General features: G+C 44.0%; 4 protein-coding genes and 1 long non-coding RNA gene across 5 annotated transcripts; all 5 read left to right on the top strand.

Annotated features, from left to right (window-relative positions):
• The first annotated feature begins 4,623 nt into the window (after nt 1–4,623).
• On the top strand, nt 4,624–6,710 carry LOC121578607. The gene is made up of 3 exons (XR_006002790.1): nt 4,624–5,931; nt 6,211–6,330; nt 6,670–6,710. It is a non-coding gene; the product is annotated as an uncharacterized LOC121578607 (long non-coding RNA).
• Nucleotides 6,711–32,643: 25,933 nt separating this feature from the next.
• On the top strand, nt 32,644–43,520 carry LOC121578608 (protein-glutamine gamma-glutamyltransferase 2; the record flags this gene model as incomplete). The annotated part of the gene is made up of 10 exons (XM_041892971.2): nt 32,644–32,762; nt 33,704–33,955; nt 35,209–35,327; nt 35,782–35,910; nt 39,128–39,305; nt 39,588–39,723; nt 39,810–39,919; nt 40,099–40,341; nt 40,771–41,070; nt 43,468–43,520. Coding segments are annotated over exons 1-10 (1,545 nt in total), but the record flags the coding sequence as incomplete, so codon positions are not given.
• A 4-nt stretch (nt 43,521–43,524) lies between these two features.
• Nucleotides 43,525–46,787, top strand: LOC123492077 (protein-glutamine gamma-glutamyltransferase E-like). Its single transcript, XM_045224023.1, has 3 exons — nt 43,525–43,630; nt 44,040–44,173; nt 46,419–46,787. Exons 2-3 carry the CDS (start codon nt 44,070–44,072, stop codon nt 46,591–46,593), a joined length of 279 nt encoding a protein of 92 aa, XP_045079958.1. The 5' UTR covers nt 43,525–43,630; nt 44,040–44,069; the 3' UTR covers nt 46,594–46,787.
• Nucleotides 46,788–62,460: 15,673 nt separating this feature from the next.
• Nucleotides 62,461–65,985, top strand: LOC121578609 (ankyrin repeat domain-containing protein 60). Its single transcript, XM_041892972.2, has 4 exons — nt 62,461–62,833; nt 63,098–63,228; nt 63,567–63,732; nt 64,707–65,985. Exons 1-4 carry the CDS (start codon nt 62,527–62,529, stop codon nt 65,150–65,152), a joined length of 1,050 nt encoding a protein of 349 aa, XP_041748906.1. The 5' UTR covers nt 62,461–62,526; the 3' UTR covers nt 65,153–65,985.
• Nucleotides 65,986–75,048: 9,063 nt separating this feature from the next.
• Nucleotides 75,049–99,893, top strand: LOC121578610 (protein-glutamine gamma-glutamyltransferase 2-like). The gene is made up of 12 exons (XM_041892973.2): nt 75,049–75,111; nt 76,055–76,306; nt 77,961–78,079; nt 78,534–78,662; nt 82,118–82,295; nt 82,578–82,713; nt 82,800–82,909; nt 83,089–83,331; nt 83,761–84,060; nt 96,567–96,730; nt 97,140–97,273; nt 99,524–99,893. Exons 1-12 carry the CDS (start codon nt 75,087–75,089, stop codon nt 99,696–99,698), a joined length of 1,965 nt encoding a protein of 654 aa, XP_041748907.2. The 5' UTR covers nt 75,049–75,086; the 3' UTR covers nt 99,699–99,893.
• The last annotated feature ends 44,286 nt before the right edge of the window (nt 99,894–144,179 follow it).

The raw sequence follows: 144,179 nt of genomic DNA, 5'->3' as shown, positions 1-144,179 counted from the left end.
AGCTTAACTGACAACTAAAATAACACCAATGGCCCTCTTCTGGTAAGTGCAGAGATGAATCATAGGTTATAAATGTGTAGGGGACTTCTGACAATCCTACAAACTGTGTGGTGCTACAGAAAGATCAGTCTACTCCAAATGCAGAGGTTGTTAGTTCAAATCCCAGGTAGGGTCATATTGAAAAGTCCACCATTTAAAAAATCCTATAAACGCCCCTGCATTAATTAATGAAAAAGGAACTATTATCAACAACAAACATTCTGACAAGAGAAGCTGCTGATCAAAGTGTCAATTTGTCAAATTCAAGCACACATACATAAAGGTGATCATTTGATGTGTGGAAATGTAAAGAAAATATTCTGCAACTTGACCTACTTTTTCAGAACATGGAAGTGGTTTTGCATCTGGAATTCTAGTTTCTCGAGACATGACTCAGCTTGAAAAGATTAAGATCACTTTATTAGTCATTTGCACAGAAGGTCCAACTGAAATTTCACTTTCGCTTTTAACCCGACACACAGGTTTCAGTAAAGGAAAGCCCTGGCCTTGTGGGCCAGGAACAAGTAGACCAGTCACCGGGCAGTCTTCTCCGGCATTCCTCTGCGTCTTTTGCCGAAAGTTAAGGAGAGCTGGCCGCATTTGAAAGTCAGTCGCAGGGTGGCGGGGTAGATCAGACAAATGGGTATGCTCAGCGCATACAGTTCCATCTGGACATTTGCAAATGCCCTCCTTCGCTGATTTGTGAAGGCACTGTAGTCCACATAAAACCATATGGTTCTCCCGGCATCTTGGATGGGTGAGTTCATTCTAGCTTCAGGAGCCCCTTGCAGAATAGCATTACGGTCTTGGTATTTGAGGACCTTGAATATCATGGTCTGACGCATTGGGGCTGTAGATCCTGTGGGCCTATTCCATTTGAATCGGAGTAGCAGTAGCACCCAGTGAGGGAATCCATTTGGGTAGCATTTCTTACAGGAAAGCAATTGCGTCACCTCCCTCCCGTGTTGTAGCAATCCTTGTGACTGCAATCCCTGTGACCCTCACATTATTGCGCCTGTCTTGGTCTTCGAGCGCCACCATTTTGAGCTGCAGTTCTCTGTTTTAAGGCCCTGGTATCGATGACACGTTTAACCACTGCCTCTGTCTTGTTGTTGAGCTAAAGCTAGCTAATGCTAGTCTCAGTAGTAACTTCGGTTTTCTGGCGCTTCGTTGCCATTTTGGTAGGTAAACCGACATATCTTTCCCCCAGACATTTTTTACCGACATTTGCACTAAATTGACGAATTGTCGGCAAACTAAATTGGACTCTGCAAACTTGTAGATGTTCCTCAGTACACCATCAGCACTTTTGTCCAGAATATGTGTTTGTATTTCTGTATTGTCTTTGCCTGATAGAGAGAGGTTAAGACCTACTAGAGCCTGAATGTTACCATACTCCAAGCAATAAACAACCACTCTCAGGATTATTGTGAGTAATACTGTTTTTGCCTTTTGCTTACTTTTCATAGATTTCTTAATGTATTATCAGAGCGGACAATTATTTCAAGGTAAGAAAAAAACGTGAACTATCCCTTTAAGCATTTCATCACTCTGATCTGTTTCTATTCACAAAACAGTTTGTAATGGTCCTGTTTTGTTTTGCAGGGTCTGAGTCAGACTATTATGTTACTGTAGGTCTCCCCACGGCTTCTGCCAGGACCAACTGTACTAAGACTGTGCCCAACAGCAATATTCCAGAGTGGAATGAGAGTTTCCACTTCAGGGTCCACAGTCACGTCAAGGTAAGCCCCCGCATACAGTAGGCCAATCACTAGGCAGAGATACCCCGAAGTGACATAGTGTTCCTTAAACCGATGCATTTGCACATAGGTAGGTAGGGTGTAATGACAGTGTAGCCACACATTTGTTACTGGTTACAGGATGGGGGGCGTTTGACGCTAGTTCCTACTTCACAGTAAGGACATTTTGAACATGCCTTCTTGAACATGTGAACTTTCCTGTGCCTTAATTACAAACTTGAATGGTATCCATAAAAATGAATAAAAATGTTAAATTATGAGCCTAGTTTATCCAAGGAGAAAGCACTGAGCTGACAGGATCCTTCTTGGCTAGTCAAGATTGGCTGGGATAATTGGGGTTTGGCCTAGGGTGACCACATGTCCCAGATTATTGCGGGACAATCCCGCATTTTGGGCCTTTGGCCCTTTGTCCTCATTTTATCAACAAATTCGAACACCACTAATTTAGAAAAAAAGGTTGATTTGTCCCGTATTTCAGTCAGACATTCCAACCTTTCTCGTGCAATCACGTTGTGCATATGAAAATAAACTCAGCAAAAAAAGAAACATCCTCTCACTGTCAACTGCATTTATTTTCAGCAAACTTAACATGTGTAAATATTTGTATGAACATAACAAGATTCAACAACTGAGACATAAACTGAACAAGTTCCACAGACATGTGACTAACAGAAATAGAATAATGTGTCCCTGAAAAAAAGGGGGGGTCAAAATCAAAAGTAACAGTCAGTATCTGGTGTGGCCACCAGCTGCATTAAGGACTGCAGTGCATCTCCTCCTCATGACTGCACCAGATTTGCCAGTTCTTGCTGTGAGATGTTACCCCACTCTTCCACCAAGGCACCTGCAAGTTCCCGGACATTTCTGGGGGGAATGGCCCTAGCCCTCACCCTCCGATCCAACAGGTCCCAGACGTGCTCAATTGGATTGAGATCCGGGCTCTTCGCTGGCCATGTCAGAACACTGACATTCCTGTCTTGCAGGAAATCACGCACAGAACGAGCAGAATGGCTGGTGGCATTGTCATGCTGGAGGGTCATGTCAGGATGAGCCTGCAGGAAGGGTACCACATGAGGGAGGAGGATGTCTTCCCTGTAACGCACAGCGTTGAGATTGCCTGCAATGACAACAAGCTCAGTCCGATGATGCTGTGACACACCGCCCCAGACCATGACGGACCCTCCTCCTCTAAATCGATCCCGCTCCAGAGTACAAGCCTCGGTGTAACGCTCATTCCTTCGACGATAAAAGCGAATTCAACCATCACCCCTGGTGAGACAAAACCACAACTCGTCAGTGAAGAGCACTTTTTGCTAGTCCTGTCTGGTCCAGCGACAGTGTCCATAGGCGATGTTGTTGCCGGTGATATCTGGTGAGGACCTGCCTTACAACAGACCTACAAGCCCTCAGTCCAGCCTCTCTCAGCCTATTGCGGACAGTCTGAGCACTGATGGAGGGATTGTGCGTTCCTGGTGTAACTCGGACAGTTGTTGTTGCCATTCTGTACCTGTCCCGCAGGTGTGATGTTCAGATGTACCGATCCTGTGCAGGTGTTGTTACACGTGGTCTGCCACTGCGAGGACGATCAGCTGTCCGTCCTGTCTCCCTGTAGCGCTGTCTTAGGCGTCTCACAGTACGGACATTGCAATTTATTGCCCTGGCCACATCTGCAGTCCTCATGCCTCCTTGCAGCATGCCTAAGGCACCTTCACGCAGATGAGCAGGGACCCTGGGCATCTTTCTTTTGGTGTTTTTCAGAGTCAGTAGAAAGGCCTGTTTTTAGTGTCCTAAGTTTTCATAATTGTGACCTTAATTGCCTACCGTCTGTAAGCTGTTAGTGTCTGAACGACCGTTCCACAGGTGCATGTTCATTATGTTTTTATGGTTCATTGAACAAGCATGGGAAACAGTGTTCACCAACACCGCGTCTCACAAAGACAAGGCGGTTGGAACCAAAAATCTCAAATTTGCACTCCAGACCAAAGGACACATTTCCACCGGTCTAATGTTCATTGCTGGTGTTTCTTGTTCGAAGCAAGTCTCTTCTTCTTATTGGTGTCCTTTAGTAGTGGTTTCTTTGCAGCAATTCGACCATGAAGGCCTGATTCACACAGTCTCCTCTGAACAGTTGATGATGAGATGTGTCTGTTACTTGAAGCATTTATTTGGGCTACAATTTCTGAGGCTGATAACTCTAATAAATGTATCCTCTGCAGCAGAGGTAACTCTGGGTCTTCCATTCCAGTGGCGGTCCTCATGAGAGCCAGTTTCATCATAGTGCTTGATGGTTTTAGCGACTGCACTTGAAGAAACTTTCAAAGTTCTTGAAATGTTCCTTATTGACAGACCTTCATGTCTTAAAGTAATGATGGACTGTCCCTTCTTTTTACTTATTTGAGCTGTTCTTGCCATAATATGGACTTTTACCAAATAGGGCTATCTTCTGTGAACCCCCCCCCCCCCCCCACACACACATACACCTTGTCACAACACAACTGATTGGCTCAACGCAGTAAGAAGGAAAGAAATTCCACAAATTAACTTTTAAGATGGCACACCTGTTAATTGAAATGCATTCCAGTTGACTACCTCATGAAGCTGGTTGAGAGAATGCCAAGAGTACGCAAAGCTGTCATCAAGGAAAAGGGTGGCTATTTGAAGAATCTCAAATATAAAATATATTTTGATTTGTTTAACACTTTTTTGGTTACTACATGATTCCATATGTGTTATTTCATAGTTTTGATGTCTTCACTATTATTCTACAATGTCAAAAATAGTAAAAAATTAAGAAAAAACCTTGAATTAGTAGGTTTTCTAAAACATTTGACCGGTAGTGTAATTAAGACAATTACTTCACAACCACAAACAGAATGCTATTCTGTTGACTGATTATTGTAGTATATGTTGTCCTAGGCCGCGCTATTCTCTGCTGTGGATGTGAATGTAGAAAAGCTGATGACCATTGCCAGTGAGTGTAATTCAAAGTATTATCTGCTGTTTCATCTCTGTTTATTTCTCCTGGTGCCTTTTGAACATTGTTTGGTGTTTACTTGACCCAGAAAACAGGTTTGAAAGTGTTTGCAAGATTTAAGAAGTGGAAATATCTATCAGTCAAAAGATAGGCTTGAATTTGCTGGCGCAGAGAGAGAGAGCCGGCTCATAGGCGAGTTAGTCTAAAGCAGGGCTGTTCAGTTAAAGCAGAATCAGATCGGTCTACAGTACATTCAAAGGGCACTGAATTGAGCAACCAATCTATGTTGTTATTGTTCTAGTGGAGCAGAATGTGGTTCTGAAACTGTGTGGGGCCTTTCAAGAAGAGGATTCTTGCTCCTGAGGAAACATGCAACCTGTCCAAAACCCTGCACTAATACATCAACAGAGACCTGGAGACAGAGCTTGGCGTCACGGTGCGGTTCACTGATCCTTTACGTGACCAATATCTACCCCATCTTCATCCAAGTTCTATATGACTTTTCAAGATTTCACTATCATATTTTTTGCATCCCCAGGATAAATTGGGTGAGGTAAAATATGCAAATGTAACAGGCTTATCTGCTATTCCACTCCAGCAATTTCCAGCCAGTAATGACTACGAAGTATCTTTACCTGTGGGAGAAGTACAGTAGACCACATTTTAGTCTTTGCCACCTTCTAGTGTTTGTATAAAGTGCCAAGGAAAGATTATTAATGAAGGGTGTTTGTAAAGCCCATGTGACTTACATGGATACTCCCCTTTCACAAGACACGGTGAAGCTACATTTGAGAGCAGAGGACTGGTAAAGTGCTTTCCTTTGACCAAACAAACCATCAGTATTTCATTCAGAAGTATACAAACACATGGTATATCTATATGTTATTAATGTGTTAGAAACTTAGTTCTAGGTACATTTATGCGGCTGAATTTTTGTTTCTAGTTGTGTGTGTGTGTGTATATGTGTGTGTGCGCGTGCATGTGTGTGTGCGTTCGTGCGTGCGTGTTGTATGGCCCCTGTAAATCACAGCCCAGGCGATGAATTTGAGGTGTGTCTTGATTTCAACATCCATCCGGAGGAAAAATAATTCCTGAAGAAGAGAAAGATTCTAGTGGGGTTGGGCCTCAGTTCTCATCCTGACCCTGACAAGGTACATGGTGAGGATTTTTATGCACTAATTTACACACTGCACTAATTGCTTCTAATCATCCATAATTACAACACAAATTTCAGCACAAATGGAGACTGAATGCTGACCAAATATGTATTTTTCCAGTCTCATGAAACACATTGTTGTGGGGAAAAATGTTAATTTCTTCTGTGGTGCGCAAATGTCGTCCAGTGTCATTATGAAACATGTCTCATCAGAATGTGTTAAAACGGGGTGACTGACAGATGGAAGATCCAAACAGAGATGGTGTTTCTTTCTTCCCCAGGTTCCTGTTATAGCTGTGGTTGGCTCAGGGGCAGGACCTGAGCAGTGACTGGCCTGTGTGGCAGAGACTGGGACTACTGGATGATGTGAGCCACATCACCGGTGTGTCAGGCTCCACGTGGTGAGCAGGGCATTCATCTCCATTGCATTTAAATCTGCAGTATACTATAAGAAAAATGAATGAATTAACAAACAAACCCAAAAAATATTTAATAACAATAATTTTGTCACTATGAATGTCTTTATTTTACATTTACAGTCGCTCTTATCCAGAGCGACTTACAGGAGCAATCAGGGTTATGTGCCTTGCTCAAGGGCACATTTTTCACCTAGTCGGCTCGGGGATTAGAACCAGCGACCTTTCGGTTACTGGCACAACACTCTTAACCACTAAGCTACCTGCAACCCATGAACTCAGACTTACTTTGAAAGTGTCTCAATGGTATTTTTACTCTGTCAGGCTCCACTGTCACGACTTCCTCCGAAGCTGCCTCCTCTCCTTGTTCGGGCAGGCTTCGGCGTTCGTCGTCACCGGCCTTCTAGCCACTGCCGCATCTCATATCATCATTCCATTTGTTTTGTCTTGTCATTTACACACACCTTGTTCATATCCCCTCATTAGTACTTGTATAAGTGTTCCCTCTGCCCCCTTGTCCTTGTGGGTGATTGTTCTATGTGAGGAGAGAATAGCTCGGTTGAGCTACGTGTATTTTGTATTGCCGGGGTATATTTTCCCCGTGTGCCTGTATTTGCTCCAGTGCGCCTGTTTTGCGCACTGGACTGTTTGACGCTATACTGCGTAACTCTGTTTTCCGGAATAAACTCTGTATTCTGTGATTTACCCTCCTGCGTCTGACTCCTTCAAATCATCCATCACATCCACATGGTGAGCAGGGCATTCATCTCCATTGCATTTACATTTGCAGTATATTATAAGAAAAATGAATGAATTAACAAACAAACCAAAATAATATATAATAATAATAATTTTGTCACTATAAATTTCCTTTTGAGCTCAGTCTTACTCTGAAAGTGTCTCAATGCTATTTTTACTCTGTACTCTCTACGGTACTGTAGCCTGTCTTTACCTTCTACATATACTACTACTGAGACCCCTTGTCATGTGACATCATAACAAATTCCTGTTCAACAAGGCTTTAGCCGTGCTGTATCAGGAAGCACATTGGTCACTGCGTGATATGGATGAGTCCATCTCGGCTATGGAGGGGGAGATCACCAAGAGTTTCCTCAGTGCCTTCACCCCTGAGAGCCTGGAGTACTACAGAGACCAGATAGATGGCAGAGAAAGAGACGGAGGGTCATCTGGTGTCACTCATAGACGTGGGGTCTGGTCATCGAGCACTGCATGCATGGGAAGCTACAGTAGCCTACTGTACACTGATACTTTACAATACACACTGTACTAATCACACCGCAAGAGGACGTTTGGTAGAGAAACACCAGTACCCTGTCTGACCAGCAGGAGGCAGTATCAGAGGGACAGAACCTTTACCCGTCTACACTGCTGTCAACATGGAGGGAAGGAAAGGCACCACAACCGAGACTAGTAAACCTGTTCCAGCGCTGCAAAGATTTAAACTATTTTAAGGCAGTCTGACAAATCTCTGAAGTTGATTTCCAAACTGTATCAAGGGTTGATAGAGGCTTTTCCCGATGACACAAAACGTTTAACAAAAATGTGAGGAAGACATGGGAGACACTATTGATGATGAATGGATACAGATACAGTGCCTTGCAAAAGTATTCATCCCCCTTGGCGTTTTTTCCTATTTTAGGTAACGGACATACACAAAATAGTCCAAATTGGTGAAGTGGAATAAATAAAAGAAACGGGATTGATGATTATTGATGCCCCACGAGGTGAGATCTTGCATGGAGCCCCAGACCGAGGGTGATTGACCGTCATCTTGAACCTCTTCCATTTTCTAATAATTGCGCCAACAGTTGTTGCCTTCTCACCAAGCTGCTTGCCTATTGTCCTGTAGGCCATCCCAGCCTTGTGCAGGTCTACAATTTTATCCCTGATGTCCTTACACAGCTCTCTGGTCTTGGCCATTGTGGAGAGGTTGGAGTCTGTTTGATTGAGTGTGTGGACAGGTGTCTTTTATACAGGTAACAAGTTCAAACAGGTGCAGTTAATACAGGTAATGAGTGGAGAACAGGAGGGCTTCTTAAAGAAAAACTAACAGGTCTGTGAGAGCCGGAATTCTTACTGGTTGGTAGGTGATCAAATACTTATGTCATGCAATAAAATGCAAATGAATTACTTAAAAATCATACAATGTGATTTTTATGGATTTTTGTTTTAGATTCCGTCTCTCACAGTTGAAGTGTACCTATGAAAATTACAGACCTCTACATGCTTTGTAAGTAGGAAAACCTGCAAAATCGGCAGTGTATCAAATACTTGTTCAGCTGTTCTGAAAGGCCCCAGATGTGATGAGGTGATGTCGAAGGAGTCAGGCGCAGGAGGGTAAATCACAGAATAACAGGCTTTATTCTGCAAATACAGAGTTACGCAGTAATGCATAAAAAATTATCCAGAGCGCAAAACAGGTGCACTGGAAAATACAAGGCACACGGGGAAATATCCCGGCGATACAAAATACACAGAGCTCCACCCAGCTTCACTATCCTCCACAATAAACAATCACACACAAAGAGGGAACACTTATACAGGTACTAATGAGGGGATATGAACCAGGTGTGTGTAATAAACAAGACAAAACAAATGGGATGAGATGAGGAGCGGCAGTGGCTAGAAGGCCGGTGACGATGAACGCCGAAGCCTGCCCGTACAAGGAGAGGTGGCAGCTTCGGAGGAAGTCGTGACTGTACTCCCCCCCCCTTGATGCGCAGCTTCAGCAGCGCGCCGACACCGGCCTCAGGGACAGGGCGAGCCGGATGGCGACGGTGGAAATCCCGCAATAGGGAGGGATCTAGGATATCCAGCACCGCTCCTCCGGACCATACCCCTTCCACTCCACGAGGTACTGAAGGCCCGACGCCTCGGATCCAGGATGGAACGAACAGAGTACGCCGGTGCCCCCTCGATGTCCAGAGGGGGCGGAGGAACCTCCCACAGCCCTGGCGCAGGGACTCGGAGATGTCCATCGCCATGACTCCTGGGAGGCACAGCGTCTTCCCGGAGGTTTATCACGCAATCCCCCGCACGATGGGGTGGTAATTTGTTTTAGAAAACACGTGCGCCAAATCGAGGTATTCGGGGGGAATGCGCACGGTGGAGGTAGTGTCTGGACTTTCCACCGTGGTTGCACCAACGGAAACACCTCGACACCAACCCTGACATTCTCGCGACCACCCCGTTAGAACCCTCTGCGGCCATGAAAAGGTGGGGTTGTGTAGTGCTAACCAGAGAAGACCTAACACAACAGGGAAATCAGGAGACTCAATACAAAAAAGGTGACTTGCTCTCTATGGGTCTTGTGCGTAACCATAGTGACTGGTGCTGTAACTTCCCTAACAAACCCGGACCCTAATGGTCAACTGTCAAGTGCTCTGATGTGGTGTGGAATGGATAGGGGAACCAATGTAATACCTATGTGCAAATGCCCTGTCCATAAATTTCCCAGCTGCGCCTGAATCGACCAGTGCCTTACACTGGGGAACTACCGTGTAATCAGGAAATTGGATGTGTAGGTTGCAGTAGAGGGCTCTGAACGAGTGTGGGTGTTTGATACCTGGGGTGACGTGAGAGTGCCCTGCCTGCCGCCTCCAGACCCAAAAGAACGCAGATGACAGCGTGCAGGAGAATGTCCTCTCGTGCCACAAGAGTGACACTGAGGCTGTCGTCCTCCGCTCTACCGGATCACCGCTCCACCCAGCTCCATCATCTCGGGATCCGGGTTGGGGGGGTTGAATGGTCCCTTCCAGGATGTCCTCTAGAAGCCAGCAGGTTGTCCAACCGGATGGCCATGTCCACCAGTTGATTGAACGACAATGTGGTGTCCCGACAGGCTAGCTCCCTTCACTTCAGACAGCCTCTCGTAGGTGGCACCGGAAGTGGTCGATGAGGGCCCGCTCATTCCACCCGGACCCAGCCGCTAGAGTCCGCAACTCCAGGGTGAAGTCCTGCGCGGTCCTCGTCCCCTGCCTCAGGTGGAAGAGCCACTCGCCTGACTCTCTACCTTCGGGCGGGTGATCAAAGACGGCCCGAAAGAGGCGAGCGAACTCCCCGTAGTTGTCCAACGCGGCTCCTCCTTCACTACAGACCGCGTTGGCCCACTCCAGGGCTTTCCCCGAGAGGCAGGAGACGAGGGCGGACACCTTCTCCCGCTCTGATGGAGCCGGGCTGATGTTTGATAAGTATAACTCCAGTTGTAGGAGGAATGCTGCAACCACCATGCTTCACTGTGGGGATGGTGTTCACGGGGTGATGAGAGGTGTTGGGTTTGCGCCAGACATAGCGTTTTCCTTGATGGACAAAAAGCAAAATTTTAGTCTCATCTGACCAGAGTACCTTCTTCCATATGTTTGGGGAGTCTCACACATGCCTTTTGGCGAACACCAAACATGTTTGCTTATTTTATTCTTTAAGCAATGGCTTTTTTCTGGCCACTCTTCCGCAAAGCCCAGCTATGTGGAGTGTACGGCTTAAAGTGGTCATATGGACAGATACTCCAATCTCCGCTGTGGAGCTTTGCAGCTCCTTCAGGGTTATCTTTGGTCTCTTTGTTGCCTCTCTGATTAATGCCCTCCTTGCCTGGTCCGTGAGTTTTGGTGGGCGGCCCTCTTTTGGCAGGTTTGTTGTGGTGCCATATTCTTTCCATTTAAAAAAAATGGATTTAATGGTGCTCCGTGGGATGTTAAAATTTTCTGATAGTTTTTTATAACCCAACCCTGATCTGTACTTCTCCACACCTTTGTCCCTGACCTGTTTGGAGAGCTCCTTGGTCTTCATGGTGACGCTTGCTCGGTCGTGCCCCTTGCTTAGTGGTGTTGCAGACTCTGGGGCCTTTCAGAACAGGTGTATATATACTGAGATCATGTGACAGATCATGTGACACTTAGATAGCACACAGGTGGACTTTATTTAACTAATTATGTGACTTCTGAAGGTAGTTGGTTGCACCAGATCTTATTTAGGGGGTTCATAGCAAAGTGGGTGAATACATATGCACGCACCACTTTTCCGTTATTTATTTGTTATAATTTTTTTAAACAAGTTATTTTTTTCATTTGACTTTACCAATTTGGACAATTTTATGTATGTCCATTACATGAAATCCAAATAAAAATCCATTTAAATTACAGGTTGTAATGCAACAAAATAGGAAAAATGCCAAGGGGGATGAATACTTTTGGAAGGCACTGTACATGGGACTATTACTAAACTCTTTGTTGAACAAAAATATTTGAATGGGAAGAGACTGTCACTGGTAACCATGGTTACAAGGAGGGGATACTATAATATAATGTTGTTGGGTCTGTAACTTACAGACTCAACAACATTACATTATAGTATCCCCTCCTCGTGGAGAAAAGCACCTGAGCTAATTATAACACACAAAGTAAGCAAAACAATTAAATGCATAATTCTAACGTTGCCTAAAATAATGAATAGCTTACTAATGACATAGACCTATACAAACGTACAAACTATGGCATAAATAATGATAAGTTGTTAAGAGACAAACCGTCATTTGGATTAAGACATGAGTGAGCTGAGACGGATGTAGCGAGCTGAGACGGATGTAGCGAGCTGAGACGGATGTAGCGAGCTGAGACGGATGTAGCGAGCTGAGACGGATGTAGCGAGCTGAGACGGATGTAGCCTATACGCCGCCTATTTGTTCAGCACTTTTGAAATGGACAGCGACATAATTCAGAACATGGGCCGTTCTTACAGTATTCTGCCAGTACACCAAGTCTGAACCATAGGATAAATAACGTGGGCACATGAGCAGACAATGAAAGATCTTATAATATTCGATGATGACATTTCTCTAAAACAGGTGTGATGTCACGAGAGGCTACACAGCTTTCAGCGGGATTGCTCAAGTAGTGCAAGGAGACAAGGTTCAAACAAAACAAGGATTTTATTAAAGGTCTTGGGAAACTAACGAAAGTATAACACAATTCTGTTCTCTGGTGGCTCTTTAAGGGTTAACAGTTCAGGGATGTCTCTTCCACATCCAAAATCATAACTCTCCCTCGCTCAAATAACTTTTCCCCAGTCTTACTGTATTCCACGTTGCAGCTAGTGGCCAACCCAGCAAAACGTCCTTCCAAATGTCCCACACGTATTTCCACAGGTGCATATATCCAAAGGTGAGTATTTCCCAAAGGTAAGTATCTCCAAATCCTTATATTCCTCATGGAAGTGGACGTGCAGCACTCTTGTCCTCCAGAGAGCCCAGCTTGGAGACCGTGTCTCTTCCCTTCAACAAACCTTCAGCTCATCAGCCCCTGATTGGTTTCAGCTGCGTGGGAAGATTGGCCATATAGGGGTGGAGTTCCCGACCATACCAGCAGATGGAGCCATAGCTGTCTGGGTTTGCAGCCACCTCAGGGGGATGTAACGTCCCTCCAGGACACAGCCTCTCGTGACATCACACATCCCCCTCCTCGGGACCGACGTCCTCGTCGGGGTAAAGGCAGCGAAGAAGGCATCACGCCGGGAGAGGGCGTCCGCATTGCCGTGGTGCTTGCCAGACTGCTCTCTCTTCAACTCCTCCAACTCTAGGACCAGGGACTCAGCCTCCTGTTGTCTCTCCTTGAGTTTCTTACTGAACGCATCAGCCTTGGTTTTAGCAGAGTTTAGCTTCTGTTGAGCAGCTTTCAGTTCCTTCTCTCTCTCTGCCTCCGCATTCTTCATCTTGTTCTCCAACACCTTGTACTTCTCCTCTGCCTTCTTCTGGACCTCCTTACTCCTGCGCAGGGTCTCCTCACACTCCTCGATGGTCCTGCGCAGCCTCTCCAGCTCCTCCTGTTGCTTAGGGAAGGAGCTCTGTTGGAGTTTAGCCTGGAGGATATCTAACTCTTCTGTCTTCATGTCTAACTGTTGCTTTAACCAACGATACCTCTCAGCGGTCCCCTTCAGACCAGACAGTTCTTTGTCCAGATTCTGTAGCTCCGTCTCTGTGTCGGTCTGGGCACCTGCCATCCCTATCAGAGCCCGGGCGGGAGTGAGTAACTCGGAGGATTGCACCGGAGCCTTCCCAGGATGAGTCTTGCCTCTCCGTTTCCGAGGTACTCGGGTTATCCTCTCCTGAGACTCTCTCCAGAGTGGGTAAAAGGCTGGGCAGTCTCGTCCAATTAGGACAGGGACGGGGAGGGAATCAACCACCCCCGCCGTCGTGTGTATGGTTCCCCGTGTGCTGGTCATTGTAAGTTCAGTAATGGGGTATTCTCTGGTGTCCCCATGGACACAGGAAACTGGGAGGACTTTCCCCGGGGTCAGACACGTTGGGCCCACCAAATCCTTACGCACCAGGGTGGCCCGGCTACCAGAATCCAGTAAGGCCTCCACATCATGGTGATTCACAGTTACCGGGCAGGTGGGGGGGTCGATCTGGGCCGCCATCCACGACTCCCAAGAGCGAGGCAAAACGGTGTGTGGGTGCTGAGCTGGAGGACTCCGCAGTGGGCATAGGTTCATCGGCTGGTTTCCCACACTGCCAGGAGATATGTCCCATCTCCCCACACCGGTAACACTGTCGAGTTTCCCCCTCCTGGTGTACTCTTCTTGGACCCGCCTGGTTTCTGGCTCCCCCTGGAGCCGGGATAAGTCCTGACGTGGCTGGGTTCGAGACCTTGGGGTCCTTTGGACGGGTTCTTCCCATTTGTGGTGGGGCCGCCCTCCTGGGGTCTTTTCGGGAAGCATTCAGCATCTCCGCTGTGGCCTGGTACTTTTCCACAGCTTCCACGGTCAGATCAGCCGTGGTCAAGGCCTGTTGACTGATGAACCGTTTTGCCTCATAAGGCAGGGCGCGTAGGTAACGATCCACCACAACGGCCTCCACCACCGCCGCTGCTGTAGTCCTCTGCGGATCCAGCCATTTCCTTGCGATTCGGACAAGTTCATGCATCTGCGCCCGAGGAGGTTGGTCTGGTTGGAAGGTCCAACTGTGAAAGCGCTGGGCCATACCAAATTTTGTGAGTCCATATCTGCTGAGGATCTCAGACTTCAGGGCATCATAGTCAGTAACCTGGTCAGGGCCCAGGTCCCGGACAGCATTCAGCGCTTCCCCCGGTTAGAAAGGGGGCTAACAGACCAACCCACTGTTGCTTGGGCCAGGCTTCCCTAGTGGCCGTGGCCTCAAATGCATGCAGGTATGCCTCAATGTCATCGGTAGCTCCCATCTTAGATATAAAGTCACTTGCCTTTATTGGGCGGGTATTTTGGACCACCCTCTGTCTCTGCAACTGCAATTCCTCTGCCTTCAGAAGGTTGGCTTTCTTTTGCTCCTCCAAGAGAGCCACGTTTGCTTGCATCTGGGCTTGCTGGCCAGCAACAAGGGCTTTCAATATGTCCTCCATTTCAGTCGGCGGGGAGCCTACGGCCAACTTGGAAAACTGGGTGATCAAACCTTCGGTATCCTCCTCTGACATGCACTATTAACGCTTGAGCGTGCCCGTATTCTCCACCATCTGTGATGTCACGAGAGGCTACACAGCTTTCAGCGGGATTGCTCAAGTAGTGCAAGGAGACAAGGTTCAAACAAAACAAGGATTTTATTAAAGGTCTTGGGAAACTAACGAAAGTATAACACAATTCTGTTCTCTGGTGGCTCTTTAAGGGTTAACAGTTCAGGGATGTCTCTTCCACATCCAAAATCATAACTCTCCCTCGCTCAAATAACTTTTCCCCAGTCTTACTGTATTCCACGTTGCAGCTAGTGGCCAACCCAGCAAAACGTCCTTCCAAATGTCCCACACGTATTTCCACAGGTGCATATATCCAAAGGTGAGTATTTCCCAAAGGTAAGTATCTCCAAATCCTTATATTCCTCATGGAAGTGGACGTGCAGCACTCTTGTCCTCCAGAGAGCCCAGCTTGGAGACCGTGTCTCTTCCCTTCAACAAACCTTCAGCTCATCAGCCCCTGATTGGTTTCAGCTGCGTGGGAAGATTGGCCATATAGGGGTGGAGTTCCCGACCATACCAGCAGATGGAGCCATAGCTGTCTGGGTTTGCAGCCACCTCAGGGGGATGTAACGTCCCTCCAGGACACAGCCTCTCGTGACATCACACAGGCTATAGGCTACATGTGCACCACCAAGTCAGAACAGTTGTTGGCTGCTTTTCCTGCAGTGCTGTCTCACAATTGCCACACAATTTAATGCATGCTATAATTCTGGCAAGCATGTACCTATTCTCCTCCGTCTGTTGGTTGTGAAGGTCGATGGCTCGTCTATATGCGGTGTCTAGCTGAGCCAAAATGTTTGATTTCCCCAGTAATCCCAGTTTAACAGCATTGTCTATATGTGATGCACAATTCACATGTTTTGAGACCCTTTCAGACATGTTTTAAATCCTTAAACCCAGACTTGGACCACACACCCTCTCCACCGTATAGCAGGCAGGGGAAGCAAAATAGTGATTGTTTTGAGACGCTTGCAGTTAGCCACTGCTTCCTTCCGAACCACTCTTTGTTGAATTTGCGATTTCTGACTTTTTGTGTAATGTTTATGTCCATGGCCGATGAGCACCGAGACGTTTTATCTCAAATTTCTCTTCATATGACAAGGATTGAAAAGGATTTACCAGTAGATTGTCAACGTGATTCATGATGATGACTGCTTGTCTAGCTTGCTAGCTAAGAAGTATGATGTTGACATGATCAGTCCAATCAAAGCTACGGTAGATAACACGTGATTTGACGTCATTTTATCTGTGGCCAATGACCTTGAGCCTTCTTGGATGGGCACTGCTACTGTAAATCTATGGCAGTACCCAAAGGGGCTTGAACTTTCTAGCTCTCCCTGTAGATTTTGCGGTGACATAGTGTCCCCATGAGTGACAGAACACTGAGCCAATCACGGAGCAACTAGAGAACATTACCAACCCCTACGCTCTGTATTTTCCCCTGACTGCCCCACCACCACAGAATAAAAAACAAAAAAACATCATTTAACCTTTATTTAACTAGGCAAGTCAGTTAGGAACAAATTCTTATTTACAATGACGGCCAACCAAAATGCTGCGGAGACGGGGGATTAAAAATAAAACTATAGGACAAAACACACATCACGACGAGACACCACAAAACTACATAAAGAGAGACCTAAGACAACAACACAACATGGCAGCAACACATGACAACACAGCATGGTAGCAACACATGACAACAACACGGTAGCAACACAACATGGCAGCAGCACAACATGGTAGCAGCACAAAACATGGTACAAACATTATTGGGCACAGACAACAGCATATAGGGCAAGAAGGTAGAGACAACAATACATCACGCGAAGCAGCCACAAGTGTCAGTAAGAGTGTCCATGATTGTGTCTTTGAATGAAGAGATGGAGATAAAACTGTCCAGTTTGAGTGTTGTTTGCAACTCGTTCCAGTCGGTAGCTGCAGCACTGAGCTGGGCTGAAACCCCTGCATTTTGGAGCTGCCTTACTCAAGAAAGCAAAAAAGAGACCATGTTTGTTTTTATTCAGCTTTATTAACTCAATATGATTACTTTTTTTACATTGTTTGCAAACTGATATGTGACACATATTAATGCCAAAATAACATGCATATATATATATATATATATATATATATATATATATATATATATATATATATTTATTTTCTTTTAGTTTTTTTAGCTAAACAGGTGGGGCTCAAAACCACTGGTCGGTTCAAACTTTGATTGGGAACAGATGACGTCATATAAAAACAAAAACTGTTGCGCTCCCTCACCTAAAAATCAGCACTACACCACAGACTATAGCCTGTTTAAATTGTGACTGCTGAGCCAATCACGTTCAAAAGTCAGAAATAAGTTGTATAGTATTTAAAGTGGGACTGCTGTCGCAAGTCCATTAAAAAATAAGCCTACCTTCTTACCATAATATACCAGGTATTTCCAAGTCAATATAACTAAACCTACTATCAGTTGATCATGAAACATTAGATTTGTTCAACTGTGTGGCTATGTTATTGTTGGACATGTACCGAAAGCGCAACAATAGGACTCGAACGATTATCACCTTAGCAACAGTAAGTAGTCAGACACAGCATTCCAAATCATTCATTATTTTCCAATTCTAAACCATTTGCAATATGCAAAAATGATTCGGCGCGTTTCTATGAGCAATCCAATGGCATATTTTAACACCTCAACGAAGAGGATTCCACTTCAGGTACAGAGACCCAAAAGTGCGATGATTTACCGCGACAGCGACTCGAAGAGTGTACCGAGACCCAAAAGTGCAATTTACCGTGACCGTCGAAGAAAGTCAAGTTCAGTCTTGGTGGCAGGCTGCGTGAAACGGGAGAGATGTTCGTTGTGCCCGACTGCCAGCACAATATGAGAATCAGAGAGCTAAAAAACGCCATGGAATTAGTGGTTGGGATTCCCACAGACTTCCAGAGAGTATGCTACCTGGATAAAGGTAAAATAAATATGTTTGATCTCATTTGCTGGTTTAACTGTTGACATATTTTAATAAGAAATGGGAAGTCGTTGTTGATTAATTTCTTAGATGTATTCATTTATTTTTAATGGGTTTAATGAAGTTAGAATCACAGCCCTTATAAATCTCAAAAGTAGGCTAGTAGTGACATCCCATCATGGTGAACATTTGATTATAGGGTGTTTTCCAGTTTGCCTAATTATCTAATGATGTGCTTGTCTGACCAGACCCAATGTATACTCCACCCAACAGGTGACCTTTATGATGACACCACTATTCACTGTAATGACATTGTTGTGTCTGAAAATATGCTGCTAATTATGCTGTGATGATAAGAAGATCCGCTGACACTGTACTTTGATTATAAAGGTTTATTTTATCCAAGGGTTACAGCTTCAATTTACAGATATCTGCAGAATATCTGGAGAACAACGACCCAATCTGTAATATGTTGTTCCTCCCAGTCCTTTGTTCAAGACATGGTATTTATATCCTATGTAACATAACATGGCGTGATTTTAATAAACCAATCCCTGGCTTTCCACATATCTCCCCATATCCTCTATTCCAAGAAGTCTGTGTAGTAATGCTTTCCAGATGTTTCCGCAAACAGAGCCAAGTTCCTCTAACACACTTTTTGCAAACGTCAGCAAAATCATATACCCTCAGACACTACAACATCGTCCCTGGAACTACTGTCACCTTGATGATCTGGCCTTACGATGGATGGGCTGAGCTTGTGATAGCTGCAGCTACTGGGGATGTACTCAAGGTGATGTGGCATAAAAGAAAAACCTAGAACAGTCTACAGCAGTCATACACAGAGACTCTCTATGGCTCAGGTCAATATTGATCATAATAAAAAAAGAACCATCATCAACAAAAATAGTAATAGCAATACTGCATTTCTTTACTAGACATGCTGAAAGATCCACCTCCTTATTTGATTTAATGTGGCTAGCCTGTACTTACTGCACATCTAAACATTTACATTTACGTCATTTAGCAGACGCTCTTATCCAGAGTGACTTACAAATTGGTGCATTCAACTTATGATATTTTCTTTTTGTTTTTTTAGCTAAACAGGTGGGGCTCAAACCCACTGGTCGGTTCAAACTTTGATTGGGAACAGATGACGTCATATAAAAACAAAAACTGTTGCGCTCCCTCACCTAAAAATCAGCACTACACCACTGACTATAGCCTGTTTAAATTGTGACTGCTGAGCCAATCACGTTCAAAAGTCAGAAATAAGTTGTATAGTATTTAAAGTGGGACTGCTGTCGCAAGTCCATTAAAAAATAAGCCTACCTTCTTACCATAATATACCAGGTATTTCCAAGTCAATATAACTAAACCTACTATCAGTTGATCATGAAACATTAGATTTGTTCAACTGTGTGGCTATGTTATTGTTGGACATGTACCGAAAGCGCAACAATAGGACTCGAACGATTATCACCTTAGCAACAGTAAGTAGTCAGACACAGCATTCCAAATCATTCATTATTTTCCAATTCTAAACCATTTGCAATATGCAAAAATGATTCGGCGCGTTTCTATGAGCAATCCAATGGCATATTTTAACACCTCAACGAAGAGGATTCCACTTCAGGTACAGAGACCCAAAAGTGCGATGATTTACCGCGACAGCGACTCGAAGAGTGTACCGAGACCCAAAAGTGCAATTTACCGTGACCGTCGAAGAAAGTCAAGTTCAGTCTTGGTGCCAGGCTGCGTGAAACTGGAGAGATGTTCGTTGTGCCCGACTGCCAGCACAATATGAGAATCAGAGAGCTAAAAAAACGCCATGGAATTAGTGGTTGTGATTCCCACAGACTTCCAGAGAGTATGCTACCTGGATAAAGGTCAAATAAATATGTTTGATCTCATTTGCTGGTTTAACTGTTTGACATATTTTAATAAGAAATGGGAAGTCGTTGTTGATTAATTTCTTAGATGTATTCATTTATTTTTAATGGGTTTAATGAAGTTAGAATCACAGCCCTTATAAATCTCAAAAGTAGGCTAGTAGTGACATCCCATCATGGTGAACATTTGATTATAGGGTGTTTTCCAGTTTGCCTAATTATCTAATGATGTGCTTGTCTGACCAGACCCAATGTATACTCCACCCAACAGGTGACCTTTATGATGACACCATTATTCACTGTAATGACATTGTTGTGTCTGAAAATATGCTGCTAATTATGCTGTGATGATAAGAAGATCTGCTGACACGGTACTTTGATTATAAAGGTTTATTTTATCCAAAGGTTACAGCTTCAATTTACAGATATCTGCAGAATATCTGGAGAACAACGACCCAATCTGTAATATGTTGTTCCTCCCAGTCCTTTGTTCAAGACATGGTATTTATATCCTATGTAACATAACATGGCGTGATTTTAATAAACCAATCCCTGGCTTTCCACATATCTCCCCATATCCTCTATTCCAAGAAGTCTGTGTAGTAATGCTTTCCAGATGTTTCCGCAAACAGAGCCAAGTTCCTCTAACACACTTTTTGCAAACGTCAGCAAAATCATAGACCCTCAGACACTACAACATCGTCCCTGGAACTACTGTCACCCTGATGATCTGGCCTTACGATGGATGGGCTGAGCTTGTGATAGCTGCAGCTACTGGGGATGTACTCAAGGTGATGTGGCATAAAAGAAAAACCTAGAACAGTCTACAGCAGTCATACACAGAGTGTCACGGTTAACTAAGCCAGAACCCAGAAGCAGACCAGGACACGGTACGTGAGACAAAGGTGAGTGTTTATTAATAGAGTCCGAGTGAAGCTGAATAATCCAGGGAACAGAGCGGGTGGCGTGGATGGGTTGTTGAGGGTGCAGTGGTTGGTCCGGTACTGGCTCGGCAGCCGCCGACCATCAGGCAGAGGTTGGGTGAAGGTTCCGGGTGAGAGACTGCAGACAGAACAAAACGGAGGTCAGTACACAGCAAGTCAAAAAGGTGCAAAACAACAAAACTAACACTACTGGCTCAGAGACTGATACGCTGACAACATACTGTTCATGGCTAACGATCCGGCAGGAACTGGATGTTGGGCCAGAGCCTAAGAAGGGTGATGATCAGGACCAGGTGTGCAGATTGCTGATGGGATGCAGGTGCGGAAAACCAGAGCGCTCCCCGGAGCGTTCCCGAACCCTCGGGAAACTGGAGAATACGAGCAGGAACACTAGTCACCAGACAGGACCCGACTCAGACAGCCGGGATCGTCACAGTACCCCCCCTCCGACGAACGCCACCGGGCGGACTTCCCGGAGCGCCAGGATGGAGGCGGTAGAAGTCACTGATGAGGTCTGCGTCTAGGACCTGTCGCCGCGGAATCCAACTCCTCTCTTCAGGGCCATACCCCTCCCAGTCCACGAGATACTGGAAACCCCGGCCCCGCCGTCTGGAATCCATGATGCGACGCACCGTGTAGGCAGGACCACCTCCGATCATCCGAGGAGGAGGAGGAGGAGGCGGAGGAGGCAACAGAGGACTGAGGAAGACAGGCTTGAGGCAGGAGACATGAAAGGTGGGATGGACTCTGAGCGTCCCTCGGTAGTTTGAGTCGAACTGCCACTGGATTGATCACCTTCTCCACCACAAACGGACCAATGAACTTCGGTAACAACTTCCTAGACTCAGTCCGTAACGGAAGATCCCGTGTGGCCAACCAAACCCCTATCTCCGATGGTATAGGTGGGAGCGGGAATCCGGCGACGATTCGCCTGGAGCTGATACCGGTCCGAAACTCTAAGGAGTGCCTTTCTGGCCCGATGCCAGGTCCGGTGGCAACGCCGAATATGGGCCTGAACAGAAGGCACTGAGAGCTCCTTCTCCTGAGAAGGAAACAGGGGAGGTTGGTAGCCATACAGGCACTGGAAGGGAGACATCCCAGTGGCAGATGTAGGAAGAGTATTGTGGGCATACTCAACCCAAGGCAACTGAGAGACCCAGGAGGTGGGGTTGGAAGAGACCAGACAGCGTAGCGTTGATTCCATCTTCTGGTTGGCTCTCTCCGCCTGACCATTGGATTGGGGGTGAAAACCAGATGTGAGACTGACCGTAGCTCCAATGGCCAAACAGAAGGACTTCCAGACAGCAGAGGTAAACTGAGGGCCACGGTCGGAAACGATATCACTGGGCAAACCGTGGACCCTGAAAACCTCCCTAACCAGGATCTCGGACGTCTCCGAGGCAGAGGGAAGCTTGGCAATTGGCACAAAGTGGGCGAACTTGCTGAATCTGTCCACGATAGTCAGAACGACCGTGTTCCCCTCAGAAGCGGGCAACCCCGTGACGAAGTCCAGGGCCAGATGCGACCATGGTCGCCGGGGAATAGGAAGGGGGTGAAGTAGTCCAGAGCTGGGCCGATTGGTACTCTTATTCTGCGCACACACTGGACAGGCAGCAACAAAACCCCCGAGTATCCTCGGCCATGGCAGGCCACCAAAAACGTCTGCGAAGAAACGCCATAGTCCGAGCCACGCCAGGGTGACAAGCCATCTTGCTGGCGTGGGACCATTTGAGGACAGCAGGACGAACCGACTCAGGCACAAACAACCGACCGGTTGGACCGTTACCGGGACCGGGCTGAGTCCGAAGGGCCGCCAGCACCTCCTCCTCAATCTTCCACATAACTGCTCCCACGACGCAGTTCCGGGGGAGGATTGTCTCGGTCTTGGACCCACTCTCCTCCGTCTTGGAGAACATCCGGGACAAGGCGTCCCGCCTTGCCGTTCTTAGATCCAGGTCGGAACGTCAGGGCAAACTTGAATCGTCCGAAAAACAACGCCCACCTGGCCTGACGGGAGTTGAGACGTTTAGCCGATTGCACGTAAGCAAGATTCTTGTGGTCCGTCCAGACAATAAACGGTTGCTCCGCCCCCTCCAACCAGTGGCGCCACTCCTCCAAGGCAAGTTTCACCGCGAGAAGCTCCCGGTTACCCACATCGTAATTCCTCTCCGCAGGCGAAAGGCGACGAGAGTAGTAGGCGCAGGGATGGAGTTTACTGTCCGTGGAGCATCGCTGCGACAGGATGGCGCCAACTCCCACATCAGACGCGTCCACTTCAACGACGAACTGACGGGCCGTGTCCGGTTGAGAGAGAATCGGTGCGTTGGTGAATCGCCTCTTCAAATCCAGAAACGCTCGATCCGCCTCCGGATTCCACTTGAAGGTCCTGATGCTGGAAGTCAAGGCAGTTAACGGAGCGGCCACCCGGCTGTAATCCCGGATGAATCTGCGGTAGAAATTCGCAAACCCCAAAAATCTCTGGAGCTGCAATCTCGTACCGGGCTGGGCCCATTCCAGAACCGCTCTAACCTTCTCCTGGTCCATCCTAATCTCTCCCCTGGAGATGATGTACCCGAGAAAGGATGTCGTGTGGGCGTGAAACTCGCACTTCTCGGCCTTCACAAACAGGCGATTCTCCAACAATCGCTGCAGAACCTGCCGGACATGCTGGACGTGGTCGGAAGGTTCCTTCGAGAAGATCAGAATGTCATCCAGGTAAACAAACACAAAGAGACCGATCATATCTCTCAGGACGTCGTTCACCATACTCTGGAATACCGCTGGAGCATTGGTCAGTCCAAACGGCATCACCTGATACTCGAGTGACCCATCGGTGTATTGAAACCCGTCAACCACTCGTCCCCTCTCTGATCCGGACCAGGTGATACGCATTGCGTAGGTCTAGCTTGGTGAACACCGTAGCACCCTGTAAGGAGTCGAAGGCAGAACTCATCAAGGGCAGGGGATACTTGTTCTTGACCGTGATGTCATTCAACCCCCGATAATCAATACACGGTCGAAGAGAGCCATCCTTCTTACCCACAAAGAAGAATCCTGCCCCCAGGGGGTGATGACGAGGGACGAACGAGACCAGCAGCTAGGGACTCCTTGATGTAGGTCTCCAACGCCTCACGTTCAGGTCGGGAGATACTGTATAACCTTCCCTTGGGGTAGACAGCTCCAGGGACCAGGTTGATGGCACAATCATATGGTCGGTGGGGAGGGAGTGACAGAGCCTTCTGCTTACTGAAAACTTCCCCCAAATCGTGATATGTCTCGGGAACCAGGGACAAATCTGGGGGTTTAGCCTCAATCACCTGACTGGGAACCGAATGGGGGCAGGCAGTCTTGAGACAGTTAGCATGACAATCAAGGCTCCAACTCGTTACCTTGCCCGTCACCCAATCGAACGTGGGATTGTGTTCCTTCAGCCAGGGGTATCCAAGGACCAGAGGAACATGGGAAGACGGCAGAATGAAGAATGAAATCATCTCAGAATGATTCCCCGACAACCGCATCTTAACCGGTTCAGTCCTCATCGTGATACGTGCCAGACTACTGCCGTTCAGAGTGGTAGCTTCAATGGCTTCCGGCAATTGCTCCTTGGAAAGCCCCAGCTGTTCCACCAACTCGGCATCTAGAAAGCTTCCATCGGCACCTGAATCGATAAAAGCGTTAATCGCTAAGCTCTGATTCCTGTTCATAAGGGTAGCCGGGAAACGGGGTCTGACAGAGGTATTGAGAGGTCGAAACTGGCTCGCTAAAAGTCCTCCCAACTTTAGCGAGCCGCGCAGTTTGACGACCCGACTGGATCCTGAGAAGCTGATCGGTTGGACGGAACCCATTGCTTCTCCCTCCTTCGCTCTCGGACTCGATTATCCACCCGAATAGACAAAGCTACCAAGCTGTCCAGGTCACTAGGCTCCGGATAGGAGATCAACTCATCCTTGAGCTGCTCCGACAGACCCTGGTAAAAGGCCGCTTGCAGAGACTCCTCGTTCCACCCACTCTCCACAGCCAACGTCTTGAACTCGATCACGAAGTCGGCCACGCTGCGAGTTCCTTGGCGAAGCGAAAACAGGCGCCTAGCTGCGTCCCTCCCTCGGACGGAATGGTCGAAGAGCTTCCTCATCTCGGCCGTGAACCCCTGGTATGAAGCCATGCAGGGATCCTGTCGTTCCCAAACGGCTGAAGCCCACTCCAGCGCCGACCACGCAGCAACTCAATCACAAAGGCTATCCTAGCCTTGTCTGTGGCATAAGAGTAGGGCTGTAGATCGAACACTAGTCCACACTGCATAAGGAAGGAACGGCATCTTCCCAGCTCTCCCTCATACTTATCCGGCGTCGGAACCTTGGGCTCACGGATGGACACAGCTTCAGAAGCGGCAGGCGAGATGGGTGAAACCGGTAGTGGATCCTCCACCGGACACTTGCGTTGGTTCTGGACCTCCGTCAGACCGGAAGAAAGGTTCCGAACTGACAACGCGATCTCCTGTAGTACCGTGCTATGATGGCCCAACATCTTCTCCTGCTGGGTAATAGCATGGCGAACAGAGTCCAGGTCCGCTGGGTTCATTACTGGCCGGATCGTTCTGTCACGGTTAACTAAGCCAGAACCCAGAAGCAGACCAGGACACGGTACGTGAGACAAAGGTGAGTGTTTATTAATAGAGTCCGAGTGAAGCTGAATAATCCAGGGAACAGAGCGGGTGGCGTGGATGGGTTGTTGAGGGTGCAGTGGTTGGTCCGGTACTGGCTCGGGCAGCCGCCGACCATCAGGCAGAGGTTGGGTGAAGGTTCCGGGTGAGAGACTGCAGACAGAACAAAACGGAGGTCAGTACACAGCAAGTCAAAAAGGTGCAAAACAACAAAACTAACACTACTGGCTCAGAGACTGATACGCTGACAACATACTGTTCATGGCTAACGATCCGGCAGGAACTGGATGTTGGGCCAGAGCCTAAGAAGGGTGATGATCAGGACCAGGTGTGCAGATTGCTGATGGGATGCAGGTGCGGAAAACCAGAGCGCTCCCCGGAGCGTTCCCGAACCCTCGGGAAACTGGAGAATACGAGCAGGAACACTAGTCACCAGACAGGACCCGACTCAGACAGCCGGGATCGTCACACAGAGACTCTCTATGGCTCAGGTCAATATTGATCATAATTTTAAAAAAGAACCATCATCACCAAAAATAGTAATAGCAATACTGCATTTCTTTACTAGACATGCTGAAAGATCCACCTCCTTATTTGATGTAATGTGGCTAGCCTGTACTTACTGCACATCTAAACAACATCTCACAGCTGTTATTACAACATGTAGACCTTATTAACTTCACTCTTCCCTTTTTTTAGGATGAACATTTCTACTTTTCACACAAATGACTATTTTCTCTTTATTTCACGTAGCTCAAGAGTGTGATGTCCAAACCAGCACCGCCACATTCCTCCCATCCCAGTGCTATGGGTTCTATGGGTGGAGCTCCCTCCTGGCTCTCTCACCGTCTCTTCTCTGCTCTGTTCATCAGTGCCCACCGTGGACACATGCCCGCTGTCCGCTTCCTGCTCCAACAAGGTACCCACCACCGCAAAGGCAAAACATCTGGATATCACCAGCGCACTGGAAAAACCTTGTATCTCACTTTGGGTGATTTTGATCAATTATTCTACATCAATTGAATGTAGACATCCCCTCAGAGGTGTCATGCCCATAGCGGGCACATGTCAGGTGCCCCCTCAGATTTGTCATGTTAAAGACATTTGCAAAAAACATGTAATAATCTCTGTAATACTACTAGCCACTTAGCAATTTTATGAAGTTGGCTTTAGCTATCCCAGATAGGTTCCCGATCTCCCAGCTACCAAGAAGCCATTTCAGGCTATCAATCAAGTAAGAGTAATTAGCTTGTCTAACTAGCTTAGCTGGCATGCCTGCTGGCAAGGTTGGTAGACTTTAGAAAAGCAAGCAGTAACTAAATGTACTGAATATTTTACCTAGATTTGAGGAAGAGATGCAGAGAAGCATATTTAGTTCATTTAATAAAAGAACCACCAGTCAGGAGGATACAGACAGCTCAAGAGTTATGCTTAGAGATGCAGAAAAATTGAGTTTTTTATTAATTTTTTACATATAATTAAGTATAGTGATAATGGCTCTAGATTGCAGGAAAAAGCTGTTTCATGTGTTTGAAAAATGCTAAACTCTCCAATTTATGGACAGAGGACCTGGCAGCTCTTCCTCTTCCACTGGCAGGAGCGGGCGCAGGGCGTGCGCCTCAAGCCTCACCTGGACGAGACGGAGCTGTTCGCCAACTAGAAACATGACTCCCGACTAAGCACCTGGCACCGGGGTGCCCACACCCAGAGATACATGGCCCACCTGGGGCGCTGTAGCCGTGGGGTGGAGGGCAGGGTGGAAGTGAGGCAGCTGGGGCCACTGCAGAACACGGCCATGAGGGCCCAGGCAAGGAGGGCGTGGATGGGGGACGTGTGACCAGAGCTGCAGTTCAAGAACAGGGCGGGTGGCCAAGAGCCTGGTCCTGGAGAGCCGTGCACGCAGGATTTTATTCCAGCCCAGCACTAACACACCAGTTCCTAACTACTCTAGATTGAATCGCATGAGCAGTCAGATAATTTGAATCAGATGTGTTAGTGTTGGGTTGGAACAAAAACCTGTTAACAGACAATGTTTCCCCCTTCATAATTTAGTCAGAAGTCGGAAGTTCGCCTACCTCTCCCACATCTGACGTTGAGTAAGCGCTCTCGCAATGGCTCTGAGCAGTAAGACTTCCTTCATGAAATGAGCAAGAGGCAGACAAGTAGTTGAACTGACAATTATAATCAAGATGAACCAGTGAGAATAAAGGTGCAGCAAAATGGTGCAATTGCATTAGTCAGATGGTGAAATAAGACGTCTGGAGAAACCTGGACAACAGAATGTGACACTGCTTATAGGTGAATAAAATAAACCAGAGAGATACATGAGAACAATATGATAAAAAATACTAATACTGTATGATGAAAGCCAATTCAAAAGGGAGTGGTAAAAGGGGAAGAAAGTACCTTTGAAGCTTAAATGATTGTAGTCATGTGAACTGTTCTATCAAACAAATGCATTGCCGTTGCACCATGGCAGCATATACAGGGGAGTGATAGTAGTATTTATCTTTGATGTATCATTTGCCCTGCATAGAAATATAGATTTATAGATTTCAATGGTGTCTATTTTGATAGTCACAATACTCTTGTATACAGTGGGGGAAAAAGTATTTAGTCAGCCACTAATTGTGCAAGTTCTCCCACTTAAAAAGATGAGAGAGGCCTGTAATTTTCATCATAGGTACACGTCAACTATGACAGACAAAATGAGAATAAAAAATCCAGAAAATCACATTGTAGGATTTTTAATGATTTTATTTGCAAATTATGGTGGAAAATAAGTATTTGGTCAACAACAAAAGTTTCTCAATACTTTGTTATATACCCTTTGTTGGCAATGACACAGGTCAAACGTTTTCTGTAAGTCTTCACAAGGTTTTCACACACTGTTGCTGGTATTTTGGCCCATTCCTCCATGCAGATCTCCTCTAGAGCAGTGATGTTTTGGGGCTGTCGCTGGGCAACACGGACTTTCAACTCCCTCCAAAGATTTTCTATGGGGTTGAGATCTGGAGACTGGCTAGGCCACTCCAGGACCTTGAAATGCTTCTTACGAAGCCACTCCTTCGTTGCCCGGGCGGTGTGTTTGGGATCATTGTCATGCTGAAAGACCCAGCCATGTTTCATCTTCAATGCTCTTGCTGATGGAAGGAGGTTTTCACTCAAAATCTCAAGATACATGGCCCCATTCATTCTTTCCTTTACACGGATCAGTCGTCCTGGTCCCTTTGCAGAAAAACAGCCCCAAAGCATGATGTTTCCACCCCCATGCTTCACAGTAGGTATGGTGTTCTTTGGATGCAACTCATCATTCTTTGTCCTCCAAACACGACGAGTTGAGTTTTTACCAAAAAGTTCTATTTTGGTTTCATCTGACCATATGACATTCTCCCAATCCTCTTCTGGATCATCAACATGCACTCTAGCAAACTTCAGACGGGCCTGGACATGTACTGGCTTAAGCAGGGGGACACGTCTGGCACTGCAGGATTTGAGTCCCTGGTGGCGTAGTGTGTTACTGATGGTAGGCTTTGTTACTTTGGTCCCAGCTCTCTGTAGGTCATTCACTAGGTCCCCCCGTGTGGTTCTGGGATTTTTGCTCACCGTTCTTGTGATCATTTTGACCCCACGGGGTGAGATCTTGCGTGGAGCCCCAGATCGAGGGAGATTATCAGTGGTCTTGTATGTCTTCCATTTCCTAATAATTGCTCCCACAGTTGATTTCTTCAAACCAAGCTGCTTACCTATTGCAGATTCAGTCTTCCCAGCCTGGTGCAGGTCTACAATTTTGTTTCTGGTGTCCTTTGACAGCTCTTTGGTCTTGGCCATAGTGGAGTTTGGAGTGTGACTGTTTGAGGTTGTGGACAGGTGTCTTTTATACTGATAACAAGTTCAAACAGGTGCCATTAATACAGGTAACGAGTGGAGGATAGAGGAGCCTCTTAAGGAAGAAGTTACAGGTCTGTGAGAGCCAGAAATCTTGCTTGTTTGTAGGTGACCAAATACTTATTTTCCACCATAATTTGCAAATAAATTCATAAAAAATCCTACAATGTGATTTTCTGGAAAAGAAATACTCAATTTGTCTGTCATAGTTGACGTGTACCTATGATGAAAATTACAGGCCTCTCTCATCTTTTCAAGTGGGAGAACTTGCACAATTGGTGGCTGACTAAATACTTTTTCCCCCACTATATACAGGGCTGTCTGAAGTTTGCCAATGAACATCTGAATGATTCAGAGGAGAACTGGGTGAAAGTGTTGTGGTCAGATGAGACCAAAATCGAGCTCTTTGGCATCAACTCAACTCGCCGTGTTTGGAGGAGGAGGAATGCTGCCTATGACCCCAAGAACACCATCCCCACCATCAAACATGGAGGTGGAAACATTATGCTTTGGGGGTGTTTTTCTGCTAAGGGGACAGGACAATTTCACTGCATCAAAGGGACGATGGATGGGGCCATGTACAGTGGGGAAAAAAAGTATTTAGTCAGCCACCAATTGTGCAAGTTCTCCCACTTAAAAAGATGAGAGAGGCCTGTAATTTTCATCATAGGTACACGTCAACTATGACAGACAGAATGAGGAAAAAAAATCCAGAAAATCACATTGTAGGATTTTTAATGAATTTATTTGCAAATTATGGTGGAAAATAAGTATTTGGTCAATAACAAAAGTTTCTCAATACTTTGTTATATACCCTTTGTTGGCAATGACACATGTCAAACGTTTTCTGTAAGTCTTCACAAGGTTTTCACACACTGTTGCTGATATTTTGGCCCATTCCTCCATGCAGATCTCCTCTAGAGCAGTGATGTTTTGGGGCTGTCGCTGGGCAACACGGACTTTCAACTCCCTCCAAAGATTTTCTATGGGGTTGAGATCTGGAGACTGGCTAGGCCACTCCAGGACCTTGAAATGCTTCTTACGAAGCCACTCCTTCGTTGCCCGGCGGTGTGTTTGGGATCATTGTCATGCTGAAAGACCCAGCCACGTTTCATCTTCAATGCCCTTACTGATGGTAGGAGGTTTTCACTCAAAATCTCACGATACATGGCCCCATTCATTCTTTCCTTTACACGGATCAGTCGTCCTGGTCCCTTTGCAGAAAAAACAGCCCCAAAGCATGATGTTTCCACCCCCATGCTTCACAGTAGGTATGGTGTTCTTTGGATGCAACTCAGCATTCTTTGTCCTCCAAACACGACGAGTTGAGTTTTTACCAAAAAGTTATATTTTGGTTTCATCTGACCATATGACATTCTCCCAATCCTCTTCTGGATCATCCAAATGCACTCTAGCAAACTTCAGACGGGCCTGGACATGTACTGGCTTAAGCAGGGGGACACGTCTTGCACTGCAGGATTTGAGTAGTGTGTTACTGATGGTAGGCTTTGTTACTTTGGTCCCAGCTCTCTGCAGGTCATTCACTAGGTCCCCCCGTGTGGTTCTGGGATTTTTGCTCACCGTTCTTGTGATCATTTTGACCCCACGGGGTGAGATCTTGCGTGGAGCCCCAGATCGAGGGAGATTATCAGTGGTCTTGTATGTCTTCCATTTCCTAATAATTGCTCCCACAGTTGATTTCTTCAAACCAAGCTGCTTACCTATTGCAGATTCAGTCTTCCCAGCCTGGTGCAGGTCTACAATTTAGTTTCTGGTGTTCTTTGACAGCTCTTTGGTCTTGGCCATAGTGGAGTTTGGAGTGTGACTGTTTGAGGTTGTGGACAGGTGTCTTTTATACTGATAACAAGTTCAAACAGGTGCCATTAATACAGGTAACGAGTGGAGGACAGAGGAGCCTCTTAAAGAAGAAGTTACAGGTCTGTGAGAGCCAGAAATCTTGCTTGTTTGTAGGTGACCAAATACTTATTTTCCACCATAATTTGCAAATAAATTCATAAAAAATCCTACAATGTGATTTTCTGGATTTTTTTCTCATTTTGTCTGTCATAGTTGACGTGTACCTATGATGAAAATTACAGGCCTCTCTCATCTTTTTAAGTGGGAGAACTTGCACAATTGGTGGCTGACTAAATACTTTTTTTCCCCACTGTACCTTCCAATCTTGGGTGAGAACCTCCTTCCCTCAGCCAGGGCATTGAAAATGGGTCGTGAATGGGTATTCCAGCATGACAATGACCCAAAACACACGGCCAAGGCAACAAAGGAGTGGCTCAAGAAGAAGCACATTAAGGTCCTGGAGTGGCCTAGCCAGTCTCCAGACCTTAATTCCATAGAAAATCTGTGGAGGGAGCTGAAGGTTCGAGTTGCCAAACGTCAGCCTCGAAACCTTAATGACTTGGAGAAGATCTGCAAAGAGGAGTGGGACAAAATCCCTCCTGAGATGTGTGCAAACCTGGTGGCGAACTACAAGAAACATCTGACCTCTGTGATTGCCAACAAGGGTTTTGCCACCAAGTACTAATTAATGTTTTGACAGAAAAACACATTGAACAATGTAATAAAACTCAAACCATAAAGAGAGTTCTACCTATAGCGGTTCAATCTCAATACTACACATAAACACACATTTCTGGTTTAATTTAGATGCTGATGTGGTGATGACTATGTAATGACACATTTTCCTGTGAATTAAGAAAAGGTGTGTACATCTCTGTGTGACGTTTGAGACATTCTTATGACATGGGTAGGGCTCCTTTTAAAAGGCCTGGCATCCTTTCATTACTTACAGAACTACAACAAGCAACTCGATCCACTTACCAACACAACCACGTGAGAGACAGCTTTAATGGATTTTGGTAAGTCAACTGAAACTTCTCGTTGCAAGATTTTTGATCAAATTCAGATGATGAAAAATGTAGATATTGCCTTGTCAAGGTACCCTATGTCATGTTTAGTGACAGAGGGTCATATAGTACAGTGAATGGGTAATTGGGTGACTTGACTTGTAGAATGTAACATTTGCTTACAAAGAAAGATAATTATTGTTGGTGTATGTTCATCTGTTAAATTAATATTATTGATATTCTAATTCCTAAGTCTGTGGTCTTTGGCCTGTTTCTCTCTGCATATTCTTTCTGCATTATGCATGGTGATAGGCTACAAGTGTTTTCTCTATCCAGTGGTCTCAACTAGCCCAACTGACAGTCTGTTTCTGCTATGTTGCTGTCAGGCAAAAGTGACAAAACATAAGGCTAGACAACAGCAAACGTAGAAACAGACTGACGCCTCACACTAATAAAATAATAATAATCATTGTATTATCAGGACAAAATAGAAAATCAGGATTTATTTCTTTATTTCTTTATTTCTTGAAGACATTGGTAAGGTAGAGCTCCACTGTGAGAAGAACAACACAGCCCACAACACCAATGACATCTCAGTGAACAGACTGATAGTCAGGAGAGGTCAGTCCTTCCTGGTCACCTTTGACCTCCATGGCCCCTTCAGGCCCACAACAGACATGCTGGAGCTGATGGTGGAGACAGGTGAGCTATCTAGAATAGAAAATATAATCACTTTATTTATCTCTGCTATTTATTAGAGCTGTTTGTATTAGAGGTTTCCCGGACTCAGATTATGCTAGTCCTGGACTAAAACACACTAGGATTAATCTAGGCTAGGGCAGGGAAACCGGCCCTATGTGGATCCCCTTTGACAAGACAGACACGTGCAGTAATAATTACATTAAAACAAATCCTTGTATGCGTTTTAAATAGCTGAATTGGGGTCAATTCAATCTAATCTAAAGACTAAATTGCACCACTTACAGGACTTGAGATACCTCCACTTGTACTGTAAATGTAATGTTGACATCAAAGTTACTCTGACAGAAAATATAAACTCTTATTGGACAAATACACTGAGTGTACAAAACATTAGGAACACCTGCTCTTTCCATGACATAGACTGACCTGACCAGGTGAATCCAGGTGAAAGCTATGATCCCTTATTGAATCCACTTCAATAAGGGAGGAAACAGGTTAAAGAAGGATTTTTAAGCCTTGAGACAGCTGAGACATGGATTGTGTATGTGTGCCATTCAGAGGGTGAATGGGCAAGACAATAGATTTAAGTACCCAGGCGCACTGGTTTGAGTGTGTCAAGAACTGCAATGCTCCTGGGTTTTTCATGCTCAACAGTTTCCCGTGTGTATCACCCAAAGGACATTCAAAGGACATTCAGCCAACTTGACAAGCATTGGGGTTAACATGGACCAGCATCCGTGAGGAACACTTTCGACACCATGTAGATTACTTGCCCCGACGAATTGAGTCTTTTTCTGAAGGCGAAAGGGGACAACTCAATATTAGGAAGGTGTTCCTAATGTTTTGTACACTGTGTATACTACCTCACTGTTTCTGAACGTTTTCTTCCATTTCGTTCCTACTGAACACAACCCAAAACTCATCCTCCCTTCTCCATCCAGGGCCCCAGCCATCTGAGGCGTTGGGGACCAGGTCAGTGTTCGGGATACCTGAGGGCCGTGGGAAGGGTTCCTCGTGGAAGGTTGAGGTTCACCCGGGCTCAGTGCTCCTGGAGGGCTCAATCACTCTGGACATCACCAGCCCAGCAGATGCCCCAGTGGGAGAGTACAGCCTGTCTGTAAAGACCAGCGCCAACGCCACAGTGGGCAGAAGCCTGGGCAAGCTCCTTCTGCTGTTTAACCCTTGGTGCCAAGGTAAACACAATTCAATTCAAAACAACTTTATTACATCTTACATCTGTACACTTCCTGTGAACGAGATTTGAGAGTACGGTAAAGCAGATTTAATACATTATAATGGAGTATAACGAATTCATAAAAATGTTAACTAGAACTGTGATAAATTAACTATTTTAATCACACAAAGGAGAACAAATGCGGTGAATGCATCAATACAGCCATGGTAACTATTTGATACAGTATCTGGAGGGTGTGAAATGCTGCATTCCTGAATGTTCTTATCAGTTTAAAAGCTGGAAATGGCTAACTTTACAGAGATTGTTGTAACCCATGTCTCTGTATGGGTTGGGAAGACCCCTCATAATTGTTTTGGAACATAATAGCCCATATACACAGATACAAACAATGGGCCACAACACAGCTTGGTAACATCCTGGTAGCACAGCCTGGTAGCACAGCTTGGTAGCATCCTGGTAACAGCCTAGTAACAGCCTGGTAACACAGCCTGGTAAGATCCTGGTAACAGCCTAGTAACAGCCTGGTAACACAGCCTGGTAAGATCCTGGTACCATCCTGGTAACACAGCCGGGTAACATCCTGGTAACACAGCCCGATAACACAGCTTGGTAACATCCTGGTAACACAGCCTAGTAACACAGCCTGGTTACAGCCTAGTAACAGCCTGGTAACACAGCCTGGTAACATCCTGGTACCATCCTGTTAACACAGCCTGGTAACATCCTGGTAACACAGCCTAGTAACACAGCCTGGTTACAGCCTAGTAACAGCCTGGTAACACAGCCTGGTAACATCCTGGTACCATCCTGTTAACACAGCCTGGTAACATCCTGGTAACATCTTGGTAACACAGCCTGGTAACATCCTGGTAACATCTTGGTAACACAGCCTAGTAACACAGCCTGGTAAGATCCTGGTAACAGCCTAATAACATCCTGGTAACATCCTGGTACCATCCTGGTAACACAGCCTGGTAACATCCTGGTAATATCCTGGTAACACAGCCTGGTAACATCCTGGTAACACAGCCCGGTAACACAGCTTGGTAACATCCTGGTAACACTACATTCTAGCATGGGAGACAGTGGTCATAACACAGTAACAGCATGATAACATGTTAAAGTTACCCCTTCATTTCATTTTGTATAATAATGTATTTTTTATTTATCCTTTATTTAACCAGCCAAGTCAGTTGAACAAATTCTTATAATTCATGTTTTGAAACTGCTGTATTTTGTGGCGGGCTGTAGAGGACTGGGTGCATCTACCTGAAGAGGAGGAGAGGCAGGAGTATGTGATGAGAGAACAAGGCCTGGTGTACAGAGGTTCTGAAAAATACATCAGCTCCCTGGCGTGGGACTTCGGACAGGTACACAGAACAAACAATACAGTATTGTACAGTTGAAAAGTGCTGCTTATAACATATAGGGCTGGTTTCCTGGATACAGATTAAGCCTATTCCTCGACTAAAAAGCAAACTCAATGGAGAATCTCCACCAATAATTATTTTGACTCTAGATAAATCCAGGACTAATCTGTTGCCCGGGAAACCGCCCCCAAGTGTTACACAACGATATATCAGTCGAAGTGATTGGCTAGAGTCCTGTGTGGCTCCGTTGGTAAAGCATGGCGCTTGCAACGCCAGGGTTGTGGGTTTCGATTACCGCGGGAGACCAATACGAACATTTATCCATTCAATACTGTAAATCGCTCTGGATAAGAGCGTCTGCTAAATTACTAAAATGTATGTAAGTATAGACAAGACATTTTAGAAATTGTTGTAGGCTACCTAGCTAACGTGCCCAAATGTATTGTTTCTCCAGTTTGAAGACGATATAGTGGACATTTGCCTGAAGCTGCTTGACGTGAACCCCAAGTGTCTGAGAGACCCCGCCAAGGACTTCTCTGCTCGTTGCAACCCCATCTATGTCAGTAGGGTGGTCAGTGCCATGGTAAGACTGGAGATCTGACCCCCACTAGTAACAGCGACAACATTATTGAACCCCACTAGTAACAGGAAACATGTTTCCATCCAATCTTGTTATGCGAGTAAAGTACATGTCAGATAAAACATTTCATGACAGTGCTGATGGAAAATGTTTTCGGTAAACTTTCCAAATGTTGACAAAACAAAATACACTAGACAAGGTGGGATCTTTTTGTGTCGGTAAAATGAAGTATGAGAGAAATGTTGGTGGAAATGCTTTTATGCGCAAATATTGATTTAATAACCATCATTTCGAAGTAAACATGGAGTCACGTAATGACATGTTGTGTGGTCCTCCCACTACGACTCATCGGGAAAGCATTTAGTTTATTAGGCTACAGATGAAGAAATGAATGATGAACTTCACAGGGTGCTGAATGTGCAAGGTGATAAGCTTGATATTTCTTTATAATAAATATCGAGGGCCTTATTCTGGTAACATGATCCTCGATGCTTGGCTGTCCTCGTTTGACAAATAAAAAATAATTTCATCATGTAGGCTAAAGTGCATTCGGAAAGTTCAGACCCCTGGACTTTTTCCACATTTTGTTACATTACAGCCTTATTCTAAAATTGATTAAATAGTTTTTCCCCTTATCAATCTACACACAATACCCCATAATGACAAAGCAAAAACACGTTTTTAGAAATTTGAGCAAATGTATATATAAAAAAAAAAACGGAAATATCACATTTACATAAATATTCAGACCCTTTACTCAGTACTTTGTTAAAGCACCTTTGGCAGCGATTACAGCCTGGAGTCTTCTTGCGTATGATGCTACAAGCTTGGCACACCTGTATTAGGCGAGTTTCTCCCATTCTTCTCTGCAGATCCTCTCAAGCTCTGTCAGATTGGATGGGGAGTGTCGCTCCTCAGCTATTTTCAGGTCTCTCCAGAGAACCTTTGCCCCAGTCTGAGGTCCTGAGCGCTCTGGAGCAGGTTTTCATCAAGGATCTTCTATGTACTTTGCTCCTTTCATCATTCCCTCGATCCTGACTAGTCTCCTAGTCCCTGCCGCTGAAAAACATTCCCACAGCATGATGCTGCCACCACCATGCCAGGTTTCCTCCAGACGTGACGCTTGGCATTCAGGCCAAAGAATTCAATCTTGGTTTCATCAGACCAGAGAATCTTGTTTCTCATGGTCTGAGAGTCATTTTGGTGCCTTTTTGCAAACTCCAAGCGGGCTGTCATGTGCCTTTTACTGAGGACGGGCTTCCGTCTGGCCACTCTACCATAAAGGCCTGATTGGTGGAGTGCTGCAGACATGGTTGTCCTTCTGGAAGGTTCTCACATCTCCACAGAGGAACTCTGGAGCTCTGTCAGAGTGACCATCAGGTTCTCGGTCACCTCCCTGACCAAGGCCCTTCTCCCCCGATTGCTAAGTTTGGCCGGGCGACCAGCTCTAGGAAGAGTCTTGGTGGTTCCAAACTACTTCCATTTAAGAATTATGGAGGCCACTGTGATCTTGGGGACCTTCAATGCTGCAGACATTTTTTGTTACCTTTCCCCAAATCTGTGCCTTGACACAATCCTGTCTTGGAGCTCTATGGACAATTCCTTCAACCTCATGGCTTGGTTTTTGCTCTGACATGCACTGTCAACTGTGGGACCTTATATAGACAGGTGTGTGCCTTTCCAAATCATGTCCAATCAATCGAATTTACCACAGGTGGACTCCCGTCAAGTTGTATAAACATCTCAAGGATCATCAATGGAAACAGGATGCATCTGAGCTCAATTTCAAGTCTCATAGCTAAGGGTCTGAATACTTATGTAAATAAGGTATTTCTGTTTTTTATTTGTAATACATTTGCAAAAAAAATCTAAAACCCTGTTTTCACTTCGTCATTATGGGGTATTGTGTGTAGATTGATTAAGATTTTTATTTATTTAATCCATTTTAGAATAAGGCTGTAACTTAACAAAATGTGGAAAAAGTAATTGGGTCTGAATACTTTCCGAATGCACCGTATACCCGCAATGTATCTGCGAGCTGTGCCAATACCAGAGTGGGAACATTCGCTACATAAAGAATTTAACCGCAAAAGGTATTTTTATGTCCACTATGTCATCACCCCACAGCCTTTTATCCGAAAAAAAAAAAAAAAAAAAAGTATATTTAATGGAAACACATCTCTGGTGGGAAAATGCACATATTGTTTTTATGCAGATTTTTGAATATTCGCATGAAAATCTGTCACCAATTGGATGGAAATTCTAGCTAGTGACAACATTATTGAACCCCACTAGTAACAGTGACAACGTTATTGAACCCCACTAGTAACAGTGACAACATTATTGAACCCCACTAGTAACAGTGACAACGTTATTGAACCCCACTAGTAACAGTGACAACATTATTGAACCCCACTAGTAACAGTGACAACATTATTGAACCCCACTAGTAACAGTGACAATGTTTTTGAACCCCACTAGTAACAGTGACAACATTATTGAACCCCACTAGTAACAGTGACAACATTATTGAACCCCACTAGTAACAGTGACAACATTATTGAACCCCACTAGTAACAGTGACAACATTATTGAACCCCACTAGTAACAGTGACAACATTATTGAACCCCACTAGTAACACTGACAACATTATTGAACCCCACTAGTAACACTGACAACATTATTGAACCCCACTAGTAACAGTGACAACGTTATTGAACCCCACTAGTAACAGTGACAACGTTATTGAACCCCACTAGTAACAGTGACAACATTATTGAACCCCACTAGTAACAGTGACAATATTATTGAACCCCACTAGTAACAGTGACAACATTATTGAACCCCACTAGTAACAGTGACAACATTATTGAACCCCACTAGTAACAGTGACATTCTTTAATCATCATAAGGTCATAGTACTGTATGAACAGCATAAGAAAATACATTGGTTCATTTCTGGAACGTCATCTAGCCCTGTTCACTATAAATGGGTCCAGTGCAACTAAGTAAGGTGTTGTTGCACATATAGGACTGGTTTCCCGGACCCAGATTAAACCTAGTCCTGGACTAAAAATAACTTTCCACACTGAGCTTTTTAGTCCAAGGCTCAATCTAGATCCACGAAACCAACTACATTTGAGATATTACAAAAACACATTCACTCAGCCAAATGACAGTTCTGAAATTTATAATTTTAACATTATTTTCCTTGCCCAGATCAACGCTAATGATGACAGAGGTGTCCTGTTGGGGCGGTGGGATGGTCAATACAATGGTGGCGTGTCCCCCACTCACTGGAACGGCAGTGTGGAGGTACTAAGGAGGTGGCTCAACAATGGAGGCAATCCAGTCAAGTATGGCCAGTGTTGGGTGTTCGCCGCTGTAATGTGCACAGGTAGCCTATCACTGTCCAATCGCGCTTAAATTCTTATTTTAGTCAATCAATCAATACAACAGTATTTAAATAGCGCTGACTGTACTGCAAGCGCTCAGACCCAGGGTTGTGATTGATTTTGAGAGGGATGGCAAGAATACCCACCATCTGTGTCCGATTCACCTCTGACCAGAGGAGAGAGGCTGGGTGTCAATGCCTTGGATGTCTTTATTTAGTTAACCACTATGCCTTCTGTGTGTTGTTTTTGTTAACCAGTATGCCTGAAATGTATTTCCATGTCAGTACTGAGGTGTTTGGGAATCCCATGTCGAGTGGTTACCAACTTCCAGTCAGCCCACGACACCGACAAAAACCTGACAATTGACGACTTCTTCTCCGACAATGGAGTCAGACCCAAACAGAGCCAAGACAGTGTATGGTAAATGCAACATCAGGTCATTGTGGCTACAGTATGAAGAGTGATGCCAATAGCATGATGTTTTAAAGACTGGTGTTTCTGCTCAGGAACTACCATGTGTGGGTGGAGGCCTGGATGAGACGGCCCGATCTCTCAGGAGACTCCTTATATGACGGCTGGCAGGCTGTGGACCCTACCCCTCAGGAGAAAAGCACTGGTATGGTCTAACTTCCATCTCATCTCACACTAACATACATAATAACACACTTCTGGAGTATGTATGTATTGTATGTTGTGTTATTGTGCAGATGGTGCTGAGTTTGTGTCCTGGGTCTGGGAGACATGAAGGGAACTCCCTGTTATACACTCATGTTGTTTTCCCTTTCTCTCCCCCAGGTGTTTACTGCTGCGGCCCTGCTCCAGTCAAGGCCATACTGCAGGGTCACATTGACCTCAAATACGATGTGCCCTTTGTCTTCGCCGAAGTCAACGCCGACCGTGTAACCTGGATGGTGTTCGCTGACGGCTCCAAGAAAAAGATCTTAACGGACACTGGGTCCGTAGGCCAGAACATCAGCACAAAGGCAGTGGGCAGCGACAAGAGAGTGGACATCACGGCCAACTATAAATATGCAGAGGGTTGGTATTGAATGAACTGAGAGAGTCTGACTATATCTACAAAGGTTGACTTGTCAGATGTTTTCTTTAAAAAACGTCCTGGAGGTTTAATGTCAAAAGTCAGCCACTAGCTTTTTAGGACCCGTTCTGTATGGAGTAACGCTAAGGCTGTCCAATCTCCACCCTTTTATACATTTTGGCTGTTGAACTGTTATCAATTGATTTCCGAAATAATGCAGCGTTACAAGGGTTATGCCTATCATAAGGGTAGAAGCGTATTTTATGTCTTTGAGAGCTAGGGTTGGTCTGGGAAATAGTTCTGTACTTTTTTAAGAGATGAGTTAGAAAGGGGCTGTGTCTACCTGTCGCAAGACATAATTCTCCTAGGTGAGTGAGGGCAACTGCTTGAGTCACCAGCTACTCATCCAAAATGTCACCCATTTAAAACAGGCACGAAAAAGGAGAGGACTGTGTACAATAACGCAGCGAACAGAGTCAACAATCTCGAAGACAAAGAGAATTCAAACGGGATCCTTGACCGCAAACCTTCTGATGTTTCCATGAAAATCGTTGAGCTGACCAAGCCGCTCAGCGGCAAAGACATCGACCTCAAGCTTGTACTGAACAGCGACGACCGTGAGACTCGGACACTAGTGATCCATGTCAACGTTCAGGCCATGAGATACACCGGCATTCCATCCTCCAAGATACAGACCGAATTGAAAGAACAGAAGCTCCGTCCCAACCAAGGTAGAGTGAAAATGTTTCAAACTCTTTCCATGAGTAGGCCTACAAGGCTGAACTAACAAAGGGAGGCATTTACATCACAGAACAAAGAGAACTGAAACACTTCTCAAAACCAAGAACACATTGCAGCTATTTACTTTCATAATTCTTTGTCAACATCCTTGGTTTGACGCATGCATCAATCTCAATGATTGATTATGTCACAAAGGTGGTGTATTTCAGGAGTGTATATAGATAGCATTTACAGTTGAAGTCGGAAGTTTGCATACACCTTAGCCAAATACATTTAAACTCAGTTTTTCACAATTCCTGACATTTAATCCTAGTAAAAATTCCCTGTCTTAGGTCAGTTAGGATCACCACTTTATTTCAAGAATGTGAAATGTCAGAATAATAGTAGAGAGAATTATTTATTTCAGCTTTTATTTCTTTCATCACATTCCAAGTGGGTCAGAAGTTTACATACACTCAATTAGTATTTGGTAGCATTGCCTTTAAATTGCTTAACTTGGGTCAAACATTTCGGGTAGTCTTCCACAAGCTTCCCACAATAAGTTGGGTGAATTTTGTCCCATTCCTGCTGACAGAGCTGGTGTAACTGAGTCAGGTTTGTAGGCCTCCTTGCTCGCACACGCTTTTTCAGTTCTGCCCACAAATGTTCTATAGGATTGAGGTCAGGGCTTTGTGATGGCCACTCCAATACCTTGACTTTGTTGTCCTTAAGCCATTTTGCCACAACTTTGGAAGTATGCTTGGGGTCATTGTCCATTTGGAAGACCCATTTGCGACCAAGCTTTAACTTCCTGACTGATGTATTGAGATATTGCTTCAATATATTCACATCATTTTCCTTCCTCATGATGCCATCTATTTTGTGAAGTGCACCAGTCCCTCCTGCAGCAAAGCACCCCCACAGCATGATGCTGCCACCCCCGTGCTTCACGGTTGGGATGGTGTTCTTCGGCTTGCAAGTGTCCCCCTTTTTCCTCCAAACATAACGATGGTCATTATGGCCAAACCGTTCTATTTTTGTTTAATCAGACCAGAGGACATTTCTCCAAAAAGTATGATCTTTGTCCCCATGTGCAGTTGCAAACCGTAGTCTGGCTTTTTTATGGCGGTTTTGGAGCAGTGGCTTCTTCCTTGCTGAGCGGCCTTTCAGGTTATGTCGATATAGGACTCGTTTTACTGTGGATATAGATACTTTTGTACCTGTTTCCTCCAGCATCTTCACAAGGTCCTTTGCTGTTGTTCTGGGATTGATTTGCACTTTTCGCACCAAAGTATGTTCATCTCTAGGAGACAGAACTCGTCTCCTTCCTGAGCGGTATGATGGCTGCGTGGTCCCATGGTGTTTATACTTGTGTACTATTGTTTGTAAAGATGAACGTGGTACCTTCAGGCGTTTGGAAATTGTTCCCAAGGATGAACCAGACTTTTGGAGGTCTACAATTGTTTTTCTGAGGTCTTGGCTGATTTCTTTTGATTTTCCCATGATGTCAAGCAAAGAGGCACTGAGTTTGAAGGTAGGCCTTGAAATACATCCACAGGTACACCTCCAATTGACTCAAATTATGTCAATTAGCCTATCAGAAGCTTCTAAAGCCATGACATCATTTTCTGGAATTTTCCAAGCTGTTTAAAGGCACAGTCAACTGAGTGTATGTAAACTTCTGACCCAATGGAATTGTGATACCGTGAATTATAAGTGAAATAATCTGTCTGTAAACAATTGTTGGAAAAATAACTTGTGTCATGCACAAAGTAGATGTCCTAACTGACTTGCTAAAACTATCGTTTGTTAACAAGAAATTTGTGGAGTGGTTGAAAAACGAGTTTTAATGACTTCAACCTAAGTGTATGTAAACTTCCGACTTCAACTGTAACTGGTAAATTTAACAAAGCTGTAAAGTATCATGTATAGCTGTGTAGCAAATCAACTGACACTAACTCTTATGGCTGTCAGGTTGCTAACGTTGTACTGAGGACACTACAGAATGTTAGGGTTGCTAACGTTGTACTGAGGACACTACAGAATGTTAGGGTTGCTAACGTTGTACTGAGGACACCACATAATGTTAGGGTTGCTAACGTTGTACTGAGGACACTACAGAATGTTAGGGTTGCTAACGTTGTACTGAGGACACTACAAAATGTTAGGGTTGCTAACGTTGTACTGAGGACACTACAGAATGTTAGGGTTGCTAACGTTGTACTGAGGACACCACAGAATGTTTGGGTTGCTAACGTTGTACTGAGGACACCACAGAATGTTAGGGTTGCTAACGTTGTACTGAGGACACCACAGAATGTTTGGGTTGCTAACGTTGTACTGAGGACACCACAGAATGTTAGCCTTTGTGATACATTGACAATCAAATGCATTGTCTGTGTTGGCAGATCTGATTATACCCATCCACATCCCCTTCTCTGTGTACGGTGAGAACATGCGGAGAGCAACAGCATCAAGGTTTCGGCTGTGGTCACAGACAAGGACAACAGTGATGCAGTGTACATCACAGAGAAAGACATTGTGCCAGAGAGCCCTTCACTCACCATCAAAGTGAGTACTGTATATTCCCCAAATTGTAATTTCGCGCATCTGTCAGATCCTTAAGCCACTCCAATAACCCACTTAGAACAGCTCAACTTTCTCTGAGTGACATTCATTGGGGTCATTATGGAACAAGCCCCAAGGCTCTTTACGTTACCATTTCAAATTTGTAGGTGGCAAATATACTAGTAGCGAGAATAGCAATTTGCAAGGAAAATAACGGTTGGCCTGTGAATAAAGGTGATGTGAAGATGAAAATCTAAAGTGTTGGACTGTCATCTGAACAATTGATCTATTCAATACAATGCCAATATCAGTAACACCCACTCAACTGGAGATGGGGTTTATTCAGTGTGATAGTTCTAATATAATATACTATCTAGCAGATGCTTTTATTCTGATGTTTCTTCTCTTTTAGGCCATTGGATCTGAATTGCAGTATAGTGACATGATGGCAGAGGTTGTGTTTGAGAACCCTCTATCCAAGGGTCTAAGAGACTGCTCCATAACAGTGACTGGCAGTGGCTTGCTGACAGAGACAATGGAAGCCAGGTAGGCCTATGTGACATTTCTCTGCCGTCTTTACGAGCAAGGTTTCGGTTTGTCATAAAACCTGAATCCATCCCACTGGGCAAAAACTGGTTGAATCAACGTTGTTTCCATGTAACTTCAACCAAAACAATCAATGTGATGACGTTGAATCAACATGGAAAACTGATTGGATTTGCAAAAAGTAAACTTTTTAACCTTTTTGTTGATTTCAAGTTGAATTCACGTTAGTTGACAACTCAACCAAATGTACACTACCGTTCAAAAGTTTAGGGTCACTTAGAAATGTTATTGTTTTCGAAAGAAAAGCAATTTTTTGTCCATGAAAATAACATCAAATTGATCAGAAATACAGTGTAGACATTGTTAATGTTGTAAATGGCTATTGTAGCTGGAAATGGCTGATTTTTAATGGAATATCTACATAGGCGTACAGAGGCCCATTATCAGCAACAATCAGTCCTGTGTTCCAATGGCATGTTGTGTTTGCTAATTCAAGTTTATCATTTTAAAAGGCTAATTGATCATTAGAAAACCCTTTTGCAATTATGTTAGCACAGCTGAAAACTGTTGTGCTGATTAAAGAAGCAATAAAACTGGCCTTCTTGAGACTAGTTGAGTATCTGGAGCATCAGCAATTGTGCGTTCGATTACAGGCTCAAAATGGCCAGAAACAAAGAACTTTCTTCTGAAACTCATCAGTCTATTCTTGTTCTGAGAAATGAAGGCTATTCCATGCGAGAAATTGCCAAGAAACTGAAGATCTTGTACAACGCTGTGTACTACTCCCTTCACAGAACAGCGCAAAGAAAAAGCCATATCTCAGACTGCCCATCTTAATCTTTTATTATTATTATCTGAGATATGGCTTTTCTTTGCAACTCTGCCTAGAAGGTCAGTATCCCGGAGTCGCCTCTTCACTGTTGACGTTGAGACTGGTGTTTTGCGGGTACTATTTAATGAAGCTGCCAGTTGAGGACCTGTGAGGCGCCTGTTTCTTAAACTAGACACTCTAATGTATTTGTCCTCTTGCTCAGTTGTGCACCGGTTTGCGCTGTTCTGTGAAGGGAGTAGTACACAGCGTTGTCACGAGATCTTCAGTTTCTTGGCAATTTCTCGCATCGAATAGCCTTCATTTCTCAGAACAAGAATAGACTGACGAGTTTCAGAAGAAAGTTCATTTTGAGCCTGTAATCGAACCCACAATTGCTGATGCTCCAGATACTCAACTAGTCTCAAGAAGGCCAGTTTTATTGCTTCTTTAATCAGCACAACAGTTTTCAGCTGTGCTAACATAATTGCAAAAGGGTTTTCTAATGATCAATTAGCCTTTTAAAATGATAAACTTGGATTAGCAAACACAACGTGCCATTGGAACACAGGACTGATGGTTGCTGATAATGGGCCTCTGTACGCCTATGTAGATATTCCATAAAAAATCTGCCGTTTTCAGCTACATGAGCCATTTACAACATTAACAATGTCTACACTGTATTTCGAATCAATTTTATGTTATTTTAATGGACAAAAAAAAAGCTTTTCTTTCTAAAACAAGGACATTTCTAAGTGACCCCAAACTTTTGAACGGTAGTGTAAATCAGAACTAGACGTTGAACTGACGTCTGTGCCCAGTGAGATGTGTCCAGACTTGAATCCTGGATGTGGATGGGGACCTATGTGGAACCAGTTTTTGCCCAGTGGGATGGATTCAGGTTTTATGACAAACCGAAACCTTGCTCGTAAAGATGGCAATTTAGCTCTTAATCTCGGAAACCCAGAACAAAAAATATTCCGGTAATTGTGTCATATGCTTGATTAGTTTCTGATGGAAGACTAGCGAAGTCACCACCCCCCTAAACAGAAACTCTCATACCCCCTTCTGAAAACGTTCTGCTTGAAATCCCCGTCCTAACTAATTTCTTGAAATCCCCGCCCACACTTTCAGTACCACCTTCACCCAATCCTGATATGTTCAGATATCTAGTGAGAAAACCAAAGCACCGGAACTATGGTTCCTTTTTAGTTGTGGCATCACAGTCTTTTGACAGATGATTCAATACAATTTATGTTACGTAGTCTGTCCACGAGAGATAATTTAGCTCTTGGCTAAACTAGAAAGGACATGCATTTATGGGCTGTTCATGTGGTTAAAGTTTTTCCATCTGAAATATTTTACACTACCTTGTGTGTTGAAGTTTAGAGATCTAAAGATGCTTTGAGGTATAATTTATTTCATGTGTCTCCTCAGAATTCCTTTCCTAAAACAAGGGCAACGGCTGCGTGTGAAGATGCCCTTTACTCCATACAGACCCGGTCCTAAGAAGCTAGTGGCCAACTTCAACTGTGACCAATTCAGGAACATTAAGGCAAGCTGCAATGTGGACATCCTACCTGTCACCAGTGCTGTCCACCCACTGCCGTAGACAGTAAAGCCCTCGTGAGAATAACTATAATAACTCAAATAAGTTCTGCAATTTATACCGTATTATCCTGTTATATCGTATATCAGCCTTTGTTAAAGTATGTGTCGCGACACTGACCTGTTAATGGTGGGTCACGATGTGTCAGAGTAAATGTATAATTATTTAATATATGTCGCGCGTCACTACTTCACAGGAGAGGGATTTGAACGTAAACTTTTTTTAAAATCTAAATGCGTTTTTTTTGGCAGAAATGCCTTAAGGACATGCAAACTTTCATGTGCCTTTATAATAAACTTGTATGCCATCTGTATTTACAAATACAATTGTTAAATTACGAGCCTAGTTGGTTTAGCCACGGAAAAAGACAGGAACCCCGCTAGCCATGATTGGCTGAGGTAATAGATGGGCTGGACATGCCGAGAGATGAGTTCGGATTGGTCTGCCATGTAGCACGCTTCTGTCTATAACATGAGTTGGTCAGTATGTGTAGGTCATTATTTCTAACGCAGCTTTTTTTGAAAGATGTCACGTAGTAGAACTGCTGAAGTGTTGCTCTCCACTTTCTGGAGGACCGAGTTTTGAAATCAGTGGAATGCCCGGTGGAATAGAGTATGATAGCTAAAGAGATGGAGAAAATTCTGCTGTTTGATTGCAAATATGCAGATGGAGTCGAAAAGAGAAAACACAGAAGGCTGTTGTATAAAACACCTGTCTCCGGATTACATCTTCAAACTAAGGGCAACCATGGCATCTGTGACAGATAGGGAGAAGCGTTCATCCATGTGTTTGGGTAAGAGAGTCTAGCTAGCTATATTTTCAGATATTATAAGTTTCTAATTTTGTCAGAAAGTCGCTTTGATTGCTAGTTAAAGCTTACTGTTAGCTAGCTAGGTAACGTTACATGTATGATCTATGTAGTAATATTATTCGTATCTCAGAGCCATTTGCATTGCTAGTTATAGCCTAATGTTAGCTAGCTAACATTGAACCTGGTTGGTTAGCTACCTGCAGATTCATGCCGGGTAGTAACGTTATGAGTTGGGATTATGGTTAATTGTTTAGCTAGCTAGCTAGACTCCACTTTGCAAGTAACCATTTCACTACACCTTCTGTATCCAGTGCATGTGTGTCACGCCCTGACTCAGGGGACGCTTATATGTTGAGTCAGGGTGTGTATATTCCTTGTTGTGCTTTTTCTATGTGGGGTATTCTAGTATGTATATTTCTATGTTGGCGGTGTGGTTCCCAATCAGAGGCAGCTGTCGCTCGTTGTCTCTGATTGGGGATCATACTTAAGCAGCCTATTGGCACTGTGTAGTTGTGGGATCTTGTTCCGTGTAAGGTTTGTTGTTCTGTACTACCTTGGACTTCACGTTTCGTTTCCTTTGTTGTTTTGTCGTGTCGTTTATTACGTTAATAAACATGTACGCATATCACGCTGCGCCTTGGTCTGACCCGTCATTCAACGAACGTGACAATGTGGCAAATGAACTTTGATTTTATTTGATATAGTATGTGTTTACCAGAGACGGTAATGTGAAGAACATGACCTGCACCAAAGTAAAATTAGGATATAACGTTAGGCCAACGAGACAATGTCCAAGATCTAAAATTCTCCAGTAGAATGCCCTGCTTTTATTTCGTCACACTCACAACCGTAAGCTATTTTCTAGTTATGCTATTTTGACCACCAGGCTGCTGATGTCATGCAGCCTGTAGTTTTTGTGTTTATACTTTTTCATAACGACAACGACAAGTTTGATGTTGGACGACAATAGAATGTTCATGATGTCACTGCGACAACTGTCGATACACGTAGTATAAACCAGCCTTTAGTCTTGAAGTCTTTGGTTGTTTAGTACATGGCCTTATATGTGAATCCTTAAAGACAGTGCAACCAACTGTGGTCCTCTGTAGCTCAGCTGGTAGAGCATGGCGCTTGTAACGCCAAGGTAGTGGGTTCGATCCCCGGGACCACCCATACACAAAAATGTATGCACGCATGACTGTAAGTCGGTTTGGATAAAAGCGTCTGCTAAATGGCATATTATATTATATTTAAAGAGATGGGTGAGGCTAAGGCTTAAGAGTGTGTGAACGATGCTGAATGGGTGTAGACAAAGAAGAGCTCTCCAGTAGGTTTACCAAAACATTCAAGGGCCATTTTCTCAAAAGTCAGATTACAAGTTTATCAACTTTCAAAGTAGAATGACTTTCCCATTGTTCCTCAACTGTAGTGTATGATATACCATTTTCTAGCTCTGAGTCTCTACTTTTATCCAATGTAAAAAACACAATTTCAAATGTTGCTACATAAGACCGAATCGAGCCGGTCGGTCACATATGAAGATGAAAAATGATCAGGCCTACTGTACATCTTACTGTATAAATTATTGTTGAAAACAAGTCTAGGTTGGAACTGCTGCTGTTAAAATACAAGTAATACTTTTTATTCTGAACTGGAATAAACTGATTGAAGCAAGATGCTTTTTGAGGCAAACACTCGCACAATTCTGTGTTGCTCATCGACAGCAGGAAGCGGTCTCCTGCCTGTCTGAGAAAGCAGTAGATGTTCTGATCCAGTTTGGCACCACATACCTATGTGAGTCAGGGTTCTCAACCCTGGCATACTTTTAAAACAAGTACAGAAACAGACTCAAAACTGAGCATGACCTCAGAGTTGCACTGTCGAAAACTGACCCCAGAATAGACATGCTTGTTGAACATTTCAACCAGCCACACACCTCTCATTAGGACTGTGTGTGTTTTCTGGTCTACATCTGTTCAGAATAACAATTATTTATTGTGTTTTAACAGCAATAGTTCCAATCTAGACCTTTCTTTCAACAATACTTTCTACAGTAAGATGTACAGTAAGTCTGATCATTTTTCATCTGTACTGTTACTTAGGGTTGCACTATCAAAAACTGAGCCTGTGTGTGTGTTCTGTTATACATTCGACTGATGTGATCAATCAGTTTATTCCAGTTCAGAATCAGAATGAAAATCATTTATTGTATTTTAACAGCAACAGTTCCAACCTAGACAGATATGTAAGAGTGTTTTTAATGAGAAAAATAAACATGAATTGCTATATATATGGGTATTTCATTTAATTGTTATTAGTTTTTGTCTATATTGCATTTGTTTTAGACATAAGGGCAATGAAATGTACCGATATTTACGTATAGTTGCATGTTTTCATAAGCTTGGGTCCCAGGAAAACACAGAATTTCTCATCTGGGTCCCAGGCTGAGAAAGTTGAAGAACCCCTATTCTATAATATACTATTATATCCCATTACATCCTCCACCCACTATTACACCTCCTGTTTTAGTGCAAGGCTAAGGCAAGTTTTTATTTAGTAATACATTGTGCTGTTCATTGAGATTTAATAAAATCACATTATATAGCATGGTTTTTATTACTGTTGATAGTCAAATTGTTTAACAATAATCTGAAAAAAGTCAAATTATTCAAGTGTGGGCAGCAGAAGTACATGGAAATCTCTTTCCTTCATAATGGACCACAATGGGAACAAGGCGTGACTTTGTCTATGTAATCATCCATAATTGTTGTACATGTATTGTTGCCTGGTGTGGCTTCTTTATTCATTTTAAATTGTCAAATCAAATCAAACGCATAACTTGCCTAAATATCCTGAAATAAATGATTGTTCTTTCAGAATTCAAGTCTGTCACTCAAAGAAAGATTTCCAAACAGGCTTATGCCACTGCAATGCATCTGGCTGTATGTCACACTGAAATACAAAATAAAAGTGGTAAAGACTAAATTAATCTAGAAATATTCATACATTCATGAAGCAAGATGTATGTTTGGCAAATATTTGTCTTGCAGTAATGTAATATATCTGCTGTTAAAATGATGTAGAGCGTGTGTACACAAGAGGGAAGTACACACACTTAAGTAACATTCAACAAAGTCCCAGTCCATCAGAGAAAAGACCACCAGTCCTCTTCACACCTCGTTGTTTTCATTCACCTCATACACACGCACACTAGCTGTCATCGTCTAGCTGGAGCCTTGAATCAGAACTTTGATCTTCTGTAGGTTGTGATCCATGGCCCCGTCCAGAAACTGCACCCAGTTACATTTCAGTCATTTAGCAGACGCTCTTATCCAGAGCGACTTACAGGAGCAATTAGGGTTAAGTGCCTTGCTCAAGGGCACTTCGACAGATTTGTCACCTAGTCGACTCAAGAATTATAACCAGCGACCTTTCGGTTACTGGCACAACGCTCTTAACCACTAAGCTACCTGCCGCCCCCCAGTTCAGGTCTGCTTCTAAACACACGTGACTGGCCCTGAGGAGGAAGGAAGAGGAGAAGAGAGAGAGAGAGAGAGAGAGAGAGAGGGCTGAGTACCGGTAGAGGGAGGAGAAGAGAGAGGGAGAGGGTTGTGTACCGGTAGAGGGAGGAGGAGGAGGAGGAGGAGAGAGAGGAAGAGAGCTGTATACCGGTAGAGGGAGGAGAGAGAGGGAGAGGGAGGAGGAGGAGAGAGAGGAAGAGAGCTGTGTACCGGTAGAGGGAGGAGAGAGGGAGAGGGAGGAGGAGGAGAGAAAGGAAGAGAGCTGTGTACCGGTAGAGGGAGGAGAGAGAGGGAGAGGGAGGAGAGAGAGGAAGGTGTACTGGTAGAGAACAATAGAAAAAATCATTTTCTTCCTTTCCTCTTTCATCCACCTTTCAATTCCTCTCAGACTGGTCCCCTTGACGGAAAACAAAAGAGGAAACTTCTAACATTGAGACACGGCCAGAGTTGAAGTAAGCGGTGATGTGATGTCATTATTTCGCTCATGAGGGTGTAATGGCTGGCTTCCTGCCTACAACAGGAACTAGTGGCTGTCTGTAGCCTGTTGCTCATCCACTGACTGTCAATGTACTGTGACAGTATTATCCAGTTCTGTCATTGTACTGTCTGACAGTAGTAGCCAGTTCTATCATTGTACTGTCTGACAGTAGTAGGCAGTTCTGTCATTGTACTGTCTGACAGTAGTAGCCAGTTCTATCATTGTACTGTCTGACAGTAGTAGCCAGTTCTGTCGTTGTACTGTCTGACAGTAGTAGCCAGTTCTGTCATTGTACTGTCTGACAGTAGTAGCCAGTTCTGTCATTGTACTGTCTGACAGTAGTAGCCAGTTCTGTCATTGTACTGTCTGACAGTAGTAGCCAGTTCTGTCATTGTACTGTCTGACAGTAGTAGCCAGTTCTGTCATTGTACTGTCTGACAGTAGTATCCAGTTCTGTCATTGTACTGTCTGACAGTAGTAGCCAGTTCTGTCATTGTACTGTCTGACAGTAGTAGCCAGTTCTGTCATTGTACTGTCTGACAGTAGTAGCCAGTTCTGTCATTGTACTGTCTGACAGTAGTAGCCAGTTCTGTCATTGTACTGTCTGACAGTAGTAGCCAGTTCTGTCATTGTACTGTCTGACAGTAGTAGCCAGTTCTGTCATTGTACTGTCTGACAGTAGTAGCCAGTTCTGTCATTGTACTGTCTGACAGTAGTAGCCAGTTCTGTCATTGTACTGTCTGACAGTAGTAGCCAGTTCTGTCATTGTACTGTCTGACAGTAGTAGCCAGTTCTGTCATTGTACTGTCTGACAGTAGTAGCCAGTTCTGTCATTGTACTGTCTGACAGTAGTAGCCAGTTCTGTCATTGTACTGTCTGACAGTAGTAACCAGTTCTGTCATTGTACTGTCTGACAGTAGTAACCAGTTCTGTCATTGTACTGTCTGACAGTAGTAACCAGTTCTGTCATTGTACTGTCTGACAGTAGTAACCAGTTCTGTCATTGTACTGTCTGACAGTAGTAGCCAGTTCTGTCATTGTACTGTCTGACAGTAGTAGCCAGTTCTGTCATTGTACTGTCTGACAGTAGTAGCCAGTTCTGTCATTGTACTGTCTGACAGTAGTAGCCAGTTCTGTCATTGTACTGTCTGACAGTAGTAGCCAGTTCTGTCATTGTACTGTCTGACAGTAGTAGCCAGTTCAGTCATTGTACTGTCTGACAGTAGTAGCCAGTTCTGTAATGTCTTTCCAGAAGAGGATGAATAGATACGCCCTACCAAGTGGATGATTCAGTAGGCGACAGGTGAAAACATAAGTCCCTGTGTGGCTGACACACAGACAAACAGGTGGGTTAAGCAGCACTAATGTACTCACCTGATGATATCCAACACTCCCTTCAGCACCGAAGCCAGTTTACATGCCCGGAATGATGAGACAGAAAGAGTATCATTCCTAAGTGACTAGTAGGGCATGTCATATAAATATCTACACTGAACAGAAATATAAACGCAACATGTAAAGTGTTGGTCCCATGTTTCATGAGCTGAATTAAAAGATCCCAGAAATGTTCCATACGCACAAATTTGTTTACATCCCTGTTAGTGAGCATTTCTCCTTCGCCAAGATAATACATCCACCTGACAGGTGTGGCATATCAAGAAGATGATTAAACAGTACATCCAACCGGCCTTACAACCGCAGAACACGTGTAACCACGCCAGCCCAGGACCTCCACATCCGGCTTCTTCACCTGCGGGATCATCTGAGACCAGCCACCCGGACAGCTGATGAAACAGGAGTATTTCTTTCTGTAATAAAGCCCTTTTGTGGGAAAAAAAAACATATTCTGATTGGCTAGGCCTGGCTCCCAAGTGGGTGGGACTATGCCCACCCAGGCCCACCCATGGCTGCACCTCTGCCCAGTCATGTGAAATCCATAGATTATGGCCTAATGAATTACCTTATATGAACTATAACTCAGTAAAATCGTTGAAATTGTTGCATGTTCAGTTTATATTTTTGTTCAGTATAGATTGTATGTACCAAAGGAAGCACGTCCATTAACACAGTAGAAAGAAACATCATGAAAGTAAATGTTGCTTTAACAGTACGAGCCATGCCAAACATACTATTGCAGCTAATTCGTTATGTTAAATGTATGTATACAACATGCCAACTTGTCTCCTCCCCTATTATGTTTTGACTACTTCTTCAACGGTTAAGTGCGTTGGGCCGGTAACAGAAATGTCGCTGGTTAGAATCCCAGAGCGGACTAGGTGGGGGGAAAAAAATCTGTCGCTGTGCCCTTTAGCAAGGCACTTAACCCTAATTGCTCCTGTAAGTCGCTCTGGATAAGAGCATCAAAATCCCAAAGTATCCCTTTGTAGTCGAGCTCAGAGATATTGTCTGGGCCCAAGTTAAAGAAAAACTACACCCAAAAACGAAATGTTTGTTTCATTAGTCCATTGTTCATGTAGTCCCAAAATAAATTGCATGTCAGCAATCAAGTTTAAGATTTTACATATTTAGCAGACGCTCTTATCCAGAGCGACTTACAGGAGCAATTCGGGTTAAGTGCCTTGCTCAAGGGCACATCAACAGATTTTTCACCTAGTCGGCTCGGGGATTAGAACCAGCGACCTTTCGGTTACTGGCACAACGCTCTTAACCACTAAGCTACCTGCCGCCCCAAGATATATACTGGCTGTATTTCTGTATAAAAAAAAAGAAGTTATATATCTCGCAGAGTTAGATAGTTGTCTGTCAGGAGTATTACAATGTAAATATACTTGTAATCCGTCTGTCTGCATATTTCAAGACATGACATATGGGGGTGTAGTGAGATACCCAATGGGTTGGATGATACTTTTCTCATCAATCATCTTGAAAAAACAAACAGTGCATTCGGAAATATTCAGACCCCTTCCCCTTTTCCACATTTAGTTGTGTTACAGCCTGAATTTACAATTGATTAAATGTAGATGTTTTGTCATTGTCCTACACACAATACACCATGATATCAAAGTGGAATGATGTTTTTAGAAATGTTTACAAATTAATTAATAATGAAAAGCTGAAATGTCTTGAGTCAATAAGTATTCAACCCCTTTGTTATGGCAAGCCTAAATACGTTCAGGAGTAAACATTTGCTTAACAAGTCACATAATAAGTTGCATGGACTCAATCTGTGTGCAATAACACTCATACACACACACTCTCATATACACACACACTCATACACACACTCATATACACACACACACACACACACTCGATCTGAAAACGGCACCTAGCTAAGCTAAACCAGCCACCGCAAAATGGCGTCGGATCCCAGGTGGAAAGCAACCCACCAAGTGGCTCGCGTCTCGTCGTCGAGTCACCTCAACCCATCCGTATCCAGGCAGCTCTCTCAGGTCCTCTGGTCTCATCACAGTTCCTCTCTCTCTCTCTTTTCATATTGTCTTCAAGGGCCTCCGTAACCAGTACTGCTTAGGAGAAGGAACAGCCGCACCACTCGGCACTCCTAAGTCATATTGGACACTTTTTTGACAAAACGAAAGATGTTAATGAACTCATGGCTTCTTCCCTCTGTGTGTTTACCACGTCAATAATGTGACCCAAGTCTCCCATTTTTGGCAGAGACCAATGAAATACCTCTGTGTGGCCATTACTCGGGCCAGTATTGCCATAGGGGCGTTTGGGTTAAGAAACCTTTTTAGAATGATAGATTAGCTTATAGAATGGGGTACAGCGCTTTAGAACGTCGCAGATAGAAATGTAATGTATAGATAGACATACTAGAATTGTGATTCTTCCATACACAATGCATCATTATCTGTACATTCTGTAACATTGCTCTCCCCTGAATAAACCTCTGGTGTCAGCGGGCAAGTCATTTCTGCGTCCCAAATGGAACCCTATTCCTTTTATAGTGCACTACTTTTGACCAGGGCCTATAGGGCTCTGGTCAAAAGTAGTGCACTGTATAGGGAATAGGGTGCCATTTGGCATACAGTCCTTCAATTGTGTTTTTGGGGGGAGGGAGGTTATTTTGGGTGTTCTCGACTCAAGGGCTTATTACATATGATAAAGTGACAGAGTTTGTTGTAGAACGAAGAAGCAGAAAAAGAGATTGATAGTTTGGTAAAGACCTGTGAAGCACTCCCCCTTATCCACTTCAACATTGTGGATCCCAATACCATTTTGGTCGACATCATGACAGCAGATCTATGGTTAAATGGTAACTTTTTGGTCAGTCGGTCCACTGACCACAATAAATTGTACAGTATAGGAATGGTTGTGTGCCCTGGGTTTGTGTTCCAAGACCATTATATCTCAGTAGTGGTGAAATAAGTTTGTTGGAGAACAAATAACTTCCAAACATTGGCAAGCATTGTATAGTCAAACCTGCGTAGTCCGAGGAGCCAAGGCCAGTTGTAGGGTTTTCTGTAGAGACATGAGTGTGAATATAATGGGAGCTGTCACCAAGTCACTTTTGAAGTCTTTTTCATCTCTTTTTTTCTCTCCTGTACACATGGCAACCCATTTTTGACCATAGACACGACTTGAGATCATAAACTGATTGCGGTGTGGCGTGCATCTCAAGTCTGTCTTCCATCTTATGGAAATGTTCACTGCGGTAGTACTATAGCCTACCTAACTCATCTCATCTGTCTGCAATTTTCCCCATCTTGTTTTCTTTATGTGGTTGAACTGTTAATATACACTACCGGTCAAAAGTTTTAGAACACTTACTCATTCAAGGATTTCTCTTTATTTTTACTATTTTCTACATTGTAGAATAATAGTGAAGACATCAAAACTATGAAATAACACACATGGAATAATGTAGTAACCACAGAATTGTTAAACAAATCAGAATATATAGATTCTTCAAATAGCCACCCTTTGCCTTGATGACAGCGTTGCACACTCTTGGCATTCTCTCAACCAGCTTCACCTGGAATACTTTTCCAACAGCCTTGAAGGAGTTCCCACATATGCTGAGCACTTGTTGGCTGCTTTTCCTTCACTCTACGGTCCGACTCATCCCAAACCATCTCAATTTGGTTGAGGTTGGGGGATTGTGGAGGCCAGGTCATCTGATGCAGCACTCCATCACTCTCCTTCTTGGTAAAATAGCCCTTACACAGCCTGGGTTGGGTCATTGTCCTGTTGTAAAACGAATTATAGTCCCACTAAGCCCAAACCAGATGGGATGGCGTATCGCTGCAGAATACTGTGGTAGCCATGCTGGTTAAGTGTGCCTTGAATTCTAAATAAATCAGTGTCACCAGCAAAGCGCCCCCACACCATAACACCTCCTCCATGCTTTACGGTGGTAAATACACATGCAGAGATCATCCGTTCACCCACACCGCGTCTCACAAAGACACAGCGGTTGGAACCAAAACCTCCAATTTGAACTCCAGACCAAAGGACACATTTCCACCGGTCTGCCCGTGTTTCTTGGCCCAAGCAAGTCTCTTCTTCTTATTGCTGGCCTTTAGTAGTGGTTTCTTTGCAGAAATTCGACCATGAAGGCCTGATTTCACACAGTCTCCTCTGGACAGTTGATGTTGAGATGTGTCTGTTACTTGAACTCTGTGAAGCATTTATTTGGGCTGCAATTTCTGAGGCTGGTAACTCTAATGAACCTACCCTCTGCAGCAGAGGTAACTCTGGGTCTTCCATTCCTGTGGCGGTCCTCATGAGAGCCAGTTTCATCATAGCGCTTGATGGTTTTTGCGACTGCACTTGAAGAAACTTTCAAAGTTCTTGAAATGTTCCATATTGACTAACCTTCATGTCTTAAAGTAATGATGGACTGTCGTTTCTCTTTGCTTATTTGAGCTGTTCTTGCCAAAATATGGACTTAGCCCTATTTGGTAAAATACCATCTTCTGTATACCCCCCCTCCCTTGTCACAACACAACTGATTGGCTCAAACGCATTAAGAAGGAAAGAAATTCCACAAATTAACTTTTAAGAAGGCACACCTGTTAATTGAAATGCATTCCAGGTGACTACCTCATGAAGCTGGTTGAGAGAATGCCAAGAGTGTGCAAAACTGTCATCAAGGCAAAGGGTGGATATTTGAAGAATCTCAAATATAAAATACATTTTGATTACTACATGATTCCATATGTGTTATTTCATAGTTTTGATGTCTACATTATTATTCTACAATGTAGAAAATAGTAAAAATAAAGAAAAACCCTTGAATGAGTAGGTGTTCTAAAACTTTTGACCGGTAGTGTATATGCATTTAATTACATTTATTTTTCTTTTCAATTATGTACCATTGTTCAAAGATTTTATATCATAACTTTGCAATTCACAACCTTTGTAATATTCAATGGTTTCTTTTAAAATATGTTTTATGTATTGTTATTTTTAGTATTCTGTAATTAAATGTATAATATAAATCAGAAAAACCAACAAATGAATTGTGCAAATGAGTGTCACACCATTGTCACAAAGGTTCAAAACACCTGCAACACAGATTTTTTATTAATATAAAACTCAGCTAGGTGATTTTCCATGAAGGAAAATTGTGACTTGCTTCTTTAAAAGTATTTGTGTGATACTTGAAGTTTAAAACGTATTTTTACTTAAGTGAAGTGGTGAAATATAGTCAAAGTTAAATATATTAAAATATCTGTTCTGATTACTTTGATAGACTACTACACTGGTCAAAAATATAAACGCAACATGTAAAGTTCTGGTCCCATGTTTCATGAGCTGAAATAAAAGATCCCAGAAATGTTCCATACACACAAAAAGCGTATTTATCTCAAATTTTGTGCACAAATTTGTTTACATCCCTGTTAGTGAGCATTTTATCCTTTGTCAAGATAATTCATCCACCTGACAGGAGCCATGTGTGGTGACAGACGTGCTGGTGAAGCTACGTCACAGAAGACAGGTCTCCAAGTTCATCTACGACAAATCAGCAAAAGACTTACCTGAGCTCAGGGTGGGTGAAACGGTGCGAATGAAGCCACTACCAGGGGACCGGACGGGCCTCTGGAGACTCGGATCCTGTGTACAGAAAGTGGCACCACGCTCCTACTTGGTCGAAGTGAATGGATCACTGTACCGTCGTAACAGGGTTGACCTTCGGATTGCTGAGCCAGCATCTACTCAGAACTCTGATGGTCATAGGGGTCGCATGACAAAAGACGGAACCCCAGCAAGACACATGGGGCCTGAGGCACTGGGCGAAGAGCCAGGGGATCACAGGTCGGCCACTCCCTCGCCCATCAATACTCCCCTTAGACAGTCAGGTGACACGCCTGTGCGGGAGCCCGCAGTCCACGCAGACAAGCCCCCTGTCTTTTCACGCTGCGGGCGTCTGTCCCAGCCACCAAAAATACTTAATCTGTAGGTTTCCCATTAGGGATTGTTGACAGACAGAGATAAAAGTGAAGAGAGTATCAAAATGTGTTAAGTGGTTAACTGAAAAAAATAAAATAATAATAATACTAAACTGTTCATGTTGGAAATTACTACTAGGTTTGTTTTGTTAGTGAATTGACAGCTCCTGTCCTATTTTATAAAAGGGAAGATGTTATGGGTGGAAGATGGCACAATGATGCCATCTGTTGGTAAATGTTAATTACTGCAACTCCAGTGTTTTACCGGTGTACTTGAGATACCCGGATGTATTGCAATATACTGAACAAGACTGGTTACTCGCATCAATGCCTCTGTCTCGTCATTTACCATTCAAACAGTTACCTCTGCTGCAGAGGATAAGTTCATTAGAGTTACCAGCCTCAGAAATTGCAGCCCTAATAAATGCTTCACAGGGTTCAAGTAACAGACACATCTCAACATCAACTGTTCAGAGAAGACTGTGTGAATCAGGCCTTCATGGTCGAATTGCTGCAAAGAAACCACTACTAAAGGACACCAATAAGAAGAAGAGACTTGCTTGGGCCAAGAAACATGAGCAATGGACATTAGACCGGTGGAAATGTTTCCTTAGGTCTGGAGTCCAAATTGGAGGTTTTGGTTCCAACCGCCGTGTCTTTGTGAGACGCGGTGTGGGTGAACAGATTATCTCTGCATGTGTATTTACCACAATAAAGCATGGAGGAGGAGGTGTTATGGTGTGGGGGTGCTTTGCTGGTGACACTGTGATTTATTTAGAATTCAAGGCACACTTAACCAGCATGGATACCATAGCATTCTGCAGCGATACGCCATCCCATCTTGTTTGGGTTTAGTGGGACTATCATTTGTTTTTCAACAGGACAATGACCCAACACACCTCCAGGCTGTGTAAGGGCTATTTTACCAAGATGGAGAGTGATGGAGTGCTGCATCAGATGACCTGGCCTCCACAATCCCCCGACCTCAACCAAATTGAGATGGTTTGGAATGAGTCGTACCGCAGAGTGAAGGAAAAGCAGCCAACAAGTGCTCAGCATATGTGGGAACTCCTTCAAGGCTGTTGGGAAAGTATTCCAGGTGAAGCTGGTTGAGAGAATGCCAAGAGTGTGTAAAGTTGTCATCTAGGCAAAGGGTGGCTATTTGAAGAATCTCAAATATAAAATATATTTTGATTTGTATAACACTTTTTTGGTTACTACATGATTCCATATGTGTTATTTCATAGTTTTGATGTCTTCATTATTATTCTGGGCTCTCGAGTGGTGCAGCGGTCTAAGGCACTGCATCTCAGTGCTTGAGGCATCACTACAGACCCCCTGGTACGATTCCAGGCTGTATCACTGGTAACCATGGTTACGAGGAGGGGATACTATAATGTAATGTTGTTGGGTCTGTAACTTACAGACCTAACAACATTACATTATAGTATCCCCTCCTCGTGGAGAAAAGCACCTGAGCTAATTATAACACACAAAGTAAGCAAAACAATTAAATGCATAATTCTAACGTTGCCTATAATAATGAATAGCTTACTAATGACATAGACCTATACAAACGTACAAACTATGGCGTAAATAACGTTAAGTGGTTAAGAGACAAACCGTCATTTGGATTAAGACATGAGCGAGCTGAGACGGATGTAGCGAGCTGAGACGGATGTAGCGAGCTGAGACGGATGTAGCGAGCTGAGACGGATGTAGTGAGCTGAGACGGATGTAGCGAGCTGAGATGGATGTAGCGAGCTGAGACGGATGTAGCCTATACGCCGCCTATTCGTTCAGCACTTTTGAAATGGACAGCGACATAATTCGGAACATGGGCCGTTCTTACAGTATTCTGCCAGTACACCAAGTCTGAACCGTAGGGTAAATAACGGGGGCACTTAAACAGACAATGAAAGATCTTACAATATGTTCTGAATTATGTCGCTGTCCATTTCAAAAGATCTGAACGAATAGGCATATAGCCTACTGTTCTGACTTGGTAATGCACATGTAGCCTATAGCCTGTTTTAGAGAAATGTCATCATCGAATATTGTAAGAGCTTTTATTGTCTGCTTATGTGCCCACGTTATTTATCCTACGGTTCTGACTTGGTGTACAGGGAGAATACTGTAAGAACGGCCCATGTTCTGAATTAGGCAACGTTAGAATGATCCATTGCTTACTTTGTGTGTTATAAAACATGCTATAGGCTACATGTGCACCACCAACTCAGAACAGTTGTGCAAACAGGCCCTGCAGTGCTGTCTCACAATTGCCACACAATTTAATGCATGCTATCATTCTGGCAAGCACATACCTATTCTCCTCCGTCTGTTGGTTGGGAAGGTTGATGGCACGTCTATATGCGGTGTCTAGCTGAGCCAAAATGTTTGATTTCCCCAGTAATCCCAGTTTAACAGCATTGTCTATATGTGATGCACAATTCACATGTTTTGAGACTCTTTCAGACAGATGTTTTAAAATCCTTAAACCCAGACTTGGACAACACACCCTGTCCATTGAATAGCAGGCAGGGAAGCGAAATAGTGATTCCTTTGAGATGCTTACAGTTAGCCACTGCTTCCATCCAAACCACTCATTGTTGAATTTGCGATTTCCGACTTGTTGTGTAATGTTTATGTCCAATGGCTGAATAGCATCGAGACGTTTTATCTCTAATTTCTCTTCATATGACAAGGATTGAAAAGGATTTACCAGTAGATTGTCAACGTGATTCATGATGATGACTGCTTGTCTAGCTTGCTAGCTAAGATTTTGAAAGTATGATGTTGACATGATCAGTCCAATCAAAGCTTTGGTAGATAAAACATGATTTGATGTCATTTTATCTGTGACCAATGACCTTGAGCCTTCTTGGAACGGGCACTTCTACTGTAAATCTATGACAGCACCCAAAGGGGCTTGAACTTTCTAGCTCTCCCTGTAGATTTTGCGGTGACATAGTGTCCCAATGAGTGACAGAACACTGAGCCAATAATGGAACAACTAGAGAACATTACCAACCCCTACACTCTGTATTTTCCTCTGACTGCCCCACCACCACAGAATAAAATAATAAATATATATTTAACCTTTATTTAACTAGGCAAGTCAGATAAGAACAAATTCTTATTTACAATGACGGCCTACCAAAAGGCAAAAGGCCTCCTGCGGGACCGGGGGCTGGGATTAAAAATTAAAATATAGGACAAAACACACATCATGACAAGAGAGACACCACAACACTACATAAAGAGAGACCTAAGACAACAACACAACATGGCAGCAACACATGACAACACAGCATGGTAGCAACACATGACAACAACACGGTAGCAACACAACATGGCAGCAGCACAACATGGTAGCAGCACAAAACATGGTACAAACATTATTGGGCACAGACAACAGCACAAAGGGCAAGAAAGCACGGAGATTGGAGCTGCATTTTGGAGCTGCCTTATGCAAGAAAGCAAAAAATAGACCATGTTTGTATGTGGCTTTATTAACTCAATATTGTTTTTTTACATTATTTGCAAACTGATATGTGACACCTATTAATGTTCGGTACAAACTTTTGATTGGGAAATGATGACGTCATTAAAAAAATAGGACTCCAACGACTATCACCTTAGCAACAGTAGTCAGACACAGCATTCCAAACTGAAGAAAATTCATTCATTAATTATTTTCCAATTCTAAACCATTTGCAATATGCAAAAATTATTCAGCGCGTTTCTATGAGCAATTCAATGGCATATTTTAACACCTCAACGAACAGGATTCCACTTCAAGTACCGAGACCCAAAAGTGCGATGATTTACCGCGACAGCGACTCGAAGAGTGTACCGAGACCCAAAAGTGCAATTTACCGTGACCCGTCGGAGAAAGTCAAGTTCAGTCTTGGTGCCAGGCTGCGTGAAACTGGAGAGATGTTCGTTGTGCCCGACTGTCAGCACAATATGAGAATCAGAGAGCTAAAAAACGCCATGGAATTAGTGGTTGGGATTCCCACAGACTTCCAGAGAGTATGCTACCTGGATAAAGGTCAAATAAATATGTTTGATCTCATTTGCTGGTTTATATTTTAATAAGAAATGGGAAGTCGTTGTTAATTAATTTCTTAGATGTATTCATTTATTTTTAATGGGTTTAATGAAGTTAGAATCACAGCCCTTATAAATCTCAAAAGTAGGCTAGTAGTGACAGGCCCATCATGGTGAACATTTGATTATAGGGTGTTTTCCAGTTGGCCTAATTATCTAATGATGTGCTTGTCTGACCAGACCCAATGTATACTCCACCCAACAGGTGACCTTTATGATGACACCACTATTCACTGTAATGACATCGTCCCTGGAACTACTGTCACCCTGATGATCTGGCCTTACCATGGATGGGCTGAGCTTGTGATAGCTGCAGCTACTGGGGATGTACTCAAGGTGATGTGGCATAAAAGAAAAACCTAGAACAGTCTACAGCAGTCATACACAGAGACTCTCTATGGCTCAGGTCAATATTGATCATAATTTAAAAAAAAGAACCATCATCACCAAAAATAGTAATAGCAATACTGCATTTCTTTACTAGACATGCTGAAAGATCCACCTCCTTATTTGATGTAATGTGGCTAGCCGGTACTTACTGCACATCTAAACAACATCTCACAGCTGTTATTACAACATGTAGACCTTATTAACTTCACTCTTCCCTTTTTTTAGGATGAACATTTCTACTTTTCACACATAAAAATGACTATTTTCCTCTTTATTTCACGTAGCTCAAGAGTGTGATGTCCAAACCAGCACCGCCACGTTCCTCCCATCCCAGTGCTATGGGTTCTATGGGTGGAGCTCCCTCCTGGCTCTCTCACCGTCTCTTCTCTGCTCTGTTCATCAGTGCCCACCGTGGACACATGCCCGCTGTCCGCTTCCTGCTCCAACAAGGTACCCACCACCGCAGAGGCAAAACATCTGGATATCACCGGCGCACTAGAAAAACCTGTAGACATCCTCCTCAGAGGCGCCATGCCCATAGCGGGCACAGGGGCAGGTGCCCCCTCAGATTTGCTATGTAAAACAAAACTACAAAAAACATATAACCTCTGAAATACTATTAGCCACTTAGCAATTTTATGAAGTTGGCTTTTGCTAGCCCAGATAGATTCCTGATCTCCCAGCTACCAAGAAGCCATTTCAGGCTATCAATCAAGTAAGAGTAATTAGCTTGTCTAACTATCTTAGCTGGCATGCCTGCTGGCAAGGTTGGTAGACTTTAGAAAAGCAAGCAGTAACTAAATGTACTGAATAAGACTCGCATTAATTTAAATATTTTACCCAGATTTTAGCAGAGATGCAGAGAAGCATATTTAGTTCATTTAATAAAAGAACCACCAGTCAGGATGATACAGACAGCTCAAGAGTTATGCTTAGAGATGCAGAAAAAAAAATATATATATTTTTTTACATATAATTAAGTATAGTGATTATGGCTCTAGATTGCAGGAAAGAACTGTTTCAGGTGTTTGAAAAATGCAAAACTCTCCAATTTATGGACGGAGGACCTGGCCCCGCTCCAGACCACCCCTCGCGTACTTTGTGCCCCCTGAGATTTTGGGGGTGCATGATGCCCCTGATCCCCCTCCATGCTCTGTGAAAAAATATTTATCTAGGACTAATATAAATCATTCAAAAATGCCTTGTGAACTTCGATTAATATATAGTAATAGGTCTGTATTTTCTTATTTTTAATTCCTGAAGATGTACATTTTTCAGGTACGCTGGCTATATCTGGGTCATGTTAATTAGGCCATGCAAAGGAAAAAGTTTTGCAAAAGAAAGCAAAAGTCAAGCCAGTCCCTCCTTGTTTCAGTCCGTTTTTTTCTGTCTGCCTAATGAACGTGACCCGGTTATCTTTGTAGGGGCCAACGTTAGGGGCCAGACTCCCCTGGGGCGCGGGGCCCTCCACGCGGCCGCTGCCCAGGGCCAGTTGCAGTCCATCCAGGAGCTACTGGTGTGTGGCGCCCAACTCCAACTGGAGGACGCTGAGGGCATGACAGCTCTGAGAACCGCCACGCGCTGGGGCCAGAGGAAGAGCACCCGGCAGCTCTTCCTCTTCCACTGGCAGGAGCGGGCGCAGGGTGTGCGCCTCAAGCCTCACCTGGACGAGACGGAGCTGTTCGCCCACCAGAAACATGACTCCCAGCTACGCACCTGGCACCGGGGTGCCCACGCCCAGAGATACATGGCCCACCTGGGGCGCTGTAGCCGTGGGGTGGAGGGCAGGGTGGAAGTGAGGCAGCCGGGGCCGCCGCAGAACACGGCCATGAGGGCCCAGGCAAGGAGGGCGTGGATGGGGGACGTGTGACCAGAGCTGCAGTTCAAGAACAGGGCGGGTGGCCAAGAGCCTGGTCCTGGAGAGCCGTGTACGCAAGGTTTTATTCCAGCCCAGCACTAACACACCAGTTCCTAACTACTCTAGATTGAATCGCATGAGCAGTCGGATCATTTGAATCAGATGTGTTAGTGTTGGGTTGGAACAAAAACCTGCTAACAGACAATGTTTCCCCCTTCATAATTTAGTCAGAAGTCGGAAGTTCGCCTACCTCTCCCACATCTGACGTTGAGTAAGCGCTCTCACAATGGCTCCGAGCAGCAATACTTCCTTCATGAAATCAGCAAGAGGCAGACAAGTAGATGAACTGACAATTATAATCAAGATGAACCAGTGACAAAAAAGGTGCAGCAAAATGGTGCAATTGCATTAGTCAGATGGTGAAATAAGACGTATGGAGAAACCTGTACGACAGAATGTGACACTACATGAGAACAATATGATAAAAAATACTAATACTGTATGATAAAATTCAAAGGGAGTTTAAGACTGGTAAAAGGGGAAGAAAGTACCTTTAAAGCTTAAATGATTGTAGTCATGTGAACTGTTCTATCAAACAAATGCATTGCCGTTGCACCATGGCAGCATATACATGGGAGTGATAGTAGTATTCATCTTTGATGTATAATTTGCCCTGCGTAGAAATATAGATTTATAGATTTCAATGGTGTCTATTTTGATAGTCACAATACTCTTGTATACATGTCAATATATTCTACATGTCAATATATTTTGCATGTCAATCTATTCTCCATGTCAATATATTCTACCCATGTTTCACCAAATGATATTTTGAAGGAGGAAACAAAGTACTTTAAGCATATGTTTTCGTTTCAGTCGCCTCCATCTCCTCTAACTGAAGCTAATTGTAGAGATTTTTTTTCTATTGATAATGTAAAATTAACAGCCATACAGAACGACTCATGTGAAGGTGAAATTACAGAGGAGGAACTTCTGGATGCAATTAAAGACTTTAAGTCCGGGAAAATTCCAGGGTTGGATGGCATACCAGTCGAGGTATACCAAACCTTTTTTGATATACTCAGAGGACCGTTATTAGCATGTTTTAACCACTCCTATGTAAATGGTAGATTATCAGACACTCAAGAAGAAGGTCTGATTTCATTATTTCTGAAACAGGATACAAGTGTAAAATATAAAGATCCAGTCCATTAAAAAAATTGGAGGCCCCTTACACTTCAGTGTTGTGATGCAAAAAATTCTAGCAAAATGTCTAGCGCATAGAATTAAAAAGGGATTGTCGGACATTATTCATTCTAATCAGACAGGTTTTTTACATGGACGATACATTGGAGATAATATAAGGCAAGTACTGGAAACAATAGAACACTATGAAAAATCTGGGAAACCAGACCTGCTATTCATAGCAGACTTTGAAAAAGCATTTGATAAAGTACGACTGTGGTTTATATATAAATGCCTGGAGCATTTCAATTTTGGAGAATCTCTTATAAAATTGGTTAAACTCATGTATAGTAACCCTAGGTGTAAAATAGTAAATAATGGCTATTTCTCAGAAAGTTTTAAACTGTCAAGAGGAGTGAAACAAGGTTGTCCACTATCGGCATATCTATTTATTATGGCCATCGAAATGTTAGCTATTAAAATCAGATCCAACAATAATATCAAGGGATTAGAAATTCAGGGCTTAAAAACAAAGGTGTCATTGTACGCTGATGATTCATGTTTTCTTTTAAATCCACAACTTGAATCCCTCCACAGCCTCATATAGGATCTAGATACATTTTCTAACCTCTCTGGATTACAACCAAATTATGATAAATGTACTATATATTACGTATTGGATCACTATAAAATAAAATGTTTACATTACCATGTAGTTTACCAATAAAATGGTCAGATGGTGATGTGGATATACTCGGAATACATATCCCAAATGAAACAAATTATCTCACTCCAATACATTTTTATAGAAAGTTAGCAAAAATAGATAAGATCTTGCTACCATGGAAAGGTAAATACCTGTCAAAAAAAGGTATAATCTTCGTAGATTATATCATAGGTAGGACTGGTGGAGTTATGTCGCACATGCAGCTAACAAAAACATATGGAAATGTCTGCTCTACCCAAAATTACAACCAAATACTTGCAGCATTACCGCAAAAATGGAAGAGGAAAGTGGAAGGAAGGGGGAAAAAGTAAGGAACTTGTCTGTCGGCCCTGCATTAAAGAACATAATTGGTTAAAGAAAATCGTAATAAATAACAAAGTATAACAGTTTCATTTAAGGACCAAAGGATTGACAGCCGTCCCATATAGATTGCAAAATAGTTGGGAAGAGATTTTTGACGTACCGATTCCAGTTTATAAACTGATGCGCAAAACGACGCCGGATTCAAAACTTATAAGTTTTCAATTTAAATTATTATATAAAATTCTTGATACCAATAGAATGTTATTTATATGGGGGATACAATCTTCCCAGCTCTGCAGATTTTGCTGCGAAGAGACAGAATCATTCGATCATTTGTTTTGGTACTGTCCATTTGTAGCTTGTTTTTGGACACAGGTCCAGGAATGGCTAAAGGATTGCTATATTTACCTGGAGCTAATCCTGCAGATAGCACTACTGGGTGATCTGAAAAGTCATAGTCAATCGATCAATAATATAATAATACTTTTAACAAAAATGTTTATTTTCAATTTACAATCTGTAGAAACAATGAGAATAGAAGGGTTCAGAATGTTTGTAAAACATCACAGTACAGTTGAAAAATATATGGCAAATAGAAATCCAATATGGATGGTGTTAAGAGATAGATGGGAGGTTTTGAATGGAGTTGAAGCATGGGACTAATAACAACTAACAACAACAAGATAACTAATGTAAACCATACTGTGTCCATAATAAGTATATAGGTTATAGGTTGAGAGCTTTTGTGAAAGAGCACAGTTAGAAAGATATGGCATATAGAAGCAAACCGGATGGACATCATGAAAATGATCGGAGAGGTTGAGTGTAGAGGAAGTTCATGAGTAAAAACAAACAAAATAGAATTATTGTAAAATTGACTGTGTCCATAAAATGTACAGTGAGGGGAAAAAAGTATTTGATCCCCTGCTGATTTTGTACATTTGCCAACTGACAAAGACATGATCAGTCTATAATTTTAATGGTAGGTTTATTTGAACAGTGAGAGACAGAATAACAACAAAAAAATCCAGAAAAACGCATGTCAAAAATGTTATCAATTGATTTGCATTTTAATGAGGGAAATAAGTATTTGACCCCTCTGCAAAACATGACTTAGTACTTGGTGGCAAAACCCTAGTTGGCAATCACAGAGGTCAGACGTTTCTTGTAGTTGGCCACCAGGTTTGCACACATCTCAGGAGGGATTTTGTCCCACTCCTCTTTGCAGATCTTCTCCAAGTCATTAAGGTTTCGAGGCTGACGTTTGGTAACTCGAACCTTCAGCTCCCTCCACAGATTTTCTATGGGATTAAGGTCTAGAGACTGGCTAGGCCACTCCAGGACCTTAATGTGCTTCTTCTTGAGCCACTCTTTTGTTGCCTTGGCCATGTGTTTTGGGTCATTGTCATGCTGGAATACCCATTTTCAATGCCCTGGCTGAGGGAAGGAGTACATGGCCCCGTCCATTGTCCCTTTGATGCGGTGAAGTTGTCCTGTCCCCTTAGCAGAAAAACACTTCCTTAGCATAATGTTTCCACCTCCATGTTTGACGGTGGGGATGGTGTTCTTGGGGTCATAGGCAGCATTCCTCCTCCTCCAAACACGGCGAGTTGAGTTGATGCCAAAGAGCTCGATTTTGGTCTCATCTGACCACAACACTTTCACCCAGTTCTCCTCTGAATCATTCAGATGTTCATTGGCAAACTTCAGAAGGGCCTGTATATGTGCTTTCTTGAGCAGGGGGACCTTGCGGGCGCTGCAGGATTTCAGTCCTTCACGGCGTAGTGTGTTACCAATTGTTTTCTTGGTGACTATGGTCCCAGCTGCCTTGAGATCATTGACAAGATCCTCCCGTGTAGTTCTGGGCTGATTCCTCACCGTTCTCATGATCATTGCAACTCCACGAGGTGAGATCTTGCATGGAGCCCCAGGCCGAGGGAGATTGACAGGTCTTTTGTGTTTCTTCCATTTGCGAATAATCGCACCAACTGTTCTCACCAAGCTGCTTGGCGATGGTCTTATAGCCCATTCCAGCCTTGTGTAGGTCTACAATCTTGTCCCTGACATCCTTGGAGAGCTCTTTGGTCTTGGTGGAGAGTTTGGAATCTGATTGATTGATTCCTTCTGTGGACAGGTGTCTTTTATACAGGTAACAAGCTGAGATTAGGAGCACTCCCTTTAAGAGTGTGCTCCTAATCTCAGCTCGTTACCTGTATAAAAGACACCTGGGAGCCAGAAATCTTTCTGATTGAGAGGGGTCAAATACTTATTTCCCTCATTAAAATGCAAATCGTTTTATAACATTTTTGACATGCGTTTTTTCTGGATTTTTTGTTGTTATTCTGTCTCTCACTGTTCAAATCAACCTACCATTATTATTATAGACTGATCATTTCTTTGTCAGTGGGCAAACGTACAAAATCAGCAGGGGATCAAATACTTTTTTCCCTCACTGTATATAGTATGTATATGCTGGAAGTAGAGGCCTAAGCATTGTTGTTCAATGGTTTACTCCAATTAGGGAAGGGGTGGTGGGGTTGGAAAGTAATAAAGGGAAATATATATTTTTAAAAGGATATATATATATGTATTTATATGTATGTATATGTATTTATTTATATATATATATATATATATATATATATATATATATATGCGAGAGAAAAAACATATGGGGGATTGGAAGTGATGCAGACAATTACATTGATGGAAGTTACAATCTATCTGCAATATTAAAGCTGATCTACCCCCTAGAATTTTTTTTAAATTATATATATATATATCATCTACATGTCAATATATTCTGCATGTCAATATATTCTGCATGTCAATATTGTGGCGTACCACGGACAAGCCACCAGGGGGAGACTCGTCAAGGCCTGGTGACAGACGGAGTCTACATGACTCAGGTCCTCCGGCCAGTACTAATTGGTGCTAATAGGGGCTGATTGCTCACCAGCCGTACGGGGCCCATAAAGCTGCTAGGAGGGCAGCACACGGGAGGGTTGGAGATAGTGAGAGGTTGCTACTGGATAGACGTCCTCACGGTCTGCTAGAACCGAGGGGCTCGGTGTTCTACCCCAGAGGAGATCCTGGAGGAGACTGGAACTCTTTTCTTTTTCTTTATTGGTTTAAATAAACACCCTTGAAACTGAGGTATCACACTTGTGTCTGATCTGTGTAAAAGTCTAGATCAAACCCCCTGGAGTGCCACAATATATTCTGCATGTCAATATACAATGAGGGGAAAAAGTATTTGATCCCCTGCTGATCTTGTACGTTTGCCCACTGACAAAGACATGATCAGTCTATAATTTTAATGGTAGGTTTATTTGAACAGTGAGAGACAGAATAACAACAACAAATCCAGAAAAAACGCATGTCAAAAATTTTATGAATTGAGTTGCATTTTAATGAGGGAAATAAGTATTTGACCCCTCTGCAAAACATGACTTAGTACTTGGTGGCAAAACCCTTGTTGGCAATCACAGAGGTCAGACGTTTCTTGTAGTTGGCCACCAGGTTTGCACACATCTCAGGAGGGATTTTGTCCCACTCCTCTTTGCAGATCTTCTCCAAGTCATTAAGGTTTTGAGGCTGACGTTTGGCAACTCGAACCTTCAGCTCCCTCCACAGATTTTCTATGGGATTAAGGTCTGGAGACTGGCTAGGCCACTCCAGGACCTTAATGTGCTTCTTCTTGAGCCACTCCTTTGTAGCCTTGTCCTTGTGTTTTGGGTCATTGTCATGCTGGAATACCCATCCACGACCCATTTTCAATGCCCTGGCTGAGGTAAGGAGGTTCTCACCCAAGATTTGACGGTACATGGCCCCGTCCATCGTCCCTTTGATGCGGTGAGGTTGTTCTGTCCCCTTAGCAGAAAAACACCCCCAAAGCATAATGTTTCCACCTCCATGTTTGAAAGTGGGGATGGTGTTCTTGGGGTCATAGGCAGCATTCCTCCTCCTCCAAACACGGCGATGGTGAGTTGATGCCAAAGAGCTCGATTTTGGTCTCATCTGACCACAACACTTTCACCCAGTTCTCCTCTGAATCATTCAGATGTTCATTGGCAAACTTCAGATGGCCCTGTATATGTGCTTTCTTGAGCAGGGGGACCTTGCGGGCACTGCAGGATTTCAGTCCTTCACGGCGTATTGTGTTACCAATTGTTTTCTTGGTGACTATGGTTCCAGCTGCCTTGAGATCATTGACAATATCCTCCTGTGTAGTTCTGGGCTGATTCCTCACCGTTCTCATGATCATTGCAACTCCCAGGCTGAGGGAGATTTAAAGTTATTTTGTGTTTCTTCCATTTGCGAATAATCGCACCAACTGTTGTCACCTTCTCACCAAGCTGCTTGGCGATGGTCTTGTAGCCCATTCCAGCCTTGTGTAGGTCTACAATCTTGTCCCTGACATCCTTGGAGAGCTCTTTGGTCTTGGCCATGGTGGAGAGTTTGGAATCTGATTGATTGATTGCTTCTGTGGACAGGTGTCTTTTATACAGGTAACAAGCTGAGATTAGGAGCACTCCCTTTAAGAGTGTTCTCCTACTCTCAGCTCGTTACCTGTATAAAAGACACCTGGGGTCCAGAAATCTTTCTGATTGAGATGGGGTCAAATACTTATTTCCCTCATTAAAATGCAAATCAATTTATAAAATTTTTGACATGTGTTTTTCTGGATTTTGTTGTTGTTATTCTGTCTCTCACTGTTCAAATAAACCTACCATTAAAATTATAGACTGATCATGTCTTTGTCAGTGGGCAAACGTACAAGATCAGCAGGGGATCAAATACTTTTTTCCCTCACTGTATTCTCCATGTCAATATATTGTTTGTACCTTTTAATTTATTGTGTATTTATTTTACAGTTGAAGTCGGAAGTTTACATACACTTACTTAGGTTGGAGTCATTCAAACTCGTTTTTCAACCACTCCACAAATTTCTTGTTAACGAACTATAGTTTTGGCAAGTCGGTTAGGACATCTACTTTGTGCTTGACACAAGTAATCTTTCCAACAATTGTTTACAAACAGATTATTTCACTTATAATTCACTGTATCACAATTCCAGTGGATCAGAAGTTTACAAACACTAAGTTGACTGTGCCCTTAAACAGCTTGGAAAATTCCAGAAAATGATGTAATGGCTATAGAAGCTTCTGATAGGCTAATTAACATCATTTGAGTCAATTGGAGGTGAACCTGTGGATGTATTTCAAGGCCTACCTTCATACTCAGTGCCTCTTTGCGTGACTTCATGGGAAAATCAAAAGAAATAATCCAAGAACTCAGAAAAAAATGTGTAGACTTCCATAAGTCTGGTTCATCCTTGGGAGCAATTTCCAAACGCCTGAAGGTACCACGTTCATCTTTACAAACAATAGTACACAAGTATAAACACCATGGGACCACGCAGCCGTCATAACGCTCAGGAAGGAGACGCGTTCTATCTCCTAGAGATGAACGTACTTTGGTGCGAAAAGTGCAAATCAATCTCAGAACAACAGCAAAGGACCTTGTGAAGATGTTGGAGGAAACCGGTACAAAAGTATCTATATCCACAGTAAAACAAGTCCTATATCGACATAACCTGAAAGGCCGCTCAGCAAGGAAGAAGCCACTGCTCCAAAACCGCCATAAAGAAGCAAGACTACGGTTTGCAACTGCACATGGGGACAAAGATTGTACTTTTTGGAGAAATGTCCTCTGGTCTGATGAAACAAAATTAGAACTGTTTGGCCATAATGACCATCGTTATGTTTGGAGGAAAAAGGGGGAAGACTTGCAAGCCGAAGATCACCATCCCAACCGTGAAGCACTGGGGTGGCAGCATCATGCTGTGGGGGTGCACTTCACAAAGTAGATGGCATCATGAGGAAGGAAAATTATGTGGATATATTCAAGCAACATCTCAAGACATCAGTCAGGAAGTTAAAACTTGGTCGCAAATGAGTCTTCCAAATGGACAATGACCCCAAGCATACTTCCAAAGTTGTGGCAAAATGGCTTAAGGACAACAAAGTCAAGGTATTGGAGTGGCCATCACAAAGCCCTGACCTCAATCCTATAGAAAATGTGTGGGCAGAACTGAAAAAGCGTGTGCGAGCAAGGAGGCCTACAAACCTGAGTCAGTTACACCAACTCTGTCAGGTGGAATGGGCCAAAATTCACCCAACTTATTGTGGGAAGCTTGTGGAAGGCTACCTGAAACGTTTGACCCAAGTTAAACAATTTAAAGGCAATGCAACCAAATACTAATTGAGTGTATGTAAACTTCTGACCCACTGGGAATGTGATGAAAGAAATAAAAGCTGAAATAAATCATTCTCTCTACTATTATTTTGACATTTCACATTTTTTAAATAAAGTGGTGATCCTAATTGTTACTAGGATTAAATGTCAGGAATTGTGAAAAACTAAGTTTAATTGTATTTGGCTAAGGTGTATGTAAACTTCCGACATAAACTGTATATGACTTAGTATTACTGCAACGTTGAGGAAGAGCTTGCGAGCAAGCTTTTCACTGTACTGTTTACACCTGATGTATCCTGTGCAACTGACAGATAAACTGTGATGTAATCTGAAATAGATGCGAATTTGTCAAATAGAAGGTCTAAATGTCCATTTGACCCAGAATAACGGAAGAGGAATGACATTAAGTCCTGAAAGACACTCGCCAACTGGCCGTCAGGAGTGTTTTTTGGTTGCCCGAAGATTATGATCACTTGCCCGGAAATGTTCACCTACACACAGGGGAGGAACCAGAAAGACCATACTACTGAAAGGATTTGTACATCTCTGTGTGACGTTTGAGACATTCTTATGACATGGGTAGGGCTCCTTTTAAAAGGCCTGGCATCCTTTCATTACTTACAGTACTACAACAAGCAACTCGATCCACTTACCAACACAACCACGTGAGAGACAGCTTCAATGGATTTTGGTAAGTCAACTGAAACTGCTCGTTGCAAGATTTTTGATCAAATTTAGATGATGAAAAATGTGGATATTGCCTTGTCAAGGTACCCTATGTCATGTTTAGTGACAGAGGGTCATATAGTACAGTGAATGGGTAATTGGGTGACTTGACTTGTAGAATGTAACATTTGCTTACAAAGAAAGATAATTATTGTTGGTGTATGTTCATCTGTTAAATTAATATTATTGATATTCTAATTCCTAAGTCTGTGGTCTTTGGCCTGTTTCTCTCTGCATATTCTTTCTGCATTATGCATGGTGATAGGCTACAAGTGTTTTCTCTATCCAGTGGCCTCAACTAGCCCAACTGACAGTCTGTTTCTGCTACGTTGCTGTCAGGCAAAAGTGACAAAACATAAGGCTAGACAACAGCAAACGTAGAAACAGACTGACGCCTCACACTAATAAAATAATAATAATCATTGTATTATCAGGACAAAATAGAAAATCAGGATTTATTTCTTTATTTCTTTATTTCTTGAAGACATTGGTAAGGTAGAGCTCCACTGTGAGAAGAACAACACAGCCCACAGTAGAAACAGACTGACGCCTCACACTAATAAAATAATAATAATCATTGTATTATCAGGACAAAATAGAAAATCAGGATTTATTTCTTTATTTCTTTATTTCTTGAAGACATTGGTAAGGTAGAGCTCCACTGTGAGAAGAACAACACAGCCCACAACACAGTCCTTCCTGGTCACCTTTGACCTCCATGGCCCCTTCAGGCCCACAACAGACATGCTGGAGCTGATGGTGGAGACAGGTGAGCTATCTAAAATAGAACATAGAATCACTTTATTTATCTCTGCTATTTATTAGAGCTGTTTGTATTAGAGGTTTCCCGGACTCAGATTATGCTAGTCCTGGACTGAAACACACTAGGATTAATCTAGGCTAGGGCAGGGAAACCGGCCCTATGTGGATCCCCTTTGACAAGACAGACACGTGCAGTAATAATGACATTAAAACAAATCCTTGTATGTGTTGTAAATAGCTGAATTGGGGTCAATTCAATCTAATCTAAAGACTAAATTGCACCACTTTCAGGACTTGAGATACCTCCACTTGTACTGTATATGTAATGTTGACATCAAAGTTACTCTGACAGAAAATATAAAATCTTATTGGACAAATACACTGAGTGTACAAAACATTAGGAACACCTGCTCTTTCCATGACATAGACTGACCTGACCAGGTGAATCCAGTTGAAAGCTATGATCCCTTATTGAATCCACTTCAATAAGGGAGGAGACAGGTTAAAGAAGGATTTTTAAGCCTTGAGACAGCTGAGACATGGATTGTGTATGTGTGCCATTCAGAGGGTGAATGGGCAAGACAATAGATTTAAGTACCCAGGCGCACTGGTTTGAGTGTGTCAAGAACTGCAATGCTCCTGGGTTTTTCACGCTCAACAGTTTCCCATGTGTATCAAGAATGGTCCACCACCCAAAGGACATTCAGCCAACTTGACAAGCATTGGGGTTAACATGGACCAGCATCCGTGAGGAACACTTTCGACACCATGTAGAGTCCATGCCCCGACGAATTGAGTCTGTTCTGAAGGCGAAAGGGGACAACTCAATATTAGGAAGGTGTTCCTAATGTTTTGTACACTGTGTATACTACCTCACTGTTTCTGAACGTTTTCTTCCATTTCGTTCCTACTGAACACAACCCAAAACTCATCCTCCCTTCTCCATCCAGGGCCCCAGCCATCTGAGGCGTTGGGGACCAGGTCAGTGTTCGGGATACCTGAGGGCCGTGGGAAAGGTTCCTCCTGGAAGGTTGAGGTTCACCCGGGCTCAGTGCTCCTGGAGGGCTCAATCACTTTGGACATCACCAGCCCAGCAGATGCCCCAGTGGGAGAGTACAGCCTGTCTGTAAAGACCAGCGCCAACGCCACAGTGGGCAGAAGCCTGGGCAAGCTCCTTCTGCTGTTTAACCCCTGGTGCCAAGGTAAACACAATTCAATTCAAAACAACTTTATTACATCTTACATCTGTACACTTCCTGTGAACGAGATTTGAGAGTACGGTAAAGCAGATTTAATACATTATAATGAAGTATAACGAATTCATTAAAATGTTAACTAGAACTGTGATAAATTAACTTTTTTAATCAAACGAAGGAGAACAAATGCGGTGAATGCATCAATACAGCCATGGTAACTATTTGATACAGTATCTGGAGGGTGTGAAATGCTGCATTCCTGAATGTTCTTATCAGTTTAAAAGCTGGAAATGGCTAACTTTACAGAGATTGTTGTAACCCATGTCTCTGTATGGGTTGGGAAGACCCCTCATAATTGTTTTGGAACATAATAGCCCATATACACAGATACAAACAATGGGCCACAACACAGCTTGGTAACATTACATTTACATTACATTTTAGTCATTTAGCAGACGCTCTTATCCAGAGCGTCTTACAGTTAGTGAGTGCATACATCATTTTTTATATTTTTATTTTAGTATTATATTTTTTTCATACTGGCCCCCCGTGGGAATCAAACCCACAACCCTGGCATTGCAAACGCAATGCTCTACCAACTGAGCTACATCCCTGCCGGCCATTCCCTCCCCTACCCTGGACAACGCTGGGCCAATTGTGCGCCGCCCCATGGGTCTCCCGGTCGCGGCCAGCTACGACAGAGCCTGGATACGAACCAGGATCTCTAGTGGCACAGCTAGCACTGCGATGCAGTGCCTTAGAACACTGCGCCACAGCCTGGTAGCACAGCTTGGTAGCATCCTGGTAACAGCCTAGTAACAGCCTGGTAACACAGCCTGGTAAGATCCTGGTAACAGCCTAGTAACAGCCTGGTAACACAGCCTGGTAAAACCCTGGTACCATCCTGGTAACACAGCCGGGTAACATCCTGGTAACACAGCCCGGTAAAACACAGCTTGGTAACATCCTGGTAACACAGCCTAGTAACACAGCCTGGTTACAGCCTAGTAACAGCCTGGTAACACAGCCTGGTAACATCCTGGTACCATCCTGTTAACACAGCCTGGTAACATCCTGGTAACATCTTGGTAACACAGCCTGGTAACATCCTGGTAACATCCTGGTAACACAGCCTAGTAACACAGCCTGGTAACAGCCTAGTAACAGCCTGGTAACACAGCCTGGTAACATCCTGGTACCATCCTGTTAACACAGCCTGGTAACATCCTGGTAACATCTTGGTAACACAGCCTAGTAACATCCTGGTAACATCTTGGTAACACAGCCTAGTAACACAGCCTGGTAAGATCCTGGTAACAGCCTAATAACATCCTGGTAACACAGCCTGGTAACATCCTGGTACCATCCTGGTAACACAGCCTGGTAACATCCTGGTAATATCCTGGTAACACAGCCTGGTAACATCCTGGTAACACAGCCCGGTAACACAGCTCGGTAACATCCTGGTAACACTACATTCTAGCATGGGAGACAGTGGTCATAACACAGTAACAGCATGATAACATGTTAAAGTTACCCCTTCATTTCATTTTGTATAATAATGTATTTTTTATTTATCATTTATTTAACCAGCCAAGTCAGTTGAACAAATTCTTATAATTCATGTTTTGAAACTGCTGTATTTTGTGGCGGGCTGTAGAGGACTGGGTGCATCTACCTGAAGAGGAGGAGAGGCAGGAGTATGTGATGAGAGAACAAGGCCTGGTGTACAGAGGTTCTGAAAAATACATCAGCTCCCTGGCGTGGGACTTCGGACAGGTACACAGAACAAACAATACAGTATTGTACAGTTGAAAAGTGCTGCTTATAACATATAGGGCTGGTTTCCGGGATACAGATTAAGCCTATTCCTCGACTAAAAAGCAAACTCAATGGAGAATCTCCACCAATAATTATTTTGACTCTAGATAAATCCAGGACTAATCTGTTGCCCGGGAAACCGCCCCAAGTGTTACACAACGATATATCAGTCGAAGTGATTGGCTAGAGTCCTGTGTGGCTCCGTTGGTAAAGCATGGCGCTTGCAACGCCAGGGTTGTGGGTTTCGATTACCGCGGGGAGACCAATACGAACATTTATCCATTCAATACTGTAAATCGCTCTGGATAAGAGCGTCTGCTAAATTACTAAAATGTATGTAAGTATAGACAAGACATTTTAGAAATTGTTGTAGGCTACCTAGCTAACGTGCCCAAATGTATTGTTTCTCCAGTTTGAAGACGATATAGTGGACATTTGCCTGAAGCTGCTTGACGTGAACCCCAAGTGTCTGAGAGACCCCGCCAAGGACTTCTCTGCTCGTTGCAACCCCATCTATGTCAGTAGGGTGGTCAGTGCCATGGTAAGACTGGAGATCTGACCCCCACTAGTAACAGCGACAACATTATTGAACCCCACTAGTAACAGGAAACATGTTTCCATCCAATCTTGTTATGCGAGTAAAGTACATGTCAGATAAAACATTTCATGACAGTGCTGATGGAAAATGTTTTCGGTAAACTTTCCAAATGTTGACAAAACAAAATACACTAGACAAGGTGGGATCTTTTTGTGTCGGTAAAATGAAGTATGAGAGAAATGTTGGTGGAAATGCTTTTATGCGCAAATATTGATTTAATAACCATCATTTCGAAGTAAACATGGAGTCACGTAATGACATGTTGTGTGGTCCTCCCACTACGACTCATCGGGAAAGCATTTAGTTTATTAGGCTACAGATGAAGAAATGAATGATGAACTTCACAGGGTGCTGAATGTGCAAGGTGATAAGCTTGATATTTCTTTATAATAAATATCGAGGGCCTTATTCTGGTAACATGATCCTCGATGCTTGGCTGTCCTCGTTTGACAAATAAAAAATAATCTCATCATGTAGGCTAAAGTGCATTCGGAAAGTTCAGACCCCTGGACTTTTTTCCACATTTTGTTACATTACAGCCTTATTCTAAAATTGATTAAATAGTTTTTCCCCTTATCAATCTACACACAATACCCCATAATGACAAAGCAAAAACACGTTTTTAGAAATTTGAGCAAATGTATATATAAAAAAAAAACGGAAATATCACATTTACATAAATATTCAGACCCTTTACTCAGTACTTTGTTAAAGCACCTTTTGCAGCGATTACAGCCTGGAGTCTTCTTGCGTATGATGCTACAAGCTTGGCACACCTGTATTAGGCGAGTTTCTCCCATTCTTCTCTGCAGATCCTCTCAAGCTCTGTCAGATTGGATGGGGAGTGTCGCTCCTCAGCTATTTTCAGGTCTCTCCAGAGAACCTTTGCCCCAGTCTGAGGTCCTGAGCGCTCTGGAGCAGGTTTTCATCAAGGATCTTCTATGTACTTTGCTCCTTTCATCATTCCCTCGATCCTGACTAGTCTCCTAGTCCCTGCCGCTGAAAAACATTCCCACAGCATGATGCTGCCACCACCATGCCAGGTTTCCTCCAGACGTGACACTTGGCATTCAGGCCAAAGAATTCAATCTTGGTTTCATCAGACCAGAGAATCTTGTTTCTCATGGTCTGAGAGTCATTTTGGTGCCTTTTGGCAAACTCCAAGCGGGCTGTCATGTGCCTTTTACTGAGGACGGGCTTCCGTCTGGCCACTCTACCATAAAGGCCTGATTGGTGGAGTGCTGCAGACATGGTTGTCCTTCTGGAAGGTTCTCACATCTCCACAGAGGAACTCTGGAGCTCTGTCAGAGTGACCATCAGGTTCTCGGTCACCTCCCTGACCAAGGCCCTTCTCCCCCGATTGCTAAATTTGGCCGGGCGACCAGCTCTTGGAAGAGTCTTGGTGGTTCCAAACTACTTCCATTTAAGAATTATGGAGGCCACTGTGATCTTGGGGACCTTCAATGCTGCAGACATTTTTTGTTGCCTTTCCCCAAATCTGTGCCTTGACACAATCCTGTCTTGGAGCTCTATGGACAATTCCTTCAACCTCATGGCTTGGTTTTTGCTCTGACATGCACTGTCAACTGTGGGACCTTATATAGACAGGTGTGTGCCTTTCCAAATCATGTCCAATCAATCGAATTTACCACAGGTGGACTCCCGTCAAGTTGTATAAACATCTCAAGGATCATCAATGGAAACAGGATGCATCTGAGCTCAATTTCAAGTCTCATAGCTAAGGGTCTGAATACTTATGTAAATAAGGTATTTCTGTTTTTTATTTGTAATACATTTGCAAAAAAATCTAAAACCCTGTTTTCACTTCGTCATTATGGGGTATTGTGTGTAGATTGATTAAGATTTTTATTTATTTAATCCATTTTAGAATAAGGCTGTAACTTAACAAAATGTGGAAAAAGTAATTGGGTCTGAATACTTTCCGAATGCACCGTATACCCGCAATGTATCTGCGAGCTGTGCCAATACCAGAGTGGGAACATTCGCTACATAAAGAATTTAACCGCAAAAGGTATTTTTATGTCCACTATGTCATCACCCCACAGCCTTTTATCTGGAAAAAAAAAAGTCAATTTAATGGAAACACATCTCTGGTGGGAAAATGCACATATTGTTTTTATGCAGATTTTTGAATATTCGCATGAAAATCTGTCACCAATTGGATGGAAATTCTAGCTAGTGACAACATTATTGAACCCCACTAGTAACAGTGACAACGTTATTGAACCCCACTAGTAACAGTGATAACATTATTGAACCCCACTAGTAACAGTGACAACGTTATTGAACCCTACTAGTAACAGTGACAACGTTATTGAACCCCACTAGTAACAGTGATAACATTATTGAACCCCACTAGTAACAGTGATAACATTATTGAACCCCACTAGTAACAGTGACAACATTATTGAACCCCACTAGTAACAGTGACAACGTTATTGAACCCCACTAGTAACAGTGACAACATTATTGAACCCCACTAGTAACAGTGACAACGTTATTGAACCCCACTAGTAACAGTGACAACATTATTGAACCCCACTAGTAACAGTGACAACATTATTGAACCCCACTAGTAACAGTGACAACGTTATTGAACCCCACTAGTAACAGTGACAACATTAATGAACCCCACTAGTAACAGTGACAACATTATTGAACCCCACTAGTAACAGTGACAACATTATTGAACCCCACTAGTAACAGTGACAACATTATTGAACCCCACTAGTAACAGTGACAACATTATTGAACCCCACTAGTAACACTGACAACATTATTGAACCCCACTAGTAACACTGACAACATTATTGAACCCCACTAGTAACAGTGATAACATTATTGAACCCCACTAGTAACAGTGACAACGTTATTGAACCCCACTAGTAACAGTGACAACGTTATTGAACCCCACTAGTAACAGTGACAACATTATTGAACCCCACTAGTAACAGTGACAACATTATTGAACCCCACTAGTAACAGTGACAACATTATTGAACCCCACTAGTAACAGTGACAACATTATTGAACCCCACTAGTAACAGTGACATTCTTTAATCATCATAAGGTCATAGTACTGTATGAACAGCATAAGAAAATACATTGGTTCATTTCTGGAACGTCATCTAGCCCTGTTCACTATAAATGGGTCCAGTGCAACTAAGTAAGGTGTTGTTGCACATATAGGACTGGTTTCCCGGACCCAGATTAAACCTAGTCCTGGACTAAAAATAACTTTCCACACTGAGCTTTTTAGTCCAAGGCTCAATCTAGATCCACGAAACCAACTACATTTGAGATATTACAAAAACACATTCACTCAGCCAAATGACAGTTCTGAAATTTATAATTTTAACATTATTTTCCTTGCCCAGATCAACGCTAATGATGACAGAGGTGTCCTGTTGGGGCGGTGGGATGGTCAATACAATGGTGGCGTGTCCCCCACTCACTGGAACGGCAGTGTGGAGGTACTAAGGAGGTGGCTCAACAATGGAGGCAATCCAGTCAAGTATGGCCAGTGTTGGGTGTTCGCCGCTGTAATGTGCACAGGTAGCCTATCACTGTCCAATCGCTCTTAAATTCTTATTTTAGTCAATCAATCAATACAACAGTATTTAAATAGCGCTGACTGTACTGCAAGCGCTCAGACCCAGGGTTGTGATTGATTTTGAGAGGGATGGCAAGAATACCCACCATCTGTGTCCGATTCACCTCTGACCAGAGGAGAGAGGCTGGGTGTCAATGCCTTGGATGTGTTGTTTTAGTTAACCACTATGCCTTCTATGTGTTGTTTTTGTTAACCAGTATGCCTGAAATGTATTTCCATGTCAGTACTGAGGTGTTTGGGAATCCCATGTCGAGTGGTTACCAACTTCCAGTCAGCCCACGACACCGACAAAAACCTGACAATTGACGACTTCTTCTCCGACAATGGAGTCAGACCCAAACAGAGCCAAGACAGTGTATGGTAAATGCAACATCAGGTCATTGTGGCTACAGTATGAAGAGTGATGCCAATAGCATGATGTTTTAAAGACTGGTGTTTCTGCTCAGGAACTACCATGTGTGGGTGGAGGCCTGGATGAGACGGCCTGATCTCTCAGGAGACTCCTTATATGACGGCTGGCAGGCTGTGGACCCTACCCCTCAGGAGAAAAGCACTGGTATGGTCTAACTTCCATCTCATCTCACACTAACATACATAATAACACACTTCTGGAGTATGTATGTATTGTATGTTGTGTTATTGTGCAGATGGTGCTGAGTTTGTGTCCTGGGTCTGGGAGACATGAAGGGAACTCCCTGTTATACACTCATGTTGTTTTCCCTTCCTCTCCCCCAGGTGTTTACTGCTGCGGCCCTGCTCCAGTCAAGGCCATACTGCAGGGTCACATTGACCTCAAATACGATGTGCCCTTTGTCTTCGCCGAAGTCAACGCCGACCGTGTAACCTGGATGGTGTTCGCTGACGGCTCCAAGAAAAAGATCTTAACGGACACTGGGTCCGTAGGCCAGAACATCAGCACAAAGGCAGTGGGCAGCGACAAGAGAGTGGACATCACGGCCAACTATAAATATGCAGAGGGTTGGTATTGAATGAACTGAGAGAGTCTGACTATATCTACAAAGGTTGACTTGTCAGATATTTTCTTTAAAAAACGTCCTGGAGGTTAAATGTCAAAAGTCAGCCACTAGCTTTTTAGGACCAGTTCTGTATGGAGTAACGCTAAGACTGTCCAATCTCCACCCTTTTATACATTTTGGCTGTTGAACTGTTATCAATTGATTTCCGAAATAATGCAGCGTTACAAGGGTTATGCCTATCATAAGGGTAGAAGCGTATTTTATGTCTTTGAGAGCTAGGGTTGGTCTGGGAAATAGTTCTGTACTTTTTTAAGAGATGAGTTAGAAAGGGGCTGTGTCCACCTGTCGCAAGACATAATTCTCCTAGGTGAGTGAGGGCAACTGCTTGAGTCACCAGCTACTCATCCAAAATGTCACCCATTTAAAACAGGCACGAAAAAGGAGAGGACTGTGTACAATAACGCAGCGAACAGAGTCAACAATCTCGAAGACAAAGAGAATTCAAACGGGATCCTTGACCGCAAACCTTCTGATGTTTCCATGAAAATCGTGGAGCTGACCAAGCCGCTCAGCGGCAAAGACATCGACCTCAAGCTTGTACTGAACAGCGACGACCGTGAGACTCGGACACTAGTGATCCATGTCAACGTTCAGGCCATGAGATACACCGGCATTCCATCCTCCAAGATACAGACCGAATTGAAAGAACAGAAGCTCCGTCCCAACCAAGGTAGAGTGAAAATGTTTCAAACTCTTTCCATGAGTAGGCCTACAAGGCTGAACTAACAAAGGGGGGCATTTACATCACAGAACAAAGAGAACTGAAACACTTCTCAAAACCAAGAACACATTGCAGCTATTTACTTTCATAATTCTTTGTCAACATCCTTGGTTTGACGCATGCATATATCTCAATGATTGATTATGTCACAAAGGTGGTGTATTTCAGGAGTGCATATAGATAGCATTTACAGTTGAAGTCGGAAGTTTGCATACACCTTAGCCAAATACATTTAAACTCAGTTTTTCACAATTCCTGACATTTAATCCTAGTAAAAATTCCCTGTCTTAGGTCAGTTAGGATCACCACTTTATTTCAAGAATGTGAAATGTCAGAATAATAGTAGAGATAATTATTTATTTCAGCTTTTATTTCTTTCATCACATTCCCAGTGGGTCAGAAGTTTACATACACTCAATTAGTATTTGTCACGGTTTCGGCCGAGGCTGCCTCTCCTCCTTGTTCGGGCAGGCTTCGGCGCTCGTCGTCTCCGGAATTCTAGCTGCCACCGATAGATGTTTCATGTTCGTTTGCTTTTGTCTGTTTGTGTCACACCTGTTTCTGTTTTACGTAATTAGTGTCCTATAAGTTTCTCGTTGTGTTTGTCATGTGTTGTGTATGATTGTTTTTCGTCAGTGTTGTGTTTGCTCGGTTGAGCATAGTTTCTCCACTGCGCTGGAGCATAGTTGCACTTGTTCGTGCACCACTTCGTTTGTCGCACCTGTTTGTGCGCATTTGCCTTTTCGCCTTGTGCGTAATTTAGCTGTTGGGCTTAGTTGTCCTGTTGCCTGTGTTGGGCCAGAAATACAGCATTTTGGAACCTACAGTCGGCGTCCTGCATTTGATTTCCTACACTACACCTACACACGCCCTGACAGAATCATACACCAGTCATGGAATCAGCAGGAGCCGAAGCAGCCCAGACAAGACTGGAAGCCCAGGTTCGGGACCAGCAAGAGCAACTCCTGCAGATGGGGAACGCCCTGCAGGAGGTGATTACCACACTCCGAGGCTGGGGTTCGCCTCCACCACCGCCCGCCCCTGCCAGCACCATCGGCCAGCCCGGCCATTCCAGCGCCGGAACCTCGAGGAGTCCGACTATCTCTCCCGAGGGCTTACGACGGGACAGCGGCTGGGTGTCAAGGATTCCTGCTCCAGGTAGAGCTATACCTGGCCACCGTGCACCCGGCACCTTCAGGGCATGAGAGCGTGTCCGCCTGATCTCCTGCCTGGCCGGAAAAGCGTTGGAGTGGGCCAACGCGGAGTGGAGGAAGATCGACGCCACGACCATCACGTACACCGAAGTTCTCCCGCCGCTTTAGGGCGGTGTTTGACCATCCCCCGGAGGGGAAAGCGGCGGGGAGCGTCTGGTCTTCCTCCGACAGGGGAAGAGAAGTGCCCAGGAATTCGCGCTCGATTCCGTGCTCTGGCGGCAGATGCAGGGTGGAATGATCGGGCCCTCATCGATCTATACCGATGCAGCCTACGTGAGGACGTCCGTCGGGAGCTGGCGTGCAGGGACACCAGTCTCACTTTCGACCAGCTGGTGGATATGTCCATCAGGCTGGATAACCTGCTGGCTACCCGCGGACGTCTTGCGGAGGGTCCGTCCATTCCACCCTCCAGCGCCTCCGAGCCTTGTCCCATGGAGCTCGGGGCGCTGGCGCTAGAGAGAGGAGGGGTCGGCAGGCTAGGGGGTCCATCCACTGCACCAACTGTGGTCGGGGAGGACACACCGCGGCTAGGTGCTGGGGATGGCCTCCTAGGGGAGATGACGACAGGCCCCGCACTGGGGATTCCTTCCAGGTGAGTAGGCGCCCCACTCACCCAGAGCTCTCTGTTGCCCATTTCTGTATGCCTGTATGTTTTCCACAGGTAGCACCTCATTCCCAGCATAAGGCGCTGGTAGATTCAGGCGCAGCTGGGAATTTTATTGATAAAAAGTTTTGTTTAGCGTTAGGGATTCCCCTCATTCCTGTTGATGTTCCTTTTCCCGTTCACGCCCTAGATAGTCGTCCGTTGGGTACGGGCTTGATCAGGAGGTCACGGCGCCACTTAGGATGTGTGCGCAGGGGGATCATCAGGAGATGATTCAGCTGTTCCTGATTGACTCTCCTGCGTATCCGGTGGTGCTGGGCATGCCCTGGTTGAGTACCCATAACCCAGTGATTTCGTGGCAGGAGAGGGCTCTGATGGAGTGGTCTGCTCAGTGTGTGGGTAGATGTTTGGGTGTTTCCGTAGGGGCTACCTCGGTGGAGAGTCCAAACCAGGTGCCCGCATTGCACATTCCACCTGAGTATGGGGATTTGGCTATCGCGTTTAGTAAGGCGAGGGCGACGCGGTTGCCACCCCATAGGCAGGGGGATTGTGCGATAAACCTTCAGGCAGGAGCTGCGCTCCCACGGAGTCATGTGTATCCTCTGTCTCAGGAGGAGAAGAAAGCTATGGAGATTTACATAGACGAATCGCTGAGACAAGGATACATACGGCCGTCCACTTCCCCCGCGTCCTCGAGTTTCTTTTCGTGAAGAAGAAGGATGGTGGTTTGCGTCCGTGCATCGATTACCGTGGTCTCAATCAGATTACGGTGAAGTATAGTTATCCACTCCCGCTGATTGCGACCATGACTGAGTCGTTGCATGGGGCGCGTTTCTTCACGAAATTAGATCTCAGGAGCGCGTACAACTTGGTGCGCATCAAGAAGGATGATGAATGGAAAACAGCCTTTAGTACCACCTCGGGCCATTACGAGTATCTAGTCATGCCATACGGGTTGATGAATGCTCCATCGGTTTTCCAATCATTTGTGGATGAGATCTTCAGGGACATGCAGGGACTGGGAGTCGTTGTGTACATAGATTACATTCTCGTGTACTCACCTACCCGTGTCGAGCATGTGGCCCTGGTGCGCAGAGTGTTGCGGAGGCTGGTGGAGCACGACCTGTATGTGAAGGCAGAGAAGTGTCTGTTTTTCCAGGAGTCGATCTCCCTTTTTGGGGTATCAGTTGTCAGCGTCAGGGGTGAAGAAGGAGGTAGACCGAAGGCGTCGGCCGTAGCGTAATTGGCAAACACCAACCACTGTGAAAGAGGTGCAGCAGTTTTTGGGGTTTGCGAATTACTACCGGAGGTTTATCCGGGGTTTTGGGCAAGTGGCAGCTCCCATCACGTCTCTCTTGAAGGGGGTCCGGTGCGTCTGCAGTGGTCAGTCGAGGCGGACAGGGCGTTTGGGAGGCTGAAGGACCTGTTTACCTCGGCCCCGGTGCTGGCGCATCCGGATCCCTCTTTACCATTTCAGGTAGAGGTGGACGCGTCTGAGGCCGGGTATTGGCGCCGTGCTTTCACAACGGTCAGGCGCGCCACCTAAACTCCGCCCCTGTGCCTTCTATTCCAAGAAGCTCAGCCCGGCGGAGCGAAATTATGACATAGGGGACAGGGAGCTGTTAGCTGTGGTACAGGCCCTTAAGGTGTGGAGGCACTGGCTTGAGGGGGCTCAACACCCTTTCCTCATTTTGACGGACCACCGTAACCTGGAGTACATCCGGGCAGCGAGGAGGCTGAACCCTCGGCAGGCTAGATGGAGTATGTTTTTGACCCGTTTCTCTTTTAAGATCACCTACATCCCTGGGTCACAAAACGGGAAGGCAGATGCGCTGTCTCGGCTGTATGACGGGGAGGAGAGGTTCGTGGAGCCCACTCCCATACTGCCGGAGTCGTGTCTAGTGGCACCGGTGGTGTGGGGAGCTCGATTCTGAGCTCGAGCGGGCATTACGCACCCGACCCTAGTCCACCACAATGCCCGGAGGGTCGGAAGTATGTTCCGCTCGAGTGTCGGGATCGATTGATCTATTGGGCTCACACGTCACCCTCCTCTGGACACCCGGGTATCGGCCGGACAGTGCACTGTCTTAGTGCCAAATATTGGTGGCCCACGTTGGCCAGGGATGTGAGGGTTTATGTTTCCTCCTGCTCGGTGTGCACCCAGTGTAAGGCGCCTAGACATCTGCCTAGGGGTAAGTTACTGCCCCTGCCCGTTCCACAACGACCATGGTCCCACCTCTCGGTGGATTTTATAACTGACCTTCCTCTCTCCCAAGGGAATACTACCATCCTGGTCGTTGTGGACCGGTTCTCTAAGGCCTGTCGTTTGCTCCCCATGCCGGGTCTTCCTACGGCCCTGCAAACTGCCGAGGCACTGTTTACCCATGTGTTCCGGCACTACGGGGTGCCCGAGGACATTGTGGCTGATCGGGGTCCCCAATTCACCTCCAGGGTCTGGAGAGCGTTTATGGAGCGGTTGGGGGTCTCGGTGAGCCTCACCTCGGGCTACCACCCGGAGAGCAATGGGCAGGTGGAACGCGTAAACCAGGATGTGGGTAGGTTTCTCAGAACATACTGCCAGGACCGGCCGGAGGAGTGGTCAAGGTACGTTCCCTGGGCCGAGATGGCCCAGAATTCCCTACGCCATTCCTCCACGAACCTAACCCCATTTCAATGTGTGTTGGGTTACCAGCCGGTTCTGGCACCCTGGCAGCAGAGCCAGATCGAGGCTCCTGCGGTGGATGAGTGGGCGCGGCGCTCGGAGGAGACTTGGAACGCTGCACACGTCCACCTGCAGCGGGCCCTCCGACGTCAGAAGGCGAGCGCTGATCTCCACCGCAGTGAGGCACCGGTGTACGCACCTGGTGATCGAGTCTGGCTCTCTACCAGAAACCTGCCCCTCCGCCTGCCCTGTCGGAAACTGGGTCGGCGGTTTGTAGGGCCATTTAAAGTCCTGAGGAGGTTGAACGAGGTTTGTTATAGATTACAGCTTCCTGTGGAGTATAAGTGTATTAACCCCTCGTTCCATGTGTCCCTTCTCAGGCCGGTGGTAGCGGGCCCACTCCAAGAAGATGAGATCTTGGAGACTCCTCCGCCCCGTTGGACATCGAGGGGCACCGGCGTACTCCGTGAGATCCATCTTGGATTCGAGACGTCGGATGGGGGTCTCCAGTATCTAGTGGAGTGGGAGGGGTACGGTCCGGAGGAGCGGTGCTGGGTGCCGAGGAGAGACGTGTTGGACCCGTCGCTCCTGACGGAGTTCCATAGAGGGCGTCCCGACGCGCCCTGCGCCGCGTCCCCCTGGCCGTCCCCGAGGCCGGGAGTCGGCGCGCGTCTGGAGCCGCGCGTCAAGGGGGGTACTGTCACGGTTTCGGCCGAGGCTGCCTCTCCTCCTTGTTCGGGCAGGCTTCGGCGCTCGTCGTCTCCGGAATTCTAGCTGCCACCGATAGATGTTTCATGTTCGTTTGCTTTTGTCTGTTTGTGTCACACCTGTTTCTGTTTTACGTAATTAGTGTCCTATAAGTTTCTCGTTGTGTTTGTCATGTGTTGTGTATGATTGTTTTTCGTCAGTGTTGTGTTTGCTCGGTTGAGCATAGTTTCTCCACTGCGCTGGAGCATAGTTGCACTTGTTCGTGCACCACTTCGTTTGTCGCACCTGTTTGTGCGCATTTGCCTTTTCGCCTTGTGCGTAATTTAGCTGTTGGGCTTAGTTGTCCTGTTGCCTGTGTTGGGCCAGAAATACAGCATTTTGGAACCTACAGTCGGCGTCCTGCATTTGATTTCCTACACTACACCTACACACGCCCTGACAGTATTTGGTAGCATTGCCTTTAAATTGCTTAACTTGGGTCAAACATTTCGGGTAGTCTTCCACAAGCTTCCCACAATAAGTTGGGTGAATTTTGTCCCATTCCTGCTGACAGAGCTGGTGTAACTGAGTCAGGTTTGTAGGCCTCCTTGCTCGCACACGCTTTTTCAGTTCTGCCCACAAATGTTCTATAGGATTGAGGTCAGGGCTTTGTGATGGCCACTCCAATACCTTGACTTTGTTGTCCTTAAGCCATTTTGCCACAACTTTGGAAGTATGCTTGGGGTCATTGTCCATTTGGAAGACCCATTTGCGACCAAGCTTTAACTTCCTGACTGATGTATTGAGATATTGCTTCAATATATTCACATCATTTTCCTTCCTCATGATGCCATCTATTTTGTGAAGTGCACCAGTCCCTCCTGCAGCAAAGCACCCCCACAGCATGATGCTGCCACCCCGTGCTTCACGGTTGGGATGGTGTTCTTCGGCTTGCAAGTGTCCCCCTTTTTCCTCCAAACATAACGATGGTCATTATGGCCAAACCGTTCTATTTTTGTTTAATCAGACCAGAGGACATTTCTCCAAAAAGTATGATCTTTGTCCCCATGTGCAGTTGCAAACCGTAGTCTGGCTTTTTTATGGCGGTTTTGGAGCAGTGGCTTCTTCCTTGCTGAGCGGCCTTTCAGGTTATGTCGATATAGGACTCGTTTTACTGTGGATATAGATACTTTTGTACCTGTTTCCTCCAGCATCTTCACAAGGTCCTTTGCTGTTGTTCTGGGATTGATTTGCACTTTTCGCACCAAAGTATGTTCATCTCTAGGAGACAGAACTCGTCTCCTTCCTGAGCGGTATGATGGCTGCGTGGTCCCATGGTGTTTATACTTGTGTACTATTGTTTGTAAAGATGAACGTGGTACCTTCAGGCGTTTGGAAATTGTTCCCAAGGATGAACCAGACTTTTGGAGGTCTACAATTGTTTTTCTGAGGTCTTGGCTGATTTCTTTTGATTTTCCCATGATGTCAAGCAAAGAGGCACTGAGTTTGAAGGTAGGCCTTGAAATACATCCACAGGTACACCTCCAATTGACTCAAATTATGTCAATTAGCCTATCAGAAGCTTCTAAAGCCATGACATCATTTTCTGGAATTTTCCAAGCTGTTTAAAGGCACAGTCAACTGAGTGTATGTAAACTTCTGACCCAATGGAATTGTGATACCGTGAATTATAAGTGAAATAATCTGTCTGTAAACAATTGTTGGAAAAATAACTTGTGTCATGCACAAAGTAGATGTCCTAACTGACTTGCTAAAACTATCGTTTGTTAACAAGAAATTTGTGGAGTGGTTGAAAAACGAGTTTTAATGACTTCAACCTAAGTGTATGTAAACTTCCGACTTCAACTGTAACTGGTAAATTTAACAAAGCTGTAAAGTCTCATGTATAGCTGTGTAGCAAATCAACTGACACTAACTCTTATGGCTGTCAGGTTGCTAACGTTGTACTGAGGACACTACAGAATGTTAGGGTTGCTAACGTTGTACTGAGGACACTACAGAATGTTAGCAGAGGTGGGACAAAGTCATTGTTATGCAAGTCACAAGTAAGTCTCAAGTCTTTGCCCTCGAGTCCCGAGTCAAGTCGAGTCAAAGATGAGGCAAGTCCCAAGTCGAGTCAAAAGTCAAAGCCATCAAGTCTCAAGTCGAGTCCAAAGTCCTACCATTTTAGTTTCGAGTCATTTCAAGTCCTCTTACCACAGAAATAAAATGTATACAAATCATGTATGTCTGTAAGATTTGTATTTATTTAAACCTTTTTATACAATAACATTAATCAAATACAGCAAAAAACATAACATTTAATTTTCACAAAAAAAATGCTTGTATTTGAACAGCATATTGCACTAGAACAATGCAGAGAGAGAGAGAGAGAGAGAGAGAGAGAGAGAGAGAGAGAGAGAGAGAGAGAGAGAGAGAGAGAGAGAGAGAGAGAGAGAGAGAGAGAGAGAGAGAGAGAGAGAGAGAGAGAGAGAGAGAGAGAGAAAAATGGTTTACGGGGAAGGACAAACACCAAAGCTCTGGAAGTAAAAACAGTGTGGGAACCTGCACTGCAAATGAACAGATCTTACTCCATGTGAAACTCCTACCACAGGAGAGAGAGAGCTGTGTGGACAGGTGATGAGCAGAGAGTGAGTGTGTGTGCGCGCATGCGTGCTGTGGACAGGTGGAGGGAGGCCCCTATACTGCATTGCATTTGCAAAAGATCAAATTGGCCAAAAGTCTGTCAGTCATTTGTGCACGATGGGGACGCAGAATGATGCCACCATGGCTGAAAACTCGCTCCACTGGAGCACTAGAAGCAGGCACTGCCAAGACTCGGATGGCTACTTGAAAGAGTGAAGGAAGAGTCTTACTGTTCAGTGCCCAGAACAAAAGGGCATTCTGTCCTTCTGCCATGTCAATGTAGTGACTTAGCTGTACTGCTGGTGGGGTCCCAACATCCCTTTTCTGCCTCTTATGGTATGCAGCAAACAGCCCTTCTCCTTCCATGTCCTCTAGTTCTTCTTCAGCAGGCACCGGCACAGGCTGCTCTGTCTCTGCAGCATCTTGCAGGATCAATTCTAAAAATAAAAATAAAAACGTGTCACAACAGCAGAAACAAAAGAGCCCTTATTTCTGATGTTGATGATACTGTTCAAGACTGAAATTTTTTATTATTGTTAAAGTCAGATTAATATCACATTAGATCCTATATCAGATTAAGATCAAATTATTGTACGTTGCATTTAAGTTGCATTGCAAGTCAATAATATTTACCTTTAACTCGTTGTGCCACCTCTGCCTTGATGTCACGGTTGACCAGCACATGGGGCTCAATCCACAGCAGACAAAAGGCTGGATCCAAGGCAGCTGCTTTCAGGTAGACTGTGTCTGAAAAGGGGGCAGTGATCCCTTCTTGAGACTGGGCCATTTTTACATTAATGAAGATCCCAAGAAATCTTTTTTCAGGGATGCCTGCAGACCTCTGACCAGGCCACTCAGGAAACGAACTTGAGGCTTCAGCTTCTCAAGATGGTGATTGAGGGACAAGATGGATGGAACAACTGCACTGATTGTAATGACTTTCTCCCCCTGTGTCAAATCAGTTGCTTCTCCGAACGGTTTTAAGATGTCCACCAACTCCTTCAGCAGATTCCACTCTCGTGGTGTGAATGACAGTTCTTTATGCCCGGCCTTCTCAAGAACTGCGCAGAGCTTTTGCTGATCACAATGAAGGACTGCTTTTACCTGCCGCAGTGTGGAATTCCACCTCGTGCTCACTGCAGCAGGGATGCCTCTGTGCTCCCCAAATTCACCATCGAAGATGTCTTTAAACGTTGTGCTTGTGTGGAGCAGGGAGCTAAGTTTTGATAACTTGGAGAGAGAAGGACATGCCGCTTTTGTTTCTTTCAAACCGTCTCCCACAACCAGCTGCAATGTGTGTGCAAAACACTGCAGGCGTGTTTCTTTGCCATAGCAGCATCGACGGTTTGCTGGTCTTCTTGGGTTAAGTCATGCCATAGCTCAGGATCATCAAGATTATCTCCAGCATCTTCATCTTCCTCCTGTTCGCTGGGGAAGCAGACTGTAAATGCCTTGCGCATGTTAGCAGCATTGTCACTAATTATATAGTCCAATTTAGCTTTGATGTTGTATTCATCACATATTGCCTCAAATTGGTCACAGATTCGCTCTGCTGTGTGAGAGCCTTTGAAGCGGTTGCAGGCCAAGAGATTAGTCTTTAGCTGTACCCTCTCTGCATCTCGCTCCATCCAGTGCACAGTGACACCAAGGAATCCCCTCATCTTTCGATCAGACCAAATGTCCACAGTGACTGAAACATGGTCAGTGTTGCTCAATTGAGTTTTTAACTTTGACCGTCTCTCCTCAGCAAGGCTCTCTGTTTTTGTGGTCAGCGTTCGGCGACATACTGGGGTATACTTGCTGTCCAGCACAGCCAGAAAGTGACGAAAGCTCTTATTTTCCACAATAGACAGAGGGAAATTGCAATCAATAATCAAGTCAGACAGTATCGCATTGGAGATGGCCTTCTGCTGTGGGTGGGTCAGGCTGTAACGCCCTACACGAGTGTCAAGGAATTGTGAGATTGAAGGCTGTTGTGGTTCATCTACGATGATTTTGTTCATCTGGTATTCTTCATACCTGTAACAGAGAAGAATATGAAACAGATGTCAGAAAATCCTTTACAGCCACACATGTTGTATTTGAAACTACTCTTTACTCATATCAATGTTGTTGTGTTAATATTCATTGCCTATTGTACACTACGGTTTACGATAATACATTTCAGTTTCAGTGTATGCAATATTAAGAATATTTTCACTGCTTCAAAATTCATAAGAAAGCCCTTTCCCTCAAGAAACTGAAGTCATATGCTTTATAGCAGTGGTTTTCAAAGTGGGGACGGGGACCCTTGGGTGCCGCGAGGGGGTTCTAGGGGGGCCATGGCAAGTTGGCATGAAAAGTATAGAAAAACAAAATAATTGAATAAATTAAATAACTAAAGTAAACCAAATTAAACCAAAAATAAGCTAAACAATATTCCCATTAGTTAAGAACTGCACTATAATAATCTATTGCATCTCTGAACATTACTACTATAATCGTTATTATTTTATTATATACTGTATATATCCCAGTGGTGCGCTGCCTCACAGACCTACTGTAGACTACGGTAGCACTCTGTCCATGCGCTGTCTGCTGTTTGGGCATGATATGAAAAGGGAAGGCTAATGGTGGATCTACTGTGACTGTGTTATCATTTTCCTCTTTACAATGTATACGTCTTACTATGTTTCCTGTTGTACTTGGATGGGTTTAGGGATGCACCAACTACATCCGAGTTGTGAAAGGGGGTGCATTCATTGTTTAATTGTGATATTTTGTCTTCAGCGACAGTTCTGCTTAGTTGTGATTAACCAAAATTACATAAACGACCTCAATGAGGCAGCACACCAGCAACTCTGAAACTGAATTCTAAAACGCTTAACGTGAAAAACGCTTAACGTTGCTTAATGCTTAATATACTAAGACAGTAATATTATAAGACCAAACTCTGCAAATATCATATTAATAAAGCATACTATGTACAAAACATCAGATGAGCCCAGAATATGAACGCAAACACGTTTAATAACACGTTGCGTTTTCCTCCCATAGAAAACCATTATAAGAAAAGGCTTAACGTGTCTTATGTACTAAGACAGTGTTATTAAAAAGACCAAACTAAGTAAATATCATATCAATAAAGTATACTATGTACAAAACATCAGATGAGCCCAGAATACATAGTAGCCTACATAAGACATGTTAAGCCTTTTCTTATAATGGTTTTCTATGGGAGGAAAACACTTAACGTGTTGTTAAACGTGTTTGCGTTCATATTCTGGCCTCATCTGATGTTTTGTACATTTAGTATACTTTATTAATATGATATTTATAGTTTGGTCTTTTAATATTACTGTCTCAGTATATTAAGACACGTTAAGCCTTTTCTTATAATAGTTTTCTATGGGAGGAAAACGCAACGTGTTATTAAACGTGTTTGCGTTCATATTCTGGGCTCATCTGATGTTTTGTACATAGTATACTTTATTAATATGATATTTACAGAGTTTGGTCTTTTAATAACACTGTCTTAGTACATTAAAGAACGTTAAGCGTTTTTCACGAAAGCGTTTTAGAATGTCCATATAATAGCAGTTCAAAAATCCATATTTTTGTAAGCATGAACCAGCAAGGGAGACGTGCGTTTGTCTCGTTGATACAGTAAATATGCAGCAGCTAGCTAGTAAGTTACGGTACATCCGATAAGGTGCGTAGCATTCGTTCAAAACTTACCTTTCTTTGTGCAACTTCAGGTGTCGAACAAAGTTGGACGTTGTGGCAGCTCCGTCTGTAATCTTCGATCCGCATGTTTTGCAGATTGCAACTCGTTTTTTGTCGACTACCTCGTAATTTTTATAGCCAAACCAAACTATCTTCGGTATCATTTTGACAACTGGCGCGTTGTTGCTTGATGTGCTTCATTGGTTGTCTTGCAATGTGCCTGCTTAGATGCTGTCGAATCAAAACAACGTGGGACTACAGTGATTGGATAACGTGCAGGCAGCGCGCTCTCTGTATGCATACAGGTGGATGGTGCACATTTTTTTCACAGATGCAGATAAACGGAGAGCGGCGCGGCCGTGTGAAATTTTTTTTCCCCAGTTTTCATGGGAACTAGCAAGTCTTCTCGAGTCATAAGGCGCAAGTCCAAGTGAAGTCACGAGTCATTGATGTTAAAGTCCAAGTCGAGTTGCAAGTCTTTGTACATTTTGTCGAGTCGAGTCTGAAGTCATCAAATTCATGACTCGAGTCTGACTCGAGTCCAAGTCACATGACTCGAGTCCACACCTCTGAATGTTAGGGTTGCTAACGTTGTACTGAGGACACCACATAATGTTAGGGTTGCTAACGTTGTACTGAGGACACTACAGAATGTTAGGGTTGCTAACGTTGTACTGAGGACACTACAAAATGTTAGGGTTGCTAACGTTGTACTGAGGACACTACAGAATGTTAGGGTTGCTAACGTTGTACTGAGGACACCACAGAATGTTTGGGTTGCTAACGTTGTACTGAGGACACCACAGAATGTTAGGGTTGCTAACGTTGTACTGAGGACACCACAGAATGTTTGGGTTGCTAACGTTGTACTGAGGACACCACAGAATGTTAGCCTTTGTGATACATTGACAATCAAATGCATTGTCTGTGTTGGCAGATCTGATTATACCCATCCACATCCCCTTCTCTGTGTACGGTGAGAACATGCGGGAGAGCAACAGCATCAAGGTTTCGGCTGTGGTCACAGACAAGGACAACAGTGATGCAGTGTACATCACAGAGAAAGACATTGTGCCAGAGAGCCCTTCACTCACCATCAAAGTGAGTACTGTATATTCCCCAAATTGTAATTTCGCGCATCTGTCAGATCCTTAAGCCACTCCAATAACCCACTTAGAACAGCTCAACTTTCTCTGAGTGACATTCATTGGGGTCATTATGGAACAAGCCCCAAGGCTCTTTACGTTACCATTTCAAATTTGTAGGTGGCAAACATACTAGTAGCGAGAATAGCAATTTGCAAGGAAAATAACGGTTGGCCTGTGAATAAAGGTGATGTGAAGATGAAAATCTAAAGTGTTGGACTGTCATCTGAACAATTGATCTATTCAATACAATGCCAATATCAGTAACAACCACTCAACTGGAGATGGGGTTTATTCAGTGTGATAGTTCTAATATAATATACTATCTAGCAGATGCTTTTATTCTGATGTTTCTTCTCTTTTAGGCCATTGGATCTGAATTGCAGTATAGTGACATGATGGCAGAGGTTGTGTTTGAGAACCCTCTATCCAAGGGTCTAAGAGACTGCTCCATCACAGTGACTGGCAGTGGCTTGCTGAGAGAGACAATGGAAGCCAGGTAGGCCTATGTGACATTTCTCTGCCGTCTTTACGAGCAAGGTTTCGGTTTGTCATAAAACCTGAATCCATCCCACTGGGCAAAAACTGGTTGAATCAACGTTGTTTCCATGTAACTTCAACCAAAACAATCAATGTGATGACGTTGAATCAACATGGAAAACTGATTGGATTTGCAAAAAGTAAACTTTTTAACCTTTTTGTTGATTTCAAGTTGAATTCACGTTAGTTGACAACTCAACCAAATGTACACTACCGTTCAAAAGTTTAGGGTCACTTAGAAATGTTATTGTTTTCGAAAGAAAAGCAATTTTTTGTCCATGAAAATAACATCAAATTGATCAGAAATACAGTGTAGACATTGTTAATGTTGTAAATGGCTATTGTAGCTGGAAATGGCTGATTTTTAATGGAATATCTACATAGGCGTACAGAGGCCCATTATCAGCAACAATCAGTCCTGTGTTCCAATGGCATGTTGTGTTTGCTAATTCAAGTTTATCATTTTAAAAGGCTAATTGATCATTAGAAAACCCTTTTGCAATTATGTTAGCACAGCTGAAAACTGTTGTGCTGATTAAAGAAGCAATAAAACTGGCCTTCTTGAGACTAGTTGAGTATCTGGAGCATCAGCAATTGTGCGTTCGATTACAGGCTCAAAATGGCCAGAAACAAAGAACTTTCTTCTGAAACTCATCAGTCTATTCTTGTTCTGAGAAATGAAGGCTATTCCATGCGAGAAATTGCCAAGAAACTGAAGATCTTGTACAACGCTGTGTACTACTCCCTTCACAGAACAGCGCAAAGAAAAAGCCATATCTCAGACTGCCCATCTTAATCTTTTATTATTATTATCTGAGATATGGCTTTTTCTTTGCAACTCTGCCTAGAAGGTCAGTATCCCGGAGTCGCCTCTTCACTGTTGACGTTGAGACTGGTGTTTTGCGGGTACTATTTAATGAAGCTGCCAGTTGAGGACCTGTGAGGCGCCTGTTTCTTAAACTAGACACTCTAATGTATTTGTCCTCTTGCTCAGTTGTGCACCGGTTTGCGCTGTTCTGTGAAGGGAGTAGTACACAGCGTTGTACGAGATCTTCAGTTTCTTGGCAATTTCTCGCATCGAATAGCCTTCATTTCTCAGAACAAGAATAGACTGACGAGTTTCAGAAGAAAGTTCATTTTGAGCCTGTAATCGAACCCACAATTGCTGATGCTCCATATACTCAACTAGTCTCAAGAAGGCCAGTTTTATTGCTTCTTTAATCAGCACAACAGTTTTCAGCTGTGCTAACATAATTGCAAAAGGGTTTTCTAATGATCAATTAGCCTTTTAAAATGATAAACTTGGATTAGCAAACACAACGTGCCATTGGAACACAGGACTGATGGTTGCTGATAATGGGCCTCTGTACGCCTATGTAGATATTCCATAAAAAATCTGCCGTTTTCAGCTACATGAGCCATTTACAACATTAACAATGTCTACACTGTATTTCTAATCAATTTGATGTTATTTTAATGGACAAAAAAAAAGCTTTTCTTTCTAAAACAAGGACATTTCTAAGTGACCCCAAACTTTTGAACGGTAGTGTAAATCAGAACTAGACGTTGAACTGACGTCTGTGCCCAGTGAGATGTGTCCAGACTTGAATCCTGGATGTGGATGGGGACCTATGTGGAACCAGTTTTTCCCCAGTGGGATGGATTCAGGTTTTATGACAAACCGAAACCTTGCTCGTAAAGATGGCAATTTAGCTCTTAATCTCGGAAACCCAGAACAAAAATTATTCCGGTAATTGTGTCAGATGCTTGATTAGTTTCTGATGGAAGACTAGCGAAGTCACCACCCCCCTAAACAGAAACTCTCAGACCCCCTTCTGAAAACTTTCTGCTTGAAATCCCCGCCCTAAATAATTTCTTGAAATACCCGCCCACACTTTCAGTACCACCTTCACCCAATCCTGATATGTTCAGATATCTAGTGAGAAAACCAAAGCACCGGAACTATGGTTCCTTTTTAGTTGTGGCATCACAGTCTTTTGACAGATGATTCAATACAATTTATGTTACGTAGTCTGTCCACGAGAGATAATTTAGCTCTTGGCTAAACTAGAAAGGACATGCATTTATGGGCTGTTCATGTGGTTAAAGCTGAGTTTTTCCATCTGAAATATTTTACACTACCTTGTGTGTTGAAGTTTAGAGATCTAAAGATGCTTTGAGGTATAATTTATTTCATGTGTCTCCTCAGAATTCCTTTCCTAAAACAAGGGCAACGGCTGCGTGTGAAGATGCCCTTTACTCCATACAGACCCGGTCCTAAGAAGCTAGTGGTCAACTTCAACTGTGACCAATTCAGGAACATTAAGGCAAGCTGCAATGTGGACATCCTACCTGTCACCAGTGCTGTCCCCCCACTGCCGTAGACAGTAAAGCCCTCGTGAGAATAACTATAATAACTCAAATAAGTTCTGCAATTTATACCGTATTATCCTGTTATATCGTATATCAGCCTTTGTTAAAGTATGGGTCGCGACACTGACCTGTTAATGGTGGGTCGCGATGTGTCAGAGTAAATGTATAATTATTTAATATATGTCGCGCGTCACTACTTCACAGGAGAGGGATTTGAACGTAAACTTTTTTTTAAAAATCAAAATGCTTTTTTTTTGGCAGAAATGCCTTAAGGACATGCAAACTTTCATGTGCCTTTATAATAAACTTGTATGCCATCTGTATTTACAAATACAATTGTTAAATTACGAGCCTAGTTGGTTTAGCCACGGAAAAAGACAGGAACCCCGCTAGCCATGATTGGCTGAGGTAATAGATGGGCTGGACATGCCGAGAGATGAGTTCGGATTGGTCTGCCATGTAGCACGCTTCTGTCTATAACATGAGTTGGTCAGTATGTGTAGGTCATTATTTCTAACGCAGCTTTTTTGAAAGATGTCACGTAGTAGAACTGCTGAAGTGTTGCTCTCCACTTTCTGGAGGACCGAGTTTTGAAATCAGTGGAATGCCCGGTGGAATAGAGTATGATAGCTAAAGAGATGGAGAAAATTCTGCTGTTTGATTGCAAATATGCAGATGGAGTCGAAAAGAGAAAACACAGAAGGCTGTTGTATAAAACACCTGTCTCCGGATTACATCTTCAAACTAAGGGCAACCATGGCATCTGTGACAGATAGGAGAAGCGTTCATCCATGTGTTTGGGTAAGAGAGTCTAGCTAGCTATATTTTCAGATATTATAAGTTTCTAATTTTGTCAGAAAGTCGCTTTGATTGCTAGTTAAAGCTTACTGTTAGCTAGCTAGGTAACGTTACATGTATGATCTATGTAGTAATATTATTCGTATCTCAGAGCCATTTGCATTGCTAGTTATAGCCTAATGTTAGCTAGCTAACATTGAACCTGGTTGGTTAGCTACCTGCAGATTCATGCCGGGTAGTAACGTTATGAGTTGGGATTATGGTTAATTGTTTAGCTAGCTAGCTAGACTCCACTTTGCAAGTAACCATTTCACTACACCTTCTGTATCCAGTGCATGTGTGTCACGCCCTGACTCAGGGGACGCTTATATGTTGAGTCAGGGTGTGTATATTCCTTGTTGTGCTTTTTCTATGTGGGGTATTCTAGTATGTATATTTCTATGTTGGCCGGTGTGGTTCCCAATCAGAGGCAGCTGTCGCTCGTTGTCTCTGATTGGGGACCATACTTAAGCAGCCTATTGGCACTGTGTAGTTGTGGGATCTTGTTCCGTGTAAGGTTTGTTGTTCTGTACTACCTTGGACTTCACGTTTCGTTTCCTTTGTTGTTTTGTCGTGTCGTTTATTACGTTAATAAACATGTACGCATATCACGCTGCGCCTTGGTCTGACCCGTCATTCAACGAACGTGACAATGTGGCAAATTAACTTTGATTTTATTTGATATAGTATGTGTTTACCAGAGACGGTAATGTGAAGAACATGACCTGCACCAAAGTAAAATTAGGATATAACGTTAGGCCAACGAGACAATGTCCAAGATCTAAAATTCTCCAGTAGAATGCCCTGCTTTTATTTCGTCACACTCACAACCGTAAGCTATTTTCTAGTTATGCTATTTTGACCACCAGGCTGCTGATGTCATGCAGCCTGTAGTTTTTGTGTTTATACTTTTTCATAACGACAACGACAAGTTTGATGTCGGACGACAATAGAATGTTCATGATGTCACTGCGACAACTGTCGATACACGTAGTATAAACCAGCCTTTAGTCTTGAAGTCTTTGGTTGTTTAGTACATGGCCTTATATGTGAATCCTTAAAGACAGTGCAACCAACCGTGGTCCTCTGTAGCTCAGCTGGTAGAGCATGGCGCTTGTAACGCCAAGGTAGTGGGTTCGATCCCCGGGACCACCCATACACAAAAATGTATGCACGCATGACTGTAAGTCGGTTTGGATAAAAGCGTCTGCTAAATGGCATATTATATTATATTTAAAGAGATGGGTGAGGCTAAGGCTTAAGAGTGTGTGAACGATGCTGAATGGGTGTAGACAAAGAAGAGCTCTCCAGTAGGTTTACCAATACATTCAAGGGCCATTTTCTCAAAAGTCAGATTACAAGTTTATCAACTTTCAAAGTAGAATGACTTTCCCATTGTTCCTCAACTGTAGTGTATGATATACCATTTTCTAGCTCTGAGTCTCTACTTTTATCCAATGTAAAAAAACACAATTTCAAATGTTGCTACATAAGACCGAATCGAGCCGGTCGGTCACATATGAAGATGAAAAATGATCAGGCCTACTGTACATCTTACTGTATAAATTATTGTTGAAAACAAGTCTAGGTTGGAACTGCTGCTGTTAAAATACAAGTAATACTTTTTATTCTGAACTGGAAAAAACTGATTGAAGCAAGATGCTTTTTGAGGCAAACACTCGCACAATTCTGTGTTGCTCATCGACAGCAGGAAGCGGTCTCCTGCCTGTCTGAGAAAGCAGTAGATGTTCTGATCCAGTTTGGCACCACATACCTATGTGAGTCAGGGTTCTCAACCCTGGCATACTTTTAAAACAAGTACAGAAACAGACTCAAAACTGAGCATGACCTCAGAGTTGCACTGTCGAAAACTGAGCCCAGAATAGACATGCTTGTTGAACACTTCAACCAGCCACACACCTCTCATTAGGACTGTGTGTGTTTTCTGGTCTACATCTGTTCAGAATAACAATTATTTTATTGTGTTTTAACAGCAATAGTTCCAATCTAGACCTTTCTTTCAACAATACTTTCTACAGTAAGATGTACAGTAAGTCTGATCATTTTTCATCTGTACTGTTACTTAGGGTTGCACTATCAAAAACTGAGCCTGTGTGTGTGTTCTGTTATACATTCGACTGATGTGATCAATCAGTTTATTCCAGTTCAGAATCAGAATGAAAATAATTTATTGTATTTTAACAGCAACAGTTCCAACCTAGACAGATATGTAAGAGTGTTTTTAATGAGGAAAAATAAACATGAATTGCTATTTATATGGGTATTTCATTTAATTGTTATTAGTTTTTGTCTATATTGCATTTGTTTTAGACATAAGGGCAATGAAATGTACCGATATTTACGTATAGTTGCATGTTTTCATAAGCTTGGGTCCCAGGAAAACACCGAATTTCTCATCTGGGTCCCAGGCTGAGAAAGTTGAAGAACCCCTATTCTATAATATACTATTATATCCCATTACATCCTCCACCCACTATTACACCTCCTGTTTTAGTGCAAGGCTAAGGCAAGTTTTTATTTAGTAATACATTGTGCTGTTCATTGAGATTTAATAAAATCACATTATATAGCATGGTTTTTATTACTGTTGATAGTCAAATTGTTTAACAATAATCTGAAAAAAGTCAAATTATTCAAGTGTGGGCAGCAGAAGTACATGGAAATCTCTTTCCTTCATAATGGACCACAATGGGAACAAGGCGTGACTTTGTCTATGTAATCATCCATAATTGTTGTACATGTATTGTTGCCTGATGTGGCTTCTTTATTCATTTTAAATTGTCAAATCAAATCAAACGCATAACTTGCCTAAATATCCTGAAATAAATGATTGTTCTTTCAGAATTCAAGTCTGTCACTCAAAGAAAGATTTCCAAACAGGCTTATGCCACTGCAAAGCATCTGGCTGTATGTCACACTGAAATACAAAATAAAAGTGGTAAAGACTAAATTAATCTAGAAATATTCATACATTCATGAAGCAAGATGTATGTTTGGCAAATATTTGTCTTGCAGTAATGTAATATATGTAATATATCTGCTGTTAAAATGATGTAGAGCGTGTGTACACAAGAGGGAAGTACACACACTTAAGTAACATTCAACAAAGTCCCAGTCCATCAGAGAAAAGACCACCAGTCCTCTTCACACCTCGTTGTTTTCATTCACCTCATACACACGCACACTAGCTGTCATCGTCTAGCTGGAGCCTTGAATCAGAACTTTGATCTTCTGTAGGTTGTGATCCACGGCCCCGTCCAGAAACTGCACCCAGTTACATTTCAGTCATTTAGCAGACGCTCTTATCCAGAGCGACTTACAGGAGCAATTAGGGTTAAGTGCCTTGCTCAAGGGCACTTCGACAGATTTGTCACCTAGTCGACTCGGGGATTAGAACCAGCGACCTTTCGGTTACTGGCACAACGCTCTTAACCACTAAGCTACCTGCCGCCCCCCAGTTCAGGTCTGCTTCTAAACACATGTGACTGGCCCTGAGGAGGAAGGAAGAGGAGAAGAGAGAGAGAGAGAGAGAGAGAGGGCTGAGTACCGGTAGAGGGAGGAGAAGAGAGAGGGAGAGGGTTGTGTACCGGTAGAGGGAGGAGGAGGAGGAGGAGGAGGAGAGAGAGGAAGAGAGCTGTGTACCGGTAGAGGGAGGAGAGAGAGGGAGAGGGAGGAGGAGGAGAGAGAGGAAGAGAGCTGTGTACCGGTAGAGGGAGGAGAGAGAGGGAGAGGGAGGAGGAGGAGAGAGAGGAAGGTGTACTGGTAGAGAACAATAGAAAAAATCATTTTCTTCCTTTCCTCTTTCATCCACCTTTCAATTCCTCTCAGACTGGTCTCCTTGACGGAAAACAAAAGAGGAAACTTCTAACATTGAGACAGCCAGAGTTGAAGTAAGCGGTGATGTGATGTCATTATTTCGCTCATGAGGGTGTAATGGCTGGCTTCCTGCCTACAACAGGAACTAGTGGCTGTCTGTAGCCTGTTGCTCATCCACTGACTGTCATTGTACTGTGACAGTAGTATCCATTTCTGTCATTGTACTGTCTGACAGTAGTAGCCAGTTCTGTCATTGTACTGTCTGACAGTAGTAGCCAGTTCTGTCATTGTACTGTGACAGTAGTAGCCAGTTCTGTCATTGTACTGTGACAGTAGTAGCCAGTTCTGTCATTGTACTGTCTGACAGTAGTAGCCAGTTCTGTCATTGTACTGTCTGACAGTAGTAGCCAGTTCTGTCATTGTACTGTCTGACAGTAGTAGCCAGTTCTGTCATTGTACTGTCTGACAGTAGTATCCAGTTCTGTCATTGTACTGTCTGACAGTAGTAGCCAGTTCTGTCATTGTACTGTCTGACAGTAGTAACCAGTTCTGTCATTGTACTGTCTGACAGTAGTAGCCAGTTCTGTCATTGTACTGTCTGACAGTAGTAGCCAGTTCTGTCATTGTACTGTCTGACAGTAGTAGCCAGTTCTCTCATTGTACTGTCTGACAGTAGTAGCCAGTTCTGTCATTGTACTGTCTGACAGTAGTATACAGTTCTGTCATTGTACTGTCTGACAGTAGTATCCAGTTCTGTCATTGTACTGTGACAGTAGTAGCCAGTTCTGTCATTGTACTGTCTGACAGTAGTAGCCAGTTCTGTCATTGTACTGTGACAGTAGTATCCAGTTCTGTCATTGTACTGTCTGACAGTAGTAGCCAGTTCTGTCATTGTACTGTCTGACAGTAGTAGCCAGTTCTGTCATTGTACTGTCTGACAGTAGTAGCCAGTTCTGTCATTGTACTGTCTGACAGTAGTAGCCAGTTCTGTCATTGTACTGTCTGACAGTAGTAGCCAGTTCTGTCATTGTACTGTCTGACAGTAGTAGCCAGTTCTGTCATTGTACTGTCTGACAGTAGTAGCCAGTTCTGTCATTGTACTGTCTGACAGTAGTAACCAGTTCTGTCATTGTACTGTCTGACAGTAGTAGCCAGTTCTGTCATTGTACTGTCTGACAGTAGTAGCCAGTTCTGTCATTGTACTGTCTGACAGTAGTAGCCAGTTCTGTCATTGTACTGTCGACAGTAGTAGCCAGTTCTGTCATTGTACTGTCTGACAGTAGTAGCCAGTTCTGTCATTGTACTGTCTGACAGTAGTAGCCAGTTCTGTCATTGTACTGTCTGACAGTAGTAGCCAGTTCTGTCATTGTACTGTCTGACAGTAGTAGCCAGTTCTGTCATTGTACTGTCTGACAGTAGTAGCCAGTTCTGTCATTGTACTGTCTGACAGTAGTAGCCAGTTCTGTCATTGTACTGTCTGACAGTAGTAGCCAGTTCTGTCATTGTACTGTCTGACAGTAGTAGCCAGTTCTGTCATTGTACTGTCTGACAGTAGTAGCCAGTTCTGTCATTGTACTGTCTGACAGTAGTAGCCAGTTCTGTCATTGTACTGTCTGACAGTAGTAGCCAGTTCTGTCATTGTACTGTCTGACAGTAGTAGCCAGTTCTGTCATTGTACTGTCTGACAGTAGTATCCAGTTCTGTCATTGTACTGTCTGACAGTAGTATCCAGTTCTGTCATTGTACTGTCTGACAGTAGTAGCCAGTTCTGTCATTGTACTGTCTGACAGTAGTAGCCAGTTCTGTCATTGTACTGTGACAGTAGTAGCCAGTTCTGTCATTGTACTGTCTGACAGTAGTATCCAGTTCTGTCATTGTACTGTCTGACAGTAGTAGCCAGTTCTGTCATTGTACTGTCTGACAGTAGTAGCCAGTTCTGTCATTGTACTGTCTGACAGTAGTAGCCAGTTCTGTCATTGTACTGTCTGACAGTAGTAGCCAGTTCTGTCATTGTACTGTCTGACAGTAGTAGCCAGTTCTGTCATTGTACTGTCTGACAGTAGTAGCCAGTTCTGTCATTGTACTGTCTGACAGTAGTAGCCAGTTCTGTCATTGTACTGTCTGACAGTAGTAGCCAGTTCTGTCATTGTACTGTCTGACAGTAGTAGCCAGTTCTGTCATTGTACTGTCTGACAGTAGTAGCCAGTTCTGTCATTGTACTGTCTGACAGTAGTAGCCAGTTCTGTCATTGTACTGTCTGACAGTAGTAGCCAGTTCTGTCATTGTACTGTCTGACAGTAGTAGCCAGTTCTGTCATTGTACTGTCTGACAGTAGTAGCCAGTTCTGTCATTGTACTGTCTGACAGTAGTAGCCAGTTCTGTCATTGTACTGTCTGACAGTAGTAGCCAGTTCTGTCATTGTACTGTCTGACAGTAGTAGCCAGTTCTGTCATTGTACTGTCTGACAGTAGTAGCCAGTTCTGTCATTGTACTGTCTGACAGTAGTAGCCAGTTCTGTCATTGTACTGTGACAGTAGTAGCCAGTTCTGTCATTGTACTGTCTGACAGGAGTAGCCAGTTCTGTCATTGTACTGTCTGACAGTAGTAGCCAGTTCTGTCATTGTACTGTCTGACAGTAGTAGCCAGTTCTGTCATTGTACTGTCTGACTGTAGTAGCCAGTTCTGTCATTGTACTGTCTGACAGTAGTAGCCAGTTCTGTCATTGTACTGTCTGACAGTAGTAGCCAGTTCTGTCATTGTACTGTCTGACAGTAGTAGCCAGTTCTGTCATTGTACTGTCTACAGTAGTAGCCAGTTCTGTCATTGTACTGTCTGACAGTAGTAGCCAGTTCTGTCATTGTACTGTCTGACAGTAGTAGCCAGTTCTGTCATTGTACTGTCTGACAGTAGTAGCCAGTTCTGTCATTGTACTGTCTGACAGTAGTAGCCAGTTCTGTCATTGTACTGTCTGACAGTAGTAGCCAGTTCTGTCATTGTACTGTGTGACAGTAGTAGCCAGTTCTGTCATTGTACTGTGACAGTAGTATCCAGTTCTGTCATTGTACTGTCTGACAGTAGTAGCCAGTTCTGTCATTGTACTGTCTGACAGTAGTAGCCAGTTCTGTCATTGTACTGTCTGACAGTAGTAGCCAGTTCTGTCATTGTACTGTCTGACAGTATTATCCAGTTCTGTCATTGTACTGTCTGACAGTAGTAGCCAGTTCTGTCATTGTACTGTCTGACAGTAGTAGCCAGTTCTGTCATGGTACTGTCTGACAGTAGTAGCCAGTTCTGTCATTGTACTGTCTGACAGTAGTAGCCAGTTCTGTCATTGTACTGTCTGACAGTAGTAGCCAGTTCTGTCATTGTACTGTCTGACAGTAGTAACCAGTTCTGTCATTGTACTGTCTGACAGTAGTAGCCAGTTCTGTCATTGTACTGTCTAACAGTAGTAGCCAGTTCTGTCATTGTACTGTCTGACAGTAGTAGCCAGTTCTGTCATTGTACTGTCTGACAGTAGTAACCAGTTCTGTCATTGTACTGTCTGACAGTAGTAGCCAGTTCTGTCATTGTACTGTCTGACAGTAGTAGCCAGTTCTGTCATTGTACTGTCTGACAGTAGTAACCAGTTCTGTCATTGTACTGTCTGACAGTAGTAGCCAGTTCTGTCATTGTACTGTCTGACAGTAGTAGCCAGTTCTGTCATTGTACTGTCTGACAGTAGTAGCCAGTTCTGTCATTGTACTGTCTGACAGTAGCCTGTCTTGTACTGTGACAGTAGTAGCCAGTTCTGTCATTGTACTGTCTGACAGTAGTAGCCAGTTCTGTCATTGTACTGTCTACAGTAGTAGCCAGTTCTGTCATTGTACTGTCTGACAGTAGTAGCCAGTTCTGTCATTGTACTGTCTAACAGTAGTAGCCAGTTCTGTCATTGTACTGTCTGACAGTAGTAGCCAGTTCAGTCATTGTACTGTCTGACAGTAGTAGCCAGTTTTGTAATGTCTTTCCAGAAGAGGATTAATAGATATGCCCTACCAAGTGGATGATTCAGTAGGCGACAGGTGAAAACATAAGTCCCTGTGTGGCTGACACACAGACAAACAGGTGGGTTAAGCAGCACTACTGTACTCACCTCATGATATCCAACACTCTCTTTAGCACCGAAGCCAGTTTACACGCCTGGAATGACGACAGACAGACATTCATAAGTGACTAGTAGGGCATGTCATAGAAATAGAATCTAGATTATATGTACCAAAGGAAGCACGGCCATTGACACAGTAGGAAGAAACATCATGAAAGTAAATATTGCTTTAACAGTACGAGCCATGCCAAAAATACTATAGCAGCTAATTCTTTATGTTAAATGTATGTATACAACATGCCAACTTGTCTCCTCCCCTATTATGTTTTGACTACTTCTTCAACAAAGCCTTTCATACCTGGGGTGGCAGGTAGCCTAGCGGTTAAGCGCGTTGGGCCGGAAAAATAAAAGTTGCTGGTTAGAATCCCCACGCCGTCGATGTGCCCTTGAGCAAGGCACTTAACCGTAATTGCTCCTGTAAGTCGCTCTGAATAAGAGCGTCTGCTAAATGACAAAATTGTAAACGTATGAAGAAACACCTACTAACAGTAACCAGGGGTTAAAGGTCAACTGACCCTAAAAAGCAACTTCTTCTTTTGAAAACGGCCTATGTGGCATCGATATGAGTCATAAACATTTACTTCATAATTTTGTTCATGAAGTCAGCCTCATCCAAAACGGAGATTTGTGAGATATGTCACGAAATGACGGGTACGGTATGGGTTGGGTTTATTTCAATCCTGCCAACATGCCCACAGCTGGCAGCACACAAGTAATCATCAATACGGAGCACAACTGCACATGACCCGATCTTAATTACGTTCGATATCCCTATGGTGTCACGATAGATAGATGGATCAGACCAAGGTGCAGCGTGGTATGCGTATATTCCTTTATTAACTGAATAAAGAATCAAAACAACAAAATACAAACAAACGTGAAGTTCAACAGGCTACACAAAATACAAGCCAAAACAGAAACAAGATCCCACACCTAAGGTAGGCAAACTGGCTGCCTAAGTATGAACCCCAATCAGAGACAACGATAGACAGGTGCCTCTGATTGGGAACCACACCCGGCCAACATAGAAATAGAACATCTAGACTTCACACCCTGACCAAACCAACTAGAGAAAACAGGGCTCTCAAGGTCAGGGCGTGACAGTACCCCACCCAAAGGTGCGTACTCCGGCCACAACAACCTGACTCATTAGGGGAGAGTCCGGGTGGGCATCTAGCCTCGGTGGCGGCTCCGGCTTCGACGTCGGTATTAACCTCTTCTCCCTTCCTGCCTCCCCGTTGCACACCCGGTTCGGTCTGGACCCCGGCGCAATGGTTCCCCTCTCAGTCCTCCCACGATGCACCAAGACCTGTCTGGACCCTGGTATGGGAGCCCTCAACCCTGGAGAGGGGTTAACGTCTGGTTCCGGCCCGGCAGTCCTCCTGCGATGCACCAAGCCCTGTCTCTGGTAGGGAGCAGATAACCGGAGCTGGACTAGGCACCGGAGGAGCGGACTGCTCCACCACTGGAGTGGGGCAGCTAACCGGAGCGGGACTGGGCACCGGTGGAGCGGACTTCTCTGGCACCGGACTGGAGCAGCTGACCGGAGCTGGACTTGGCACCGGTGGAGCGGACTGCTCTGGCACCGGAGTGGAGCAGAGGACCCTCGCTGGAGGTCGGGTGCGTGGCGCTGTAACGGGCCGTACCGGACTGGAGACACGCACCACTGGTCTGGTGCGAGGAGCAGGCACGGGCCGTACCGGGCTGGAGACACGCACCACAGGTCTGGTGCGAGGAGCAGGCACGGGCCTGACCGGGCTGGAGACACGCACCACAGGTCTGGTGCGAGGAGCAGGCACGGGCCTGACCGGGCTGGAGACACGCACCACTGGTTTGGTGCGAGGAGCAGGCACAACCCGTCCTGGCTGGACCCTCACTTTAGCCCGGCAAGTGCGGGGCGCTGGCACCAGAATGTCTTCCCCACCTGTGTCTAGCATGTCTGCTCCTCCTGGCCACGCTGCTTGGTCCATTGGTGGTGGGATCTTCTGTCACGCTCGTTGATAGACGGATCAGACCAAGGTGCAGCATTGTATGCGTACATATTCCTTTATTAACTGAATAAAGAATCAAAACAACAAAATACGAACGACCGTGAAGTTCAACAGGCTACACAAAACACAAGCCAAACAGAAACAAGATCCCACACCTAAGGTAGGCAAACTGGCTGCCTAAGTATGATCCCCAATCAGAGACAACAATAGACAGCTGCCTCTGATTGGGAACCACACCCGGCCAACATAGAAAAAGAACATCTAGACTTCACACCCTGACCAAACCAACTAGAGAAAACAGGGCTCTCAAGGTCAGGGCGTGACATATGGAGCTAGTTAGGGACCAGAAGTAAATTACACAATGTACATGGGACAATATTTTTGTGTCAATAGCTCCAAATTTCAATGACTTAACCTTAAGCCAACTATAAATTGTAGAAATGTATATAGAAATATTGAAAGTGTTTAATGAGACAACTAAAAGGTGTGCAACATGAACATATTGTTCCATTTACATTGTGTAATTTATTGACGGTCCCTAACTAGCCCCGGAGCTAGACAAATCAACTTTACTACGGTCACACACCAGCCGGCTGAAGCTAATTGGCGAAAGAATTTAGCTAACTCTTCCCACCTCGAACACACACACACACACAAGACACCCACATCAAAACACACCCCGAAACCATCTCACTTTTGAATTCAGTCATGGCCGCTAACATTTCTTAATGAACCAAATCGAAAACAAGACCAAATCAGGAAGTGCAGTAGTCCTTTTAAGCAAAAACTGGAACAAAGCGATACTTGGGGGATTTTTGCAATTAAGCCCTTTATCTACTTCCCCAGAGTCAGACGAACATGTGGATACCAGTTTTATGTCTCTGCGTGCAGTTTGAAGGAAATTGCTAACTAGCGTCAGCACAATGACTGGAAGTCTATGGTAACTGCTAGCATGCTAGTAAATACCGTTGACTTCCAGTCATTCCGCTAACGCTAGTTAGCATTGGCTCGCAAAACTACCTCTAACTTCCTTCATACTGGATGGAGAGACATATAAATGGAATCCATACGTTCATTTGACTCTGGGGAAGTAGGTAAAAGACAAAATCCCGAAGTATCCCTTTAAGTCAAACTCAGACCAATTGTCTGGGCCCAAGTTAAAGAAAAACCCCACCCAAAAACTACATATTTGTTTCAGTTGTCCATTGTTGATGTAGTCCCAAAATAAATTGCATTTCAGCAATCAAGTTTAAGATATATACTGGCTGTATTTCTGTATTTTTTTAAGTTATACAGTAGCAGTCAAAAGTTTGGACATACCTACTCATTCAAAGGTTTTTCTTTATTTTTACTATTTTCTACATTGTAGAATAATAGTGAAGACATCAAAACTACGAAATAACGCATATGGAATCATATAGTAACCAAAAAAGTGTTAAACGAATCAAAATATATTTTAGATTTTAGATTCTTCAAAGTAGCCACCCTTTGCCTTGATGACAGCTTTGCACACCCTTGGCATTCTCTCAACCAACTTCACCTGGAATGCTTTTCCAACAGTCTTGAAGGAGTTCCCACGTACGCTGAGCACTTGTTGGCTGCTTTCCCTTCACTCTGCGGTCCAACTCATCCCAAACCATCTCAATTGGGTTGAGGTCCGGTGATTGTGGAGACCAGGTCATTTGATGCAGCACACCATCACTCTCCTTCTTGGTCAAATAGCCCTTACACAGCCTGGAGGTGTGTTTTGGGTCATTGTCCTGTTGAAAAACAAATATTTGTCCCACTAAGCGCAAACCAGATGGGATGGCGTATCGCTGCAGAGTGCTGTGGTAGCCATGCTGGTTAAGTGTGCCTTGAATTCTAAATAAATCACAGACAGTGTCACCAGCAAAACACCATCACACCTCCTCCTCCATGCTAAACAGTGGGAACCACACATGCGGAGATCATCCGTACACCTTCTCTGTGTCCCACAAAGACACAGTGGTTGGAACCAAAAATCTCAAATTTGGACTCATCAGACCAAAGGACAGATTTCCACCGGTCTAATGTCCATTGTTCATGTTTCTTGGCCCAAGCAAGTCTCTTCTTCTTATTGGTGTCCTTTAGTAGTGGTTTCTTTGCAGCAATTAGACCATGAAGGCCTGATTCACACAGTGTTATGATGATTTGTAATACAACATTCATTAATGTATGTGCAACTAATAACCTGTATGTGGACAGAGAACAAGAACATACCATGTGTTATTGGTGTCACGAGTGAGTAACAGAAGGTCAGTGTGCCAAGATAGATTGGGGGCCACTGGTGCCAATCTTAGGATGTGTCAGGGCGTGTTGTAGGTGTAGTGTAGGAATCAAACGCAGGACGCAGACTGAATGTTCCAAAGGCTGTATTACTGGCCCAACACAGGCAACAGGACAACTAAGCCCGACAGCAAAACCCGCACGAAGGCGAAAGGTAAATGCGCACTAACAGGTGCGACAAAATGTAATGGTGCACACACAAGTGCAAAAATAAGCTCCAGCACAGTGGAGACAAATACGCTCAACCGAGCAAAACACAACACTGACGGAAACAATCACACACAACACTAGACAAACACAACGAGAAACTTATAGGACACTAATTACGTCAAAACAGAAACAGGTGTGTAAACAAACAGACAAAAGCAAACGAACATGAAACATCTAGCGGTGGCAGCTAGAATTCCGGAGACGACGAACGCCGAAGCCTGCCCGAACAAGGGAGAGAGGCAGCCTCGGCCGAAACCGTGACAGTACCCCCCCCTTGACGCGCGGCTCCAGACGTGCGCCGACTCCGGCCTCGGGGACGACCAGGGGGACGCGGCGCAGGGCGCGTCGGATGCCTCCGATGGAACTCCGTCAGGAGCGACGGGTCCAACACGTCTCTCCTCGGCACCCAGCACCGCTCCTCCGGACCGTACCCCTCCCACTCCACTAGATACTGGAGACCCCCCATCCGACGTCTCGAATCCAAGATGGATCTTACGGAGTACGCCGGTGCCCCCTCGATGTCCAACGGGGCGGAGGAGTCTCCAAGATCTCATCTTCTTGGAGTGGGCCCGCTACCCACCGGCCTGAGAAGGGACACATGGAACGAGGGGTTAATACACTTATACTCCACAGGTAGCTGTAATCTATAACATACCTCGTTCAACCTTCTCAGGACTTTAAATGGCCCTACAAACCGCCGACCCAGTTTCCGACAGGGCAGGCGGAGGGGCAGGTTTCTGGTAGAGAGCCAGACTCGATCACCAGGTGCGTACACCGGTGCCTCACTGCGGTGGAGATCAGCGCTCGCCTTCTGACGTCGGAGGGCCCGCTGCAGGTGGACGTGTGCAGCGTTCCAAGTCTCCTCCGAGCGCCGCGCCCACTCATCCACCGCAGGAGCCTCGATCTGGCTCTGCTGCCAGGGTGCCAGAACCGGCTGGTAACCTAACACACATTGAAATGGAGTTAGGTTAGTGGAGGAATGGCGTAGGGAATTCTGGGCCATCTCGGCCCAGGGAACGTACCTTGACCACTCCTCCGGCCGGTCCTGGCAGTATGTTCTGAGAAACCTACCCACATCCTGGTTTACGCGTTCCACCTGCCCATTGCTCTCCGGGTGGTAACCCGAGGTGAGGCTCACCGAGACCCCCAACCGCTCCATAAACGCTCTCCAGACTCTGGAGGTGAATTGGGGACCCCGATCAGCCACAATGTCCTCGGGTACCCCGTAGTGCCGGAACACATGGGTAAACAGTGCCTCGGCAGTTTGCAGGGCCGTAGGAAGACCCGGCATGGGGAGCAAACGACAGGCCTTAGAGAACCGGTCCACAACGACCAGGATGGTAGTATTCCCTTGGGAGAGGGGAAGGTCTGTTATAAAGTCCACTGATAGGTGGGACCATGGCCGTTGTGGAACGGGCAGGGGTAGCAACTTACCCCTAGGTAGATGTCTAGGCGCCTTACACTGGGCGCACACCGAGCAGGAGGAAACATAAACCCTCACATCCCTTGCCAACGTGGGCCACCAGTACTTGGCACTAAGACAGTGCACTGTCCGGCCGATACCCGGATGTCCAGAGGAGGGTGACGTGTGAGCCCAATAGATCAATCGATCCCGAACCTCGAGCGGAACGTACTTCCGACCCTCCGGGCACTGTGGTGGACTAGGGTCGGTGCGTAACGCCCGCTCGAGTTCAGCATCGACCTCCCACACTACCGGTGCCACCAGACACGACTCAGGCAGTATGGGAGTGGGCTCCACGGACCTCTCCTCCGCGTCATACCGCCGAGACAGCGCATCTGCCTTGCCATTCTGTGACCCAGGGATGTACGTGATCTTAAAAGTAAACCTGGTCAAGAACATACTCCATCTTGCCTGGCGAGGGTTCAGCCTCCTCGCCGCCCGGATGTACTCCAGGTTACGGTGGTCCGTCAAAATGAGGAAAGGGTGTTGAGCCCCCTCAAGCCAGTGCCTCCACACCTTTAGAGCCTGTACCACGGCTAACAGCTCCCTGTCCCCTACGTCATAGTTCCGCTCCGCCGGACTGAGCTTCTTAGAATAAAAAGCACAGGGGCGGAGTTTAGGTGGCGCGCCAGACCGTTGTGAAAGCACGGCTCCTAAACCGGCCTCCGACGCGTCCACCTCTACTTGGAACGGCAAAGAGGGATCCGGATGCGCCAGCACCGGGGCCGAGGTAAACAGGTCCTTCAGCCTCCCAAACGCCCTGTCCGCCTCGGCCGACCACTGCAGACGCACCGGACCCCCTTCAACAGAGACGTGATGGGAGCTGCCACCTGTCCAAAACCCCCGGATAAACCTCCTGTAGTAATTTGCAAACCCCAAAAACTGCTGCACCTCCTTCACAGTGGTTGGTGTTTGCCAATTACGCACGGCCGACACCCGGTCTACCTCCATCTTCACCCCTGACGCAGACAACTGATAACCCAAAAAGGAGACCGACTCCTGGAAAAACAGACACTTCTCTGCCTTCACATACAGGTCGTGCTCCACCAGCCTCCGCAACACCCTGCGCACCAGGGCCACATGCTCGACACGGGTAGGTGAGTACACGAGAATGTCATCAATGTACACCACCACCCCCTGCCCCTGCATGTCCCTGAAGATCTCATCCACAAATGATTGGAAAACTGATGGAGCGTTCATCAACCCGTATGGCATGACCAGATACTCGTAATGGCCCGAGGTGGTACTAAAGGCTGTTTTCCATTCATCACCCTCCCTGATGCGCACCAAGTTGTACGCGCTCCTGAGATCTAATTTCGTGAAGAAACGCGCCCCATGCAACGACTCAGTCATGGTCGCAATCAGCGGGAGTGGATAACTATACTTCACCGTAATCTGATTGAGACCACGGTAATCGATGCACGGACGCAAACCACCATCCTTTTTCTTCACGAAAAAGAAACTCGATGACGCGGGGGAAGTGGACGGCCGTATGTATCCTTGTCTCAGCGATTCGTCTATGTAAATCTCCATAGCTTTCTTCTCCTCCTGAGACAGAGGATACACATGGCTCCGTGGGAGCGCAGCTCCTGCCTGGAGGTTTATCGCACAATCCCCCTGCCTATGGGGTGGCAACCGCGTCGCCCTCGCCTTACTAAACGCAATAGCCAAATCCCCATACTCAGGTGGAACGTGCAATGCGGGCACCTGGTTTGGACTCTCCACCGAGGTAGCCCCCTACGGAAACGCCCAAACATCTACCCACACACTGAGCAGACCACTCCATCAGAGCCCTCTCCTGCCACGAAATCGCTGGGTTATGGGTACTCAACCAGGGCATGCCCAGCACCACCGGATACGCAGGAGAGTCAATCAGGAACAGCTGAATCATCTCCTGATGATCCCCCTGCGCACACATCCTAAGTGGCGCCGTGACCTCCTGATTAAGCCCGTACCCAACGGATCGACTATCTAGGCGTGAACGGGAAAAGGAACATCAACAGGAATGAGGGGAATCCCTAACGCTAAACAAAACTTTTTATCAATAAAATTCCCAGCTGCGCCTGAATCTACCAGCGCCTTATGCTGGGAATGAGGTGCTACCTGTGGAAAACGTACAGGCATACAAAAATGGGCAACAGTGAGCTCTGGGTGAGTGGGGCGCCTACTCACCTGGAGGGAATCCCCAGTGCGGGACCTGTCGTCATCTCCCCTAGGAGGCCATCCCCAGCACCTAGCCGCGGTGTGTCCTCCCCCGACCACAGTTGGTGCAGTGGATGGACCCCCTAGCCTGCCGACTCCTCCCTCTCTAGCGCCAGCGCCCCGAGCTCCATAGGACAAGGCTCGGAGACGCTGGAGGGTGGAATGGACGGACCCTCCGCAGGACGTCCGCGGGTAGCCAGCAAGGTATCCAGCCTGATGGACATATCAACCAGCTGGTCGAAAGTGAGGCTGGTGTCCCTACAAGCCAGCTCCCGACGGACGTCCTCTCGTAGGCTGCATCGGTATAGATCGATGAGGGCCCGATCATTCCACCCTGCATCTGCCGCTAGAGTACGGAATTCGAGCGCGAATTCCTGGGCACTTCTCCTCCCCTGCCGGAGGAAGACCAGACGCTCCCCCCGCCGTCCCCCTCCGGGGGATGGTCAAACACCGCCCTGAAGCGGCGGGAGAACTCGGTGTACGTAATCGTTGTGGCGTCGATCTTCCTCCACTCCGCGTTGGCCCACTCCAACGCTTTTCCCGGCCAGGCAGGAGATCAGGGCGGACACGCTCTCATGCCCTGAAGGTGCCGGGTGCACTGTGGCCAGGTATAGCTCTACCTGGAGCAGGAATCCCTGACACCCAGCCGCGGTCCCGTCGTAGGCCCTCGGGAGAGATAGTCGGACTCCTCGAGGTTCCGGCGCTGGAATGGGCGGGCTGGCCGATGGTGCTGGCAGGGCGGGCGGCGGTGGAGGCGAACCCCAGCCTCGGAGTGTGGTAATCACCTCCTGCAGGGCGGTCCCCATCTGCAGGAGCTGCTCTTGCTGGTCCCGAACCTGGGCTTCCAGTCTCGTCTGGGCTGCTTCGGCTCCTGCTGATTCCATTGTTGGGGTGTGTGATTCTGTCAGGGCGTGTTGTAGGTGTAGTGTAGGAATCAAACGCAGGACGCAGACTGAATGTTCCAAAGGCTGTATTACTGGCCCAACACAGGCAACAGGACAACTAAGCCCGGCAGCAAAACCCGCACGAAGGCGAAAGGTAAATGCGCACTAACAGGTGCGACAAAATGTAACGGTGCACACACAAGTGCAAAAATAAGCTCCAGCACAGTGGAGACAAATACGCTCAACCGAGCAAAACACAACACTGACGGAAACAATCACACACAACACTAGACAAACACAACGAGAAACTTATAGGACACTAATTACGTCAAAACAGAAACAGGTGTGTAAACAAACAGACAAAAGCAAACGAACATGAAACATCTAGCGGTGGCAGCTAGAATTCCGGAGACGACGAACGCCGAAGCCTGCCCGAACAAGGGAGAGAGGCAGCCTCGGCCGAAACCGTGACAGGATGGGTGCGTGATGGAATGGCCTGGTAGGGTGCCATATGACACCAAGGAGGTGGATGATATGGTGGTGGATGAGTGACAATCAATAATGGTTAGCAGCTGGGTAAGATACAAGTAGATTGGAAGAACAGTATATAAGGTGAGAGATTTTCTATGGAAGTCATTCAGATGGCAGGAGGCTATGTCCGTACCCCCTGTCATTGAATCAAACTTTGTAACCATTAAATAATGACTGAATCTAATCTCCACCTGTGTAACATACTCTCTTGCATTCTGAACTTCTCAAATCCAGAAACTCATCATAACGCGCAGTCTCCTCTGAACAGTTGATGTTGAGATGTGTCTGCTACTTGAACTCCGTGAAGCATTTATTTGGGCTGCAATTTTTCAGGCTGGTAACTCTAATGAACTTATCCTCTGCAGCAGAGGTAACTCTGGGTCTTCCTTTCCTGTGGCGGTCCTCATGAGAGCCTGTTTCATCAAATCAAATCAAATGTTATTTGTGACATGTGCCGAATACAACAGGTGTAGACCTTACAGTGAAATGCTTACTTACAAGTCCTTAACCATCAATGCAGTTTTAAGAAAAATAAGTGTTAAGTTAAACAATAGATATGTAGAAAATAAAAGCAGTCAAATAACAGTAAAAATAACAGAAGCGAGGCTATATACAGGGGGTACCGGTACAGAGTCAATGTGCTGTGGCACCGGTTAGTCGAGGTAATTGAGATAATATGTACATGTAGGTATAGTTAAAGTGACAATGCATAGATAATAAACAGAGAGTAGCAGCAGCGTAAAATAGGGGATTGGGGTGGGGGGGGGGGGGGGACAATGCAAATAGTCCGGGAAGCCATTTGATTAGCTGTTCAGGAGTCTTATGGCTTGGGGGTAGAAGCTGTTAAGAAGCCTTTTGGACCTAGACTTGTCGCTCCGGTACCGCTTGCCGTGCAGTAGCAGAGAGAACAGTCTATGACTAGGGTGGCTGGAGTCTTTGACCATTTTTAGGGCCTTCCTCTGACACTGGCTGGTATAGAGGTCCTGGATGGCAGGAAGCTTGGCCCCAGTGATGTACTGTGCCGTATGCGCTACCCTCTGTAGTGCCTTGCGGTCAGAGGCCGAGCAGTTGCTGTACCATTCAGTGATGCAACCAGTCAGGATGCTCTCGATGGTGCAGCTGTAGAACTTCTTGAGGATCTGAGGACCCATGCCAAATCTTTTCAGTCTCCTGAGGGGGAATAGGCTTTGTCGTTAAACAATGTGGTCTACAGCTTATCATGAGATACTCTACCTCAGGCGAGCAAAACCTTGAGACTTCCTTAATATTAGATTTCGTGCACCAGCTGTTGTTTACAAATATACACAGACCACCACCCCTTGTCTTACCGGAGGTGGTTGTTCTATCTTGCCGATGCAACGTAAACCCTGCCAGCTGTTTGTTATCCATGTCATCGTTCAGCCACGACTCGGTGAAACATAAGATATTGCCGTTTTTAATGTCCCATTGGTAGGGTATTTGTTATCGTAGCTTGTCAATTTTGTTATCCAAAGATTGTACATTGGCTAATAGGACTGATGGAAGAGGCAGATTACCCTCTCGCCGTCGGATCCTTACAAGGCCCCCCGACCTACGTCCCCGATATCTCCGTCTCTTTGTCCTGCGAATGACGGGGATTTGGGCCTTTTCAGGTGTCTGAAGTAAATCCTTCGCGTCCGACTCGTTGAAGAAAAAATCTTCTTCCAGTACGAGGTGAGTAATCGCTGTCCTGATATCCAGAAACTATTTTCGGACGTAAGAGACAGTGGCACAAACATTATATACAAAATAAGTTACAAATAAAGCGAAAAAACACATATAATAGTACAATTGGTTAGGAGCCCATAAAACGGCAACACAACTGATTGGCTCAAACGCATTAAGAAGGAAAGAAATTCCACAAATTAACTTTTAACAAGGCACACCTGTTAATTGAAATGCATTCCAGGTGACTACCTCATGAAGCTGGTTGAGAGAATGCCAAGAGTGTGCAAAGCTGTCATCAATGCAAAGGGTGGCTACTTTGAAGACTCTCAAATATAAAATATATGTTGATTTGTTTAACACTTTTTTGGTTACTACATGATTCCATTTGTGTTATTTCATAGTGTTGATGTCTTCACTGTTATTCTACAATGTAAAAAATAGTAAAAATAAATAAAAACCCTGGAATGAGTAGGCGTGTCCAAACTTTTGACTGGTACTGTAAGTATTCAGACCCTTTGCTATGAGACTCGAAATTGAGCTCAGGTGCATCCTGTTTCCATTGATCATCCTTGAGATGAGTCCACCTGTGGTAAATTCAATTGACTGGACATGATTTGGAAAGGCACACACCTGTCTATTTAAGGTCCCACAGTAGACAGTGCATGTCAGAGCAAAAATCAAGCCATGAGGTCGAAGGAATTGTCCGTAGAGCTCCGAGACAGGATTGTGTCTAGGCACAGATCTGGGGAAGGGTACCAAAAATTGTCTGCAGCATTGAAGGTCCCCAAGAACACAGTGGCCTCCATTATTCTTAAATGGAAGAAGTTTGGAACCACCAAGACTCTTCCTAGAGCTGGCCGCCCGGCCAAACTGAGCAATCTTGGAAGAAGGGCCTTGGTCAGGGAGGTGACCAAGAGCCCGATGGTCACTCTGACAGAGCTCCAGAGTTCATCTGTGGAGATTGGAGAACCTTTCAGAAGGACAACCATTTCTGCAGCACTCCACCAATCCGGTCTTTATGGTAGAGTGGCCAGATGGAAGCCACTCCTCAGTAAAAAGCACATGACAGCCCGCTTGGAGTTTGCCAAAAGGCACCTAAAGGACTCTCAGACGATGAGAAACAAGATTCTCTGGTCTGATGAAACCAAGATTGAACTCTTTGGCCTGAATGCCAAGCATCACGTCTGGAGGAAACCTGGCACCATCCCTACTGTGAAGCATGGTGGTGGTAGCATCATGCTGTGGGGATGTTATTCAGCGTCAACGACTGGGAGACTAGTCAGGATCAAGGGAAAGATGAACCGAGCAAAGTACAGAAATCCTGGATGGAAACCTGCTCCAGAGTGCTCAGGACCTCAAACAGGGCTTAAGGTTCACCTTCCAACAGGACAATGACCCTAAGCACACAGCCAAGACAACGCAGGAGTGGCTTCGGGACAAGTCTCTGAATGTGCTTGAGTGGCCCAGCCAGAGCCCGGACTTGAATCCGATCAAACATCTCTGGAGAGACCTGAAAATAGCTGTGCAGCGACGCTCCCCATCCAACCTGACAGAGCTTGAGAGGATCTGCAGAGAACAATGGGAGAAACTCTCCAAATACAGGTGTGCCAAGCTTGTAGCGTCATACCCAAGAATACTCAAGTCTGTAATCGTTGCCAAATGTGCTTCAACAAAGTACTGAGTAAAGGGTCTGAATACTTATGTAAATGTGATATTTCCATTTTTTATTGTTAATACATTTGCAAACATTTCTAAAAACTTGTTTTTGCTTTGTCATTATGGGGTATTGTGTCTAGATTGATGAGGGGAAAAAAATATTTTATCCATTTTAGAATAAGGCTGTAACATAACAAAATGTGGAAAAAGTCAAGGGGTCTGAATACTATTGTATTTAACCCTTTATTTTTGTTGGCACAAAACTACCTCCATACTTCCATTCATTTGCATGGGTTACCTTCAGACGTGTCCCATGAGTCCCGTGGGACGCTACAGACGTTTTCATGATAAGACCGATCTTCGGGATGTCTCATGGTCTGACAAACACCACTGTAGCTCTGCCACCTTCCTCCGTAGATGTGGAAGGCCGACATAAGAGGATGCAAAAAAACAGATATATCTAGCTTAAACTGACAGATTTTGATGGGGATTTTTTATTATGTTACTTAGATTGACCAACGGGTGCATCAATAGAGTCTTAATTAAGTTGAGTAAAAGTAAAAGTCACCATAATAGTTTTAAGCAACAACACCTTTATTCAAAATAACTACTCATTTTTTTCTAGTTCAGAGGTTTCCAAACTGGTCCCCAATTTAAAAAATACTTTTGATTTATTTAATGAAAATGGTAGGCCTATAAGACAATGATCCACTAAAATCACATATCAATCACAAAATCACATATCAATCACATATCAATCACAAAATCACATATCAATCACAAAATCACATATCAATCACAAAATTGATATAATAGCCTACTTTCGCAATGCCATGTCACCAACAAAGGTGCAATGTGTAGCATACTCTCACGTTAATCAATGTTCATATTTTAATGTGCAATTGATCTGACATTAGCTACCATTAGCTACATTAGCTAATAGGACAAATATAAGCACCCACCAAATTATAATTATTACCCTTTGTGTTTAGGCGTAATATTCTACTGAGACCCTTTATCTATTTTTCTTTGGGGCCATGGGAGAAATCAAAGGTTTGGAGCCACTGCGCTAGTTGATCATGTCTTCAGCCTGTTGTTGACCGACTCATCCGTAAGTATAGTAGGTCTCAACACAGAAGTGGTAAGTGACATTAGACTTGCTCTCAGGCTTTTTGTCAGGGTGGTTCCAAGATGAAAGTTTCCTTGGAAGATAGCTCATTGAGTGCTAACAAGATCGGCTTCCTGTGCCTTCCAGCGTTAAGATTAGTTTACCATCGACGTCCTCCTTGGAGAGTGACCATTAGTTTGTGGAATGGTACCTTTGTGTAGACGTCTGTGACCACATGATTGATTCGCTGTTTGGAAATGCAGGTCAGAAGAAAAAACAGATTGAACTTAATTTGGGGCAAGAAATAGATTTCTGGGGATTTCCTAGGTCACCATGGTCATGCAGTAATTTTTCGTTATGCAAAAATACTAAATACAGGAATAGACAAAGACATATGCTCCTCCATTATGCTGGCTGGTTCGATTAGGCCTTCCTGTAATTCAGAAATTGTGTTATGTGTCTTATTACATTTCCTTCTCTCACACACAGCTAAATGTTTTGAGGTATGGATTTTCATTAGGCAATGGAGTGCTCTCACTGTTAGTAAACTCTCTTCCAAAATACTGAAACTCCCTAGGATGAGGCAAACTAAGCCTCCAAGCTTCATTCTGATGTTCTACCATTGTGTTATTTACCAAATTACTTAACTCTCAACCCACCGGGCAAAGACGTCAGATAAACCATCCAATTTTGGTTCATATTTGATTGAGCAGTCATCAAACTTAAATTCAACTTGAAATAAATCAAACATTGAGACTTGTTGATTTCTGGTTTAAATCTGGGTTAAAATTGACAGAAAACTATGCAGGTTGACGACTTTTTGAAAGTCCAACCGATTAGCTACATTCATGCAACAGGTGTATGTTGATACATTGAACTGTACATACTGAAATAATAAGGAAACTATCTTGACCCAATTTTTGCCCAGTGGGAAGCCACAATGTGACAGCAATGGACCAAACACTGATAACAAAATGTAGCATATTTACAGTAGCATGTGAACATTATTACGAGTATGAGTCATTCATCTGAAAATCAAGTGACATTTTCACATTGTTGTGATAGTACATCCCTGTGTAATGGTACAGTTATCAATGTTTCTATAGTCCATCCTCTGTGGCGATGTAATGTCTTCATCAACTGCCCGGCAGTACTTCCCCTCAAAATGTAAATGTAAGCGCTGATGGCTACAACAACAGATAACTGTGTGCTGCTATTATTAAGGTCACACACTCCAGCCAAACCGTTGAGCACTACAGACCCTGAACGTCCACGTCACCTGTGTTTATAAGACCCCCCGCTGGCCTTGAACTGTAACTGTATCCATATGAACCAGCCGGTGGAGGTTCAGACTGGGCAGGGCACCGAGTCAAATGCATTTAGCGTTTCTAATTGGGAAGGAATTACTCTGTTTGGATTGGCAAGGGTTACCAGAACTAGACCCCAGTCCAGATACACATGCACTACACATGCACACACACACACACACACACACACACACACACACACACAAAGGGATACTTCCGCCAGTTCTAGACAGAGGGAGACTTCAGCCAGTTCGGGGTTAGAATAAAGTGAGGGTGTTTTGAAAAGCCTTTTCATGATTCTATATGGGTACAAAGGATGGGCCATGAAATGGCACCATGCTGTTTGCACATATGGTCAAGGATATGAGCTATCGTACAATTCTGTTTTACTGTATTGCCCCTCTATAACCGTACAATTTATTGATGTGCTTACATTTCATAAGTGGAATATTTTAAATATCATACAGAAAGTATTCATACCCCTTGACTTGTTCCACATTTTGTTGTCTTACAGACTGAATTAAAAATTGATTACATTTGTTTTCTTTCAATCTACACACAATGCCCACCCCATAATGACAAAGTGAAAACATGCTTTTAGAAATGTTTGCAAATTTATTGAAAATGAAATACAGAAATATATAATTTACATAAGTATTCACACCCAAGAGTCCATACATGTTAGAATCACCTTTGGCAGCAATTACAGCTGTGAGTCTTTCTGGGTCTCTAAGATCTTTGCACACCTAGATTGTACAATCCTTGCACATTATTATTAAAAAAATTATTCAAGCTCTGTCAAGTTGGTTGTTGATCATTGCTAGACAGCCATTTCAAGTCTTGCCATAGATTTTCAAGCCGATTTAAATCAAAACTGTAGGTCACTTAGGAACATTCAATGTCGTCTTGGTAAGCAACTCCAGTGTATATTTGGCCTTGTGTTTTAGGTTATTGTCCTGCTGAAAGGTGAATTTGTATCCCAGTGTCTGTTGGAAAGCAGACTGAACCAGGTTTTCCTCTAGGATTTTGCCTGTACTTAGCTCTATTCCGTTTATTTTTATCCTAAAAAACTCCCTAGGTCTTTAACAATTTCAAGCATACCCATAACATGATGCAGCCACCACCATGCTTGAAAATATGAAGATAGGTACTGAGTGAGGTGCTGTGTTGGATTTGTCCCAAACATAACACTTCGTATTCAGGACATAAAGTTCATTTCTTTGTTGCAAACAGGATGCATGTTTTCGAATATATTTGTATTCTGTACAGGCTTCCTTCTTTTTACTCTGTCATTTAGGTTAGTATTGTGGAGTAACTACAATGTTGTTGATCCATCTTCAGTTTTCTCCTATCGCCATTAAACTCTGTAACTGTTTTAAAGTCACCATTGGCCTCCTTGTGAAGTCCCTGAGTGGTTTCCTTCCTCTCCGGCAACTGAGTTAGGAAGGACGCCTGTATCTTTGTAGTGACTGGGTGTATTGATACACCATCCAAAGTGTAATCAATAACTTCACCATGCTCAAAAGGATATTCAATGTCTGTCACCAATGGTGCCAGGCATTGGAAAACCTCCATGGTCTTTTGTGGTTGAATCTGTGTTTGGAATTCACTGCTCGACTGAGGGACCTTAAATTGAATTGTATGTGTGGGGTACAGAAGATAGTCATTCAAAAATCATCCTAAACACTATTATTGCACACAGAGTGAATTGTATTATGTGACTTGTTAAGCACATTTTAACTCATGAACTCATTTTATTAATTTGTAAACATTTCTAAAAACATAATTCCACTTTGATATTATGGGTATTGTGTGTAGGCCAGTGACACAAAATCTCAATGTAATCAATTTAAAATGTAGGCTGTAACACAACAAAATGTGGAAAAAGTCAAGGGGTGTGAATACTTTCTGAAGGCACTGTATGTGGATGATTCAGATTCGGTCAATTGGTCTGGTGGTGTTGCACTGCTGGAAAGGTGGTTGTACGGTATCATTCGTCAATAACAATGACTAACGGCTAACGTTAGCTAGCAGGTCACTGTAGATTAGCTAGCAAATTTCGGTTTACATAGCTAGCAGGTTAGGTTAGTTAGCTAGGAGATTAGATAACCTAAAGTAAATTGTTGTCTTTGCACCATGGCCATTGATTATTTATTGCAGTCTGTCAATAAAATATGGGTGTGGGTGTGTTATCAGTAGTACAAAGTACTAGCAGATGGAAAAGGTAGGCTATGTAAGTCGAGCAAATTTGCAAGCTGGAATTTGAGCTACTCGTGCCCATATTAATTGAATCTAGAAAAGCAATTTGCATGTAAAATATGTATTGTTAGCCTATAAGACTGACCCACTTTAGCTACTCCATGCTGTTCTACTTTAGCTAGCTATGGCTGGTAAAGTAGGACAACAGCAAAAAATTACTCAATTACAAAATTGAAACAATATTGGCAACTTTCTTAATGTATTTTAATGCACCACATTTACATCACAATTTGGCACTGTGCATTATTTATGACTGTTTTTTAACCTTAACATCAAAACAGAAAAAAAGCTATGTCACTGATCTTATCGTGTCTTTCGCAGCATGAGCTTCAAGTTTGAAGCTTGCTATGCCCCCCTCTATGATGTCATGCAAAGTGATGTGATTTTGCGTGACATCATAGATACTAGAATGGTTTGACATGGTCTGACTTAGTGATGTATTATTCTTATACGCATGAAGGATACCTTTTGTAGGCTAAGAATGAGCCTCAAATGTACATTTAAAAGATATTATAATGTATACATGTTTTCGGGTGAATGAACCTACCATATGCCGGTGTTCCACATATTTGACATGTTTGAAGAAGAAGAAGCAGCATGAAGCCGAAAGGTTACAACCATTTAATTTCACACTTGAACTAATACTCCCACCAGATGTATAATGACTCTCTTTCGAAAGCTTACATTTAAAAAAATACATTTAGCATTTTTTTAAAGTACTGGCTGTCGACGTTTAGCACTGGAAGGAGATGAGAAGTATGTTATGAGAAGTAGACCATTTGTGATTTGTGGGTTTGCTTTCCTTCTGAGGTTGACAATAGCAAGTAATTGTTCTTAGTGATCCTGCTTGCCTCACTTCTCTTTCTCAGTGTCAACTAAGATTTCTCTCAGAGTGAGCAAGCCGTAGCCACCAACACTTGTTTTAGTAGGTCTAAAGTCGTTCTTGAATCACAGTGGCATTTGCATCCCTTGCCTTTGCAACCATGAAAAACACTTTAAAATTACAAATACACAAAAAAAATATGCACACATGACTGTAAGTTGCTTTGGATAAAAGCGTCTGCTAAATGGCATATTAATATTAATATTAATTATACATGTTTTTGTTTATATTGAACTGTTTATCAATAACGTAAGTCCATTATACTACAAAGGCTTATGTTTAGTCATTGTTTAAAGTCCTTAGGGTATGCAAATTGGCTTGTCGCCGTAGTGACCCAGTAGAGTTGTAGTGACATGTTATGGAATTAGAGATATCTATCTATTATTTGGAATGCTAGAAAGTAGACATTGTATAGATCAATAAAAACAGAAAAGGTTATTAAAATACCAATTTCTTTACAAATATAATGTGTCCCTAAATTTTATATAATTGGTGTTACCACCTTGAAAATCCCTCATTACAAATATATACTGAACAAAAATATAAACTTAACATGTACTGTTATTTTACTGCTTTTATTTTTTACTTATCTATTGTTTACTTAACACTTATCTTAAAACTGCATTGTTGGGTAGGTCTTGTAAGTAAGCTTTTCACTGTAAGGTCTACATCTGTTGTATTCGGCGCATATGACAAATATAATTTGATTTGATTTGATTTGATCCAATGTTTCATGAGCTGAAATAAAAGATCCCAGAAATGTACCATACAGACGAAAAGCTTAATTCTCTCAAATTTTGTGCACAAATTTGTTTCCCTATATGAACTGTAAAATCTTTGAAATTGTTGCTTGTTGTGTTTATATTTATATTTCTGATTCAGTCTTATTTAGTAAATTTGAAATTGTGTTCTTTACATTGGATAAAAGTAGAGACTCAGAGCTAGAAAATGGTATATCATACACTACAGTTGAGGAACAATGGGAAAGTAATTCTACTTTGAAAGTTGATCAACTTTTAACCCCACGTTTGAGAAAATGGCCCTTGAATGTTTTGGTACACCTACTGGAGAACTCTTCTTTGTCTACACCCATTCAGCATTGTTCACACCCTCTTAAGCCTTAGCCCCACCCAGGATTCACATGTGAGGAAATGTGCTAAACAGAGTGAGTACGGTAGTGTACTAAACAACCAAAGATTTCAAGACTAAAGGCTGGCTTATGCTACCTCTATCGACATGTCTGTAGACAGTTGTTGCAGTGACATTATGAACATTCTATTGTCGTCCGACATCAAACTTGTCGTTGTCGTTATGAAGTATAAACACAAAAATGACAGGCTGCATGACATCAGCAGGCTGGTGGTCCAAAATAGCATAACTGGGGTATTTTAACACCAACAAACCCATCCGTTTACAAATTAATTTAGTATATGTCAATCTACCAAACCAGGCAACTAAAAGCAACTTTCTAAACAATGTTTTGGTTAGATTCTAGCATGTTAGCTAGCTAGCTAATGTTAAGTTAGCTGGCTATCCAGTTCAAATAATGACCGTATCATGTAGCTGACAACGTCTTAACATTAGCTAATTTGTATTAATTATTACAGGGAAATAAATTCACAACAAGATCATTATTTACAATTTAATGGCGAACTAATTACAGAAAATACTGTGACTAAATAAAAGCAGGGTATTCTACCGGAGAAGTTTAGAACTTGGACACTGTCTCGTTGGCCTAACATTATATCCTAATTTGACTTTGGTGCAGGTCATGTTGTTCTTCACATTACTGTCTCTGGTAAACACACACTATATCAAATAAAATCAACGTTTATTTGTCACATGCACAGGATACAGAAGGTGTAAATGGTACAGTGAAATGGTTACTTGCATAGTGAAATCTTTTGTTTAAACAATTAACCATAATCCCAACTCATAACGTTACTACCCTGCATGTATCTGCTGGTAGCTTAAACTAACCAACTAGTTCAATGTTAGCTAGCTATCTAACATCAGGCTATAACTAGCAATGCAATTGGCTCTGAGATACGAGTAATATTTCTACACAGATCATGCATGTAACGCTAGCTATCGAGCCAGCCAGCTAACATTAGCTAGCTAACTAGCTAACAGTACGCTTTAACTTGCAATGAAAACAACTTTCTGACAAAATTAGGAACGTATAATATCAGGCTAGACTCTTACCTGTATACATGGATGACCGCTTCTCCCTCTCTGTCACAAATTCCATGGTTGCCCTTAGTTTGAAGATATAATCCGGAGACAGGTGTTTTATAAAACAGCCTTCTGTGTGTTCTCTTTTTGACTCGCTACACATATTTGCAATCAAACCCCAGAATTTTCTCCATCTCCTTAGCTATCATACTCTGCTTCCACCGGACATTCCACTGATTTCAAAACTCGGTCCTCCAGAAAGTGGAGAGCATTAGCAACACTTTTGCAGTTCTTCGTGATATCTTTCAAAGTGATATCTTTCAAAAAAGCCGCGTTAGAAAGGATTACCTACACATACTGAGTAGCTCATGTTATAGACAGAAGCGTGCTACATTGCAGACCAATCCGAACTCATCTCTCTGCATGTCCAGAGTATCCATTATCTCAGCCAATCATGGCTAGCGGGAAGGTTCCTGTCTTTTTCCATGGCTAAACCAACTAGGCTCGTAATTTAACAATTTTATTTGCATTTACAGATGTCATACAAGTTTGTTATTAAGGCACATGAAAGTTCACATGTTCCAGAAGGCATTTCTGCCAAAAAACGAATGTTGATAAAAAAATGCATGTTTACGTTCAAATGCCTCTCCTGTGAAGTAGTAACGCCATACGCCATACGCCTAGTTTCCTGAAACGAGTCACATTTTTGTTCGAGGCACATTTCTGTTCAGCATAAGGACCTTGAGCATTCCCTCCAGTGGCAAACTGTTATCATGAGAGGGATCTATACAAAAAAAACTAACAATAATATCATGGCTAGTGTGGTAACCTGGCTAGTGTGGTAACCTGGCCAACTAATCAGGGTGACATCAAGGTATTTTTGTTTAAGCTAGTTACTTGTAGTTCCTGATCAAAATTAATATTTACTGATTGTACCCAATCATCAACAACAACATTGCCAACTTTGAGTTAATGTTTTTCAGCTAGCTGATCATTTGGCATGCATAGCATATCAATAAACCTCACTTTTTTCATGGGGGTGAAAAAGCCAAGTGATCTATGGCTGTTTCGACCAATTAAAGCATGTGCCAACATTTTCATTATTTAGCCATTATCCGGCTAAATAAACATTGCCTTTTCAATATAGGAACCCAAAATGTCAAAGACAGTGTGGAAACTACTCTTGCTCACGCTGGATGACCTGGAGGAAGAACCTTTCAAGTGCTTCAAAAAGCTCCTGAACCATGATGTGCCAGAAGGGTTTAAAGCCACCAGAGTCCCAAATAGTCTGGATAAATCAGACACTGCTGACCTGATGATAGTATGGCAGGGATGGTTCCCTGTCCATCATGCAGCATGTCTTGAGGAGCGAAACCCTGCTCAGGAATGATCTAGCTAAATCACTCGAGGCGTAAGAATGGGGAGTTTCAGAAGAACAGGACAAACGAGTACAATAGGTCAGGGCGTGACACTATGTTTACATGCACACTTTTAAATGACCCTTTTCCTTACACTTTTAGTGTAAGACTGCCGAAAATTTCAGCCTGTTTTGGTGGGATAGAGTTTTGGCCCGCATGGTGACAGGTGGTAAATTATACCAGTAAGAAAGAGAGTTCCAAACCTCTCTGTCAATAACAGCTTGTTATTTTTTTTCTCTCCCCACTCAGACCACTCCCAGACAGTCCTAGCCAAAATGTTTTTTTTTTTTTTTTAGGGGGTAGATCAGCTTTAATATTTCAGGTAGATTGTAACTTACATCAATGTAATTGTCTGCATCACTTCCTATCCCCCATATGTTTTTATCTGCAAATATATATATATATATATATATATATATATATATATATATATATATATATATATATATATATATATATATATATACACATACATACACAGTTGAAGAAGTTGGAAGTTTACATACACCTTAGCCAAATACATTTAAACTCAGTTTTTTACAATTCCTGACATTTAATCCGAGTAAAAATTCCCTGTCTTAGGTCAGTTAGGATCACCACTTTATTTTAAGAATGTGAAATGTCAAAATAATTGTAGAGAGAATGATTTGTTTCAGCTTTTATTTATTTCATTATATGCCATTTAGCAGACGCTTTTATCCAAAGCGACTTACAGTCATGCGTGCATACATTTATTTTAATTTTTTTGTGTATGGGTGGTCCCGGGGATCGAACCCACTACCTTGGCGTTACAAGGGCCGTGCTCTACCAGCTGAGCTACATTCCCAGTGGGTCAGAAGTTTACATACACTCAATTAGTATCTGGTAGCATTGCCTTTAAATTGTTTAACTTGGGTCAAACGTTTCGGGTAGCCTTCCCACAATAAGTTGGGTGGATTTTGGCCCAATCCTCCTGACAGAGCTGGTGTAACTGAGTCAGGTTTTTAGACCTCCTTGCTCGCACACGCTTTTTCAGTTCTGCCCACAAATGTTCTATAGGATTGAGGTCAGGGCTTTGTGATGGCCACTCCAATACCTTGACTTTGTTGTCCTTAAGCCATTTTGCCACAACTTTGGAAGTATGCTTGGGGTCATTGTCCATTTGGAAGACCCAAGCTTTAACATCCTGACTGATGTCTTGAGATGTTGCTTGAATATATCCACATAATTTTCCTTCCTCATGATGCCATCTATTTTGTGAAGTGCACCAGTCCCTGCTGCAGCAAAGCACCCCCACAGCATGATGCTGCCACACCCGTGCTTCACGGTTGGGATGGTGTTCTTCGGCTTGCAAGCAACCCCCCTTTTCCTCCAAACGTAACGATGGTCATTATGGCCAAACCGTTCTATTTTTGTTTCATCAGACCAGAGGACATTTCTCCAAAAAGTACGATCTTTGTCCCCATGTGCAGTTGCAAACCGTAGTCTGGCTTTTTTACGGAGGTTTTGGAGCAGTGACTTCTTTCTTGCTGAGCGGCCTTTCAGGTTATGTCGATATAGGACTCGTTTTACTGTGCATATAGATACTTTTGTACATGTTTCCTCCAGCATCTTCACAAGGTCCTTTGCTGTTGTTCTGGGATTGATTTGCACTTTTCGCACCAAAGTACGTTCATCTCTAGGAGACATAATGTGTCTCCTTCCTGAGCGGTATGATGGCTGCGTGGTCCCATGGTGTTTATAGTTGCGTACTATTGTTTGCACAGATGAACGTGGTACCTTCAGGCATTTGGAAATTGCTCCCAAGGATGAACCAGACTTGTGGAGGTCTACAAATATTTATCTGAGGTCTTGGATGATTTCTTTAAATTTTCCGATGATGTCAAGCAAAGAGGCACTGAGTTTGAAGGTAGGCCTTGAAATACATCCACAGGTACACCTCCAATTGACTCAAATGATATCAATTAGCCTATCAGAAGCTTCTAAAGCCATGACATCATTTTCTGGAATTTCCCAAGCTGTTTAAAGGCACAGTCAACGTAGTGTATGTAAACTTCTGACCCACTGGAATTCTGATGCATTGAATTATAAGTGAAATAATCTGTCTGTAAACAATTGTTGGAAAAATTACTTGTGTCATGCACAAAGTAGATGTCCTAACCGACTTGCCAAAACTATAGTTTGTTAACAAGAAATTTGTGGAGCGGTTGAAAAACGAGTTTTAATGACTCCAACCTAAGTGTATGTAAACTTCCGACTTCAACTGTATATACATACAGTGGGGGAAAAAAGTATTTAGTCAGCCACCAATTGTGCAAGTTCTCCCACTTAAATAGGTGAGAGAGGCCTGTAATTTTCATCATAGGTACACGTCAACTATGACAGACAAAATGAGGAAAAAAAATCCTGAAAATCACATTGTAGGATTTTTTAAATATATTTATTTGCAAATTATGGTGGAAAATAAGTATTTGGTCAATAGCAAAAGTTTCTCAATACTTTGTTATATACCCTTTGTTGGCAATGACACAGGTCAAACGTTTTCTGTAAGTCTTCACAAGGTTTTCACACACTGTTGCTGGTATTTTGGCCCATTCCTCCATGCAGATCTCCTCTAGAGCAGTGATGTTTTGGGGCTGTCGCTGGGCAACACGGATTTTCAACTTCCTCCAAAGATTTGCTATGGGGTTGAGATCTGGAGACTGGCTAGGCCACTCCAGGACCTTGAAATGCTTCTTACGAAGCCACTCCTTCGTTGCCCGGGCGGTGTGTTTGGGATCATTGTCATGCTGAAAGACCCAGCCACGTTTCATCTTCAATGCCCTTGCTGATGGAAGGAGGTTTTCACTCAAAATCTCATGATACATGGCCCCATTAATTATTTCCTTTACACGGATCAGTCGTCCTGGTCCCTTTGCAGAAAAACTGCCCCAAAGCATGATGTTTCCACCCCCATGCTTTACAGTAGGTATGGTGTTCTTTGGATGCAACTCAGCATTCTTTGTCCTCCAAACACGACGAGTTGAGTTTTTACCAAAAAGTTATATTTTGGTTTCATCTGACCATATGACATTCTCCCAATCCTCTTCTGGATCATCCAAATGCACTCTAGCAAACTTCAGACGGGCCTGGACATGTACTGGCTTAAGCAGGGGGACACGTCTGGCACTGCAGGATTTGAGTCCCTGGCGGCGTAGTGTGTTACTGATGGTAGGCTTTGTTACTTTGGTCCCAGCTCTCTGCAGGTCATTCACTAGGTCCCCCCGTGTGGTTCTGGGATTTTTGCTCACCGTTCTTGTGATCATTTTGACCCCACGGGGTGAGATCTTGCGTGGAGCCCCAGATCGAGGGAGATTATCAGTGGTCTTGTATGTCTTCCATTTCCTAATAATTGCTCCCACAGTTGATTTCTTCAAACCAGGCTGCTTACCTATTGCAGATTCAGTCTTCCCAGCCTGGTGCAGGTCTACAATTTTGTTTCTGGTGTCCTTTGACAGCTCTTTGGTCTTGGCCATAGTGGAGTTTGGAGTGTGACTGTTTGAACAAGTTCAAACAGGTGACATTAATACAGGTAACGAGTGGAGGACAGTGGAGCCTCTTTTTTTAGAAGAAGTTACAGGTCTGTGAGAGCCAGAAATGTTGCTTGTTTGTAGGTGACCAAATACTTATTTTCCACCATAATTTGCAAATAAATTCATTAAAAATCCTACAATGTGATTTCTTTGATGAAAATTACAGGCCTCTCATCTTTTTAAGTGGGAGAACTTGCACAATTGGTGGCTGACTAAATACTTTTTTTCCCCACTGTATATTGTCAAATAAGTGTGGATCATCATTATTTGGTCCGTAAAGGTTAATGAGCCATATCTGTTTATGGTCCAATAACATATTTAAAATAATCCATCTACCTTGCGTATTTGTTTGGACAATTTGCACATTCGGATCGAAATTACTGTTAATTAATATCATCACCCCTTTTGAGTTTCTTTGCCCATGGGAGAAGTATATTTCCATAGCGATTGACTGTCCATATTGCTGTACCATGATATTTGCATTGCTACTAAGTAACCCTCCAATTGTTCTCCACTAATTCCCCCGCTAAAGCCCCTCCCCATCCCAAGTTGGGCCGTCATCCCAGCGATCAGCATACCACCCCCATCCCCCCGAGAGGCCAGGACCCATCCATCGAAAACAGAATCAGGTCAACCGCCAAAAGCATTTCCAATGCTCTCACCTCATATATATATATATATAGCTATTTAAAAATATATATCCATTCAAATATCTTGCATATCTTATTTTCCATCATTATCAATTAATATGCGTAATAATATTGGCAGTTCACTCGTAGGATTTTAACCTATAACCCGGATTGCCATTGTTTTACTTTACATTTTTGACAAGCAATTATTATTTTAGCAAACAATTATTGTGGTTCATCCTATATTCTCCCTAACATCCTTACCCCCTTGCAACAGATGTGGGATAAACACACACGCACATACTCTAACACACTCAACCCCTTTCCTCCACAATCAACCATAAGATCAGATGCTCAACGGTTGTTACATCCCAGAGCCCAACTCAAGAAAGGACCTGATTTACGAATGCATATACAGTTACAGCTGTTTGATAAAGCATGGAAGATTGAGCAAAAATGGACACCAATGTGAGATTTGATTAATCTATTTAATCTATGTCATGTCCTAGGTGATGGAGATCAGATCCACCCTCTTCACCTGAGACACAAACACTCTGGTACCCCGTTGTAACCATTTTTCCCAAGCATCTCCATGCAGTCAGACCTTAGATTATTTTGTGCCACAATAATAACCCCCCTCTCTGATTGTCAGAGTGTGACCCCCTCCCCATGGGTTACTGCAGCCAGTGTTGGCAGCAGTGCCACTACCTGGGTGGGGGTACCCCACCGGAATCCCCACCGGCTAGGTGCAAGGTCGTCAAGGTTCTCATTAGCAGCTTTGAGAATTTCCTTGTATATTATGCTCTCCCATCAGGGGGCTCTGGCTTTGTAGGACCAACCCTGCCAGGCAGGCTCAGAATCTTGAGGTGCTGCTCAAGTAGGTCTCTGACCGCATTTATTTTTCTGTTTAGGCTGCATATAGGCAACTCACAGCAGATCCATAAAACAGATGGGGACTTCTCTTTGGTGTATGGGTCACTCAGGTGGGTGTCTAGGATATAGGGTTGGGGATCGTTCCATCATTACAATAAAAAAATAGATTAGATGTATGCAATATTTGAAATTGTATATCCCTCATCTGCACAAAATTGAAAGCTCTCTCTCACAACCCCTGCTCACAGACACACGTTGGTTCTGGGATATGCAAGCATTTCCTTTCTCACTCACTTAACGCCACACTTATTCAAACACAAAAACGCACACCACACCTTCCATCACAATACATCCACACATACCCACATACTGTGCCTTTTATGTCTTCTGTTTGCTATGTTTTTATCTCCACTATGTTGATTGAGTACATGTGTTCTAATTAGTTGTATTTGAAGATGTATTATTTTGCTTGTTATCTTTTCTTGTAATACCGTTTTATCCTTTTATAAAATACTATACATACTATAAATGTTCTTTATTATTACAATCTCTACCTTGGCTGGTATTGGGTGCTCCATTTTTCGACTCCTCTATTAGAACTTTCAGAATAGCCATGGAGTAGTCTTTGTGTCGCGGTACATTTGGTTGTGAAGTTTATCGACAACGAGAGCAACACGCTTCCCTTTTAATCTATTTTCCTTGAAGATTGGGTACAGAACTTTGCGCCGTTCTGTAATCTCCCTCGGGAACTGATCATTCATTCCTATTTTGGTGCCAGCAAGTCTTTTACCTACAGTTGAAGTCGGAAGTTTACATACACTTAGGTTGGAGTCATTCAAACTTGTTTTTCAACCACTCCACAAATTTCTTAACAAACTATAGTTTTGGCAAGTCGGTTAGGACATCTACTTTATGCATGACACAAGTAATTTTTCCAACAATTGTTTATGGACAGATTATTTCACTTATAATTCACTGTATCACAATTCCAGTGTTTACATACAGTAAGTTGACTGTGCCTTTAAACAGCTTGGAAAATTGCAGAAAATGATGTCATAGCTTTAGAAGTAAGTATGTAAACTTCAGACTTCAACTGTAGGCTTTTAACCATTACTTTATCTTTAAAAAAAGCAAATTGGCAACGATTGAACGCTCATATCTCTGTCCACTTTGTCCGAAACGGTGTACACGTTAGAGTTGGATTTTATCGACAGCCTCGAGTGGGATTTGAAACGCTGTTAGAAAGAAGTCCTTCACAATAGTCTCGGTTACCGCTCCCTCTTTTTCCTGGATACCCATAAGTACTAGATTTTCTCTCATCAATCTAGTCTAGTAAGGCTTCTCTTAGAAAGTTGTTCTCCTTTTTAAGTTCCTTAACGTCCGTTTCTATCTTAGTGACTGTCTCTTTTCGTTTTTTTGTATCTTTCTCCATTATCGCAGCTTTTCCGTCACTCATTTCAAGACTCGCCTTCAACTCTTTTACATCATTACTGACCAACTCTAGTATGCCCAGTTTGTCATTTATCGACTTCAACAGGTCGCTTTCCACACTTACCAGTCCCAGTGGTGAAAAGCATAAATCATCTGTATCAGTCGACGAGTCGCGTTTTCTCTTGGAGATTGATTCTCCTCGTTTATCTTCCGTCATTGGACCTTTAATAAGGGGTCATGCCAGGGGGGTCATTGCCATTGTGATTCCTATCTTTCATGACTTCCTATTCTGACATTGTCATTTTCACTGTGGTCTCCAGTGTCTAAAACAGAGGCCCCTTGGAGGAAGCCCAAAGAAAACACAAAGCAAAATTGAAGAGCAAGTACAAGTACATACATCAGGGAATTGCAAAAAGCCCGGCCCGTCTTGAAAAAATCTACACAGAACTCCACCTCACAGAGTGTCACGCCCTGACTCTGGGGACTCTTATTTGTTGAGTCAGGGTGTGACATTCTATGTTGTGATGTTCTATGTTGTATTTTCTAGGTTTATATCTAGTACGTCTAGATCTATGTTGGCCGGTGTGATTCCCAATCAGAGGCAGCTGTCGCTCGTTGTCTCTGATTGGGGACCATACTTAGGCAGCCTATTGGCACTAGTGGGTTGTGGGATCTTGTTCCATGTGAGGTATGTTGTTTGTGTACCGTGGACTTCACGTTTAGTTTGTTGTTTTGTTGCTTGTTTATTCATTCCAAATAAACATGTATGCATATCACGCTGCGCCTTGGTCTGACCCGTCGATGAACGAACGTGACAGAAGATCCCACCAAACGAGGACCAAGCAGCGTGTCCAGGAGCAGACAGCCTGGACATGGGAGGAGATCCTGGAAGGAAAGGGTTCCTGGACATGGGAGGAGATTCAGGCCGGGATGGATCGCCGTCCTTGGGAGGAGACAGTGGAGGCGCGGTATAGAGAGGAGCAGCGGCAACGCAGAAGGCGCCGGCCGAGGAAGAAGCCCGAGAGACAGCCCCAATAAAAATGTTTGGGGGGGCTAAAAGGGTGGTTGGCAGAGCCTAGTGTTAGAGCAGAGCCAACTCCCCGTACTCACGCGAGGAGGCGTGTGACTGGGCAGGCTCCGTGTTATGCGGAGCTACGTACTGTGTCGCCAGTGTGCCGGCACAGCTCTGTACGTCCTGTGCTAGCACCACGCACGTGCCGTGCGAAGATGGGCATCCAGCCAGGACGGGGTGTGCCGGCTCAACGCTCCTGGTCTCCAGTACACCTCCTCGGTCCCGCATATCCTGTGCCGGTTCTACGTACTGTATCGCCAGTACACGTGCACAGCCCAGTGCGTCCTGTGCCAGCGCCCCGCACGTGTAGTGCGAAAGTGGGTAGCCAGTCAGGACGGGTTGTGCCAGCTCTCCGCTCCAGACCTCCAGTCCGCCTTCGCAGTCCGGTACGACCCGTTCCTGCTCCTCGCACCAAGCCAGTGGTGCGCGTCACCAGCCCGACCCGGCCCGTTCCTGCTCCTCGCACCAAGCCAGTGGTGCGCGTCGCCAGCCCGGTCCGGCCTGTTCCTGCCCCTCGCACCAAGCCAGTGGTGCGCGTCGCCAGCCCGGTCCGGCCTGTTCCTGTCCCTCGCACCAAGCCAGTGGTGCGCGTCGCCAGCCCGGCCCCACCTGTTCCTGCCCCTCGCACCAAGCCAGTGGTGCATGTTCCTAGTCCGGTTCGGCCCGTGCCTGCTCCTCACACCAGACCAGTGGTGAGTGTGTCCAGTCCGGCACGACCCGTGCCCGTTCCACCGGTGCCTGGTCCGGCACCAGTCAGCAGCTCCAGTCCGGAGTCAAAGCAGTCCACTCCACCGGGGTCCAGTCCAGCTCCGGTCAGCGGCTCCACTCCGGAGCCAGAGCAGTCCGCTCCACCGGTACCTGGTCCAGCTCCGGTCAGCGGCTCCAGTCCAGACCCAGACGTCAGCCCCTCTCCAGGTTCGGGGTCTCCCACACCAGGGTCCAGACAGGGCTTGGAGTATAGTGGGAGGAAGGAGAGGGGAAGCAGCGCGCCGAGGTCCAGACCAGACCAGGGGCGCAACAGGAAGGCAGAGAATAGGTGGTGGTCACGCCTGGAGCCAGATCCGCCTCCGAGGCGGAATGCCCACCCGGCCCCTACCCTGTTAAGTAAAGGTTGTGCGGTCGGAGTCTGCACCTTTGGGGGGGTACTGTCACGCCCTGACTCTGGGGACTCTTATTTGTTGAGTCAGGGTGTGACTTTCTATGTTGTGATGTTCTATGTTGTATTTTCTAGGTTTAGATCTAGTATGTCTAGATCTATGTTGGCCGGTGTGGTTCCCAATCAGAGGCAGCTGTCGCTCGTTGTCTCTGATTGGGGACCATACTTAGGCAGCCTATTGGCACTAGTGGGTTGTGGGATCTTGTTCCGTGTGAGGTATGTTGTTTGTGTACCGTGGACTTCACGTTTCGTTTAGTTTGTTGTTTTGTCGCTTGTTTATTCATTCCAAATAAACATGTATGCATATCACGCTGCGCCTTGGTATGACCCGTCGATGAACGAACGTGACACAGAGGGTAGAACCGAAGGCATCAGTTTTGAGCACGAGGTGGTATTGGTTGAGAAAGCATCCAGAATGGAGGATTCACAATATACTCTAATACAAAGTAATGACATCTTTAATTCATCTCAAGCCCAGAGGATCAAGACTGTCTTGACCACTGGGATTGCTGGAATAGGCAAAACGATTACAGTGCAAAATGTTGTTCATGACTGGGTTGAGGGACACAGCAATCAGGACATTCACTTCACCTTCGTCCTTCCATTCCGAGAGCTGAATCTGATAAAAGATGACAAAAGTCTGCTTCAGCTTCTTAAGATCTTTCACCCTGAGGTTGAAGACATCGAAGACAGCAAATTCAAAGACGTGAAACTTTTGTTTATTTTCGACGGGATGGATGAGAGACAACTTCCTTTGGATTTCACAAACAACAAGGTTTTGAGTGAACTTTGCAAGGTTTCGTCCATTGACGTGCTTCTGACCAACCTCATCAAGGGTCACTTGCTTCACGATGCACACATCTGGATCACCTCACGGCCGGCTGCAGCCAGTAAGTTCCCACACAAGAATATTGATCGGTTCACAGAGATAAGGGGATTTAACAATCACCAGAAGGATGAATACTTCATAAAGGCAGTCCGCGACCAAGAGCTGGCAACCAAGATCATCACCCATATCAAGTCATCTCGAAGTCTGCACATCATGTGCCACATACCCATCTTCTGTTGGATCTCAGCCACTATCCTTAAAGAAATTATGTCAAACACTGGAACAGAGGCAGATATCCCCAAGACTCTGACAGAAATGTACATCCACTTCCTTCTCGTTCTGACCAGCGTAAAGAATGAGAAGTACCATGGGAGAGATCAGAGAAACCACCAAAAGCTCTCAGAAGATGACAAAGCACTCCTTCTTAAACTTGGAGAGCTTGCCTTCAAACAACTGGAAAGTGGTGGACTCCTGTTCTATGAAGATGACATCAGAGCTTGTTTGCATTGATGTGGACACAGCCTCAGTGTGCTCTATGTTGTGCACCGATATCATCAAGGTTGAGTCAGGTCTGTATGACGAGCAGATGTTTGTTTTGTGCATCTCAGCATTCAGAAACGATTTGCTGCTTTGCATGTGTTCAGTACATTTGTCAAGACCAATCAGAACCTCCTTAGCCCAGCAGAAAGTATCAGACTAAGATATCCGAAGCAGATGCCCCCTGGGTTGCCAATGATAATTGGTGAAAATGTGTAATTTCATTATGAAAATTACACCTATTTTCCAGGTCATGTCAAGGAATTTTTTTGTATGAAAAAGTGAGTGTCATGTTCAGAAAGATTCAGGGAAAAAATAATGCGAAGATTGAAAGTTGCAATGTGTTCACAACACTGTCAGGCTTGCTCAGAAATTTGGTGGACAAGTCCTTGGAGACCGAGAATGGACACTTGGACCTTTTTGTCCGCTTTCTACTTGGAATCTCAGGTGAGAGCAACCAGACTCTCTTGAAGAGCCTCTGGACAACAGTGGATGGGAATTTTGACAGCATTGAGGAGACCAACAACCACATCATGGAAACAATTGAGCACATCAAGCGCAAGATCCGTGAAGATACCCGTCCAAAGGGATACGGGCATGTTATGCACAAGAGCAATGCAAATTTCATTCCAGAGAGATATATCAATTTGTTTCACTGTCTGACTGAGCTGCATGACAATGCCCTACAGGAAGAGGTGCTGACCACCTTGAACTCAAAGAGGGAACTGATGGCGCCACAATGCTTAGCCCTGGCTTATGTGCTAATGGTATCAAATAGCACTTTGGAGGTCTTCGACTTGAAAGCCTACAACGCGCACCAAGATGGCCTCAAGGCTCTTGCCACTCATCAAGTTATAAAAGAAAGGTGCGTGAGTAATTTCACTTGAATTAACGTGGTTTGATGTTTGTATTTCCTACAACAGATTTACCACACATTTGCCTCTGATTACACTTTCTGTGGCGCTTTTCTCAGGTTGGACCATTGTCAGATTCAACCAGACACCTTTGAAACCGTGGCATTGTCTCTCAAATCAGCCAATAACTGCATCAGGGAATCTGGACCTGAGCAAGAACATAGTCTCAAATGACGGCTTGAAGTTGCTCTGCGACGGTCTCAAGCATAAAAGTTGTATACTACAGACACTAAGGTGAGTCCACTGTTGATCCTTCATGACCAACCACCACTGATCAAGTGTGACAGAGAAAGAGGGGGGGTTAAAGAGAAATAGCAAAAGAGAAAGGCATAGGGCAAGGTATGCAGAGAGACATTTTAGTCATTTAGCAGACGCTCTTATCCAGAGCGACTTACAGGAGCAATTAGGGTTAAGTGCCTTGCTCAAGGGCACAGACAGATTTTTCACCTAGTCGGCTCGGGGATTAGAACCAGCGACCTTTTGGTTACTGGCACAATGTTCTTAACCACTAAGCTACCTGCCGCATACTAAGATGAACTACACTCATTGTTTGGATGTACACTGTCGCTTCAAATTCTCTATCTTTTCCCTCCTCATCTCTACTCTCTGAAGACTGGAGATGTGTAGTCTAACTGAGAAGGCTTGTGACGGTCTGGCCTCAGTGATCAGATCAAACCAAACAAAGCTGGAGTACTTGAATGTCCGTGACAACAACCTGCGGGATTCTGGAGCTGAACTGATTTTTTATTGGCTGATGGCTCCTCACTGCAAATTGCAGACACTCTGGTGAGTTCCATTGACATTGGCTCTGTATGCAAATCTGCAGGTTTCTCCTCTGGAGACCTGTATACTGTAAAGTAGTTGAACTTCAACTTGGTGCCTTTACACAGGGACAATATAGAGCCAATGAGGAACCTCTATATTGTTAGTTTGTTACAGTGAGGGAAAAAAGTATTTGATCCCCTGCTGATTTTGTACGTTTGCCCACTGACAAAGACATGATCAGTCTATAATTTTTATGGTAGGTTTATTTGAACAGTGAGAGACAGAATAACAACAACAAAATCCAGAAAAAAACGCATGTCAAAAATGTTATAAATTGATTTGCATTTTAATGAGGGAAATAAGTATTTGACCCCTCTGCAAAACATGACTTAGTACTTGGTGGCAAAACCCTTGTTGGCAATCACAGAGGTCAGATGTTTCTTGTAGTTGGCCACCAGGTTTGCACACATCTTAGGAGGGATTTTGTCCCACTCCTCTTTGCAGATCTTCTTCAAGTCATTAAGGTTTCGAGGCTGACGTTTGGCAACTCGAACCTTCAGCTCCCTCCACATATTTTCTATGGGATTAAGGTCTGGAGACTGGCTAGGCCACTCCAGGACCTTTATGTGCTTCTTTTTGAGCCACTCCTTTGTTGCCTTGGCCATGTGTTTTGGGTCACTGTCATGCTGGAATACCCATCCACGACCCATTTTCAATACCCTGGCTGAGGGAAGGAGGTTCTCACCCAAGATTTGACGGTACATGGCCCCGTCCATCGTCCCTTTGATGCGGTGAAGTTGTCCTGTCCCCTTAGAAGAAAAACACCCCCAAAGCATAATGTTTCCACCTCCATGTTTGACGGTGGGGATGGTGTTCTTGGGGTCATAGGCAGCATTCCTCCTCCTCCAAACACGGCAAGTTGAGTTGAGGCCAAAGAGCTCGATTTTGGTCTCATCTGACCACAACACTTCACCCAGTTCTCCTCTGAATCATTCAGATGTTCATTGGCAAACTTCAGACGTCCCTGTATGTGTGCTTTCTTGAGCAGGGGGACCTTGCGGGCGCTGCAGGATTTCAGTCCTTCACGGCGTAGTGTGTTACCAATTGTTTTCTTGGTGACTATGGTCCCAGCTGCCTTGAGATCATTGACAAGATCCTCCCGTGTAGTTCTGGGCTGATTCCTCACCGTTCTCATGATCATTGCAACTCCACGAGGTGAGATCTTGCATGGAGCACCAGGCCGAGGGAGATTGACAGTTCTTTTGTGTTTCTTCCATTTGCGAATAATCGCACCAACTGTTGTCACCTTCTCACCAAGCTGCTTGGCGATGGTCTTGTAGCCCATTCCAGCCTTGTGTAGGTCTACAATCTTGTCCCTGACATCCTTAAAGAGCTCTTTGGTCTTGGCCATGGTGGAGAGTTTGGAATCTGATTGATTGATTGCTTCTGTGGACAGGTGTCTTTTATACAGGTAACAAACTGAGATTAGGAGCACTCCCTTTAAGAGTGTGCTCCTAATCTCTGCTCGTTACCTGTATAAAAGACACCTGGGAGCCAGAAATCTTTCTGACTGAGAGGGGGTCAAATACTTATTTCCCTCATTAAAATGCAAATCAATTGATAACATTTTTGACATGCGTTTTTCTGGATTTTGTTGTTGTTATTCTGTCTCTCACTGTGCAAATAAACCTACCATTAAAATTATAGACTGATCATTTCTTTGTCAGTGGGCAAACGTACAAAGTCAGCAGGGGATCAAATACTTTTTTCCCTCACTGTATGCCCCCCCAAAAAAAAAAAAAAAAACCTCATCCCATCTCTGTACCACCTCAAACGTG

The sequence above is a fragment of the Coregonus clupeaformis genome, chromosome 12 (genome assembly GCF_020615455.1).
Source record: "Coregonus clupeaformis isolate EN_2021a chromosome 12, ASM2061545v1, whole genome shotgun sequence".
NCBI lineage: Eukaryota > Metazoa > Chordata > Actinopteri > Salmoniformes > Salmonidae > Coregonus > Coregonus clupeaformis.
This window is presented reverse-complemented; position numbering and strand designations above follow the sequence as displayed.

What these genes read in the sequence shown, in the direction of transcription:
- LOC123492077 (XM_045224023.1), top strand. Translation starts at nt 44,070, where the DNA reads ATGATGGCAGAGGTTGTGTTTGAGAACCCTCTATCCAAGGGTCTAAGA. An exon ending in ACAGAGACAATGGAAGCCAG is followed by an intron (nt 44,174 to 46,418) that starts GTAGGCCTATGT and finishes GTGTCTCCTCAG; the next exon opens with AATTCCTTTCCTAAAACAAG.
- LOC121578609 (XM_041892972.2), top strand. Translation starts at nt 62,527, where the DNA reads ATGAGCAATTCAATGGCATATTTTAACACCTCAACGAACAGGATTCCA. An exon ending in CTACTGGGGATGTACTCAAG is followed by an intron (nt 63,229 to 63,566) that starts GTGATGTGGCAT and finishes TATTTCACGTAG; the next exon opens with CTCAAGAGTGTGATGTCCAA. An exon ending in CCGCTTCCTGCTCCAACAAG is followed by an intron (nt 63,733 to 64,706) that starts GTACCCACCACC and finishes TTATCTTTGTAG; the next exon opens with GGGCCAACGTTAGGGGCCAG.
- LOC121578610 (XM_041892973.2), top strand. Translation starts at nt 75,087, where the DNA reads ATGCTGGAGCTGATGGTGGAGACAG. An exon ending in GTTTAACCCCTGGTGCCAAG is followed by an intron (nt 76,307 to 77,960) that starts GTAAACACAATT and finishes GGCGGGCTGTAG; the next exon opens with AGGACTGGGTGCATCTACCT. An exon ending in GAAGCTCCGTCCCAACCAAG is followed by an intron (nt 84,061 to 96,566) that starts GTAGAGTGAAAA and finishes CTGTGTTGGCAG; the next exon opens with ATCTGATTATACCCATCCAC.